Source organism: Ranitomeya variabilis, chromosome 3, assembly GCF_051348905.1.
Source record: "Ranitomeya variabilis isolate aRanVar5 chromosome 3, aRanVar5.hap1, whole genome shotgun sequence".
In the NCBI taxonomy this organism is placed as follows: Eukaryota; Metazoa; Chordata; class Amphibia; order Anura; family Dendrobatidae; genus Ranitomeya; species Ranitomeya variabilis.
Genome location: NC_135234.1, coordinates 481,016,593 through 481,160,771, shown reverse-complemented (window position 1 = coordinate 481,160,771; position 144,179 = coordinate 481,016,593). Strand labels below are relative to the sequence as shown.

Genomic DNA, 144,179 nt, shown 5'->3' with positions numbered 1-144,179 from the left:
ACATAAAAACCTAATAAAAGTACTAGAAACTACTAATGCAGAACTTTACACAGATATTCATGTATACTGCATCCTCAGTAGAGATGAGCGAATATGTTCGGAACAATGATCGCCAAACATACATTCAGCACGAATATGGTACATTCGGACTTGTGGTCGGTAACACGAGCATTTTTCTTAAAATCGGAAAAATTCGGTAACATTCGGTAAAAGATAGAATAAAAGCCGGCAAGTCATGTGCCGCGTATAGTAAAATCACACTGACAGGTTAGAATAGAGTAGATATATACATATACAGTATATATATATATATATATATATATATATAGTGAGACAACGCTACCTGAGAGGGTTGGGGAAAATCGCTTGGCAACGGGAATTAAAGCACTCAGGCACAATTTCTCCACATAGACAGTCTATCCGGTTTATTAAGACTCATAAACCATGTCACAAACAGTTCATTATATACATCAATGGAACACATTAACCACCGACAGTCTGTTCCAATGGCAGATACATCCCGGCCCGTAACCTTCTTTATCTGGAGTTACCTTACAGGAGCTCCAGCTCCACTCACTGACTCCTGTCAGTGCTGGTTCCCAGGGAAGCTGCCTCACTGGGATCACCATCCTCGTGACCAGGGCACCTCAGATAGTCGAGACCCGCAGTGGGGACTGTAGCTTCCCCAACAAAGTAGCAGTCCCAGGCTCTGCAGATACAGCCTCTCCGTGTGCTTTCAGGAATACAGTACATCCTGGACATTCCAACACACTGACCATTCAGTCCATAGCCTCAGCAGGTGCTTCCAGGAATCCAGTCCATCCAAGGACATTCCAACACACAGGGTATACAGGAACTCACACTCTGAACAATGTGACCAAACCCTGGTCACATTATGTAGCTGTAACCACCCCCATAGGTGGGTCGTGTGTGTGGTTAGCCAGTCCCACCCAGCTCACCAGCTAACCCTATAAGCCCCCCTTATAAGTAAACACAACTAACACATGTGGAACTATACCTCCCAGCATAACCATATCATTTTGGGCTTACAGCACAGAGAACCTCTGCGACACACACCGGCCATTTACAATAATGCCAGTCCCTAATTCACCATCATAATTATGTCTCCAAGCGCATCCTGAAGCGCACACACAGCACCCCCTGGCTGTAACATGGGTCACTGCATCACAATATATATATATATATATATATATATATATATATATATATATATATATATATATATATAGATGTCAGTGACACACACAGATATATATGTATATATTACACAGATAGAACAAAAGGCGGCAATTCATCATCGTGTACTGTAAAATCACTGCATGAGCCGACAGGATAGAAGAGATGGATTACATACAGTAAATACAAATAGAATAGATAGATATATAGATGTCAGTGACAAATACAATTAGTGCATTGTGTGTGCAAATTACTGTACATGTATTTAATTAATAAAAGATTATTTTTCTGAAAAAAATGGCTTGGGCTCCCACGCAATTTTCGTAAGTAGCAGATGGAAAGCTGGTGTCTGGAGGCAGATGTTTATAGCCTGGGAAGAGGGTAATACCCATGAAGCTTTCCAGGCGATTAATATCAGCTCACAACTGTAAACTTAGCCTTTACTGGCTATTCAAAATGGGGGACCCTAAAAAAATTATGTAGGGTCCCCCTATAATCAATAACCAGTTAAGGCTATGCAGACAGCTGTGGGCTGATATTAATAGCCTATGAATGGGCAATGGATACTGGCACCCCCAAGCTAAAAACATCAGCTCTCAGCCACCCCAGAAAAGGTGCATCTCTAAGATGTGCCAATTCTGACACTTAGCCTCGCTCTTCCCACTTGTTCTGTAGCAGTGGCAAGTGGGGTAATAGTTTGGGGGGTTGATGTCACCTTTGTATTGTCAGGTGACATCAAGCCCTGAGGTTAGTAATGGAGAGGCATTAATAAGACGCCCCCATTACTAACCCCATAGTCACATTGTATGAAAACACAGGCACAGAATAAAGTCCTTTAATTGAAAGAATGACACAGACTAATTTAATAATCTTAATTAAACCATACTTACGACCTTGCCCATTCCCCCGATGTCCTAGTCATCGGCAAAATAGTTTAAAAAACAAACAACAATATTCCTCACCTTTCCGCAGAGGAGCTGCGAATCCATTTGTCCCACAATGGGTCCAGCTCTGCTTCATCTAGATGGCAGGCTGCATGGTTGCATAATGTGACAATACAGCCTGCCATCCAGCAGAGACACTGAGCATCTGCTACTGCTGATACTGCTGCTACTCATAGGACCTTTCTGATGTCATGAGCGAGAGAAAATTCTCACTCTCCCGGTGCCTTCAGAAAGGTCCTGTGAGTTAACAGCCAATGAACTCACTTCACTTTTCTGACGTTAGCTCGAGCGCCGGTAGAGATTTTCCCACGGTGCTCACGCTAATGTCAAAACAGTCCTGAAGATATCAGTGTCCGTGAGTGTAATACTTGCGGCACACATATAGCAACAACATGCCACCCATGTGCCGCATCAGTAACACACAGCAGACACCAGGGAAGCAGCACTACAGGAAGCACTGTTCCCCGGCATCGAGTGCTGAAGATCAGCACAAGCAGGGGGAGAATGATGAGAGTTGTATTCAAGTGATAACAATGACAGCAGATGGGACTATTACTCCTATCAGCTTACGCCTGATGCCACTAATAACAGTGACAGAAGAAGAGGCTAATGGGGGTATTCATCAGCCGCTGTCTATGCTATAAATAAATGAAAAAAGCGCTGTGGGTTCCCCTGTATTTTTGATAATAAGCCAGGCAAAACCCACAGCTGTAGTCCCATCAGCTGACACCAGTGACCAAAGGTAAACTTTATACCTCTGATCACAGCTGAGCGCTCATGCTGTCTTATCACAGCATGGGAACAGCTGCTCTCTGACCAGCGAGGATGATTTCACCGCCGATCAGAAGCGCTACACCGGTATTTCCAACGCTGTCACACAGAGTTGGAAATACCAGCTTTTGTACTGTGTATGTTCGGCTATATTTGGCAAATAAATTAATGATTAAATCAGCGAATATTGCAAATTCGGCAAACGTAAGCCGAACCGAACATTGAAATATTCGCTCATCTCTAGTGTTGAGTATACCGTCCGATACTTGAAAGTATCGGTATCAGAAAGTATCGGCCGATACCGGCAAAGTATCGGATCTAATCCGATACCGATACCCGATACCAATACAAGTCAATGGGACTCAAGTATCGGACGGTATCCCTGATGGTTCCCAGGGTCTTAAGGAAAGGAAACTCTCCTTCAGGCCCTGGGATCCATATTAATGTGTAAAATAAAGAATTAAAATAAAAAATATTGCTATACTCACCTCTCCGACGCAGCCTGGACCTCACCGAGGGAACCGGCAGCGTTCTTTGCTTAAAATGCGCGCTTTTACTTCCTTCCGTGACGTCACGGCTTGTGATTGGTCGCGTGCCGCCCATGTGGCCGCGACGCGACCAATCACAGCAAGCCGTGACGTAATTTTCAGGTCCTCAATGCCTAATTCTAGGCATTCAGGAATTTAAAATTACGTTCCGGCTTGTGATTGGTCGCGTCGCGGTCACATGGGCGACGCGACCAATCACAAGCCGTGACGTCACGGGAGGCAGGAGACGCGCGCATTTTTAAAATTACGTCACGGCTTGTGATTGGTTGCGTGCCGCCCATGTGACCGCGACGCGACCAATCACAAGCCGGAACGTAATTTTAAATTCCTGAATGCCTAGAATTAGGCATTGAGGACATGAAAATTACGTCACGGCTTGCTGTGATTGGTCGCGTCGCGGCCACATGGGCGGCACGCGACCAATCACAAGCCGTGACGTCACGGAAGGAAGTAAAAGCGCGCATTTTAAGCAAAGAACGCTGCCGGTTCCCTCGGTGAGGTCCAGGCTGCGTCGGAGAGGTGAGTATAGCAATATTTTTTATTTTAATTCTTAATTTTACACATTAATGTTGTTTCGATACCGATACCCGATACCACAAAAGTATCGGATCTCGGTATCGGAATTCCGATACCCGCAAGTATCGGCCGATACCCGATACTTGCGGTATCGGAATGCTCAACACTACTCATCTCTAATCCTCAGTTCTAAACATACATAGAATAAGAAAAAGAGGGAGGTTTGAGCTTACCAAGCTTGTAAGATTAGAGTCCATGTGAGGACTTTGTTTAAATGTTCAGAAACTCTTTGTTTTAATTTTCGTATAGTGCATCCTACATACTGCGCTCTGCATAAATTGAAAAACATGGAGTACACTACATGATGAGTAGTTATTAAAATCATCAATATGATGTATGCCTCCTTGAGATGAGAAAAAAATTGTATTGTCTGGTGCAAAGACTCATATGTTGCAGCAGCTTCCACAGCATTTTTAAAAACCTTTTGGTTTCTACCAACTTGCACTTTTAGGGCCATTGTGGAACAGATTAGGTAAAAGTATGTTGCCTAGAGTACGGCCACTGTTTACCACTCTCCCTCTTTTTTCCTTCTATTGATACATAGAATGCTTTGTTATTCTTCAAGCATGCACAATATGGTAACTTAAGAATCCTACTAATAGACATGAAAAACCTGAGTCAAACTGGAGAGAAATCATGCTGATTTTTAGACAATTAACTGGACCAGGCAAATATTAACAAATTGTGATTTGATTTGCGTGTATTACTGCCATTTTACAAATTGTAAAAGATTGCATGGGAGACAAAAATTAAAATGACCTCAAGGCACAGCCATGTGTGCTTCCCAATAATGCCTGACATATAAAAAATAATGTAGAGGAATACAGCAGCCATTTTAGGGTGAATCTGGATAGTGAGATTACACCAGAGCTAACAGATTACCAATAGATATAGAGATATAAAGCCATAAAATATTGGATAACTACTACTGACAGTGTATGTTATACAACTACAGCAGTGTAGAAGGTGAGTGTAGTGGTCTGCAAACTTTACAGAGGTTCAATTCATACGATGTGAGCGAGAAAAAAGGGAAGCTACAAGCAATGCCAGTGTGATTGATCACACAGTGATATACAAGTACTTTGCAATTTTCCTAATGCTTTTTAATTGCACATTTTTTCATTTTTCATGCAGAAGTAAGCAGCAAGTTAACACAATATTTCTTAAAGAAAAACAATCTAAACTCAGTGTCTATCAGATAAGGTGTGATTACCACAAGCTACTCTACTGAGTGTTTGCATTTTTTATTCAGACCATTTTGGGAAGGGGGATTCATTGTATTAAAAACGAAGGAAAATTAACAAACATCTATTAACTCTGACTGCGTACCTCTCTAAGAGTATGTGTCACAAATCCCTTTTTTCCACACCTGTTTTAGCAATCTAACTTGACATCCGTACATGCAAAACCAATACTGATTATTGTTTCTGGATTTGGCTTTTCAGAAGTATATAGTTCCTAGTATTTCTTGTTCAGTCCTTTTTGAGAAGGGTGAAATAATTGTGCAAAAAAACATAGCAAAGCGCCATGGAATAAATGGCGCTATAATAATTAATAATAATAGTAATAATAATAATAAAAGCAAAAAAAATGTAAAAAATCCAGACATTTAACTTTGTGTCAATTTGAATAGCTGGTTTAGTAGTCAAACAACATCCATACATGTCACACCAATACTTCAAAATTATGCCACATTTGACTTTTTGGATGTGTACTTAGCATTTCTTGTTCATCCTGTTTGGGAAGAAAAGAATAATGAGAACAAAAAAATAAAACACTATAATTGCAATAAGGAGCGAACAAAACATCATATCTACATCTCATGGTGCAAAAATCAAGCTCTCACACAACTTCATCAACCAAAAATTGAATAGGTTACTGATGTTGGAAATCCCAACAGAAGCAAAAAAATATAATTATTTAGAATTTCTTCTCCTTTTTTAACTATTTTTGTAAAAAATAAAAACTTTGCAAGTTTGGTATCCCCATAATTTTACTGAACTGGAGAATCATATTACCAGGTCATTCTTGTCATGTAATAAATGCTAGAAAAACATAACCCCAAAAAACAATTGTGGAATTGTCCTTTTTTGCAATTTTGCAGCACCTAGAATTTTTTCTAGCTTTCCAGTACATCACATGATAAAATGGATAGTGTCATTGAAAAGTTAAACTCACCACACAAAAACCATGCCCTCATACATTTATGTCGATAAAAAAGTAAAAAGTTTATTGCTCTTGGGGTTAAATTGTATTGTACACTGTTATCAACTGAGAAAATGCCCAGATCAAACACCATGAGCAAGCTGTGATTATTAAATTCTGTAACTCAGTTTAAGAAAATTCAATATGTGAAAAGAGAATATATAGACTCACAATTTAATATGGCCATATGTAATGGAAAACCTGTGCACAAAGCTTGTGAAATGGCACATGATGTTTCCAAGGTTCTTATAAAATAACTAGTGGTGGCCCGATTCTAACGCATCGGGTATTCTAGAATGTGCATGTAGTTTATTTATGAAGATTTAAGAATAATGCCATGAATACACAAGATTTTCCGGGTAAAATATATACATTATCATTAAATTTTGTTGCTCATAGAACTTAATACAAGTGAACAAAATTATTAAGCAGATCTTCAAAATATATAAACCATTACATGAATATCTAACTGTATTTAAATAAATCATTGGACGAAAGAAGTACATTGACACTATAATATATTTGTTAACAATATCAACCCAAAATATTTTTGTACACCACATTGTCGCACTGTGGCTGACAGAACGTGTTCAGTAAACGTGACTGAACTATGTGGCACTGTGACTGACAGAACTTGTTCAGTAAACGTGACTGAACTACGTGGCACTGTGACTGACAGAACTTGTTCAGTAAATGTGACTGAACTACCTGGCACTGTGACTGACAGAACTTCTTCAGTAAACATGACTGAACTACCTGGCACTGTGACTGACAGAACTTGTTCAGTAAACGTGACTGAACTACATCACACTGTGACTGACAGAACTTATTCACTAAACATGACTGAACTATGTGGCACTGTGACTGACAGAACTTGTTCAGTAAACCTGACTGCACTACGTGGCACTGTGACTGACAGAATTTGTTCAGTAAACGTGACTGAACTGCGTGGTACTGTGACTGACAGAACTTGTTCAGTAAACATGACTGAACTATGTGGCGACCAATCAGCGATGCGGGATTTCCATTACAGACAATGAGACAGAATTAGATGATTATATAGTAGACTAGATGGTGGCCCGATCAGGCATCGGGAATTCTAGAATATGTATGTAGTTTATTTATGAAGATTTCAGAATAATGCAATGAATACATAGGATTCGGCCGGCTGGGCGCGACCAATTAGTGAAGCGTGGTACAAATCCCGCACCAATTCGCGGCCGGACTGCGTCTGTCGCTGATTGTTCATGGCCTGCCGGGCGCGACCAATCAGTGAAGCCAGGGCGAGCTCCAGGTTTTTGAGAGCCCCGGGCAAAAGAATGTCACAGCCCACGTAGCATATAACACAGCCCACGTAGCATATAGCACAGCCACGTATTGTATAGCACAGCCACGTAGTATATAGCACGGCTACATAGTATATAACACAGCCACATAGTACATAGCACAGCCACGTAGTATATTGCACAGCCACGTAGTATATTGCACAGCCACATAGATTATAGCACAGCCCACGCAGTATATAACACAGCCCACGTAGTATATAGTACAGCCCACGTAGTATATAACACAGCCCACACAGTATATAACACAGCCCACGTAGTATATAACTCAGCCAATGTAGTATATAGCACAGCCCATGCAGTATAAAACACAGCCCACATAGTACATAACACAGCCACGTAGTATATAGTACAGACACGTAGTATATAGCACAGCCCACATAGTATATAGCACAGCGAGGTAGTATATAACACAGCCAACTGTTATGACCCCAATGGCAGAGGGTCTCAGAAATAATTACTAAGTCTGCAAACACAAAAAACCAGCTCATAGGGCAGTGGTAACTGAGCTGACCATATATCTAATCCTAGCACCACAAATAGCAGCAGCCGGGGAACGTGCCTACGTTGGTTCTAGACGTCTCGCGCCAGCCGGAGAACTAACTAACCCTAGAAGGGAAAAGAAAGACCTTTCTTGCCTCCAGAGAAAAGACCCCAAAAGTTGGATACAAGCCCCCAACAAATAATAACGGTGAGGTAAGAGGAAAAGACAAACGTAAGAATGAGCTAGGTATTTAGCAAAGAGAGGCCCACTAGCTAATAGCAGAATATAGTAAGATGACTTATATGGTCAGCAAAAACCCTATCAAAATATCCACGCTGGATATTCAAGAACCCCCGAACCGTCTAACGGCCCGGGGGGAGAACACCAGCCCCCTAGAGCTTCCAGCAAAGTCAGGAATCACATTTAGTACAAGCTGGACAAAAATAAGAGCAAAGCAAATAACCAAAAAACAAAGAAGCAGGACTTAGCTTAATTTTGCACGAACCAAGACCAGCAGACAGGAGCAAACAGAAAGGATCTGATTACAACGATGCCAGGCACTGGACTAAGGATCCAGGAAGTTTATATAGCAACACCCCTGGACTAACGACCCAGGTGGGTGCCAAACTGAGGAAAGACAATCCCAGAGTCATATCACTAGTAACCACAAGAGGGAGCCAAAAAGTCTAATTCACAACAGCCAACGCAGTAAAAAACACAGCCCACGTAGTATATAACACAGCCCACGTAGTATATAGCACAGCCCACATAGTATATAGCACAGCCCACGTAGTATATAGAACAGCCACGTAGTATATTGCACAGCCCATGCATTATATAGCACAGCCACGTAGTATATAACACAGCCCATGTAGTATATAGCAATGTCGGCACCATATCCCGGTTAAAAAAATAATTAAAATAAAAAATAGTTACATACTCACCTTTCCTTTCCCGGATCCAGCCCAGGCCTTTAGCGATGCTCCTCTCGACGTTCCGTTCCCAGTAATGCCTTGCGGTAATAACTCATGATGATGTAGCGGTCTCGCAAGACCGCTACGTCATCTGGGGTTATTGCCGCAATGCATTCTTGGGACCGGAGCGTCGTGAGGAGCGGGAAAGGCTGCCGTGGATGCCGGAAGGTGAGAATATAATGATTTTTTTTATTATTATTTTTAACATTATATGTTTTTACTATTGATGCTGCATAGGCAACATCAACAGTAAAAAGTTGGCCACACTTACAGGGTTAATGGCAGCATTAACGGACTGCGCTACACCGCATTATGCTAAGGTGTAACGCAGCCCGTTTAACGAACTGCTAAAACGCTATGTGGGCACTGACTGGAGGGGAGACTGACTGGAGGGGAGTAGGAAGGGGCCAATTTGTGGCCAGACTGTGCATGTCGCTGATTTGTCGCAGCCGGCTGGGCACGACCAATCAGTGATGCGGGATTTCCATGACAGACAGACAAACAGACGGAAGTGGACCTTAGACAATTATATATATAGACTAGCTGAAGAGCCCGGCATTGCCTGGGCATAGTAAATATCTGTGGTTAGTTAAAGCACCTCACTTCTCTTATTTTCCCATCACGCCTCTCATTTTCCCCATCACATCTTTCATTTTCACCCTCACATCTCTCATTTTCTCCCTCACATCTCTCATTTTCCCCCTCACACCTCTCATTTTCCCCCTCACTCCTCTTATTTTCCCCCTCACTCCTCTCATTCCCCCCTAACACTTGTCATTTCGACCTCACATCTGTCATTTTCCGATCACTCCACTATTTTCCCTCACTCCTCTCATTTTGCACTCATACCTTTTCATTTTCACCTCACACCTCTCATTTTCACCTCAGTATATACATGTTTGTCATCTCCCTTATATATAGTATACACCTGTATGTCATCTCCTGTATATAGTATATACCTGTATGTCATCTCCCCTGTATATAGTATATACCTGCTGTGTGTCATCTCCCCTGTATATAGTATATACCTGTATGTCATCTCCTCCTATATATAGTATATACCTGTATGTAATCTCCTCCTGTATATAGTATATACCTGTGTGTCATCTCACCTATATATAGTATATATCTGTGTGTCATCTCCTCCTGTATATAGTATATACCTGTATGTCATCTCCTCCTATACATAGCATATACCTGTATGTCATCTCCTCCTGTATATACTATATACCTGTAAGTAATCTGCTCCTGTATATAGTATATACCTGTGTGTCATCTCCTCCTGTATATAGTATATACCTGTATGTCCTCTCCTCCTGTATGTAGTATGTACCTGTATGTCATCTCCTCCTCTATATAGTATATACCTGTGTGTCATCTCTCCTGTATATAGTATATATCTGTGTGTCATCTCCTCCTGTATATAGTATATACCTGTATGTCATCTCCCCTGTAAATAGTATATACCTGTGTGTCATCTCCTCCTGTATATAGTATATATCTGTATGTCATCTCCTCCTGTATTAGACCTCGTTCACACGTTATTTGGTCAGTATTTTTACCTCAGTATTTGTAAGCTAAATTGGCAGCCTGATAAATCCACAGCCAACAGTAAGCCCACCCCCTGGCAGTATATATTAGCTCACACATACACATAATAGACTGGTCATGTGACTGACAGCTGCCGGATTCCTATATGGTACATTTGTTGCTCTTGTAGTTTGTCTGCTTATTAATCAGATTTTTATTTTTGAAGGATAATACCAGACTTGTGTGTGTTTTAGGGTGAGTTTCGTGTGTCAAGTTGTGCGTGTTGAGTTGCGTGTGGCGACATGCATGTAGCGACTTTTGTGAGATGAGTTTTGTGTGGCGACATGCATGTAGCAACTTTTTGTGTCGAGTTGCATGTGACAGGTTAGTGTAGCAAGTTGTGTGCAGCAAAATTTGCGCATGGCGAGTTTTGCGCGTGGCGAGTTTTATGTGTGGTGCCTTTTGAGTATGTGCAAGTTTTGTGTGAGGCAACTTTTGCATGTGTTGCAACTTTTGTGCATGTGGCAATTTTTCTGCGTGTGCAAGTTTTGCGTGTGGTGAGTTTTCCATGAGGTGAGTTTTGCACGTGTGGCGAGTTTTGCATGTGGAGAGTTTTGCGCGTGGCGAGTTTTGAGCGGCGACTTTTGTGTTTCGACTTTTATGTGGCGAGGTTGGTGTATGTGTGGTGAAATGTGCGCTGAGGGTGGTATATGTGTTCGAGCTCGTGGTAGTGTGTGGCGCATTTTGTGTGTGTGTTCATATCCCCGTGGTGGTGTGGTGATTATCCCATGTCGGGGCCCCACCTTAGCAACTGTACAGTATATACTCTTTGGCGCCATCGCTCTCATTCTTTAAGTCCCCCTTGTTCACATCTGGCAGCTGTTAATTTACCTCCAACACTTTTCCTTTCATTTTTTCCCCATTATGTAGATAGGGGCAAAATTGTTTGGTGAATTGGAAAGCGCGGGGTTAAAATTTCACCTCACAACATAGCTTTGACGCTCTCGGGGTCCAGACGTGTGACTGTGTCAAAATTTTGTGCCTGTAGCTGCGACGCCTCCAACACTTTTCCTTTCACTTTTTCCCCATTATGTAGATAGGGGCAAAATTGTTTGGTGAATTGGAAAGCGCGGGGTTAAAATTTCACCTCACATCATAGCTTTGACGCTCTTGGGGTCCAGGCGTTTGACTGTGCAAAATTTTGTGCCTGTAGCTGCGACGCCTCCAACACTTTTCCTTTCACTTTTTCCCCATTATGTAGATAGGGGCAAAATTGTTTGGTGAATTGGAAAGCGCGGGGTTAAAATTTCACCTCACAACATAGCCTATGACGCTCTCGGGGTCCAGGCGTTTGACTGTGCAAAATTTTGTGGCTGTAGCAGCGACGGTTCAGATGCCAATCCCGGACATACACACATACATACACACATTCAGCTTTATATATTAGACTAGATGGTGGCCCGATTCAAACGCATCGGGTATTCTAGAATATGTATGTAGTTTATTTATGAAGATTTCAGAATAATGCAATGAATACACAGGATTTGGCTGGCTGGGCACGACCAATTAGCGAAGTGTGGTTTAAATTCCACGCCAATTTGCAGCCGGACTGCGCCTGTTGCTGATTGTTCGTGACCGAACATATATATGGGTAGTATATAGCACAGCCACGTAGCATATAGCACAGCCACATAGTACATAGCACAGCCCACGTAGTATATAGCACAGCATAGGCAGCATCAATAGTAAAACGTTGGTCACACTTACAGGGTTAATGGCAGCGTTAATGGACTGCGTTACACCGCATTATGCCATGATGTAATGCAGTCCGTTTAACAGACTGCTGAAACACTATGTGGGCGCTGACTGGGGGGAGTATGGAGGGGGCACTGACTGCAGGGGAGTAGGGAGGGGCCAATTCGAGGCCAGACTACGCCTGTCGCTGATTGGTCGCACCCAGCCGGCCGTGACCAATCAGCGACGTGGGATTTCCGTAATAGACAAACAGACGGAAGTGGACCTTAGACAATTATATATATAGATGTTACTGTATGGCATATTTTTATGGAAATAATTCCTTATAGAACCAATCATTCTCCAGGAAAATTAAGCATGGTATGATTTTTGGGTGCAAATTATGAGCAAAAAAGCCTCCAAATTCCATTGCACAATATCAGAGAAGTATGTTGGCATAGTTTGGGCCCACAGACTCCCTATTGAGACTATAATACGATTCTAGTGCTGAGCTTTAATAAGGTAATGAATAATTCATGTCTGGCTGCTGAAACAAAATACTTCTGTTGGAAAAAATGCCACAAAATCTCCCACTGAAAATGTTCATCAATAATGGGCTCATAGCTGTCTAACAAATACAATATTTTTTTCTACAGCACATTTTACGAATTTTGAAAGATGTGATAAAATATTGTTTTAATGAGGAAGATTCACTTAAAGTACTTCTGTGAGAAACTTAATGCTGTAATTGTTTCACTGAATCAAGTACAATCATTTTTAAAACAATTACTTTGCAGTCCTGATTTCCAGAATGTAGAACTCACATAAAAAGAAAATAGATAATATTCATAGCTAGAAGCTAATTAAAAGAATAATAAAAGCATTTTAACTGGTACCTTTCTTTTTATGGGTATAAATATGTATTAATTACCTAGCTTTAGTCTGGTAAGCACATCCAATTTTTAATTAGCAATTTACCATTGAAAAGAGAGTTTACCCTCTTCCACCCCCACCAAAAAAATAAAAAAAAGTTATTGGTTGTTCATGAATGATATAAAAAATAAGTTGTAGTGTGGGATATTTTTCATATTATGTAAAATTGTAACTTATAGGATAGATAGTGTCGGAATAGGGCTCATTGGGTCCACCAGCTGAAATTAATTTGAGAGTCTACTCTCTCACTATACACAAGCTTCAATTTTGAGATACAATGGGAAAACAGGGCCTGATTCATCAGCTGAATTTTGCCAATTTTGCCTTTTTTATAATAGCTCCATCAACTTGAAAAGTGAAAACCAAAAGAAAAAAGAATTCTAGACATACATAAAACACATAACTTTATACAAAGTACAAACATAGAAATATAAAAACTAAGGACAATATAGGCATCGAGATAGAGACAGTCAAGATATACAATAGATATGGTGGCTCCATATGATGTAGTTAAATATAAATGGCAGAAGGCAAATAGGCAATAAAGGCAGTTGTTGCTTATTAATGGAACTGCATCACAAGAAAGACACTACAAAAATACAAATGTAACTTCTTATTGATGGAGGCTAGTTGCCACAAATAGTATCTCATCATGAGTGTGTATAAAAGAAATAGGGGGATGCAGGCGTAAGTAAGGTATAATCATCATCGAGGTATAGTGATATCTAATATTGCAGACATCAAAAACATATCAAACACACTGAACCATAAAGTAAAATAAAATGAGAATGAAGCCATGTGTCATTAGATATGCATACCCATCCCTGAAACACACCCAACGTGTGGTTCATCACAGTTTTGTCTGGGATATAGAGCAAATAGAACAACTATTTAAGGAGGATGGTACTAATCAGAACAAACAATAATACCAAACCAAATTAAAATAGCTAAAAAAAAGGGCCTGGGTACTATGTGGGTGCGAATGAAAGAAATTACTGTAGTATACAGGAGCATGACGGCGCCTGCACAGTTGGTGAGCGTATCCCCTGATTAAGTGGTAAAAACACAATCACATGAGCACAAATAAAGGTCACGTGATTGAGACCATGATAGATGTGGTTATATGACTACTACATCAGCACCTACATAATGGCCTTTGGACGCCGCAACACACCAGAAAAATGCCCCTTCTGCAGAGCTATATGATTATGTGGTAAAGTGCCATCACATGATGCAGCCATATGACAACTACATGAACACCCATGTAATACCTCAAGGTTTTCCAGTAATGGAAAATGTAGGAGGTCATTTGGAGAACAGTGGCGATCAAGATAAGGTCTGGAAGATCAAGCTAAATTTCAGTGACAGCTGCTGGTAGGATTGTTAGAGAAGCAAAAAAAGAACCCCTGATTAACTGCAAAAGACCTTCAGAAAGAATTAGCAGACTCTGGAGTTGTGGTACATTGTTCTACTGTTCAGGGACACCTGCACAAATATGTGCCATCTTTAACATTAGGCATTTTAGAGATCATTTCATCTTCATCTTACTTAACGGTTCACAATAACAGTCATTTGGCCATGGGTGCCCAAACTTTTATATGCCCCTCTTCTAAGAACCTGCATACGAGAAAAATAAATTAAGCACACATGCATATAGCTGACACTCTGCATTAATTTCAATCAAGGACCTAACAGAATAAAGTGAAAATCCATGGACATAATTATGAATAAATGTAGAGATAAAAAAATATTTAAAAAAAAAATCTCTGTGGATACAATTTATCAATCAGCGCGTGTGTATATGGAAGAGGAAGATAAGGTGGAAGGGCTGCTGAAAATATCCAGATAAAGTCCCTGTATATTCAAAAAATCATAAAACGTATGTGCACGAATGCTGGCATGTAGCATGTGTGCATCAAAGAATCAAAAATCATAACTCGTATATGGAAATGGGAAGAAAACCATGAAAAGGATATATAGATGAGTTATAATTTACAGGCACGCATATAGAAATAAAAACAAAAAACTCATACACCATTGTTACACTAGCTCCGCCAACTTAAAAAGTGCGTAGAGCTTAGTGGGGAGGAGACGTGATCAAGCACATCCAAAAGTGTATCATAATTGAGTCAGGGCCTTTATCTCATCATTTCGCACAGAACAGGTTTTGCACATTATCAGTGAGCCCTGTGATTCCCGGCCCCAATGAAAGCAATGACATTGTCTCTTTTTTTTAATCACTACTAAGAGCTCATTGAGTACTACAAGTGTGTACGTTGTAAAAGTGAAGAAAGAAATGGCGGGAGATTGAAACCAACACCATACAATTACATTAGTGCTGGGATAGGCTGGGGCTACACGGAGACATGTGTCACGCGACAGCAATTCTCTGATAAGCGGTGTGATGAAAATTATTGTGCAAGTAGTCCGTGCTGAGGCAATTTTAGTTTTGCAGGGTAGCCCCAGCCTGAAGTCCAGGACCACATACACTTTATACTGACAGATCTAGGGCAATAAACGACTGTCGATCGGTACATATTTGCCAATCAGTGTTCATTCGTTAGCTTGTTTGCATCGGCAGTCCACGTTTAATATGGGCACAGAACAATTAGTAATGGTTGATTCGGTGCACAAAGGCTTCTATTGTTCTCTGCAGCACAGGTCCTGGTTACACAGGAGAAGGCGCTGATGAGACAAATGATCTTTTGGCAAAACAAAAGAGCATTCCACCTAACAGTGTTCTGTTTATTTGTCATGTGGTTGGCAGCCTATATTGACTGCTTGATTATCAAGAAACGAGTGTGTAAGGGCACCCTCAGTCCTGATATCAGGTGATAAGTAGATATAAAAGTATCTGTCTAGACAGTGTTCTCTAAGATACAAAGCTTTCATTTAAAGGTACCTTCACACTAAGCGACACTGCAGCGATACAGACAACGATGCCGATCGCTGCAGCGTCGCTGTTTGGTCGCTGGAGAGTTGTCACACAGACAGCTCTCCAGCGACCAACGATGTCGAGGTCCCTGGGTAACCAGGGTAAACATCGGGTTGCTAAGCGCAGGGCCGCGCTTAGTAACCCGATGTTTACCCTGGTTACCATCGTAAAAGTAAAAAAAACAAACACTACATACTCACCTTCGCATCCCCCGGCGTCCGCTTCCCTGCACTGTGAGTGCCGGCCCTAACAGCAGAGCGGTGACATCACCGCTGTGCTGTGCTTTCACTTTACGGCCGGCGCTCAGTCAGTGCAGGAAGCGGACGCCGGGGGACGCGAAGGTGAGTATGTACTGTTTTTTTTTTTTTACTTTTACGATGGTAACCAGGGTAAACATCGGGTTACTAAGCGCGGCCCTGCGCTTAGTAACCCGATATTTACCCTGGTTACCATTGTAAAACATCGCTGGTATCGTTGCTTTTGGTGTCAAACACAACGATACACGCCGATCTGACGACCAAATAAAGTTCTGAACTTTAACCAACGACCAGCGATATCACAGCAGGATCCTGATCGCTGCTGCCTGTCAAACTCAACGATATCGCTAGCCAGGACGTTGCAACGTCACGGATCGCTAGCGATATCGTTTAGTGTGAAGGTACCTTTAGACTGAGACAGTGTAGCATTCTAGCAGAGAGAGCTTACAATTCTTTACGCACAGTAGAGCGCCATGCAGCCACCACTAGTAGCTTACGCATGATTTCAATGTGTAACAGTAAATTCACATGCGGTCGATTTGAACCTCAGCTGTATTCATCTGAATATAGGCTGATTTGGCAGCAAGTACATAGATTTCCACAAGCCACATTCAAATTACTTGAACAGTTACAAATTTTTTTGGCAACTCCAATGTACCGCCTGTGAAATCATCTAAACAGCATGTGGTAAGTGCACAAATTTTCACCAGTGACAACTGCAATAAGCCAGTATGATATTTTTGAACTGTACATCTTTGTTGTGTATTTGGAGCTTTGTATCAGAAAAACAAAGCTCTTACAGCTTTATGAAATAAAGACATATTCCAAAAAAATATATATGTGCTAACAAACGCCTTCACCCCACAAAATGTCATAATACAAGGGGAAGGTGCTGGTTTATGAAGTGGGTGAGGAGCTGATCTGCTCTACATGAGCTCAGAGCTGGCTGTGTTATACAGTTAGGTCGGAGTCACACTAGCGTATGGCATCTGGTGCGATATGCTAATGACCCTCAGCTCCTGCTCTTCTGCGAGCGTGATCCGAGTGTCATGCTACTGTGCTCCGAGCCACTCGCCCAGAGAGGCTCGGAGCACAGCTGTGGAGGAGGCGGAGAAAGCAATTTCTCCATCTCCTCCACTGCCAGCATCGGCGTATATCTCACCACACTCGGATGATATCCGAGTTCTGTATGTTGTGTCACTCACACCCATAGACTTGTATGGGTGCGAGTGAGCCGTGACTCGGCCGAGTCTCAGTGCCAATCGCAGTATGCTGCAACTGTTCTTGTATGCCGATTCGGCATGAGAAATAATCGCGGATGTGATCTGCCCCATAGATTACCACCACATAGCATAGCACTTGTCCGTATTCTACGGTAGTGTGACTCCGGCCTAAGCACCTGCCTCCAAAACCAGCAAATAAAGCTGGCTCCAGATCGTTATTGTTTAACCATTTAAATGCCACTGTCAATCTCATTTTCCCCAATTCAGAAAAATAAAAAATATGTATATTCAGCAGTGTTGATTTTATAAAAGCCTGATTAAACATATATAAAATTATTAACCCATAAGTTAAACCCTGTAAAGAAAAGAATAATGAAAAGCCAGAATTGCAATTCTTTGATAGTTGCACTTTCCCCAAAAATGCATTAAAAGCAGTCAAAATGTTGTATGTACCCCATTCATAGCACCTGCCAAAAATGCAGCTTGGCATGAAGCAAGCAATCCTTCATTCGGGTATAATAGTAATAAAAATAATTTTTTTAAAGTATATGTTTGGTATCATCATATTCGTGCGGAAAATAAAGCAGATTAATAAGCATGATGGAAAATGTCTCAGTATATCTTTTATTGAGGGGTCATATGCCAGAGAACATAAGAGACGAACAGCACGGCTGTTTCTCGTAAGATTTCTCTAGGACATGAAGACTGATGTAGCTTTAACCCCTTCATATACAATACACCAATTTTTTTTAACTACTGCTAAGAATTAAAGTTCTATAGGAAAAAAAAACACATTAAAACATTAAATATGTATAGTGCTTACTTTTTAAAGGGGTTTTCCCATGAACAAAGTACATTTTAATCACTACATTTTGGGGAAAAAAAGATCCACAACTAGATGTATTAAAAAATATTCCTGTGCTGAGATAATCTTATACATGTGTGCCTCCTATGTGCTGTGTGATGTCTGTGTCTGACCGTACAGGGACATGGTTTGATCATATGACAGCTCCTGGGCAGGAGAAGAAGGAAAAAAGTATACAGACAGGACAGCATGGGATCACAGCTGCTGCTGTCTGTGAGGCAAAACATTTTCCTGCCTGTTTAAAAACAATATTTTTCCTATTTAACACATCCAATTGTGACACTTATTTTGTTCTTCAAAATCTACTTATTTTTTTCTTCAAAATTTATTTTGTTCTAGGGACAACCCTTTTAAGTAAAATATCTGTATGAGCACAAGTTGTTATTGAAGAAATGGACTTACAGTATATCATTGCAGTAGTTTAATCCCGTAACAACCACCAATATGCCTTTTAATGGCAGCAGTTAAGGGTACTTATTTCTCAACACTGCTTTTTAATGGCGCTGAGAAATAAGGGTATAGCGCCCCCCAGCATCGGAAAATCTCTGAGGTGTCAGAGAAATGGGGTTCCCCGAAGAACCCTGGTACCTCCACCATCCTCCAAGATCTGCCGGCAACAATAGGAAATTTTTCCTATTGGTTCATTTTTTTCACTGTGATAGACCCTACCTGTCTATTCTTTGCAGTTAGGGTTAGGGTTGAAGTTGGGGATGGGGTTCGGTTGGGGTTGGGGTTAGAGTTGTGTTAGGGTTGGAGTTAGGGTTCTGTTATGGTTAGGGTTGGGGTTAGGGTTGTGTTAAGGTTCTGGTTGTGAAAAGGTTAGGGTTCGGGTTGTGTTAAGGTTAGGGTTGTGTTAAGGTTAGGGGCGTGTTAGGGTTAGGGTTGTGTTAGGGTTGGAGTTAGAATTGGGGGTTTTCAAAATTTAAAAAAAAAGTGATGATATAACGTCTAATGTTGAGAGCAAATGCTCTCTACTCGAGTTTTCATTGGGTGCTCAGGTATGCACTGGATATTGTGGATCCCCACTTGTTTTGGGGGTATCTAACAGCCACGAAACATGCAGGGCAGGGACTCGATCAAGTCACTCAATCACCTGCAATATTCAGTGCATACCCGAGCACCCGATGCAAACTGGAGTGACAAGAACTAATGACGACATATTCAATATGACGACCAAATGTAAGCAAATTCTGTGTCTTACCTGTGGGTTCAAAATTCTCACTATACCCCTGGATAAAATCCTTCAGGTGTGTGGTTTTAAAAATGGGGTCACTTGTGAGGGTTTCCACTGTTTAGGTACATTGGGGGCTTTCCAAACGCAACATGGTGCCCACCATTGATACCAGCCAATTTTAAAGTTCAGTAAGTCAAAAGGTGCTCCTTCTCTTCTGAGTCCTGCCGTGCACCCAAATAGCAATATTTCTCCACATAAGTCCTCAGGATAAATTGTTCAATAAATTTTGTGGTCCATTTTCTCTTGCTAACCTTATGAATATATATATATATATATACAGACCCCTCAGTCACTTCAAATGTGAGGTGGTCCCTAAAAAATAGTTTTGTAAATTTGTTGTAAAAATGAGAAATCGCTGGAAAGCTTTGAAACCTTATAACTTACTAACAAAAAAATTATGTTTCCAATATTGTGCTGATGTAAAGTAGACATGTGGGAAATGTTATTTATTAAGTATCTGATTTAAGGGCATAAAAATTAAAATGTTCAACATTTTTGCAAAATTTCCATTTTTTTCACAAATAAATGCAAGTTATAGCAAATAAATTTCCCCGCTGTCATAAAGTACAATATGTCATGAAAAAACAGTCTCATAATCAGCGGGATCTGTTGAAGCATTCCAGGGCTTTAACCTCATAAAGTGGCAGTGATCAGAATTGTAAAAATTGGCTTGGTCATTAAAGTCAAAATTGACTTAGTCAATAAGGGGTTAATCCCGCCATTCCTAGTGCTACAGTACATAGTATAAACTCAGTTGTATTTTTAACAACAGGTTATATCTGTCTCCAATTAATGGAATTTCTTTCTGACATAACCTCAAAAAATGCAACTTACGCTGATCTCCTGGATGAGAAATATATTTAACCCCTTAACGACCGCCGATACGCCTTTTAACGGCGTCCGCTAAGGGTACTTAAACCACAGCGCCGTTAATTAACGGCGCTGTGGAAAAAGTGAATAGCGCCCCCCAGAGTCGGATTTTCTCTGGGGTCTCGGTTGCCGAGGGTAGCCGAGACCCCAGAGAACATGATTCGGGGGGTTTTTACCGACCCCCGAGTTGCGATCGCCGGTAATTAACCGTTTACCGGCGGTCGCAACAAAAAAAAAAAAACGCGATTTGCCATTTAATTTCTCTGTCCTCCGATGTGATCGCACATCGGAGGACAGAGAAATAGGGTCCCCGATGGCCCCCGATAGCCCCCCAATACTCACCTATCTCCCCCGGTGCTCCTCGTGGCTCCCGATGGGCGCCGCCATCTTTTTTCCGGGGAAAAAATGGCGGCCGCACGCGCAGTGCGCCCGCCGCCCGGCACCCGGAAGATCTTTGGGGTCTTGGCTGCCGGGGGTAGCCGAGACCCCAAAGAACATGATCGAGACCCCTGTTTTGCGATCGCCGGTAATTTTAACAGTTTACCGGCGACCGCAAAAAAAAAAAAAAAAAAGTGATCTGTAATTCTCTGTCCTCTGATGTGATCGCACATCAGAGGACAGAGAAATAGGGGGATTCGGGGACCCTATCATACTCACCCGGTGTCCCTGGGTCCTCTTCTGTCTCCTCCTGCCGGCCGGCTTTTTCCTCATGGCGGGCGCATGCGCAGTGCGTCCGCCATCTGCTGCCATCTGCCGGCCGGCAGGAGAGACGAGTTGGGGCTAAAATTAGGGTTAGGGTTAGGGCTAGAGTTAGGGTTAGGGTTGGGTCTAAATTTAGGGTTAGGGCTAGGGTTAGAGTTAGGGTTAGGGCTAGGGTTAGGGTTGGGGCTAAATTTAGGGTTAGGGCTAGGGTTAGGCTACTTTCACACTAGCGTTTTTTGCGTGCTTGCAGGATGCGTTTTTTCTCCATTGGCTTGCATTAGCGACGCATTGCGACGGATTGCCACACGTGCGACGGCTGCGTCGTGCTTTGGCGGACCATCGGCACAAAAAAAGCTACATGTAACTTTTTTGTGCGACGTGTCCGCCATTTCCGACCGCGCATGCGCGGCCGGAACTCCGCCCCCGCCTCCCCGCACCTCACAATGGGGCAGCGGATGCATTGAAAAAACAGCATCCGCTGCACCCGTTGTGCGGCGCTTACAATGCTAGCGTCGGTACGTCGGCCCGACACACTGCGATGGGCTGAGTACGACACTAGTGTGAAAGTAGCCTTAGGCTTCTTTCACACTTGCGTCGGTACGGGGTGGTCGCAATGCGTCGGCCCGACGTACCGACGCACGTTGTGAAAATTGTGCACAACGTGGGCAGCGGATGCAGTTTTTCAACGCATCCGCTGCCCAGTCTATGTCCTGGGGAGGAGGGGGCAGAGTTACGGCCACGCATGCACGGAAATGGCGGACGCGATGTACAAAAAAAAGGTTACATTGAACTTTTTTTGTGACGACGGGGCTAAAGTTATGGTTAGGGTTGGGGCTAAAGTTAGGGTTAGGGTTGGGGCTAAAGTTAGTGTTAGAGTTGGGATTAGGGTTAGGGTTTGGATTAGGGTTGGGATTAGGTTACGGTTGGGATTAGGGTTGGGATTAGGGTTATGTTTGGGATTAGGGTTGGGATTAGGGTTAGGGGTGTGTTGGATTTAGGGTTTTGATTAGGGTTATGGTTAGGGTTGAGATTAGGGCTGTTTTGGGGTTAGGGTTGTGATTATCGTTAGGGTTGTGATTAGGATTATGGATCGGGTTGAGATTAGGGTTAGGGGTGTGTTGGAGTTAGGGTTGGAGTTATAATTTGGGGGTTTCCACTGTTTAGGTACATCAGGGGGTCTCCAAACACGACAGCCAATTTTGCGCTAAAAAAGTCAAATGGTGCTCCCTCCCTTCTGAGCTCTGCCGTGCGCCCAAACAGTGGTTTACCCCCACATATGGGGCATCAGCGTACTCGGGATAAATTGGACAACAACTTTTGTGGTCTAATTTCTGCTGTTACCCTTGTGAAAAAAAAATTTGGGGGCAAAAAGATCATTTTTGTAGAAAAAATGCGATTTTTTATTTTCACGGCTCTACGTTATAAACTTCTGTGAAGCACTTGGGGTTCAAAGTGCTCACCACACATCTAGATAAGTTCCTTAAGGGGTCTAGTTTCCAAAATGGTATCACTTGTGGGGGGTTTCCACTGTTTAGGCACATCAGGGGCTCTCCAAACGCGACATGGCATCCGATCTCAATTCCAGCCAATTCTGCATTGAAAAAGTCAAACGGTGCTCCTTCACTTCCAAGCTCTGCGGTGCGCCCAAACAGTGGTTTACCTCCACATATGGGGTATCTGCGTACTCAGGAGAAATTGCAAAACAACTTTTGAGGTCTAATTTCTCCTGTTACCCTTGTGAAAATAAGAATTTGTGGGCGAAAATATCATTTTTGTGAAAACAAATGCGATTTTTTATTTTCACGGCTCTACGTTATAAACTTCTGCGAAGCACTTGGGGGTTCAAAGTGCTCACCACACATCTAGATAAGTTCCTTAAGGGGTCTAGTTTCCAAAATGGTGTCACTTGTGGGGGGTTTCCACTGTTTAGGCACATTAGGGGCTCTCCAAACGCGACATGGCGTCCGATCTCAATTCCAGCCAATTCTGCATTGAAACAGTCAAACGGTGCTCCTTCACTTCCAAGCTCTGCGGTGCGCCCAAACAGTGGTTTACCTCCACATATGGGGTATGGGCGTACTCAGGAAAAATTGCACAACAAAATTTGTGGTTAAATTTCTGTTTTTACACTTGTGAAAATTAAAAAAAATGGTTCTGAAGTAAAATGTTTGCAAAAAAAAGTTAAATGTTCATTTTTTTCTTCCACATTGTTTCAGTTCCTGTGAAGTACGTAAAGGGTTAATAAACTTCTTGAATGTGGTTTTGAGCAGCTTGAGGGGTGCAGTTTTTAGAATGGTGTCACACTTGGTTATTTTCTATCATATAGACCCCTCAAAATGACTTCAAAGGTGATGTGGTCCCTAAAAAAAACATGGTGTTGTAAAAATGAGAAATTGCTGGTCAACTTTTAACCCTTATAACTCCCTAACAAAAAAAAAATTGTTTCCAAAATTGTGCTGATGTAAAGTAGACATGTGGGAAATGTTATTTATGAACTATTTTTTGTGACATATCTCTCTGATTTAAGGGCATAAAAATACAAAGTTTGAAAATTGCAACATTTTAAAAATTTTCGCCATATTTCCATTTTTTTCATAAATAATCGCAAGTAATATCGAAGAAATGTTACCACTAACTTGAAGTACAATATGTCACGAAAAAACAATCTCAGAATCAGCGGGATCCGATAAAGCGTTCCAGAGTTATAACCTCTTAAAGTGACACTGGTCAGAATTGTAAAAATTGGCTCGGTCATTAAGTACCAAATTGGCTCTGTCACTAAGGGGTTAAACATAGTGTTCAACGCTAGTCATTAAACTGTCATTGAATCAAGAAGTGTCTTTTTTTTACTAAAAAATTAAATCTTTATTAACATGTACAAACAAACAACATAATTAAAATAGTGCCTAACGAACCAAACATTAATAATGAAGAGGTAAGCTAAGGCATATACAGATAATCAGACATAATAAACATTGCAATCTCCTAAAGCTCATAGAATGTTTAATGACTAGCGTTGTTTACATATATATATAATGGAGTGCCGCCCATTCTCAGTGTAGGGAAATGGGCTTGGGTTATATGCTCATGAGAAATATATTGTATTAATTTAGCAAATCCCTTTAAGGTTTCAAGGGATCTCACTAAAGTGCTTAGACATAGGTAGTATAATCTTTCCTATGGAAAAATGTCACATATATCTGCAGAAACCGCAAACTTTGTTTTTCATGTTATGAATTATGAATTGATTAATATTGAATATGCAGAAATACTTCCTGATGAAGGGGGCATGAGACCCCTGAAACGCGTTGAATAAAACCACTGTGAATCAACTATACTCTCCTGAAATTCATCTTAGCGGCAGCGCAGAATTTTAACTACAAATCTCTCTTTGAAGACATTATTTTCTCTGGTCGGTGAAGACCTGTGGATCTGCAGCAGCCGCTATCTACATGCTCTAATCTCATCCTAACCAGGTGAGCAAATTTGGTGTATATTCTCCTCTGTGTAACGTGGATAAGACCCTATTGCGCTCTTTGTCTCCCCATTGTTTTACAAAAATTCAAGTGAATGACATTATTCAAATATTTGCAGAAAGTACAATACATGCATTTAACCCCTTTCCAACATATGATATACAGTAACGTCATATGTTAGGTCCCTCACTTTGATGCAAGCTCGCAAGCAGAGTCCACATCTTTACCGTTAACCTGAGAAATATAGCTGTTAATCTCTGACAGCGGCATTTAGTGCACACCGGCAGGGGGGCACGTCATTCCAGGTGCCCATCAGTGTGCCTGTGACGTAATCGAAATGACGTGATGTGTTTCGGAATATGGCGACACAAGGAAAAAAATTTTTTTTTCAGATGTTCCAATTTTATTTTGCCACTGAAATAAAAAAAAAATATATGTTTGGTATCTGCATAATTGTACAGACCTGGAGAATGATATTCCAGGACAGTTTTACCATATAGTGAACATGGTAAATAAAAAGCCAAAAAACTGTGGTGGAACTGCAATTTTTTGTAATTTCAACACACTTTTCCCCCCATTTTTCAGTGCATCATACGATAAAATGAATGGTGTCATTCACAAGTACTTTTCCCACAAAACAAGCCCTCAAGCAGCTATGTAGATGGAAAAATAAAAAAGTCATGGCTCTTGGAAGAAGGGGACGAAAAAACTAAAATGAAAAAACAGAAATTGACGGTGGAGTTAAGAGGTTAAAATTGCCTTTCAGCATATTCGTAATGACCCTGGAAAATCATATTGCCATCTAATTTTTACCACACAATGCCACATGAGCGAAACGCAAAAAACAAGGGGAATATTTCATTTTTTCACCATTTCACCTCACTTGGGTTTTTTTCCCCCAAATTACAGTAGATTATACAGTGGCAAAAATAAGTATTTGATACACTGCTGACGTTTCCCACCTACAAAGAATGGAGAGGTCTGTAATATTTTATTGTAGGTACACTTCAACTGCGAGAGACAGAATCTTTAAAAAAAATCAGAATCCAGAAAATCACATTGAATGATTTTTACCTAATTAATTTCCATTTTATTGCATGAAATAAATATTTGATACAAAAGAAAAACAGAACTTAATGTTTGGTACAGAAACGTTTGCTTGCAGTTATCTAAATCAGACATTTCCTGTAGTTTTTGACCAAGTTGGCACACACTGCAGCAGGGATTTTGGCCCACTCCTCCATACAGATCTTCTCCAGATCTTTCAGGTTTTGGGGCTGTCACTGTACAACATTGAGTTTCAGCTGCCTCCAAAGATTTTCTATTGGGTTCAGGTCTGGAGACTGGCTAGGCCACTCCAGGACCTTGAAATGCTTCTTGTGGAGCCACTCCTTAGTTGCCCTGGCTGTGTGTTTTGGGTCATTATCATGCTGGAAATTCCAGCCACAACCCATCTTCAATGCTCTTACTTAGGGAAGGAGGTTGTTAGCCAAAATCTCGCAATACATGACCCCATCCATCCTCCCTTCAATGCAGTGCAAATGTAATGCAGGTATCTGGATGCAATGCAGAAATCCTGAGGTGGAAATAGCCAGGGATGGATATAATGGTATTTATGTACAACCGTAACTTTTAAACAATTAGGGTTAGTAGATATGCAATTCAACAGTATAGGGAATCACAACAGGTTTCAAAAAAGCAAGAAAGTTTCTCACTACTTAACATTAGTGGTGCGCCCAGTCTTGGGAGTCACCACGTGAGTGCTCACTCGAAGCTCTGGCCATAGCGGGAATCACCAGGTTTTCCCTCTAGGTCGCAAGTCTCTTCCTGATGTAGTCTACTAAAGCCCGTTAAAGCCTCACACATACTAACTGGCCCCCTCCCAACCTGTAATCCTAGTCACAGCTGACCCGGTATCGTAGGTGATAGCTGGAAATGACAGCCCTGCTCACTCACTCTGTTCCTCCTCTATTGCAGGTGTGCCTCTCTGGTCGCAGTTGCCACACTTCCGTTCGGCTTGACCAGCGGAAGTCTCTCAGGCTCGGTGCAGAGAGGACCAGGCCTCAGCTCTTGACGGGTATAGTCAGACCTTGGAGGCTTGACCAGTGCAGGGCACAGATTACGACTCTTCCGGGGAATCCGGCCCTTGTCAGGTGGTGACAGACCCTTGGATAGCACAGACTCCATGCTGAGGCCTGTCACATTAGTCTCAGTGGTGTCTCTGGAGCACATCTGCCCCACTGTCTTCCCTGGTGCCAAATCTCCTTGTGGTTGGGCGAGCAGGGCTTTTATATCAGGAAAGTCCTTACTGAGGGTCACCTGATCCAGTCTAGCACACAAGGTCATTCCACCTGCACATTTTCCAGCACACTTTGGTTCCACTTGATTTCAGCTGGTCAGCAGATGGCAGTCTCTCCTCATTAATGGCACATCCTGCACTAATTTTCCAGAGGTCTCATAGCTTTTTGTTAGACAGTCGTCTTGTCCCCTTTGCAGAAAAGCTTCCTCAAAGGTTGATGTTTCCTTCATCATGCTTCGCAGCTGGTATTCTTTGGGTTGTACTCATCCTTCTTCCTCCAAGCACAGCAAGTGGGGTTGATACCAAAAGTTCTACAACTGGTAAGAGAATAGAGAGAGCGGCACTCACCACCTGGACCCGATAAGCATTAGACTAACGCGAAATGGCCGTCGTCCTACTACTCTCTCCCTACATTTCTCTGCCTCCATGCATACCCAGTCTCTGTCCCGAAGGATGGAATAAAGGACTTTATTTTTAAATGACTTGGTGAGTGCCACTCTTTCTATTATCTTCCCAGTTGTATTTCGCAAATGTTTAAAGCTGAGCACCATTTAACTAGTCGACTTGCTGCAAATAACTGTAATTTGGTTACTACATACAGTATCAATACCAGAGTTACTAGTGCAGTGACACTCGCTTCGCTTCATTGGAACCAAAAAGTTCTATTTTGGTACCATCTTACCTAATGACCGTCTCTCATGCCTCCTCTGGATCATCCAGATGGTCATTGGCAAACTTTAAATGGGCCTTGACATGTTTTGGCGTGAGCGGGCGAGACCTTGCATGCCCTACAGGATTTTAATCCATGACTGCATAGTGTGTTACTAACAGTAATGTTTGAGTCTTTGGTCCCAGCTCTCATCAGGTCATTGACCAGATCCCCCCCGTGTAGTTCTGGGATGATTCCTGACCTTTCCCAGAATCATCCTTACCCCACAAGGCAAGATTTTGCACGGACCCCCAGACCAAGGAAGATTGACAGTCATCTTGTGTTTCTTCTATTTTCTAATAATTGAGCCAACAGTTGTTGCTTTCTCACCAAGCTGGGTGCCTGTTGTCCTGTAGCCCATCCCAGTCTTCTGCAGTTCTACAATTTTGTCCTTGGTGTCCTTATACTGCTCTTTGGTTTTGGAGATGTTGAAGTGTGATTGATTGGGTGTGTGGACAGGTGTTTTTTATAGATGTAACAAGTTGAAACAGGTGCAATTAATATAGGTAATGAGTGCAGAGTAGGAGGGCCTCTTAAAGAAACACTAACAGGTTTGTGAGAGCCAGCATTCTTGCTGGTTGGTAGGTGATCAAATACTTATTTCATTAAATAAATTGCAAATATTTTTTTTTTAAATCATATAATGTGATTTTCTGGATTTTTTTTTATAGATTCTGTTTCTCACAGATGAAGTGTACCTACAATAAAAATTACAGACCTCTCCATTCTTTGTAGGTGGGAAAACTTAAAAGCTTGCAAAATACAGCAGCGCATCAAATACTTATTTTCCACCCTGTATGGTATCATTGAAAACTGCAGCGCATCTTGCAAAAAGCAAAGCATCATATGGTTATGCTGATGGTAAAATAAAAAAAAAAAGATATAACTGTTGGAAGAAGGGGATGAAAAAAATAAAAATTCAAAATGGAAAAAAATGCTGTAAAGAGATAAAGAAATTAATCAGTAATGATTAAGTATTAAGTAAGTATTTTATACACTGAAAAATACAAAATGATATCCACAAGTGGAAATTCAAGAGCATGTAGTAAAATCTTCTACAAATAATTAATAGTGCAATTTATTCTGGAAAGAAGATGTCACGTGGTTTGTGTCTATGTAACATATGCAAAAGATTGTATACATTTTTTCTGTCCTGATAGTTTGCAGCCAGTCGTCTTGAATATTTAGTGCTGGCGTGTCAGACCAAATTTTGCAATGAAAACAAGCCTAAGTATGCTTGGTGAATGAGTGAAACAGTTGCCTTTTAGCTCCTTTTGGCAGATTCATGCCCTGTCTATTGCCAGCAATGTTCCCTGCACTTCAGTTTCCTGGCTCGTAGTGTGCAGCGCATGTTACAACAAAGGACATTATATTTTACATTTCAAAGGCATGTTTTGGTGCCCTAGCATTAAATTCTGTACTATTCTTTGGCATTACTTTGTACAATGTAAATTGCACATTTATGGGTCCTCATCATGTGAGCAAGAAATATTCCTAAATCTAGAAGCTGCGGAGTTCCACTACACTCGGGATGAAGTCATTTTCTGAGAGACGCACAATGAAGTGATTCCATACAGAATAGGAGCAGTACACTACTATAAACCAGCTGTCTATGGGGCACGGGATGTCAAAATGGGTTGAAATGACAGGTTGGCCTTGATGTTTTGCTGAAGTATATCCAATAAAACATTATTACGATGCGGCAGCCTTAGACAGAGCAAAGGCAAGACAAAAAAAAAAACAATTTAGTGATCATAATTCCTTTCTATCACTGAACTCAATGCTAGGTTAAAGGCCTGAAAACAATGACATGACTAGTCTGCAGGCAGCAAAGTATGAAAATGATTTTTTTGGTTGGATTTACACGTCAAGTTACATTTTCCTCTTCTGATCAGTGCTATAAGTGAAAGAGTATTTGTCACCAGGTTTTTGTTACTCTATCTGCGAAAGCTGATTGGCAGCTTTCTGTGTACACTGTGTATAGGCAGAAAGAGTGTGTGAATAAGGAGCCCTATATGGCTGAAGGTTTACTAGTCCTCTAGTGATAAACTCCTTGTGATAAATCAGCGATTTTATCAAAACTACAGCAAGCAGCCCAGTAAATGATGCTCAAAGGTGGCAAAAACCTGCCACTATCTAATTACCAGAAGTGGGGGTGCAGGGAATGGTGTACACGTTTAATAAAAAGTCTATTAATCTATATACTGTGTGAAGTAAGGGGTCCTAAACTTTCTATTAAGCCCATTCAATTGCTCTGTGTGAGAGTTCAGGTAGCGTTTGAGTACTTCTGCATAACAAGCTGTGAGTTTCAGAGTAGCTTTTTATGCGATCGGCGGGGTGAGGGTAACCCCCACCCCAATGGATCTGCAAGACATGTTAGCACATCCTACAAAAAACAGCTGCATCCACTTCCATATATCAAAACACATATTATTTTAAAAATTTAATAAAAGGAATTTAAAAAAAAAATGGAAATGGAACACTCCAAAAAAGAAAATCTTAACCCCTTAAGGGCTCATTTCCACATGCGAGTCACACGTCCGTATCTCGCATGTGGAAACCAAGCCCTGGTGCCGGCACTCAGGAGCAGAGCTGTGCAGCTCCATGTGTTCCTATGCGGCCGCACGCTCCGCTCTGGAGTGCCGGCTCCACAGCTTGGTTTCCACATGCGAGATACGGACGTGTGACTCGCATGTGGAAATGAGCCCTAATGACCGCCAATGTGCCTTTTAGCGGCAGCAGTTAAGGGTACTTATGCCTAAGCGCCACTTTTTATCAGCGGTGAGAAATAAGTGTATAGCGCTCCCCAGAGTCTGAATTTATCCAGTGTCTCAGCTCCAGGGGTAACTGAAACCCTGGAGAACATGATTTGGGTTGGTTTTTACTATCCCCAGTGTTGCGATCACCGTTATTCACCGAATAATGGCGACTGCGAAAAAAAATAGCTGAGATCCCAGAGAACATGATTCAGGGTGGTTGTTACCGACCCCAGTGTTACGATCGCCGTTATTAGAGAAATAACGGTGACAGCAAAAAAAAGTCAGATTTTCCATTTAATTTCTCTCTCCTCTGATGTGATTGCAATGGGAGAGAAATGGTGTCCCTGATCTGCCCAGTACATCCAGTGTTCTGCATCCCCACAGGAAGTCCCTTGGGCCGCCGGCATCTTCTTACGGGAAGAAAATGGCGGACGGCACCTGGCAACAATAGGACAATAGGAAGTTTTTCCAATTGGTTCATTTTGATCACTGTGATAGACCCTATCACAGTGATCAAAATAAAAAAAATAGTTAATAAACACCCCCTTTATCACCCCCTTAGGTAAAATAATAACATAAAAGGGTTACAGTTGGGCTAAAGTTACAATTGGGCTAAAAATAGGCTTGGGCTAAAGTTAGGGTTAGGGTTGGGCTAGGGTTAGGATTGGGGCTAGGGTTAGGGTTGAGTTAAAGTTAGGGTTGGGCTAAAGATAGAGCTGGGGCTAGGGCTATGGTTGGCCTAAAGTTAGGGTTTGGCTCAAGTTAGCGTTGGGCTAAAGTTAGAATTGGGCTAGGTTTAGGGTTGTTGTTATGGTTGGGATTACGATTAGGGTTGGGATTAGTGTTAGGGTTATGTTTAAGGTTAGTGTTGTGGATAGGGTTGGAACTAGGGTTATGGGTGTGTTGGGGCTAGGGTCGTGGCTATGGTTATGATTATAGTTGGTATTAGGGATAGGGGTGTGTTGGGGTTAGGGTTGGAGTTAGGGTTTGAATTAGAATTGGGGTGTTCCACTGTTTAGGTACATCAGGGGGTCTCCAAATGCAACATGGTGCCACCATTGATTCCAGCCAATTTTGCTTTCAAAAAATCAAACGGTACTCCCTCCCTTCTGAGCCCTGCCATGCGCCCAAACAGTGGCATTTCTCCTGATACCCTTGTGGAAATAAAAACAATTTGTTCCAAAGTAAATTTTTTGTGAAAAGAGTAAACTGTTCATTTTTTCTTTCCACGTTGCGTTAGTTCTCGTGAAGCATCTGACAGGTTAACAAACTTCTTGAATGTGGTTTTGAGCACCTTGTGCAGTTTTCAGAATGGTGTCACTTTTGGGTATTTTCTGTTATACTGGTTATACTGACCCCCCAAACTCCCTTCAACTGTGAGGTGATACCTAAAAAAATGGTTTTGTAAATTTTGTTCGAAAAATGAGAAATCGCTGGTCAACTTTTAACCCTTATAACGTCCTAACTGATGTAAAGTAGACATGTGGGAAATGTTATTTTTTAACTATTGTGTGTGACACCACTCTGAGTAAAGTTTACAAAAATTAAAAGTTTAAAAATTGCAAAATGTTTAAAATTTTTGCCAACTTTCTATTTTTTTCATAAACAAACACGTTATATCGAAAAAAATTTACCACTAACATGAAGGACAATATGTCACGAAAAAAAATTCTCAGAATCAGGGGGATACGTTAAAGCATTCCAGAGCTATAACTTTATAAAGTGACAGTGGTCAGAATTGTAAAAACAGGCTTGGTCATTAAGTACAAAATTGGCTCTGTCACTAAGAGGTTAACCCCCTCATCTCCTTCTATCTCCACCACCACCACACCCACCTCCACTTGGACTTCTGCCTCATGGGTCTATTTTTTTTACTTTTGTTTATTTTTTGTCTATGTTATTTTAAGTAATTATACACCGGAAGCCCTGGGGACCTACTTCACCTGTGGGAAGTATGCCATCTAGCTGCCATAGCATCACCACAGAGGACCCCTTTAAGCAGCATCGGTCCCCACTAACTGAACACCACAGTTGGTGTCACAAACACAAACTTTATTCCAAATCCCCTTAAAAGACCTTTCCCTTTATTTGGGCGCCCAGGGCCATGGACCGGGTCGCAGCACCCGTGACATCCCCTTTAAGTGCCGGACCCGGTACCGAGTACCCCACAGCCATGGCAGGCGACTCAGATGACCCTACTTATATTTTTTCCAGACTTTGCATTTTGTCTAAAGCCTTTATGAGTGTAGAAGTACCTCAACTACATTTTCTTAATTTTTTTATGACACACTCCAGTTGGTGCCTTCCAAAGTGTATGGATGACCCTGCTTGTAATTACTGGCAGGCTTTGCACTGTCTGCAGAGCTTTTATGAGTGTAGGAGTACCAGAACTACACTGTTCACAATATCTTAATGAGGCACTACAGTTGGTGCCTTCAAGGGTGCATGAATGACCTTGCTTGTAATTTTTGGCAGGCTTTGCATTTATTGCATAGCCTTTATGAGTCTAAGAGTACCACTACATAACAATTTGAGCAGAATGTGTATGAGGCCCTCCTTTATTTCTAATACAGGGTATATCTGAGTCCCTAATTTTTGGCACTTCTTTCATAAATTACACTTACATTTCCAATATTTAAGTACAAAATTAAATTTTGGTCTACCTAATTTACGGTCTACATTTTTTAAATTCCTTTTTAAAATTTGCCTTATATGCAAGTTATTACACAGGAAAGTATGTTTCTTAACATTTTTTTCCTGTAAACTCCAGATTGTAACCGATTTTTAATGTTTTATTGTCAGTCCTTAAAGTGGAAAAAAAGTGTGACACCATTGTTCTCAGCAGCGATCTGGGAGTCTGAGGTTCTTACAGGAGTCTTTCCCATTCTGTTCTACTTCCATTCAACACTTTTCCTATCCATTTCAGCATTTTCACTGCCCTCCAGACCTCCTTGTAGTGTCTGCCGGAAAAATGCAAAGATTTCCCATTGACTCCCATTACTCGAAACGAACAACCGAGCATTAGAAATTGCTCGGTTTGAGTAATGAGCATCTGAGCAGATGACAAGTTGGCCTGCTGCCAGATAGTCAAGCATATTCATGAGCTCTGTATAACCCTGCCCACAATAATGATTGACAGCTTTCTGTGTATACTGTATATGGACAGAAAGTTGTCAATCAGTGGTGTGGGCGGGGTTATAGAGCTCCACAATTAAATAACTACTACATCTGTACCAGAGAAAACAGTGATCTTTTCAAAATGACAGCAAGCAGCCCAGCAAATGACCCTTTACTGGAATCAGGGTCTCTACATCATGCTTCTCTCAGATGGATAAGCTAAAAGCTGGTGACAGATTTAAGCTGCTCCTCATTTCACTTTGCAAGGATGTTTCTGAATAATCTTTGTGAGATTAGGGTGCAGGCTGGTGGAGATGGCATCATAGAGAAGGCAAAGATAACTTATGACTGTCTCCGCCTGACTAGTTGCTATATGCATGCTACTTAATAAGCGCGGTATAAATGGTTGAAGAAGCCGCCACGACACTTCCTGTATCCATTTTGGTAATCATGTGGTAGCTGGATGGCTGTGGTGCTGCTTGGTCTTACCGGCTCTACATTCATGTAAAGACACTGCATTCTCTCTATAACTGGGGGCTAGTAGGACAGCTTCAGTTACAGTGGAAACAAGAAATGAAAATAAAATAACTCCTAAAAATAGAATGATAAAAATGCCTTATTAACTGTCTTTCATGACTTTATGGTAGGACACAGTATAAAACAAAAGAAAAGACAAAACAAATGTAAAAATACATAAACTGTCACTAATAGCAGAAACTATAATTTCAAGAGCTGGCCCGCTGAGCAAAACTGCATAGCCTCTCTATAAAATGTGCAAAACAGGATGAGGGGTAATTTAGCAACACTTTATGCTATTAAAACTGTAAAAAATGAGGAAAACATTTCCATTTTTACATTTTCCCAATATCCCATGAAAATAAAAAGTTTTAGTATAAAATGGCAGAAAAATAAACTATGCATCTGTGCATCATGTACTTAAACTGAAAGTGTCTGGTCTCCAACTGGTTAATATAAATAAATCCTATTGATGTCATCATTTTAACATTGCATCACAGAACTAAAGGCAGCGATATAATTCTAATGGTGGCAATATTTGCCAAGCGAAGTACTGAGTAAAGATTTGCAATTATGCTTTTTTCCCCTTCTTTTGAAGGTATTTTGGAGGCATTATACTGCCCTCTGGTGGATGTATGACAATACGTACTTGATTTGGTTTCTAATAGTGCAAATGTGGTGGAAGACATTGTATCCAAGGCTTGAATAAATGTACAATTATTTAAAGAATGCTACATTTCTCGTATAAAGTCTTACAGGAAATCTCTTATGTGCCACCATATGAAATTGGCTGCATAGTCAAGTAAGCTCTCATGCACCTATATGGTAGCCAAACTATGACTTTTACAGTATTCTATTCCATGCGCATTACAGTACTTTGCTCTGCCATGTGCCATGATTGGACTTTTGCTATGGGCCCCCAGGATTTCTATGCATGCCCCTGTTCAGGGGCATTACTACAATAAAGGAGCACAGAGGGTCATATTATAGGGAGGCACAATTGGGGGTCATATTATAAGGAGGCAGACTGAGGGACACAGTAGGGTACTATTACTCTCTAGGCCACTGGCTATAGCACTATGGTCTGTGTAGAGGCTGGAAAGAAGTCATCAAAGATGTCTCTGTTACATTTTGCAGGGAAAATATATTGATTTAGATTTCTTTGGTTTATTCAGCTTGCATTTCGTAATTCATAAAAATGATCTATTAACACTTTTTTTTAATACTTTCTTAATTTGCAGAATTTTTCACATACTTACCTAAAATTTTTGCACAGTACTGGACATCACTTTTAATTTAGGAGAATTTACTAGTGTCCATAAAAATGTCGACTGTCTAATTTTTAGACAAGTTGACCAATTAAAATAAAATATTAGTTAATAACCCTGATGTTAAGTTGGCGATATTTTAATATTTTAAGCCAAGAAACTCTTAAACTACAGATGTGTAGCTACATCCATCCACTCCCCCACCTTGCTTTGTAGGGGAGTGAGAAATGACAGAGTTATTCTAATGTATACTGTTACATATACTATATTTTTTCATATTAAGAAGCACCGTTTGAGAGCACAGGCGCACACTGTTATATCATCACTTCCTACCTATATGTCTGTCTCAACACTTTACTGAAAGTAATGTACAAAGTGGATAACAATCACTAGGATAATTACATATATTCTTTCCAATGTCAGACACTAGCATCTGGCAGTGGGAGCAGCTTTCTTATCTGAGCACAAACACACCGATCAGTATTGTGGGTGTCACGCTAACTATAGAAATCCAGTTCTAATGTGAGTAATTTCAGATATCTTAATTTGTAATGCCAAAAACTCTGCCATACTATACACTATGCAATTTATGTTGTCCTGTCAAGAATCTGTCAGTAAGAACAACCTACATACAGTGGGTACGGAAAGTATTCAGGCCCCTTTACATTTTTCACTCTGTTTCATTGCAGCCATTTTGTAAATTCAAAAAAGTTCATTTTTTTCCTCATTAATGTACACTCTGCGCCCCATCTTGACTGAAAAAAACAGAAATGCAGAAATTTTTGCAAATTTAATAAAAAAGAAAAACTGAAATATCACCTGATCATAAGTATTCAGACCCTTTGCTCAGACACTCGTATATAAGTCACATACTGTCCATTTCCTTGTGATCCTCCTTGAGATGGTTCTACTCCTTCATTGGAGTCCAGCTGTGTTTAATTATACTGATAGGACTTGATTTGGAAAGGCACACACCTGTATATATAAGACCTCACAGCTCACAGTGTATGTCAGACTAAATGAGAATCATGAGGTCAAAGGAACTGGCCAAGGAACTCAGAGACAGAATTGTGGCAAGGCACAGATCTGGCTAAAGTTACAAAATAATTCCTGCAGTACTCAAGGTTCCTAAGAGCACAGTGGCCTCCATAATCCTTACATGGAAGAAGTTTGGGACAACCAGGAGTCTACCTAGACCTGGCTATTTAGCCAAACTGAACAATTGTGGGAGAAGAGCCTTGGTGAGAGAGGCAAAGTAGAACCCCAAGATCACTGTGGCTGAGCTCCAGAGATGCAGTAGGGAGATGGGGGAAAGTTACATAAAGTCAACTCTCACTGCAGCCCTCCTCCAGTCGGGCCTTTATGGCAGAGTGGCCCAACAGAAGCCTCTCCTCAGTGCAAGACATATGAAAGAGCGCATAGAGTTTGCTAAAAAACACATGAAGGACTCTCAGACTATAAGAAATAAGATTCTCTGGTCTGACAGAGGACCTTTTTGGTGATAATTCGTATGTGTGGAGAAAACCTGACACTGCTCATCACCTGCCCAATACAATCCTATCAGTGAAACATGGTGGTGGCAGCATCATACTATGGAGGTGTTTTTCAGCTGCAGGGAAAGGATGACTGGTTGTCATTGAAGGAAACCTGAATGCGGCCAAGTACAGAGATATCCTGGGTGAAAACTTCTTCCAGAGTGCTCAGACTTGGCCAAAGGTTTACCTTCCAACAAGACAGTGACTGTAAGCACACAGCTAAAATAGCAAAGGAGTGGCTTCAGAACAACTCTGTGACCATTCTTGACTGGCCCAGCCAGAGCCCTGACCTAAACCCAATTGAGCATCTCTGGAGAGACCTGAAAATGGCTGTCCACCAACATTCACCATCCAACCTGACGGGACTGGAAAGGATCTGCAAGGAAGAATGGCAGAGAATCCCCAAATCCAGGTGTGAAAAACTTATTGCATCATTCCCAAGAAGACTCATGGCTGTACTAGCTCAAAAGGTGCTTCTACTCCATACTGAGCAAAGGGTCTGAATACTTTTGACCAAGTGATATTTCAGTTTTTCTTTTTTAATAAATTTGCAAAAATTACATTTGTTTTTTTTCAGTCAGAGTGTACGTTAATGAGAAAAAAAATGAACTTTTTTTTAATTTACTAAATGGCTGCAATGAAACAGAGTGAAAAATTTAAAGGGGTCTGAAAACTTTCCGTACCCACTATATGTATAAAACACATATATAGGCATGCAAATGTACATTCATGGACACCTTTATATCTTGTCTCCATTGTTGGAGTCCAGAGAAATCAGCATTTTAATCCACATGCAAATAAACATTAAAGGGAATTTGTAAGCATGTTTTTGCTATGTATTCTGAGGATGGCATTAGATAGGGGTTAATACACAGATTTCAGAGATGTGTCACTTATCAGGCTGTGTGCTGTTGTTTACTTACAATTAAGGTTTTATCACTAGGTGATTATCACTGCTGGGACTAGGTCTCATGTGCCTGCTAGTCTGACCACGCCCCCTCCTGTGATAAGCAGCTCTGTCAATAGACAATGTACATAGAGAGCTGTGGTGTGGGAAGGGTTAGGTTTTCAGTTCTGCTAAGAACTCTGATTGTGTCACAACTGCCTCACCCAGTGAACTAAGTGATACATCATTGGATTCAGCTGCTCTCTTCCTACATTATGCTGCTCTCAGATTAGGTAGCAAGAATCTGCTAACAGATTCCCTTTAAGTGCTTCAGGTGTGACAGAGCACTTAAGGATCCTCTGCCTCTCCACGTTGTTTCCCCACTCAACACTAGACTCTTGAGCTTGATTGATAACTCATTTTTTGATTTCCATGCCTGTACAAAAAATACTGATGAAGGTACCTGTACCTGACGTACAAGACAGAGTCTGGATATGCGCGCCTGCCAAATTCAGCAAAACAGCCGGCGTTTCTCACACCAGAAATGTTATGCATTTCTTGGCATCCTACTCCTAAATGACCATGCTAATGCCCTTAGTCTTTATGAGTTCTACCCCTGTCATCCAAAACACTATTGACTAATGTACAAGCATTGTCTATATGCTGACAGCTGGATGGCCATTGATGCAACTTTAGGTTCACTGCTGAGAAATAGTAACTGTAACTACTCAAGGCCTGAAAGTAAGTTGTTAAAGGCATACATTTCAGATCATAAATTGTATCCTAACATTAATAATAACTAAAAAACAATGCCAAAGTGCTTTAACCCTGCGTTTTTGTGAATTTGGAGCACTGGGCCAAAGTTCCTGCTTCTGCAATCTAGCAGGTTTCCAGCTGTCGGGGTTCCTTCAGACATGCAATTTTGTTGAGTACTAGAAAACCGGACCAATTATTTTCATCAGAGCTTGATCAGAATGTCCTATGATTGTCCTCCAATTTTCTCGTATGTGGAGAAATTAAAAATAAAATTTCTCTACCTTCTTCATTCTGAAAGTCCATGAAAATTGGACCGCACTCGGATGTCATCCGAGTGCAGTCCGATTTTTTCATGAACCCATTGTCTCGCATTTCTGATTTTGATCCCACCCTTGGATCATGTATCTGATGTTTCCCACTAGACTTACAAAGGTACAAGTGCTATCCGTGAAAAACGCAGATAGAACTCGTATGCAAAAATCAGATGTCTGCATGAGCCCTCAGACACAGCGAGGGTCCTTTTGTCGGCTTTATGAGCTGCATGTAGCATCAGATGCTTCCATAGGACCTGATGATCATATAATGACCAGGTGTCTGCCATGATAGTAGAGCTACTGGGTCCTTGCAGATTCAGATCAGATGTGTCAGCAATTTATGTCACTGTAATAGGCTGTTTTCCCCTGAACTGGGACTCTTTTGGATAATCCACTTACAATGGAAAGAAATAATCGATAAAAGAAAAAAAATGTTCCCCTGATGCCTCTGATGATCTCTCGTGAAAGAAATTATGTAAAAAAATATTTACATATAAAACATGAGCATAAAGATAAAAATACAATAAGTAATAAAGTAATAAAAAGTAAAAAGTCTTCAATCAGATTTTTTCATGTAAAATACATTTTCTTACAAACATGCAAGAAAAAAAAAGTATGGTTGTGTAGGTATCGACACTAGAGTTGAGCGAATTTCTTCAGGTCCCCACTTATTCGGCAAGCTATAGCGCTTACCGAATAAGCTGCAGAGGGAACCCGGATACATGGAGCGCGCCGGCTGATCAGCTCCGCAGCTGCATGGGTCGTGGTTGTGTCACTGTCACAGCACATGCATGGGGAGCCCAACACACAAGCTTACCATGCATGTGTTGTGACTGTGACACAGCCGTGACATATGCAGCTGTGGAGCTGATCAGCCGGCACGCTCCATGTATCCGGGTTCCCTCTGCAGCTTATTCGTTAAGCGCTATAGCTTGCCGAATAAGCGGAGACCCGAAGAAATTTGCTCAACTTTAATCGACATGACCATAATATCCTAGATAATTCTTTCAACATGTTAGGCCTCTTTCACACGTCCTGATATTTCCGGTACCGGAAAAACCGGTAACGGAGATATCCGTGTCCGTATGCTCAAGTGGCACATACGTGCGGCATCCGTGTGCCGCCCGTGTGCCACCTGAGGACCACACGGACCGTGCAGGAAAGACAGCGCTACACTAAGCGCTGTCCCCCCTGCATGTGGTGCTGAAGGCAGAATTCATCTCTTCTCCCCCAGCGTTCGTTGGAGAGAAGAGATGAAAGATCTTTTTTTTTTTTGGGGAGGTGAAAAATAAAGTTTGCATGTGCGTCCGCGTCCCCCCCCCCCCCCCCAGTGCGCCGCCTGGCCCCTTGCCGCAGAAATACTCACCTAGCTCCCGCGATGTCTCCTCTGTCCTCTCAGAGCTGGCCCCTTCAACTGTGTGAGCGGTCACGTGGTGCCGCTCATTACAGTCAGTGAATATTCCCTGACTGTAATGAGCGGTCCCACGTGATCGCTCACACAGGAGAAGAGGCCAGCGCTGAGAGGACAGAGGAGACATCGCGGGAGCTAGGTGAGTATTTCTGCGGCAAGGGGCCAGGCGGCGCACTGGGGGGGGGGACGCGGACACACATGCAAACTTTATTTCCCCCCCCTCAAAAAAAAAAAGATCTTTCATCTCTTCTCTCCAACGAACGCTGGGGAGAAGAGATGAATTCTGCCTTCAGCACCACACGCGGGGGGGACAGCGCTTACTGTAGCGCGGTCTCTCCTGCGGGCGGTACGTGCACACGGAGGAGAGTGCACACTGTTCTCCGTGTGCACGTGTGCTGTCCGTATTGTGGTCCGTGCTGCCGGTAGAAAACGGACATGTCTACGTGTTTTCAGCACGGACATGCGGTCCGTGTGAAAACACGCACATGTGCATAGACCCATTCATTTGAATGGGTCTACGTGTGTCAGTGTCTCCGGTACGTGAGAAAACTGTCACTACACGTACCGGAGACACTGATGTGTGAAAGAGGCCTTATTCAGTGTGGCAAATGTACTACAAAAAAAATCTAAAGAAAAAAAGCTATCAATAAAATGGTTATATTGATATTTGCATTCCCACGAAAAATTATAGAATTATAATACAGTATTTATTATGCATTCCAAAACAGTGCTATAAAATATTAGAATAACTCCCACATAAAACAAATCTTCATACAACCATATCAGTGAAAAGAGATATGGCTGTTGGAAAGCACTGAGAAAAAAAAAGTTTTTAAAGGGAATCTATATGCAGGTTTTAGCTATGTAATCTGAAGAAAGCAAGCAGTAGGAGTTAAAACACAGACTTTTGCAATGCCTCTCTTATCATGCTTCTTGCCCTTCTTTACCTGCAATGACTGTTTCAGCACCAGTAGCTTATTATTGCTGGGACACAGAAACATGTGAAAGGCAGCTCACTGTCTATTGACATCGTACACTGAGAGCCTGGTGTGAGTGGCGTTAGCTTTCTCAGCTCTGTTTCATGTTATATCTAAAAACTCTGATTGTGTCAGTGTAGCGTGGAGCGGGACAGTAGCCGCCGGCGAGGTACTCCTCTCTTTTTACACATTGGCGTGCTATGCAAAAGTGTGGGTCCTGGCTGGGTGTGTGGACTTGTACCGTGATGTTATCACTCCCATGCAGGCTGCATGCAGCTGGTGGTGCAGACTAGCCAAGACCATAGGTTGCACCGTTCAATAAAGGAGACTGTCATTCAAGCATAGAGGCTGAACTGAAAGATAACTTGGCAAAGACATATACAAGGGATAGTGGCACAAAGTCTTATGGTCATTTCCTGTATGTCATAATGCATTTCGCCTCACACCGTTTCCTTCCTCTGTAGTTCTAGTTGAGGGTTCTGCAGCATGTCTCTTTCATCCTAAGTTGCCACAACCCAGCCTGAATGCCACAGTCCTGATCAGCAAATCTCTCTGCTCACTCAGTGGTTCTGCGTCCCATTTATTCCACTACTGACACCCTGGATCTACTGTTCAGGACCCCACTAGTCCCACGAACTATGTCCTGTTTAGGTCCCTTACCTTCAAGGTTGCAAGCTCGGCATCCTATCCACAGATGCCTCCTCTGGAAGGCCAGTGACTAATCAGTCACCTCTTCTTTAGGATCTCGCTATCCCTGTCCCTAAGACTCCTCTTACTGTTGATCACCCCAATGACAGCACTGCCCACGTTACACTCTGAACTACAACTTTCTATCTACAGGAAGAAGTCACTTGTCCTAACACTAAGCTCTTCCCACTATGAGCTAATAATCCCAAATATTAACTCTATCTTACCCTGTCATTACCTATGCTACAGTCTACTGTCAATCCGTTTACTACCTACCCTATACACTATGTTCTACACTATACACCCTATATTATACATTACTAACTTTGTCTTACATTATACATTACAGTACAATTCACATGACACGATATACATACATGATATGATGCAAGACATAATACACATTATACAAAACACATGACGCGATTGGTGTCTTCAAGGGTAGGAATGCTGCAGCACAGTCCACCACCCTTACATCAGAATTGCTGCACCCAGTAAACTATTGATGCATTGTTGGATTCAGGGTTTCTTTTGCTAAATTATGCCGCTCTCAGATGAGGTAGCAAAAACTTGACATATTCCCTTTAAGGCTGCCATCACACTAGCAGTATTTGGTCAGTATTTTACATCAGTATTTGTAAGCCAAAACCAGGAGTGGAACAAATAGAGGAAAAGTATAATAGAAACATATGCACCACTTCTGCATTTATCACCCACTCCTGGTTTTGGCTTACACATACTGATGTAAAACACTGACCAAATACTGCTAGTGTGACGGCAGGCTAAGGCACTTTCAGGCCTGGTCTCCATAGGGTTAATAAGGTTCATCAGCCGTGAGGCAAAGGGACATTGCAAAGAGTGTATAGAAGAGAAATAAAGAATTAAAATTATAGATATTTTTAGGTCACAATAATGTCCCCAAATTGTAAACATTCTGTAAACTTCTTCCACCATGCAGACTGATTTCTCAATGGGGCAGCAATTAGAAAATTCAAGGGACTTGTTTAAAATTCACAATTTTACTACCTTTGATAGGATAACAGGAAAATATTTTTGAATGTGCAGTCTATTGTACTGGATTCTGAAATCAAACAGCCAGATTTCCACTTAAAAAAATGTTAGTACTAATATAGGGTTGCAGCCACGAGGCACAATTAGCTACTCCAAATCGTATATGCTAAAACTGTGTTTCAGTGGAAAATCAGAAGGCCAGATTTCCACTTAATAATTGTTAGGCCTAATATAGTAGTGCAGCCACAAGGCCCAATTAGCTACTTCAAATCGTTTGTGCTAAAACGGTGTTTCAGTGGCAAATTAGAAGGCCAGATTTCCACCTATTCAAAGAACACTGAAAACATCTGTTACTGGCCAGCCTACTACAGTGGATAGCAAGTGCTTCATCAAGTGGCCTGTCCTCCTCTTCTGCGATCTTAACATCACACAAAGTACAATCCTCAGAGGTGGCACCCCAATCACCCTTGTTTCCCCCCAGGTCAAAAATTTCTAAATGCCGAACTGACGGTGGAGAACATCAGATGGGCCATTTTGAAGAGCTGTTCACACATTCTATTCCAAGGACATCAGAGGTTTTCTCTAAAGAATCACAGAATCCAGAGGAGGAAAGCATCTGCACCATTGCCCCAAATTTTTTCAGTTTGGATCCGGGTCTGGACCAAGTAGGGTCCAAGCAGAATTCAGACCCTCGTCACCAGACGTTAACCACCAAGGGTGAAGGTGATCCTGATGCACTGCATCCTCAGCCCCAAGTCTGGCGGTGGCCAGCACCGGTCGAGAGTGTGCAGGGGCGGCAGGGGTTGCCTAGCACTAGCATTTTTTTGAAACCACAAAGGATGACCCAACACACGTTATCTATCTGTCAAATTTGCAAAAAAAACTCAGGAGAGGCAAAAACTGCAATAATTTGACAACTACATGCATGAACTGGCACATGCACAATCAACTTGCCTTAGTGTGGGAATCTCATTGTGCTAAAATGTGGAGTAGCGGGCCTTGCCAACCACCAGCCATCCCATCAACCCCATCTGCCGTATTCACACACAGGTCTCCGGCAGCAGAAACTATAATTGTTTACCTACCACAGTTGGGGTGAGTGAGAGCCGGTCAGCTGTTACAAAGTAGACATGACAGCTGCTTTTGTGTCACCTAGCACAGCACATCTTTCTCAATCCACCATAACATCTCTGCCTACACCTCACTCACAGTCCGGCAGTTTGTCCTGTTCTCCGTACTCCGCCCTCTCTCAGCACTGCAGCCAGCCCTTCAACTCGCAGTTGTGGTCACTTAAAAGAATGTTTCCTCCTACACATGGCAAAGCTAAGAATTTGAACTCCACCATCTCCAATCTGTTGGCCAGGGAAATGCTGCCTTTCCGCCTGGTGGATACAGATGGTTTCTGAAAGTTGATGGTCGTTGCAGTCCCTCAGTACCAATTGGTCGGTTGCTATTACTTCTCTAAGACAGCTGTGCCTGCTCTACACCATGTCGCTGACAACATTACCCTTTCTCTGAAATAAAGCTATGTCTGCCAGGGTGCATTTCACCACTGACACCTGGAGGAGCAAACATGGGCAGGGTCAATATATTTCGCTGGCTGGGCACCATGTAACTCTGGTCACTGTGGGGGCAGGTGGTCAAGGAGCTGCTCCACAATTCTTTGAATTTCTTGGACCACCTCCTCCTCACTCCTGCCATCTCTTCTGCTAAGTCACGACTAGTAACTTTCCCTAGTATGCTGTCCAGAGATAGGTGATCCCACCGCTGCCCCCACTTGGGAAGATCTGAGGTTGTGGGTTACAAGAATCACCTAGACAGGTTAACGATGCAACTGTTTTTATTCCATATATCTACGGTTGTACAACAAATCCAGGTAGATGGCAAAAATACAATGTCCTCAGTCCACAAGTTCCCAATCGGAGATCGGTAGTTCCACTGGCACCGTAAAAGGAGATACCCCGTCTCCCAACTTTTGGTTGGCCGACAGATTTCGTATCTCCAGCCGGTAGAGTGTGCAGTCACAGCCTATGTTCCTCCAGACGATGGATACCCCTCCAGCCAGCAATCTCCAAACCTCCATAGACCATTCATCCATCTCAGCTTTGATCCTCTCCCCTCGACATCCCTCCAAAGTCTGCCTGATTCCAACCCTGTGTCTCTTTCTCCCTCCCCCAAACATTATTCTTAGTTCACAGAACAAAGTTTTCCATCACCTGAGGCTGATGTGAGACCCCCTGTGGTGATGGCTCCCCTGGGTCTACTATCTCCATCCACACAATGGGCCTAGGCTGGTAGAACAATGGACTGATAGGATCATTGCTTTCCATTTAAGGCTGAGTCACACACAACGATATCGTTAACGATATCGTTGCAACATCACGCTTTTGGTGACGTAGCAACGATCCCGCTAACGATCTCGTTATGTGTGACAGCGACCAACGATCAGGCCCCTGCTGGGAGATCGTTGGTCGTTGGGGAATGATCAGGACCATTTTTTGGTCGCTGATCACCCGCTGTCATCGCTGGATCGGCGTGTGTGACGCAGATCCAGCGATGTGTTCACTTGTAACCAGGGTAAATATCGGGTTACTAAGCGCAGGGCCACACTTAGTAACCCGATATTTACCCTGGTTACCATTGTAAAAGTTAAAAAAAAAAAACAGTACATACTCACATTCTGATGTCTGTCACGTCCCCCGGCGTCCACAGGGTTAAAACTGCTTTCAGCAGGAGCGCTGCTAATGCACGCGCTGCTGCCGAGAGCTTCCCTGCACTGACTGTCAGCGCCGGCCGTAAAGCAGAGCATAGCGGTGAAGTCACCGCTGTTACGGCCGGCGCTGACACATTCAGTGCAGTGAAGCTCTCGGCAGCAGCGCGTGCATTAGCAGCGCTCCTGCCGAAAGTAGTTTTAACCCTGTGGACGCCGGCGGGGGACGTGACAGACATCAGAATGTGAGTATGTAGTGTTTTTTTTTTTTTTACTTTTACAATGGTAACCAGGGTAAATATCGGGTTACTAAGCGCGACCCTGCACTTAGTAACCCGATGTTTACCCAGGTTACCCGGGTGCTGCAGGGGGACTTCGGCATCGTTGAAGACAGTTTCAACGATGCCGAAGTCGTTCCTCTGATCGTTGGTCGCTGGAGAGAGCTGTCTGTGTGACAGCTCCCCAGCGACCACACAACGACTTACCAACGATCACGGCCAGGTCGTATCGCTGGTCGTGATCGTTGGTAAGTCATTTAGTGTGACTCCAGCTTTACCCTTAGCAGTCTACTGTCTGGCCTAAGGCTGGTTTCACATTTGAGTTGGGCAGAGTTGCGGAGGGCTGCGTACTTCTTCTGTGAAGCCCCACCCACTGCCGCACCTCTTCCATTTTGCTCCGCCTACATCTGAGTGCGTCCTGTGTACATATCTTTAACATTGGGTGCGCAGTTAGTTAAAATAAATCCACAGAGATCCCAGAACTAGCCCACTCCTATTCCTCTGCTTACCGTCAGTGAATGGAAACATTGATTCCTGAGAATAAACTGACAAGCAAGCAAATCACTAATAAATCACAGCAAGAAAATATCTAATAAAACACAATATAACTGGTGCTCCGTGCTGGAAAAAGTCTACATTCAGTAGCGCAGTGGGCTCCACTCTACTCTGTGAACACATAAAATAAAAACAAAATGAGAATATATTGTATATAGGATGCATTAAGAAGGTCCAAAGGAAAGTTCTTATCCTATTGCTAGAAAATAAGTTGGTTTATCTCTGAATCATAGGGGTTCAGCAGAACTGCTTCCCCGGATCACATCACATATATAGTTCATATGGTTGGCTGTATATTGTTTATGACGAAAAATGCATCATACAAGCCTGGGGTCATTAGACAATTAAAAACTAAAATATAAAAAAATATACATAAAGTTAGTTAAAATAAATCCACAGAGACCACATTTAAAGGAAAGGAACTAAACTAATGTGCTCATTAAGACCCGCTGGTGCCATAGTCCCCAAGACTGATATCCACCTACAGTCTCTTTGCGCTAGCAGACGTTGGCTATCACCACCCCTAATACCCATCCTGATCCTATAAATACCTCATTTTTAATTCACTGGGGTTACACTTGTGGTGTCTCCAAAAGTGCCTCGGTATAGTTTTGAGGCTGCTCACATGGTCCACGTCTTTTGAGGCCACAATATCCCGCACATGTTCTCTCGTCCTTACTCGCAATTCCCGGGTAGTAAGACATACATACAGTAAATCAGATTACATGTGCATTTAGCATAATAAACCACATGTGTGGTGGTACAGGTTATATATTCACGGATTTTGTACTGCTTATGGCCATCAGCTGACGTGAACGACATACTGTGTTAATGAGTGTATCGGTAGTTTAGAATAAGTACGAATTTTGTGTAGGCTAGGAGAAGCAGGGTAGGGGTGGGTGAGAGAGGGATCCTGAGAACTGTAGGACTAGGTGAATATATAGGATACAATGGATCAGATAATGAATGTGATGTGTGAAGCAAATATGTGGAGCCTGGTTTAAATAAGCAAAATTGGTGCATGACTCTAGGTATTATATATCACTAGATTTATGTTCATCAAGGTAAGATTGTAGACAGGTGTGAATATAGCCTCCACAATGACCCCTCTTCTCATTGCACCCCCGCTATCCCTTCTCCACCCTGTCCTCTCCATGCTGTTCCAGATGTACTTGTAACCTTGAGATTGTTGATATTTTTATATTTTTCATCAATTTTGATTCTCAAGTCCTCAGACAGTTCTCTTCTCCTTTCGGTTCTCCATGCTTAGTGTGGCACACAGACACAATCTTAAGATTGAGTCAACTTCTCCCCTATTTATCTGGTTTTTGGTGTGATTTTCATATTGCCCACACCTGTTACTTGCCACAGGAGAGTTTGAATAAGCATCACATGCTTGAAACAAAGTTGTTCCCCCACAATGTTAGAAAGGTGCTAACAATTTTGTCTGGTCCATTTTTGAGATTGTGTGTGAAATTATATCCAATTTGCATTTTTTTCTGTTTTTTGTGTTGTTCCGATATGCACAAAGGAAAACGTGTCTAACAAAACATGTGTAATTGCAATAATGTTCTGGGAAAAATACTTAATTTTGTGGAACTTTTTAAGGGTGCCAACACTTTGGGCCATGACTGTATGTGATGCCATAAGTAGGCAATACATTACTGCAGTGTCACTTTGACAGCTCTATACTCAACTTCTCCCTGTGATACGTTGTACAGTAGGCCTAGTTAAAACACCTCATACCAAAACCAAGTTGTCCATTTCCTCCCCAGTTCGGCACTTCCCAACTGTAATTTTATGACTTGCGCCTTTGTGTGATTACACAGGTTGAAGGCTGGCCATTTTCATGGGCCTCACAAACCATGTCACTTTAAAGTAAAGGGAAAGATCTTGTGTACAACATGCTAGAATTCAGTCCAGAATCCTTGGGCAACTGCGCACATACATTGCAGTCTCTAACAGGTCTTCACAATGATTGATAATTCAATTATGGAACAATAATGTGATCAGGAGTTCGCTGTTCCACAGGAGAATGAAAGATTTCATGTTATGACAAAAAAAAATGATGCAATGGATATCACAGTTACTTAAGTCATCTTCCTTATCTATTCTGCTAGACAGACTTGGAACCTGTAAACACTTGTCATCCATGATGCTCAACTGCTTTTAACTAATTAAAATAGAAGGATTTCAGCTCAGAGACATTAAACTATAATGTTTCACCAACAGTCTATACGATGGATACAAAAGCTTTAGCTATATAATTTAATAAAGCAGAATTACTCTTACAATGATAAGACAAATGTGATGAAGAGTCTGTAAAGATACAAGCTGAAAGTGTATTACATTACGGTATGCATAATATGTCCTGTTTTTACAAAGAAATTATGAAACTGAGAACAATAAAATATACATAAAGCCACTTTCACTCACCAGGTTTCTCATACGTGAACTATGGTTTACGGGTTTTTTCCAGTTTTTGGTCATGTTTCAGTTTTTGCAATCTTTTTTTGCATGAAGAAAAAAGTTGTAGTTTTTCCTGTCAATAAACAGTAAAGAAAGACTACACAAACAAAGAAGGGCGCTATGTCCTCCAATGAAGGTTATGAGGCAGTGGTTTTACGGCCTGTTGGGGGAACTCAGCCTGGGTTAGGACCCAGGACTCAACAGCCAGTCCGTTAAACACAGGGCCCCTGAGTTCTTGTGGTAAATCGGGCCCAGGGAGAGCAGATCTGGTCGATCCGGCAGTCATCAGGGGACATCGGCGACGAGCTGCACTAACTTCGTGTACCGCGCCCGGCGTGACCAATCAGGAGCAACTAGAAACACTGGAACCCCTTCCGCCTTGATCTTCCTGAAGAGCCTCGGAAGTAACGGAAGCGGGGGAAACACGTACGGACGACGAAACTGAAGCTACAGAAAAACCAGTGCATCCGCTTCAAAGGCTTCTGGATCCCAAGACCGGTCTATGTACCCGGGTACCTTGGCATTCAATTCTGAAGCCATCAGATCCACGTCTGGGGTCCGGCAATGACAGATCTGCTGGAAGACCTCTGGATGAAGTGCCCACTCTCCCGAGGCGATACTCTGATGGCTGAAGAAGACTGCCACCCAGTTTTCCACGCCCAGGATGTGAACTGCTGGAATGACCGAATGGCTCCTCTCGGCCCAGCGGAGAATGTAAATCACCTCGCGCATTGCCGCCCTGCGGCAAGTGTCCCATCGATGGTTGATGTATGCTACAGCCGTGGCGTTGTCTGATTGACAGGGGATGATGGAACCGCCGTTGGAATAACCGGATCACCCGAATCTCCTCTCCAGGACGTTGATCAGGAGACGTCCTGAGCTGACCAGCACCCCAGGGCAGTGTGATGGAATGAGGGGATGGGCGACAAAGTGCCTGAGTTCCCTACTGATGGGCTAAGATCTTGTCTCAAAAGAAAATCACCAACCCTTGGGAGGTGTCCAAGATCATCCCCAAAAAGGAGATATGCTGAGCTGGAACGGGGGAAGACTTGTTTAAATTTATCAGCCAGCCCAGGAGTGAAAGAGTATCCAAAGTGATAAGCATGTATTCCGCACAGGCTAGGAAGGAAAGATTGGGATGTGGAGATAAGCATCCTGAATGTCGATGGATGCTAGGAACTCCCTCTTCTCCATGGAGGTGATGACCGAGCAGAGGGACTCCATCCTGAAGCGCCGGACCTTGACAAACTTGTTTAAAATGGAATGTACTGCGCCATCCTTCTTCAGAACCACAAATAGGTTTGATTAGAATCCCTCAAACCTCTCGTTTTTTGGAACGGGAATAATGACCCCCGTCGTGGCGTAGCAAATCCATAGCTCGGTAAAAGGACCGTGCCTGCGCCACTGTTTTGGGGGGACGAGAGGGGAAGAACCTTTTCAGAGGACGAGAAGAAAATTCTATTTTGTATCTGGAAGACACCAGGATCCCTGACCAATTTTTCGTGAACGTCAGAGAGCTAAGCCCAACGAAACTAAGCCAAAAATCTATGGGATCTGGAGCCCTTAGAGCTGGACTGTTTGTGATGGCTCTTCCACAACTGGTTGGGCCTATACGAAACCTAAGGACCCCTGTCCCTATGCGGAGAGTGCCCCGATCCAGAAGAAGCGGTTGTATAGAACCAACACGGATTGCTGCAAAAGGACCAGAAACGAGTCTGTTGCTGACGCCGAAAGGGTGGCCTGGTCTTTTGCTGGGAAAGGAATTTACTTTTCCCTCCTGTGGCGTCAGAGATAAGCTGATCCGGAGCTTAGAGATTTGATAGGTTCACGCCCTGATATTACCTACAGGAAAGGGAAGTCACTGAAAGATTTATTAGTACATAGCCACTATATGAGACCAGCAGCTAGGGGGACATGGCTTGATAGGAAACCTTGTGGCTTTTACAGATGCGGTAACTGCCAGATGTGTAGGTGGATGATACCCAATAGGTCATTTGTTAGCTCTTCTACGGGGAAAACGTTTCATCAGAGGGACTTTTCAAATTGCAAATCTGTGGGGGTAATATATAAGCCACATGTCCCTGCCCAAAGGACTACATTAGTAAAACAAAGAGAATTCCGTAGAAGGGTAGGTGAGCATATGGGGGGCATCAGAAACAACAGGGATGCCACCCTGTCTAGGCACGAGGTCTCAACATCTGGGCGATATGGACACTATTAAATTGGATAGGGCAATTTTACAGAGGGAATGCGAATGGACATTCAGGATGGATGCAATGACCCCCAGGGGTTTAAATGAACTGTTGTCTTTTGCATGTTTCCTATAGATTGGATTTAGGTCCTGTTAAGGCATTTGTGTTTCTCTACCTATTTTTCCTACATAAGTGTAGGTGGACTATGATTAAATCTAACAAGGAATCTAGTTATGCTTTTACTCTAGCTAATTCCCCTGTCTTTAGGGTGATACACAGATTTGTGTGAAGAATTATGAGATAAAAATCCTCGGATACATTGACCCGCCGCCTTTAAGGACCATAAGGGAATTGCATTATTTGTGGGCTAGTTCTTATTGTTTTTTTGATTGGTTTCTGGTTTGGTCCATACGTGTGGGGCAGAAAGTGCCCTGGAATATTGTAATATGAAAATAGATATGCAATCATGTGTTGAACGTCTCCACTTGTGATTCTGTGTGTTTTATATATTTTGTAATGAGAACATAAAAAGATGGTTATGTCCTCCATCTGAGGTGTGCGCTACAATGTTAAATTTAATTAAATTAAGTCGGTAATATCTGTGCAGGATGATATTGGAATGCATAATGTGCGTTCCATTAGTAGCGCAGTAGCAATATATGTTCATGATGCATTAGGTGAGGCGCATTTCCGGCTTTATGCACAATGTAAGGCGGTTACCAAGGAGCCGTGGTATGCTTGGAACGCACGAGATGGAGGTGCGCTCCACCGGGAGTCTGCGCAATATACATCCTGTGGTAGGCTTGGAACGCAGCAGGTGCGCTCTACCGGGAGTCTGCGCATTAGACATTCTCTACCCATGAGGCATCGGGAGAGGCGCACTTCCGGGTAAGAAACAGGAAGTACGGCACTATTGGGATCTCAGCGGGCCTTTTAAAATCGAGGTTAGTGTACCGAGACTCAATTTACCACATATCATCGAGATACATGTCATGAGATCGGGCCTCCTGATGAGCCAGAGGGGTGAAATGTGTTGAGGTGTTTATGGAAGGAGGACAGCATTTGGCTTTAGGATGAGTACTATGCTTGTTCTACCTGTACCATTTTATCTACTACAGCACCTTAAAAGCATGGCATAAGGAATTATCAGTTGTATGGTGGTATACATTGAGCACATATACAAGCTAGGTGCTGGTAAATTCTAGGTACAGGGATCTATGAAAAGATATGATTTCATTACCTATATATAATAAATCATAGATGGGTATCATGCCAAATGTGTATATATTGCCATCCGGTTCCATTATACATGTTCTCTATTGTTTTTAAAAAAAGGTGTGGGGAGTAGGTATGCCCTATATATAGGTGTGACCTTTGTCAAGTTATTAGGGGTCATTTAGTCTGCAATCTGGGTAGAGGGACCCAATTGGTTCTGCAGGGTGTATCTAGGGACCCTAGGGTTAGCCATCGTTGAGCGGGTGCGCCACAACGCTCCCCCCTAGGGCACCAACCCCCGAAGTTAGGAAAGCATCAGCATAGCCACCATTTTAGGGAATAATGTCCTTATCTATCCTCTATACCAGTTTTTGTTCACGGTGTTTGCTAGTTTGTGTGGTATGGCCACAGGTAGGTGACATTTTAATATTAATGAATACAATTTTTTTATGGGGTTTATTATGATTTTGTACTAATAGTTGCCCTGGTGTATTAATCTGATTTGAAGACTTTCTGATCCAGCCTCTCTCTAAACAAACGACCACTCTGGTAGGGCCTAGAGGTTAGGGACTTCTTAAACGCAGAGTCCGCTCACCACTCCCCTCTGATGGCATTGAAGGCTGCCAGTGCGGCGCAGTTAGCATCCAGAGAGACATGCACCAAATAGTCCCCAGCCAGAGAGATCTGATTGGCCAGATCTGCTGCTTGCGGGGGAAGGTTTCTGTCCTGAATGGTTTTGGACAGGGTATCTGCCCAGGTGACCATCGCTTTAGCTACTCATGCTGCAGTAAAAGATGGGGATAGTGTAGGGCTTCAGAGTCTGGTTGACGGCCTCAATGAGAGTATCCACAGTCGCCTGATACTCCGGCGAGTCCAGTTGGAGAAATCCTTCAGACTCATACTCAGTATTGGTCGTTGCAAACCCCTGGTGAGGGGTAGCAAAAAACGGAATTTACAGATGTCAAGGCGCAAGAGTGCCCGGGTGACGTGCTATGGGTCTGTTTTCTAGATGCCTGTGTATTATGTGACTGAGAACGGCCCCTGCTAGCTGATGAATCTCGTATAGTAGAGGAACCCTCTAACGCAGGCAGACAGATGCCCCTACCCATAGAGAGATCTTGGAGGGACTCAATCACTTTAGCCAGTGAAGCCATGGACTGTGACGAGGCCCACTCGGGGGGGTTAGGTACACTGGGGTCGGTAGCGATGGGGGCTCCTGAGCGCATTAGGGATCACAGGCCTTACAGAATGGCATACTCTGTCCCAGGAGCAACAAAGTTTGTCAGGTGGTACATGAGGTGAAAAACAAGTATGTGTTTTGTTAGCCTTCTTGGATGTCTTACATGACATGTGTACCCCAGCTATCTCCCTGCTAATATGTCTCAATAGGGAGGATTGCCAGGGAATTACTGCGAAGAAAAACCCATATCTGTACTGCAGCCCAGGTCTTACCTGGGTCCTGTGTCCCTGCAAGGATGGTTCTCCCGATGCCCTGTGCTCCTCTGAAAAAAGGATGTCCGCCGGGGGTGATCCCGGATAAAGACAAGACTGAGCAGCTTCCAGAGTCCCATACACCTGCTGAAATACCAGAGATCCAGTGGTGTAGAAAGATGGCCGCCGAGAACCTCAGGAGGCGTTCTCGCCCAGAACGAGAAGCGCCAGGAACATGGGTGGAGCCGCCGGCGAGATGCAAGCTAGTGAGCGGGGCTAGCCTGTTCAGAAGCCGGGGAGTAAATTTCCGATGCCGGCCGGAGCGCATTCGGAGGAACGTGGGACGGAGCATAGGGCTCCCTCAGGCAGAGGACCAGATTGTGGCCTAGCCAAGGCCGAAGCAGGGGAGTAAATTTCCGGTGCCGGCTGGAATGCACCCCGAGGATCGCGGAACAGAGCGTGGGACTACCCGGGACCCCCTGCTACACCTAACCCAGGCACTTACTGATCTGGCTTCACTCCGCCGCTGATCGAATGATGTAAGTCGCAGGGTTCTCCACTCTACCGGCAGAGGTCAGGTGCTGGGTGGACAGTGCAGGGAACACCCTCCATCCACTATCCCTTTGTTAGGGAAGTGGAGAGGGACCATCCGCCTCCTTCCATCACCGCTTTCTATCAGTTGTGATGCAGTGGGGGCCGCTCAAGAGGCCATTGGAGCCTCTGTACATCCTAGGGGTTCACTCCTCCAGGATGGGGCAGGGGCTATTGTCCGGCTGTAAGTCTGGCTGCAGAAGGGGGTAAGTGGAGGCGACACTCCATGTTCCCGTCTGTTGTTGGTGCGGGGAGATCCGTGCCCTAAAGGGACCTGTCACCCCTAAAATCAGCTCAGACATGGCTTTCAATGGTGCAGGAGGGGGTACGTGGAGGCAACACTCCATGTTCCGCCTGTTGTTGGTTTTGGGGGGGGGGGGGGGGGGAAATCAGTCGCACCTATAATCCATTAAAAAGTTATAAAAATGTAAAAGTAAAAATGAAAAATAATAAATTGTGGTCTGAATAGCAGATCCATTTGCCACCTACAGACGCTAAGCAAGAACTGGTTTGGGCCGGAGCCAGTGGTAGGTGTATACTGCAGAGGAAAAGCAAACTTTTTTTTTTTATATTCACTAAGGCTGTGAAGGAGAAAATGTCTAAAGAAATCAATTATTAAACCTTATATAAGTCAGTTCAGATATAATGTAGCAAGATGGCGATTGTGTCTTTGAGACTGTCTTGGGGATCCTTGAAATGGTCCTGGAAGGAATCTTTGGAATGCAGGAGTGAAGGCACTGGAATACACCATATTTGGAAATGAAGCTTGGAATGAACCAATTACAAAGTGACTAACTATTCTGAAGTTGTGCGACCTCCCCCATTTCCTGTGTTCAGTATTATCCTTTGTTCAGAATAAAGCAGTTATGAGTGAGCCATCACAGAGAGGCTGTGTGTATCGTCTTTGTGAATCTGATACATTCTGGGCCTCTAAGCTAGCACTCAGCTTATATTTGGTCAGGTACAAGCAATCATATTGATCTCACTTTAAGAGATCACCCTCACAAGGCTACGTTCACATTTGCGTTGTTGTGCGCAGCGTCAGCAACGCACAACGCATGCATAACACAGCGTTTTGCGACGCATGCATTCATTTTTTTGACGCCAAAAAACTGCATCATGCAGCGTTGTCTGCGCCCTGACAGTTGCGCCAAAAATGACGCATGCGTCACAAAACGCTAGACAACGCATGTCCATGCGCCCCCCATGTTAAATATAGGGGCGCATGACGCATGCGTCACCGCGGCTGTGCCCGACGCAACGCAAATGTGAACGTAGCCTTAGTGTCAGCCTCCTAGTGGCAGCAGCATACAGCCATGGTGCGGTGTCCCCTAATGAGGCGAATGCCTCACAATGTGGAGACTGGAGAGGTGAGAGTACGTTCATTACTTTTCACATTTCAAAATCTATAGGTGTTCTGAAAAGAACCAAGTTCTTTGATATATTATGCTGTAAATATTTAAAATCAGAATACCCTTTTAACCCCCAACGCACCCAGTATATTATAGCGTCAGAATAATTCAATTTCAATATCATGGGAGCACCTTTAGCCTATAAATACATATTATGTGGTTTGTATGCAGGTAATATTCAACCTAGGAATTACGGTATTTGCACACTAAAAGGCTGTACCACTCAGGCACTGAATGGCAATATTGTGCAGGTAACATGATACTACAATGTAATCATATTTTTTCACAAAAATGATCTTTTCGCCCCAAATTTTTTATTTTCCAAAGGGTAACAGGAGAAATTGGACCCCAAAAGTTGTTATCCAATTTGTCCCGAGTATGCTGATACCCCATACGTGGGGGGGAACCACTGTTTGGGTGCATAGCAGAGCTCAGAAGGAAAGGAGCGCTGTTTTGGAATGCAGACTTAGATGGATTGGTCTGCGGTCGTCACATTGTGTTTGCAGAGCCCCTGATGTACCGAAACAGTAGAAACCCCAAGTGACCCCATATTGGAAACTAGACCCCCCAAGGAACTTATCTAGATGTGTTGTGAGAACTTTGAACCCCCAAGTGTTTCACTACAGTTTATAACGCAGAGCCGTGAAAATAAAAAAATATTTTCCACGAAAATGATATTTTAGCCTCCAAATTTTTATTTTCACAAGGGTAACAGGAGAAATTGGACTGCAAAAGTCGTTGTCCAATTTGTCCCGAGTACGCTGATACCCCATATGTGGGGGGGCGGAACCACTGTTTGGGCGCACGGGAGAGCTCGGAAGGGAAGAAGCACCATTTTACTTTTTCAACGCAGAATTGGCTGGAATTGAGATCAGATGCCATGTCGCGTTTGGAGAGCTCCTGATGTGCCCAAACAGAGGAAACCCCCCAATTCTAACTCCAAGCCCCAACCCTAATGGGAAAATGGAAATAAATACATTTTTTAAATTTTATTATTTTTCCCTAACTAAGGGGGTGATAAAGGGGGGGGGTTTGATTTACTATTTATAGCGGATTTTTATGATTGGCAGCCGTCACACACTAAAAGACGCTTTTTATTGCAAAAAATAGTTTTTGCATCACCACATTTTGAGAGCTATAATTTATCCATACTTTGGCCCAGAGTCATGTGAGGTCTTGACGTTTTTATTGGTACTATTTCCGGGCACATGACATTTTTTGATCGCTTTTTATTCTGATTTTTGGGAGGCAGAATTAACAAAACCCAGCAATTCCTGAATTTCTTTTAGGGAAGGGGGGGGGCGTTTATACCGTTCCGCGTGTGGTAAAATTGATAAAGCAGCTTTAATCTTCGGGTCAGTACGATTACAGCGATACCTCATTTATATCTTTTTTTTTATGTTTTGGCGCTTTTATACAATAAAAACTTTTATATAAAATAATAATTGTTTTTGCATCCCTTTATTCTGAGAGCTATAACTTATTTTTCTGCTGATGATGCCGTATGGCGGCTTTTTTTTTTGCGGGACAAGATGATGTTTTCAGCGGTACCATGTTTATTTATATCCGTCTTTTTGATCACATTTTATTGCACTTTTAGTTCGGCAGTATGATAAAGCATTGTTTTTTGCATCTTTTTTTATTTATTTTTTGCTGTGTTCACTGAAGGGGTTAACTAGTGGGATAGTTTTATAGAGCGGGTCGTTACGGACACGGCGATACCAAATGTGTACTTTTATTGTTTTTTTATTTTATTTACATGAATAAATGGATTTATTAGAAAATATTTATTTTTTTCTTTATTTGGGGATTTTTTTTTTTTTTATTACTTTCTAACATTGTCCCAGGGTGGGACATCACTATATCATGTCAGATCGCTGATCTGACACTTTGCATAGCACTGTGTCAGATCAGCGATCAGACAGGCAGTGCAGGAGGCTTTCCGGCACCTGTTCTCAGCAGGCTCAGGGAAGCCACCTCACTTTAGGACCCGGAAGGAGCCCAGCGGCCATTTTGGATCCGGGGACTCCTTGGAGAACACTGGATCAACGCGATCGCATCCCGTTGTTCCGGTGGGGGAGAGCAGGGAGCCCCCGTCGCTGCGCGATGCCCCTCTGTCGCTGTCACTACTGACTAGCGGCATCAGAGGGGTTAAATGCCCACGATTGGCGCTAGCGCCGATCGTGGGCATTGCTGCGAGGTGTCAGCTATCACATACAGCTGACACCCACACGCGATTGCCGCGGTGCTCACCGTGAGACCGCGCCGCCGTACCAGTACTGCGGTTTGCGGAAACTCAGTTCCCGGAGAGCAGTACTAATACGGCACATGTCGGGAAGGGGTTAATGCATTAACTTTGTTTGGTAAAAAAAATAAAAAAAATAGCTAGGCCTGCATTTTTATAAACCTTGGGAATGAAGGACAGATGACATTCCTGAAAAATATATCTGCCCCAATACAGGGAAGTAGATTATTAAATGCTTTAGTTTGTTCAATAGCATGAAAATAAGAAAGTTTGCAATTTACAATTTGTTTTTCTCTCCAGTCACTCTTGCAGTGACAGATTTCAATCTTTCATAGGGTACAGCTGAATTTCTTGGCTATTTGGGCCTGTCCGAACCCTGGCCAAGAGCGTGCAGTACTTATATTCCAGCAGAAGGGTTAACTCGAATTATCCCAGCCACCTCTCACGATCTCTCTACAGCAGTTTTCTGCTCCCCCCACTCTCTTGGTTGCTGACAAGCTGCTGTTTTAGATCTTGCACAATCACCAGCCCCCCACAGTCATCAGCAGATTTCAGTGCAGTTTTACTAATCAGGGCTCTCTGTGAGTGTGTTCAAATACCCAGTTATCACGGTGTAAAGATAGTGATAACAGTGTTCAGTAGGGCTATGTGCACACATTAAGGAATTTTTTTAATAGCGAAAAACGCGATAAAACCGCAAAAAAACACGCATACGTTAAGCATCCTATTAGAATGCAATCCGCAATTTTTGTGCACATGTTGCGTTTTTTTTCCGCGGCGCATTCCGGAAAAAAACGCAGCATGTTCATTCTTTGTGCGGAATCGCGGGGATTCCGCACACATAGTAATGTATTGATCCGCTTACTTTCCGCATGTGGCTATGCCCACCATGCGGGAAGTAAGCGGATCATGTGCGGTTGGTACCCAGGGTGGAGGAGAGGAGACTCTCCTCCAGGCCTTGGGAACCATATAATTGTTTAAAAAAAAAATAATAATAATAATTAAAATAAATCATGATATTGTCACCTTCCGGCGTCCCTCGCAGCGTTCCCGCTTCTCGCGATGCTCCCGTTCCCAATAATGCATTGCGAGAATTAGATCATAGGCAGCATCAATAGTAAAAAGTTGGTCGCACTTGTCAAACACTCTGTTTGACAAGTATGACCAACCTGTCATTCAGTTTTCTAAGTGATGCTACAGATCGCTTGGAAAACGCTAGCATTCTGCAACCTAATTACACTTGCAAAACGCTAGTGTTTAGCGGGAAGACGCATGCCAATTCCGCATGCGTTTTTCCCGCGGCAGGGAGTACCGGAATTACCGAGGAAATTTCAGCGGCAATTCCGGATGTGTGCACATAGCCTAGAACCTGACATCTAGTTCTGCAAGAACTCCAGTTGTGCTAAAACTACAGTCCTGCCATTTACCAGAACAGTTAAACAAACAAAAAAAAGTCATGTCATCAACACAAATTTTATTTAAAAAATAACACCACAATTGAATGTGACAGTTCATAAAAAGCAGGCAGAATTTCAGAATAATTGTTGTGAAGTGACTGGTGGAAAACCCATTTGGTCTCCTGGGTTTTTTTTTTTGGTTTTTTAACAAAAATTGTTGAGAAAGAATATAGCAAGAGTCCTTGGTCATCTGCCTGATGTTTGTTTAGTACTTTGCTCAAGTCCATTTCACAAATTCACATAAAACTTTTGTAAAATATACAACAAAACTGATGAGGCATCCAAAAAGTTCACAAAATAATTAAATCAGGAATGACCAGACTGAATTGTAATGTTAGTAGATAGCACGGGGATTTTTAGTGCTATAATGGGCCTCATTGGCAGCGACGTACGCCGTCTCAGGAAAGAAGTCTTCGTGATACTCCGCAAGAAACCTGCAAAAGTGACATGTTTTATTATAAAGGGGTTTGGAGCTCGATTTTTGATAACCGTAGTAGAAGCAAGTAAAGTTCTACTGAAGTGTCTTAATGGCAAGTCGGAGTGGAGCCAATAGTACAGGAAATCCATGACACTGTCTTGTAGTTAAAGGAGAGGGTGTTACAAAAGTGTTAGTTAGCTACATACTAAGCAATGATTGAGAGACATGCACATACCTTAAAAAAAGTTCAAAGTGCTTGAGCAAAACTTTCAGGTTTTTCTCGGCAAAGAACATCTTTCCCATTATTTCAGGAAGTTTCACTAAAAATTAAAAACAGAATAATTTTTTTTTTTTGCACAACATTTGCATTTTTACCTCCATTCCCAAAGTTGATTTTCTTAGTTCCAACATATTCTAGTGCGAACATAAAGAAATCACTTGTTTTCGCTAGGTATGTAATAAGTTTAGTACATTAAAATACCCCATGTTACACGGACAGTAAGCAGTCTCAATATTAATGACAGGTGTTTGTGAGCATGGCAGTAGGATGATTCTCTACTGCAACTTTAGAACGAGTTGTCAAAGTAGAGGACAACTTCTTTCATACCCCATACTTGGCCCTAATAAAAAAACAAACAAACAAAAAAAAAAAAAAACGCTTATGCTCCCTTCCCTTGGCAGCACCATACCGGTGATGTCAGCACTCGCATTCCCTGGGCTCTCATGCGGTTGTTAGTACATGCGAGCCTGGCCCCAAAGCAGCACTGGCGTCACACTTCCCGCCTTCAGACGAATCAAACATCAAGAGGAGGTCCGGGCAGCGGCTGCTCCCTCAGTTCCTTCTTGATGTTCGATTTACCCAAAAGGCAGAGACAGTGATGTAAGTATGAATTTGTGGCCAGACTCACGTGTGATAACTGCACAAGAGCCCCGGAAACGCTAATTGCCAACACCACGGGATAAGCTTGTTTGTTTGTGTCAAATATTAAAGGGGTTTTCCCCAAGAAAAAAAAGTATATTTTAATCAATAGATCCTGGAATTATAACTTTCACTTTTTGATGTGTTTAAATAAAGTTCCTGTGCTGAGATAATCTTATAAATGTGCCCCTGCTGTGTAATGGCCGTGACTGACCATGCAGGAACATGGTCTGATCATGCGACATTTCATGGGAAGGTGGGGAGAAAAAGGGTATACAGACATTACAGCAGGAGATCGCAGCTGCCGTGTTCAGTGAGATAAAACATTTCACAGATTGTTTTACTTCAAAGAATCAGCTGCGAATTCATGCTGTCCTGTCTGTATACTCTTGCTTCCTCCCCTGCCCAGTATATGTGGTATGATCAGACCATGTTTCTGTCAGACACAGCCATTACACAGTACACAGCAGGGGCACATTTATAAGATTATCTCAGCACATGAACATTTTATTTAAAAACACATCCAAATGTGAAAGTTATTATTTGAAGATCTATTGATTAAAATGAACAGAAATCAATTAAAACCCCCTTTAGAATCAAGAGTGGGTTGTTCTAGAAGTGGGCAACCCTTGGAGAGGAATGTTCTCCCAAATCCGAAAAGCAAAGCGTCCTACTGCACATGCTCACAGGGTCTGTAGCGATTCATTTTTGGATTCATGACTGGTTCTGCTTTAATTTAAACGCTTTTTATTTTGGGGCCAGCATGGGTTAATGTCTGTTTCCTTGCTGGCTGGTCAGCTAATGTGAGTGGTGACCAGCCCCACCATCCTTTAAATAGTCACATGACGCATCAGCTGACTGTTGGTTATAGAGTTGAACTCTGAGGACCAGCCGAGGAGTTTGCAACTCTGTCAGTGGCGTGCCTGCTGCTTCTGTGGAGTTCGGATTCCTGATTCCGTATCATCTGTGGTCTGGAGCTTGGCAGCAGAGGCTGGAGCAAAGTTTCATTTTTCCTTTCCTTGTCCGTCTCGTGTACGGTAGGAAAGAGAAAAAGAACAACAACTGCAACAGCAAGATCTCACATAAGTTAATTGACAAAAAAGGAGGCTATGAGACTACTATGATAGAATACTCTAGAGCCGTAATTGTGAATATTCAGTGAGGCCGTCTCAGGATATAAACATAAATACTAATGAGCTATATATACTATGGAAGCGACCATAGTATATATAGCTCATTAGTATTTTTGTCAATTAACTTATGTGAGATCTTGCTGTTGCAGTTGTTGTTCTTTTTCTCTTTCCTACCGTATAGCAATATGCCTCCCATCTGGATATGTTCATTATACAGGCGCCTCATATAGGTTTTGAATGTATATATGGACTATATGTATTTGCACTTAGTGATACAATATACTCTACTTTATACAAATGGCTGGATACAAATTGGACATATTTCATAAGGGAAGCCTTTTTCCGTTTTTTCTTTTTGTTTTCCTTTCATAGATGTCCCAGTGACACTATGTAGTGCATCCCTTATATTTATGTAAATTCATGTTTTATTTATGTATATGTTTTATTTATGTATATGTTATGTTTTGCACTCTTTGTAAATATTTTCTATGCTTATGTACATTCCAGACAGACTGACACCCCTTGAGAAAGGCTAGTGAATGCCGAAACGTCGGGGATATTCATATAAGTCTACATTTGTGATCCTTTTTTCTATTTTTTTCATGATATCCCGCTATTTGTTGTATTGAGACACAACTAATAATCAAAAATAAAAATTCATGGTTGAAGATTTATGGTGTGCCGGAGTTACCTTCATATAAACCTAAAAATATACATAAAAAGCACTTTAAGAGTCTAAATTATTATTATGAATCATAAAACCGAAGGATTTTTTTTTTGCTCCCATGCAAGAGTCTTAGGGTATGTGCACAAGCTGCGGATCCGCAGCGGATTTGACGCTGCAGATTCGCAGCAGTTTTCCATGAGTTTACAGTACCATGTAAACCTATGGAAAACAAAATCCGCAGTGCACATGCTGTGGAAAAAATGCACAGAAACGTAGCTTTGTTTATTCCGCAGCATGTCAATTCTTTGTGCAGATTCCACAGCGGTTTACACCTGCTCCATAATAGGAATCCTCAGGTGGAATCCGCACAAAAACCGCAAAAAAACACGGTAACTATGCGGTAATTCCGCAGGAAAACAGCAGTGCGGATTACCTGCGGATTTACAAAAATCAGTCAGGAAAAATCTGCAGAGTAATCCGCAGCATGTGCACATACCCTTAGAATTCTGGTTGCTGAAATGGCACTAGTCCCCGTCACCCCAGAGCCTGTTTTCACCTTCATGACTAGGCCAAATTTTACAATTCTGACCAGTGTCATTTTATGCAGTAAAAACTCCAGAAAGCTTCAACGGATCCCACTGACTGAGTTTGTTTGCTCGTGACATATTTAACCCCTTTTTGCCATTGGACGTACTATCCCATCCATGTGACCTGGGACTTAATCCCCAAGGACGGGATAGTACGTCATAAACGATCCGATTGCGGCAGGGTGTCAGCTGTGATAATCAGGTCGCTGTGCTGTGCAAAGTATCAGATCAGCGATCTGACTTCATACACTGATGTCCCACCCTGGGACTATGTAAAAAAGTACAAAAAAAAAAATACTTTATAAAATATTTTTTTTTAAATTCTTAAATAAAGAAAAATAAATAAATATTGTTCCAATAAACACATTTATGTAAATTAAAAAAAAAAAAGTACACATTTAGTATCGCCGCATCCGTAACGACCCAACCTATAAAAGTGTCCCACCAGTTAACCCCTTCAGTGAACAGTAAAAAAAAACAAAAAACAAGGCATAAACAATGCTTTAACATACCGCCGAACAAAAAGTGGAATAACACGCGATCAAAAAGACTGATGTAAACGAACATGGTACCGCTGAAAACATCATCTTGTCCCGCAAAAAATGAGCCGCCATACAGCGTCATCAGTGAAGAAATAAAGTTATATCCCTCAGAATAAAGCGATGCAAAAATAAAAACTTATTTAAAAAATAATTGTATAAACGCGCCAAAACATATATAAAAAAAAAAAAAAAAAAAAGATAAATGAGGTATTGCTGTAAAATTGCTGTAATAGTACTAATCCAAACAATAAAACTGCTTTATCAATTTTACCACACGCAGAACGGTATAAACACCCCACCCAAAAGAAATTCATGAATTGATGAAGCGATCAAAAAATGTCATGTGCCCTAAAATGGTATCAATAAAATAGGGATTTTTGTGTACTCACCGTAAAATCCTTTTCTCCGAGCCACTCATTGGGGGACACAGGACCATGGGTGTTATGCTGCTGTCACTAGGAGGCTGACACTAAGTTGAGACAAAAAAGGTTAGCTCCTCCCCTGCAGTATACACCCTCATGCTGGCTTCCAGAGACCCAGTTCAGTGCAAAAGCAGTAGCAAATCAAGAACAATATAATACATAACATTAGAGAATAACATGTCAGAAAAGGTCAAGAACCAAAAAAGGTAACGAGCCGTAAGGCTAACAGGGTGGGTGCTGTGTCCCCCAATGAGTGGCTCGGAGAAAAGGATTTTATGGTGAGTACACAAAAATCCCTATTTCTCCTTCGCCACATTGGGGGACACAGGACCATGGGACGTCCCAAAGCAGTCCCTGGGAGGGTAACAATACAACCAAATAACTCTGTGTACCATCCGACTTATAAATGCACAACGGCCGCCTGCAGAATACGTCTGCCAAGGGCCGCATCCGTGGAAGAATGAGTGTGGACGTTGTAGTGCTTTGTGAAGGTATGCAGGCTAGACCATGTTGCAGCCTTGCAAACCTGCTCCGCCGACGCCTGGTGCCGAATGGCCCAGGAAGCACCAACTGACCGAGTAGAGTGAGCCCTAACCCCCGCCGGGATGGGCCTGCCCCTGACCCGATAAGCTTCTTGGATAGCCGATCGGATCCATCTGGCTATCGTAGCCTTAGATGCGGCTGAACCCTTCCTGTGACCCTCATGGAGGATAAAAAGGGAATCCGATTTACGGAAAGAGGCAGTCCTAGAGACGTACCTCCTGAGAGCCCATACCACGTCCAAAGTGTGAAGGGCCTTCTCGACCCTATGTTTTGGCTGTGGACAGAAAGAGGGAAGAATAATATCTTCATTGAGGTGAAAAGATGACACCACCTTAGGGAGAAAAGCGGGAGATGGGCGTAAGGCCACTTTGTCCTGGTGGAAGGAAAGGAAGGGTGCCCGGCAGGAAAGAGCGGCCAACTCCGAGACGCGCCTGATAGACGTTATCGCCACAAGGAAGGCCACCTTCCAAGAGAGAATAGATAGTGAGACGTCTTGCAGAGGTTCAAACGGAGGTTCCTGAAGGACGCTCAGGACCAAATTGAGATCCCAGGTCTCTAGTGGCATTCTGTAGGGGGGAACCACGTGGGAGACCCCTTGAATGAAGGTCCTGACTTGCGAGTTAGTAGCGATCTTACGCTGGAACAATACCTATAGCGCTGAAATCTGGCCCTTGAGGGAACTTAGGACTAGGCCGGAATCCAAGCCGGACTGGAGAAATTCCAGAATGAAGGGAATGTTGAAAACGAGAGGGGGACGACCGCGGAGTCTGCACCAAGAGAAGGCTTTCCAGGTGCGGTGGTAGATGCGAGCGGAAGACGTCTTGCGAGCTCTGATCATGGTGGAAATGACCTGCTGGGAGAAACCAGCTTGAGTTAGGATCCAGGTTTCAACAGCCACGCCGTTAAACGTAGGGCCCCTGAGCTCTGATGGTAAATCGGTCCTTGACGCAGTAGATCTGGGCGGTCTGGTAACCGCCAGGGAACGTCGGATACGAGATGCACCAGTTCCGCATACCATGCGCGACGCGGCCAATCCGGGGCGATAAGGATCACCGGAATCCCCTCTATCTTGATTTTTCGGATCACCTTCGGTAACAGAGGAAGTGGAGGGAACACATACGGGAATCGGAACCGGTGCCATGGGAATATCGGAGCATCCACCCCAACGGCCCGGGGATCCCGAGAACGCGCTATGAAGTTGGAGACTTTGGCGTTGAGCCTGGATGCCATCAGATCCACGTCCGGAGTCCCCCAGCGAAGGCAGATTTGATGGAAAACCTCTGGATGAAGCTCCCACTCTCCCGAGGCGAGACCCTGACGGCTGAGAAAATCCGCCGCCCAGTTCTCGACACCCGGAATGTGAACTGCGGAAATCGTGGATTGGTTGTCCTCGGCCCAACGGAGGATGTGTGTGACCCTCCTGCATCGCTGCGAGTGCCCCCTTGATGGTTTATGTACGCCACAGCCGTGACGTTGTCCGACTGTATTCGGACTGGGTGACCCGCTAGCAGAGGGTGAAAACGTCTCAGGGCAAACCTGATAGCACGGATCTCCAGAATGTTTATGGGGAATTTCGACTCCCGCATCGACCAAAGCCCCTCGGCAGCGTGGTGGAGAAACACCGCACCCCAGCCGAGGAGACTGGCGTCGGTGGTCACCACCAGCCAATGGATCGGAAGAAAAGACCTCCCCTGGTGGAGAGTTGACTCCAAAGTCCATCACGTGAGCGCCTGCCTGGTCCGCGAGGACGGACAGAGGGCATGGGCGGTCGAGGGTAAAGGGACTCCTGTCCTAGTTGTCCAGAAGAGCCTGTTGTAAAGGACGGAGATGCAGTTGAGGCCACCATCATCCCCAGGATCTTCATGGCAAACCGAATGGACTGCGGGCGAGAAAGCGTCCTGGCCCCCTGGTGGAGCGCCTGGACCTTGGGTCGAGGAAGATAGATCAGTCCCTTGGACGTGTCTAGGATCATGCCTAGGAAAGAGATCCTTCGAGCTGGAACAGGGGAGGATTTGTCCAGGTTGATCAACCAGCCAAGGCGCGAAAGGGAATCCAACGTAATGCGGACACTTGCTTCGCAGGCATGAAAAGATGGACCTTTGACCAGAAGGTCGTCTAGGTATGGCAACACGACCACTCCTCGGGAGTGCAGGATGGCCATGACGGCCTCCATGACCTTCGTGAATACCCTGGGTGCTGTGGCAAGACCGAAGGGCAAGGCCGTGAATTGAAAATGGTCTTCTCGGATGGCGAAGCGGAGGAATCTTTGGTGTGGCGGAAAGATTGGGATGTGAAGATAGGCATCTCTGATGTCTATTGATGCTAGGAACTCGTCTCGCTCCAATGAGGAAATGACCGACTGAAGAGACTCCATCCGGAAGTGTCGTACTTTTACGTGCTTGTTTAGGAGCTTCAAGTCCAAGATGGGGCGCACGGACCCGTCCTTCTTTGGTACGACGAAGAGGTTTGAATAGAAACCTTTGAATCTCTCGTGTTCCGGAACCGGAACGATGACCCCGTTTTGGCAGAGGGAATGGATGGCGCAATGGAGAGCGCGTGACTGAGCTCTTGAACTTGGGAGACGAGAGGGAAAAAAGAGCTGGAGGAGAGACGGAAAATTCTATTTTGTAACCAGACGACACCAGGTCTCTGACCCATTCGTCGGGGATGACTGAAAGCCAGGCTTGACGAAAAAGAAGCAGGTGTCCGCCTACCTTGGTGGTGTCGACTGGAATACTCCCCGAGTCATTGTGAAGGCAATCTGGCAGGTCTAGAACCTCTGGTTCTGGGATGTCTAGGTCTTCCTCTCCATGACGGATTTGGTTTGTAAAAAGGCCGAGAGTCCCTGTCTGTGCGTGTAGATCGTTCTGATCTAGACGATGCAGCGGAATTGGACCAGAAAGGGCCACCTCGAAAGGGGCGAAAACGAAAATACTGTTGGCGCTGAAAAGCAGCTTTTGGTTTATGTTGAGGGAGGAACTTGCTTTTTCCCCCTGTAGCATCGGAAATAAGTTGGTCCAATTTTTCTCCAAATAGGCGTCCACCCTGAAAGGGGAGAGAAATCAGACTTTTTTGAGGAGGAATCTGCACGCCACTCTCTAAGCCAGATAGCTCTCCTGATGGTGACGGCGTTTGAAGCCGCTGTTGCCGCACAGTCTGCTGCGTCTAAAGATGCGTACATCACATAATCTGCTGCCATAGCAATTTGTTTGGCGAGGTCCGCCGCTTCACTTGGAAGAGCGTGGTCCTGAAAGGAATGTGCCAGAGCATCTGCCCAGGAAACCATAGCTTTGGCGACCCAGGCCGCAGCGAAGGAAGGGGATAGGGAGGAACCTGAGGCTTCATACACTGATCGCGCCAGGGAATCCAACTGGCGCTCTGTGGGACTTTTAATTGATGCCCCGTCCGGTACTGATAACAGCGTTTTGGTAGCCAAACGCGACACCGGAGGATCCACCAGCGGTGGCTCTGTCCAATCCTTTACCAGCTCTGAGGAAAAAGGATATTTAGATTCCAGAGCCTTTTTGCCCGTAAAGCGTTTATCCGGTCGCTCCCTGTGCCTCTTAACTATCTCTAGAAAATCCGGATGGGAGGCGAACACCTTATGGGATCGCTTGTTTCTAGTGAAGGAAACTGCGTGATCCGGAGCTGAATTAGGGTCCTCATTAACCTTTAGCGCATGATTGACAGCCTCAATGAGGGAGTCAACAGTTGAACGGAACTCCGGAAAATCCGGATCCATGGACGCCTCAAACTCATACTCAGAGTCGTGATTGCTTCTAACCCCTGGAGAGGGTGAGCGAGAAGTGGAGCTATTGGAGGCTGAATGGCACGGTGAATGATCGGGAGAGGTAGTGCGGATCCGTTTTGTGGATGACCGAACCTCCTGTGGGTGAGAGCGGCCCCTGCTGGCCGACGATTCTCCTGTAATAGAGGGGTCTCTTAACCCAGGTAAACGAACGCCCCGCTCCCCAGAGGGGTCATGAAGGGTTTAAATCGCCTTAGCTAGCGAGGCCACGGACTGGGACAGGGACGTGGCCCACTCAGGGGGGCTAGGAGCACTGGGGTCGGTAGCGGCGGGGGGCTCCTGGGCACATTGGGAATCACAGGATGGGCAGAACGGGGAGCTCTGAGGCCTGGGAAGAGGAGCCTGGCAGGTGGTACAAGCAGAGAAAAAGGTGGTATGAACCTTATTGACCTTTTTACCCCTTGACTGGGACATGTTGTACCTCAATGTGATGCACAGAGCTGCTATGAGGAAGCTGAGGGGTATCGCTGCAGGGAAGCAGATAGAGCCGTCTCCTTACCCTGTCTTGTGCCCCGCAATCGAGTGGAGAAGGAAGATCCTCCGTGGGAGTGAGTGGGAAGGCCGGCCGGCGCTGCGTGCTGCAGGAAGATGGCTGCCGAGACCCTGGAGAGAAGTCTCGCAGGGAGCGAGAAGCGCCAGAAGCGTGGGTGGGGCCGTAGAAGTGATGCGTTGAGTGGGCGGAGCCTACCAGAGCGCGGCCTAGCAAGGGGCCGAAGCCGGGGACTAAATTTCTGGCCTCGGCCGGTGCGCACCCGCGGACCGCGGGAAGAGAATCGCGGCGCTCCATAAGGATTCTGCCGCTAAGGAGCCCCCCAGAAAAAGGTGACCACCAAATAAAAAACCGACCTCTATGGCCATACGCAGTGGCAGGGGCGCACGCTGTCTGCACTTACCCCATAAATGCCAGGGATATATGGGACGGTGCAGGGTTAGGGGAGCCTCCATCCACCATCCCCATGAAAGTGGGGTGGAGGGGAACCGTCCACCTCCTTCCATCATCCGCTCTTTTTCAGTGGTGATGCAGTGGGGGCTGCACGGACGCCACAGTGGAAGAGTGCCTCTGTACAGCCGAGGGTGAAAACCTGGTGGGCAGGGCAGATGTCCGGCAATGAAAGGCCTGGCTGCAGAAGAGGATACTGGAGGTAACACACCAGTGCTCGTCTGTTACTGGGGGGAGATCGGTGCCCGTGAAAGGGCCCCGTCGCCCAAAAAGGTCAGCTCAGGCAGTGGCTTCCCACGTCGCAGGAGAGGATACGGAGAGGTGAAACTCCCGTGCTCGCCTGTTGTTGGTTCGGGGGATATCGGAACATGAAAGAATCCGTCGCCCCCTTCGTCCGGAATAGCAAGGTTTAAATCCAGTGTGCCTCCTACGGTCACTAAGCTTGAACTGGGTCTCTGGAAGCCAGCATGAGGGTGTATACTGCAGGGGAGGAGCTAACCTTTTTTGTCTCAACTTAGTGTCAGCCTCCTAGTGACAGCAGCATAACACCCATGGTCCTGTGTCCCCCAATGTGGCGAAGGAGAAAACGTCAACTCGTCCCGCAGAAAACAAGACCTCACATGACTCTGTGGGCCAAAATATGGAAAAATTATAGCTCTCATAATGTGGTAACGCAAAAACTATTTTTTGCAATAAAAAGAGTCTTTTAGTGTATAAAAGCTGCCAAACATAAAAACCCACTAGTTAGTGAAAAATAATTTTTTTTTTTATTTCCATTTTCCCATTCGGGTTTGGATTAAGTTTACGGTTGGGATTGGGGTTAGGGGTGTGTTTGTGTTCAGGTGAAGGTTGGCGTTAGGAATCGGGGGGGGTTACCACTGTTTAGGCACACCAGGGGCTCTCCAAACGAGGCATCGCGTCCGATCTCAATTCCAGCTAATTCTGCATTGAAAAAGTAAAACGGCGCTCCTTCCCTTCCGAGCTCTCCCATGCGCCCAAACAGTGGTTTACCCCTACATATGGGGTATCGGCGTACGCAAAACAAATTGTACAACAATTTTTAGGGTCCAATTTCTCCTGTTACCCTTGGTAAAATAAAACTAATTGGATCTGAAGTAAATTTTTCGTGAAAAAAGTTAAATGTTCATTTATTTATTTTTTTTAAAACATTCCAAAATTCCTGTGAAGCACCTGAAGGGTTAATAAACTTCTTGAATGTGGTTTTGAGCACCTTGAGGGGTGCAGTTTTTAGAATGGTGTAACTTTTGGGGATTTTCTATCATATAGACCCCTCAAAGTGACTTAAAATGTAATGTGGTCCCTTAAAAAAAAAAAAAAAAAGTGTTGTAAAAATGAGAAATCGCTGGTCAATTTTTAACCCTTATAACTTCCTAACAAGAGGAAATTTTGGTTCCAAAATTGTGCTGATGTAAAGTAGTCATGTGGGAAATGTTACTTATTAAGTATTGTATGTGACATCTGTGATTTAAAAGCATGAAAATTTAAAGTTGGGAAATTGCAAAAGTTTCAACATTTTCGCCAAATTTCCGTTTTTTTCATACAAACGCAGGTAATATCAAAGAAATTTTACCACTACCATGAAGTACAATATGTCACGAGAAAACTGTCAGAATCACTGGGATCCGTTGAAGCGTTCTAGAGTTATTACCTCATAAAGGGACAGTGGTCAGAATTGTAAAAATTGGCCCTGTCATTAACGTGCAAACCACCCTTAGGGGTGGGTTAAGGGGTTAACTGACAGTGGTAAAATTTGTCCGATATGATTAGCGTTTATTTCTGAAAATATATCGGAGATTTGTTGAAAATATCACAATTTTCAATCTTAAGTCTTATGCTCTTAACCCCTTCATTACCCAGCCTATTTTGACCTTAAATGACCTGGCCGTTTTTTTACAATTCTGACCAGTGTCCCTTTATGAGGTAATAACTCAGGAACGCTTCAACGGATCCTAGCGGTTCTGAAATTGTTTTTTCGTGACATTGTGCTTCACGTTAGTGGTAAATTTAGGTCGATAATTTTTGAGTTTGTGAAAAAAATGGAAATTTGGCTAAAATTTCGCAATTTTCAAATTTTGAATTTTCATTCTGTTAAACCAGAGAGTTAAGTGACACAAAACAGTTAATAAATAACATTTCCCACATGTCTACTTTACATCAGCACAATTTTGGAAACAAAATTTTTTTTTGCTAGGAAGTTATAAGGGTTAAAATTTGACCAGCGATTCCTCATTTTTACAACGAAATTCACAAAACCATTTTTTTTAGGGACCACCTCACATTTGAAGTCAGTTTGAGGGGTCTATATAGCGGAAAATACCCAAAAGTGACACCATTCTAAAAACTGCACCCCTCAAGGTGCTCAAAACTACATTCAAGAAGTTTATTAACCCTTCAGGTGCTTCACAGCAGCAGAAGCAACATAGAAGGAAAAAATGAACATTTAACTTTTTAGTCACAAAAATGATCTTTTAGCAACAATTTTTTTATTTTCCCTAAGGTAAAAGGAGAAAGTGGACCCCAAAAGTTATTGTACAATTTGTCCTGAGTACGCCGATACCCCATATGTGGGAGGGAAACCACTGTTTGGGCACACGACAGGGCTCGAAAGGGAAGGAGCGCCATTTGACTTTTTCAATGAAAAATTGGCTCCAATCTTTAGCGGCCACCATGTCGCGTTTTGAGAGCCCCTGTGTGCCTAAACATTGGAGCTCCCCCACAAATGACCCATTTTGGAAACTAGACCCCCCCAAGGAACTTATCTAGATGCATAGTGAGCACTTTGAACCCCCCAGGTGCTTCACAAAATTGATCCGTAAAAATGAAAAAGTACTTTATTTTTATTCATAAAAAATTTCTTTTAGCCTCAATTTGTTCATTTCCACATGAGCAACAGGATAAAATGGATTCTAAAATTTATTGGGCAATTTCTCCTGAGTACACTGATACCTCACATGTGGGGGTAAACCACTGTTTGTGCACACGGCAGGGCGCGGAAGGGAAGGAGCGCCATTTGACTTTTGAATGAAAAATTAGCTACAATCGTTAGCGGACACCATGTCGCGTTTGGAGAGCCCCTGTGTGCCTAAACATTGGAGCTCCCCCACATGTGACCCCATTTTGGAAACTAGACCTCCCGTGGAACTAATCTAGATGTGCAGGGACCACTTTAAACCCCCAAGTGCTTCACAGAAGTTTATAACGCAGAGCCGTGAAAATAAAAAATCATTTTTTATTTTCACGGCTCTGCGTTGTAAACTTCTGTGAAGCACTTGGGGGTTCAAAGTGCTCACCACATATCTAGATAGGTTTCTTGGGGGGTCCAGTTTCCAAAATGGGATCATTTGTAACACGTAACATGATGCCCGCAGACCATTCCATCAAAGTCTGCATTCCAAAATGTCACTACTTCTCTTCAGAGCCCCAACGTGTGCCCAGTGGCGTATCTAGGGGGGGGGGGGGGGCAGCTGGGGCATTTGCCCCGGGCGCAGCTGGCAGGGGGGCACAGTTGGGCCGCCTAATTCGGTCTGGGAGTCAGCTTTTCTCTGTGCCGACTGTCAAGCTGACAGCCGGCACAGAGAAGCTGCAGAGTGCTGGCTCCCAATATGTGCAGAGGGGGAGGGGAGCCCCTGCAGAGTGGCTGCGGCGGGCAGGGAGAAATCCCTGCAGCTCCGCTGCCCAGCGATCTGTCTTCCTGCTTCCTCTCACACCGACGCGTCGCTGGATGACATCATTCAGCGGCCGGCTGTGTCAGAGGAAGGCAATGGAGATGCTGCGGCAGAGCGCGAGGAGAGGGGAGAGGAGTGTGAGAGTGTGTGAGTGTGTGTGAGTGTGTGTGAGTGTGTGTGTGAGTGTGTGTGTGAGTGTGTGTGAGAGTGTGTGTGAGTGTGTGTGTGAGTGTGTGTGTGAGTGTGTGTGTGAGTGTGTGTGTGAGTGTGTGTGAGTGTGTGTGAGTGTGTGTGTGAGTGTGTGTGAGTGTGTGTGTGAGTGTGTGTGTGAGTGTGTGTGTGAGTGTGTATCGAGCTGCAGGGGAATGTGCAGAAAAGTGAATGGTGTGTGTGGGGGGGAGCAGAGGGCAAAGATGGGGATGACGGGGAGAGAGCAATGATGGGGATGGTGGAGGAGGAGAGGGCAATGATGGGGCTGACGGGGGGCATATGTCCTTGGGGGGGGGCGCCAAAATGAATTCTTGCCCCGGGTGCCAGAAACGCTAGATACACCTCTGCGTGTGCCCAAACAGTGGTCCCCCCCACCCCCACATATGGGGTATCAGCGTACTCAGGACAAACCGGACAACAACTTTTGGGGTACAATTTCTCCTGTTACTCTTGTGAAAAAAAAAAATGGCGGGCTAAAATAATTTTTGAGGAAAGAAAAATAATTTTTCTTTCCTCAAAAATGATGTTTTAGCAAGCAATTTTTCATTTTTGCAAGGGTAACAGGAGAAATTGGACCCCAATAGTTGTTGCCCAGTTGGTCCAGAGTATGCTGGTACCCCATATTTGGGGGTAAACCACTGTTAGGGCACATGTCGGGGCTCGGAAGGGAAGTAGTGACTTTTTGAAATGCAGACTTTGATGGAATGGTCTGCGGGCGTCATGTTGCATTTGCAGAGCCCTTGATGTGCCTAAAAAGTAGAAACCCCCAAGTGACCCCATTTTGGAAACTAGACCCCCCAAGGAACTTACCTAGATGTGTGGTGAGCACTTTGAACCCCCAAGTGCTTCACAGAAGTTTACAACGCAGAGCCGTGAAAATAAAAAATCATTTTTCTTTCCTCAAAAATGAGGTTTTAGCAAGCAATTTTTTATTTTCGCAAGGGTAAGAGGAGAAATTGGCCCCCAAAAGTTGTTGCCCAGTTTGTCCTGAGTATGCTGGTACCCCATATGTGGGGGTAAACCACTGTTTGGGCGCACGTCGGGGCTCGGAAGCGAGGGAGCACCATTTGACTTTTTGAATGCAAGATTGGTTGGAATCAATGGTGGCGCCATGTTGCGTTTGGATACCCCTGATGTGCCTAACTCTAGCCATAACCCTAACCACAACCCTAACCCATCCCTAACCCTAACCAAAACCCTAACCACAAGCCTAATCTTAACCCTATTTCCAACCCTAGCAAAAATTCCAACCCTAACTCTAATTCCAACCCTAAGGCTATGTGCCCACGTTGCGGATTCGTGAGATTTTTCCGCACCATTTTTGAAAAATCCGCAGGGAAAAGGCACTGCGTTTTACCTGCGGATTTACCGCGGATTTCCAGTGTTTTTTGTGCGGATTTCACCTGCGGATTCCTATTGAGGAACAGGTGTAAAACGCTGCGGAATCCGAACAAAGAATTGACATGCTGCGGAAAATACAACGCAGAGTTTCCGCGTGGTAGTTTCCGCACCATGGGCACAGCGGATTTGGTTTTCCATAGGTTTACATGATACTGTAAACCTGATGGAAAACTGCTACGAATCTGCAGCGGTCAATCCGCTGCGGATCCGCAGCCAAATCCGCACCGTGTGCACATTCTAATTCTAAGGGTATGTGCACACGCTGCGGAAAACGCTGCGGATCCGCAGCTGTGAGTCCGCAGCAGTTTCCCATGAGTTTACAGTTCAATGTAAACCTATGGGAAACAAAAACCGCTGTGCACATGCTGTGGAAAAAACTGCGCGGAAACGCAGCGGTTTACATTTCACAGCATGTCACTCCTTTCTGCGGATTCTGCAGTGGTTTTACAGCTGCTCCTATAGAAAACCGCAGTGAAATCCGCAGAAAAACCGCGATAAATCCACAGCAGTTTTGCACTGCGGAAAAATCCGCAGAGGACCAGAATACGTATGCACATAGCCTTACCCTAACCCTAATTCTAACGCTAACCCTAGTTCTAACCCTAGTTCTAACCCTAGTTCTAACCCTAACCCTAGTGGAAAAATAAAAGTAAATATATTTTCTTTATTTTATTATTGTCCCAACCTAAGGGGGTGATAAAGGGGGGGGGGGGGTCCATTTACTATTTTTTTTATTTTGATCACTGTGATAAAACCTACCTGGAACGAATCTGCTGGCCGGCAGATTCGGCGGGCACACTGCGCATGCGCCTGCCATTTTGGAAGATGGCGGCGCCCATGGAACAGACGGACGGACACCGGGAGGATCGGTAAGTATGAGGGAAGGGGGGGGGGGGGGAATCTGAGCACGGGGGGGAGCGGACAGGAGGACGGGAGAGCGGACAGTAGGACGGAGGGGAGCGGACCACAAAACGGAGGACTGGGGAGGAGATCGGTGGCGGGGGGCAGATTAGGTTTTCCAGCCATGGCACTGCAGCATCGGCCATGGCAGGATTGTAATATTTCACCACTTTTCATAGGTGAAATATTAAAAATTGCTCTGATTGGCTGTTGAAAGTGCAACAGTCAATCAGAGCGATCGTAGCTACGTGGGGGCAAAGCCACCCACCCTGGGCTAAAGTACCACTCCCCCTGTCCCTGCAGATCGGGTGAAATTGGAGTTAACCCTTTCACCCGATCTGCAGGGACGCGATCCCTCCATGACGCCACATAGGCGTCACAGGTCAGATTGGCACCGACTTTCATGACGCCTACATGGCGTCACAGGTCGGGAAGGGTTAAAAGCAGAGTTATGTCACACAAGACAGTTAATAACATTTCACACGTTCACATTAACATCAGTACAATTTTTGAAAGTTTCTTTTGCAAGTTAGAAGGGTTAAAAGTTGACCAGCAATTTTTTTACAAACCATTATTTTTTGAGACCACATCACATTTTAAGTGACTTTAAGGGGCCTACATCAAAGAAAATACCCCAAAAGTGACACCATTCTTAAGTTTGCATCCCTCAAGGTGGTCAAAACCACATTCAAGAAGGTAATCAACCCTTCAGGCGCTTCACAGGAACTGAAGCAATGTGGAAGAAAAAGAAAATTACTTTTTTATTTCACAAAAGTGTTTTTTTTTTTTTTTTTTTAGCCCCAATCTGTTTCATTTTCACAAGGGTAATAAAAAGGAAAATTGCACAACACATTTTGGGTTCCATTTTCTCCTGAGTACGCAGATACTCCATAAGTGGAAAAAAACACTGTTTGAGCACACAGCAGGGAACAGAAGGGAAGCAGTGATGTTTTGGAATGCAGGCTTTGATGGAATGTTCTGCGGACGTAAATGTCGCGTTTGGAGAGACCCTGATGGACCTAAACAGTGGAAATCCCCCCAAAAGTGACCCTATATTGGAATTGATCTAATGTTTCCTGGTATGTCAATTTTATTATGTGGTGGTATCGGCAATTAGTGCACAGTGCATCAAATTGGCACAAATCAGAAATTAATTTAGTAGTCCATGGATGTGTGGTACACATTGAAGCATTCTTTTATATACAGGCTAGGTGTTGTATTGATTAGTGGTGCCCTTGCGTATCCCCCTTCTGTAACACACTCGGCACCTCTTTTGCGACTTCCTTTCTTTGCAGTTGGAGTTACCTCACCGGGTAAATGTTGGCCTGGTACGATACGAGCACCTTCAATTCTGGAAGCACTGGCAGCCACTCCTGACTGTAAGGCTAAGTGCACACGTTGCAGAAGACTCCAGGGCCATCAGAGGGTGAGTATATCACGATTTTTAATTTTAATTTTTATTTTTTTTTTTGTAACAATTATATGGTGCCCAGTCCGTGGAGGAGAGTCTCCTCTCCTCCACCCTGGGTACCAACCGCACAGGATCTGGTTACTTCCCGCATGGTGGGCATAGCCCCATGCGGGAAGTAAGCAGATCAATGCATTCCTAGGTGTGCGGAATCCCCGCGATTCCGCAAATTTAATGAACATGCTGCGTTTTTTTCTGCAATGTGATTCCACTCAGGAAAAAAATTAAATAGGATGCTTAATGTGAGCGGTTTTATAGCGTTTTTATAGTGAAAAACCGCAAAAAAATGCTAAAAATCTGCTACGTGTGCACACAGCCTGAAAGATTAGGGCTTGATCACTACCTCCTGGAACTGAAGATATGTACAGGACTAGCCTACCCATCGTGGTAGCACGTAAGTGTAGTACATTGTACAGATGGGCAATGTGTACGGCTAGCTTCTTGTACCACACATTGGCTTTTCCCATAGCACTGTATGGCTTGAGGACTTTATCAGCAATCAACTCCCTTCCACTCAACCCCCACCACAACCCCGTGTTCTTGTACCCCAGGCACAGTCTGCTTAGGTGACCTGTGTAGAGGTACATCTGATAGTGGTGGGAATGCTGTCATCACTATGTATGGTGGTCAAGAAAAGGACATCCTTTTGCCATTGTACATTACATACAGCATTTTGTCATTACATTGGGCTCTGTTCTTACCCTGGCTGTGAAGCTGCCCAATGAGCATCTTAGGGAAGCCTCTCGGACTTTTGCGAACAGTACCATGCGGTACAGAATGCTCTGCAGTAGCTTGCATGAAGAGGGAATTGAAGAGTGGGATTCCGATATAGATGTTATCTACATAGAGGTGATAACCTTGATCCAGCAGTGGGTGCATCAAACCCCACCCACTCAATCCAGGTGTTCTTCCCTTCATACACTAAACCTATGGATGTACCATGAGGTACTCTCACACAGCTTATAGAGATTAATTCTGTACATGGACCTCTTACTGGGCAGGTATTGCTGGAATTTGTGCTTTGCTGAAATTTGTGCGTCCCCTTTAAATGTATTAGGGACTCATCCATGCAAATGTTCCTTTGGCAAACGTACACCTCAGCAAACTTCTTGATGAAGTGATCAATGAATGACCGAACTTAAAGTTGGTTAAAGTTGGGGACATTACGGGGAGGACAATGTGCATTATCACTGGAATGCAAAAATTTGTGTATTGCCTCAAATAGTATATGGGTCATAGCCTTGCAAAACACTGGAGTGTTGTATAAAACATCAGCACTCCAATATTGCTGAGGTTCTGGCTTCTTTACTAACCCCATGTAAAGGACCAGGCCCCAAGACATAATTTCTACTTCATCTACAGGTGTCCAGTTAGAAAATGAAGGGTGGTTTTGTGCCTAAAACTGCTGTACACATTTGTTTGGGCCTCCATGAGAATTACAAAATCTTCAGCGAAAAAGACTTTGAAAAAGTCCATTTCTGTGAGTCCGTTGTGTCAAATTTGATTCCAGATTACATCACAAAATCAGGAGACGGAGGCAGAAGATGGTGGGGGTATGGCAGAAGGTGCTCGGTGGCAGAAGCAGGAGGAGGGGTTTGGGAACAGATCATGAATGTCTTTAACAGCAGCAGCAACACCAGCAGTGATGGCACGGGCTTCTTAAAGTCTGACACCACAAGGCCCAGCACAGCACAGCACGACAGATCAGCAAATGCGTGAAGCTAGAATGAGGAAGTGCAGGGTGGTCAAGGTCAGATCACGTCTGTGTACTCTGGTGATATCGGGCTATAACATCGATGGCACTAATCAGAGCCCCATGCCCCCATGACTCCCAAGTTTCAGCAGGCACCTTAATGCGGTTGCGGTGCTGCATTAAACCTAGGATGCAAGTACCAACTAACCTGGACATATGGATACATTTATGGTTGTGAAGGAGTTAAAGAAGGAGAAAACACACACAAACTAATCGGGTAGGAACAGATTGTGACACTGACCACTTGTGGCTAAAACTTCATCAGCTGCAATGGCCAGTTGCCGCACGATTGTGAACAATCAAGAGCCAATTAGCCTGCAGAGATTGGGCCACACAGTCTTGGCTCCATCCTCTATATAAAGTCAATCTTTGACACCGAATTCTCCATGTTGTGGCTAGTGAAGCATTTCCTCTATATAACAGATTTCTCTTACCAAACAAACGAAGCAAATGTTGTGACCCATAGACATAAGAAGGAGGTGGCGGATGGTCACTTTGAGGATAGTTTTCTGGCATTAGTTTCCAAGACAACACCTGTAGGCAGAAAATGTATTACTTGGATGCAAACAGATGGGAAACGGTTTAGTAAAACTTACATTTTATTCCTTGATCCCTGGTGTTTCCATGCATACCAGTCCAGAGGGCGATTCTATTCACGGAATGCAAATAGCTGTCAATCAGTGAAGATTCAATTCACCGAGTAGGGCCGCCCACTGGACTCGGGTAGACTCCAAAGAGTCACAATCACATTGCATTTGCTCAGCCATGAATTCTAGGTATGAGCAGCAATTGATGGTCAGGTACATAGACCTGCTATATCCAGATATATACTGCAGAGTCCATGCATTTATTCTTATTCAACTTTAGCCTATTTCCCCTGTCTCCTGCTTGAGATAGACTTCTCCCCAGTCACCCACTCTTACAAAGCTGCATCTCAGAATTATCGTGGAAATTCTGCACACAGCACATACAGATAGGAAAGTTGTACAAGTCTGATAAGTCTGCAACTAACATCTGCCCATGACGATGGGGGCAAGGTTGGGGAACTGTATGGATGCAACTGAATGCAATTGATGGATGGCTGGTTTAAAGATTAGTAATGTAATGCATCTCACTATGCATTTACCCCTCCTCCAATAGTTCAGATACATCACATTGTCAAGAAAACTGAAATAATAATAAACTGATTAATTAGAAGAAGAGGGTTAGCCACTTTAACATTGCAGTTTGTTACCTCATTGAGCTCATTGTTTCGACGACCTTCTAGACCAGAAAACACAGAACTTCCCTCTTTGCTGGGAGTTAAAGTGATGGGTGAGGATGAGCCACTATGAACGGGTGTTTCTAGAAAGAGGTAAAGGAAAAATAGAAAATTTAAATTATAGGAAAATAAAACTCCAATATGAGGTGAATCTAGTGTTAACTTTCATAATTTGTAAAATGAATATATTTGGGGGCTTAAAGGGAACCTGTCACCCCGTTTTTTCCGTATGAGATAAAAATACTGTTAAATAGGGCCTGAGCTGTGCATTACAATAGTGTATTTTGTGGACCCCGATTCCCCACCTATGCTGCCGAAATACGTTACCAAAGTCGCCGTTTTCGCCTGTCAATCAGGCTTGTCTGGTCGGATGGGCGTGGTGACATCGCTGTTTCTTCCCCCAGATCTTGCTTATTTTTCCGTTGGTGGCGTAGTGGTTTGCGCATGCCCAAGGTCCCGAATCCACTGCACAGGGGAGGGAAAAGAGCGCGATCTGCGCTATTCCCCTGGTGATCGGTGGGGGCGGCCATCTTCCTGTGGCCGCGCGTGCGCAGATGGAGCGCTCTGCTGCCCAGGGCTTCAGGAAAATGGCCGCGGGATGCCGCGCATGCGCAGATGGAGATCGCGGCGGCCATTTTCCTGAAGCAGAGTTCGCATCTCGGCTTCAGGAAAATGGCCACCGCGATCTCCATCTGCGCACGCGCGGCATCCCGCGGCCATTTTCCTGAAGCCCCGGGCAGCAGAGCGCTCCATCTGCGCACGCGCGGCCACAGGAAGATGGCCGCCCCCACGATCACCAGGGGAATAGCGCAGATCGTGCTCCTTTCCCTCCCCTGTGCAGTGGATTCGGGACCTTGGGCATGCGCAAACCACTACGCCACCAAAGTACAGATAAGCAAGATCTGGTGGAAGAAACAGCGATGTCACCACGCCCATCTGACCAGACCAGCCTGATTGACAGGTGAAAACGGCTACTTTGGTAACGTATTTCGGCAGCATAGGTGGGGAATCGGGGTCCACAAAATACACTATTGTAATGCACAGCTCAGGCCCTATTTAACAGTATTTTTCATCTCATACGGAAAAAACGGGGTGACAGGTTCCCTTTAACTTTATTAGGGCTCTTATTTTAAATTTTATTTTAGTCGAAAGTGTCCACAGATTTCACCACCTTCGGAAATAAAGTTACTACAAGTTAGAGAACTGTACACAAGTTCATAAAAAATGGGGCGGCACGGTGGCGCAGTGGTTAGCACTGGAGTCCTGGGTTCTAATCCCACCTTGGACAACATCTGCAAGGAGTTTGTATGTTCTCCCCATGTTTGCGTGGGTTTCCTCCAGGTACTCCAGTTTCCTCTCACATTCCAAAGACATACTGATAGGGAATTTAGATTGTGAGCCCCATCGGGGACAGTGAAGATAATGTGTGCAAAACTGTAAAGCGCTGCGGAATATGTTAGCGCTATATAAAAATAAAGATTACTATTATTTATTACACCTTCTAGGGACAATTTTGCAGAGATTATTTAAACCTCTCAGACTTTCTGCTCTGCACTCACTTAGCATGTAATACAGTTAACTGACATGCTTAAATACTAGTTAAGTCATTTCATTACATAGTTTCTGTAGGTTCAGATGTTTGGACAGAAAAAAAAAAAATGTAGTTTTTGTACAGGCCTGTATTTCAGTTTTGACTTAAAACTGCAATGTTTCTCATGTGGACCATCTAGCTAATCTACTTGGTACACTGGTTCTAATAAGTCTGTGGCACACACAAACCAAATATACGCTCGCATGAATGAGATGTTTAAGCACCACTACAGCATTTCAGGTTTTATTCCAGCTCTAGAGTGGTGCTACCAATCTAAGTTCCCTGCTGTCTTCAGCTCTTCCCGACACCATTGTCCCACGACCACAACTTCTGGCTGACCGGAAGTCAGAGGCAATGATCATAAGCTCACAAAGTAAGTCTTTGAGAGCCGTGTTCTGCGCCTCAGACTTTTGTTGAGTTGCAACTTCTAGTTCGCCCAGCAAACACTGGAGCGATCCGGCAGGTCACAAACTGCTGGAGAGTTGCAAGAAAAAAAACCAAAAGATTTAGACTGAGGCAAGTAAAAATAAGACTAGGGTTAAGGATATGAATTACTAGCAACACTAAAGTGCTGCAAAAAAAAAAAAAAAAAATAACCCATTGGAGGTCACCTACTCTTTTCTAAGTGAAGAAATAGTTTTGGCATTGAAGTTGGCGTCTCTGGATGCCGTCGCTTAGGCTGAGGCGAAGCGCTACTCTCGGACATCCTATCACAGCTTGTACTGTGTCGCGTTGAGCGCCTCAACGATAAGATGTCAGTCTCTGTTTTCCGTCTCTTTGGAGTTATTGAATCGCCAGTGGTGGGTTGGCTATCTATGGACTGTGGTGTTGGTGGGTTCAAAAGTGGTGGACTAGGAGATACTTCCTCTTGATTTCTAAATAAAATAAAAAATTATATTAAAAGAAAAAAATAGAGGAAGGCTTTTTTTAGGATACAAAAGTAAAAAAAAAAAAAAAAAACCAGGACAGTTAAACCATACCTATTTCCAATAGATGTAACTTCTCTGATAGGAAGGAAGAATTTAGATGAGATCACCTTCTTATACTGTGCTTGCTCATATGGGTAAAGGAGTATCAGTGGAAGAGTGAAGTCAAATGTAATTCTTAAGCCATCCACCATTTCTTTACACAGTTCCACACTAAAAAAAAAACCAAAAATAAAAGCCAAAATTACCGGTAAGTTAAAGTCTAAGATCCTCCATGACAGCACAACAGAAGGGTGCCTCGACATCCTAATTAGGGACAGGAAACAGAGGTTAAATAGCCCCCTCCCCACCTTGTATCCTCAGACTTTTCTAAAGTACCAGGCATGGATTTAGGGGCCCACAGAACCCCCCCCCCCCCCCCCCCCCCAGGGGCCCAGGCCCTGGGCCACCCACCAAGCAGGGGCCTCCCACCAATATAGGAATAAATATCTCAACAAATGTAAAATACACGTTTCTCTGCTGTGAACCGTTTCTAATGATAAGGAACATTTAACAAAAGAGAAACTATTGAAAGTGTAGGGACCTGGCTACGGTCCTACATCTCAGTGGCTGGGCAGAGCGGCAGAGTCATGGCACCTGACCTGTGTCAGCATCCACTGACCTGGCTAGCCTAGCCAGACTTCCTTAGTTCCCTCACTGTACCTAATGCTTAGCTTATGGCATGTGGCAGACTTCTCCGATCCCAACAGAAGCTTCTAGGCCCTACCTATTCAGCTATATGATCGCTCCTTCGGATTAGATCAGATGAGAGTTTGCTCAGCTACCTTCGAGGAAGGAGGCGGAGCCACGATGTTGGCGCAAGAAGGTTTCTCCACTGCGGGGCGCGACAGGACCTCACTCTGGATCTTCAGTCACTGAAGATCCAGAGGTGAAGTGGTTCAGTCTTCACAGCGTCGCGGTGGGTGAGTATGGTTGGTGTGTGTGTGTGTGTGTGTGTGTGTATGTGTATGTGTATGTGTGTGTGTGTGTGTATGTGTATGTGTATGTGTATGTGTATATATATATATATATATATATATATATATATATATATATATATATATATATATATATATATATATATATATATATATATATATATATATATATATATATATATATATATATATATATATATATATATACACATATATATATATATATATATATATATATATATATATATATATATATATATATATATATATATATCTTTCTTACAGCTCCTGTCCTACACAGTGCCATACTGTATATACAGGTCCACACTATATCCAGCATTACAGTGTGTGTGTATACTGTATTAATTTATTGTTATAGCGCCATTTATTCCATGGCGCTTTACATGTGAGGAGGGGTATACATAATAAAAACAGGTACAATAATCTTAAACAATACAACTCATTACTGGTACAGGAGGAGAAAGGACCCTGCCAGCGAAGGCTCACAATCTACAAGGGATGGGTAAGAATATAGTAGGAGAGCATAGAGCTGGTCATGCAGCGGTTTGGTCGATCAGTGGTTACTGCAGGTTGTAGGCTTGTCGGAAGAGGTGGGTCTTCAGGCTCTTTTTGAAGGTTTCGATGGTAGGCGAGAGTCTGATGTGTTGTGGTAGAGGGTTCCAGAGTAGGGGTGATACGCGAGAGAAATCTTGTATACGATTGTGGGAAGAGGAGATAAGAGGGGAGTAAAGAAGGAGATCTTGTGAGGATCGGAGGTTGCGTGTAGGTAAGTACCGGGAGACGAGGTCACAGATGTATGGAGGAGACAGGTTGTGGATGGCTTTGTACGTCATGGTTAGGGTTTTGTACTGGAGTCTCTGGGCAATGGGGAGCCAGTGAAGGGATTGACAGAGGGGAGAGGCCGGGGAATAGCGGGGGGGGACAGGTGGATTAGTCGGGCAGCAGAGTTTAGAATAGATTGGAGGGGTGCGAGAGTGTTAGAGGGGAGGCAGAGCAGGAGGTTGCAGTAGTCAAGGCGAGAGATGATGAGGGCATGGACTAGGGTTTTTGCAGATTCTTGGTTGAGGAATGAACGGATTTGTGAAATATTTTTGAGCTGAAGTTGTCAGGAAGTGGAAAGGGCTTGGATATGTGGTTTGAAGGAGAGATCAGCGTCAAGGATTACCCCGAGGCAGCGAGCTTGTGGGACTGGGGAGAGTGGGCAGCCATTTACTGTAATGGATAGGTTCTTTGGGGGGGGTCGCGTGAGATGGGGGAAAGATGATGAATTCTGTTTTGTCCATGTTAAATTTCAGAAATCTATCGGAGAAGAAGGATGAAATAGTGGACAGACATTGAGGGATTCTGGTTAGTAGGGAGGTGATATCTGGTCCAGAGATGTAGATCTGTGTGTCATCAGCATAGAGGTGATACTGAAAGCCATGAGATTCTATGAGCTGTCCCAGGCCAAAGGTGTAAATGGAGAAGAACAGGGGCCCTAGGACTGAACCTTGTGGGACTCCGACAGATAGGGGGCGAGGTGAGGAGGTGGTGCGTGAGTGTGAGACGCTGAATGTCCGGTCTGTTAGGTATGATGAGATCCAGGATAGGGCCAAGTCTGTGATGCCAAGGGATAAGAGGGTCTGTAATAATAGGGAATGGTCCACTGTGTCAAAGGCAGCCGACAGGTCGAGGAGGAGGAGGACAGAGTAGTGTTGCTTGCTCTTGGCGGTTAAGAGGTTATTGGTGACCTTAGTTAGGGCAGTTTCAGTGGAATGGTGTGACCGGAAGCCAGATTGTAAGTGGTCAAAGAGGGAGCAAGAAGAGAGATGGGAGGACAGTTCAAGGTAGACTTGTTGTTCCAGTAGTTTTGAGGCATAGGGGAGAAGTGATATAGGGCGATAGCTAGATACAGAGGATGGGTCAAGAGAGGGCTTTTTGAGGATAGGTGTGATGGAGGCATGTTTAAAGCTTGAGGGGAAAACACCAGTTGTTAGTGATAGGTTGAAGAGATGGGTTAGGGTTGGGATGAAGACTGGTGAGGTTTGGGATGAAGTGGGATGGGAGCGGGTCAAGCGCACAGGTGGTGAGATGCGATCTTGAGAGCAGAGTGGAGAGTTGATCTTCTGTAATGGTGTAGAAGTTGGTTTTGGAGGTGGAGGGCTGGGAAGTCGGGAGGAAGGGAAGGGCTCTGTGGGTTGTTGACCAAAACTGTCTCTGATGTTATCAATCTTCTGCTTGAAAAATGATGCAAAGTCTTCAGCTGAGATAAGTGCCAGTTGCCAAAGTGCAACCAGACATAATTCAGCTGTCTGATTGCACATTGCACTTTCGCAAATGGCACTTTATTGACGAACACAAAGTCCTATAAGATTTCAAATGTCTAGTATAATTTCAGCTTTAATATTACAACAGTCAAGTCCTTCCTATTGTGCATAGTAACATATGGCATGTACTACATAGAACTCGCTCTTGACGCAGTTTATGCTCAGTGTTTTTCTTTTCTCCTGAATGGTCTGATAGGCATCTCTATTTTTAATTGCTTTTTTTTTGGCAAATAAAATTGAGTATTTAAACACTAGTTCGGTTTGGAAGACCTTTTATCTTCTATAGGCTTCTCTACAATCATTGTCCTCCGTGTTACTGTTTCGGGCATCATAGGCTCTTAAATTCCAGGACAGGAGTTAACTGGCAGAGAAATTAGCTACTGAGCATACTTGAGTCTGAGCAGCTATACACTAAATAAAATAAAAGCTCTCATTGCAGGATAACCATTGAAGATAGAAAAAGCAAGTGAATTGCAAATTTGCTTATTTTCATGCTAACTAAACAATTGTTTAACGTGAATACCCCAGTGAAATGTAGATAGGTGGATGACCATACAATATACAGATGTTAATGCACGTTTTCATTATTTTAAAAAAAAAAAAAAAAAAAAAACAGAAGCCCAAATAAACATTTAAATAGCTTACTTTTTCTCAGGTGGAACATAATGTACATTCATGTTGACATTTGACGTGGTCTGATGATGCCTAAATCTTTCATTTGCTGAAAATGCTGCATTTATGGCAAAGTGTTTAACATACGATTCAAGAATAGTAATGATGTTGGTCTGACAAGGCAGTTTCACAAGCTGTGGGAGAAAAGAAATATTTTTAATAGCTTTAGCTACAATGCAATTTATGTACCAAGTAAAAAAAATGTATGTACTCCTAGATTTTATATTAAAAAGTTTGGACACCTTCTCATTTAAAGATTGTTCTGTATTTTCATGACTATGAAAATTGTACATTCACACTGAAGGCATCAAAACTATGAATTAACACATGTGGAATTATATACTTAACAAAAAAGTGTGAAACAACTGAAATTATGTCTTATATTCTAGGTTCTTCAAAGCAGCCACCTTTTGCTTTGATGACTGCTTTGCACTCTTGGCATTCTCTTGATGAGCTTCAAGAGGTAGTCACTGGGAATGGTTTTCACTTCACAGGTGTGTCCTGTCAGATTTAACCCCCTTCATGACCTTGGGATTTTCAGTGTTCGTTTTTCGCTCCCCTCCTTCCCAGAGCCATAACTTTTTTATTTTTCCATCAATATGGCAATGTGAGGGCTTATTTTTTGCGAAATGAGTTGTACTTTTGAACGACATAATTGGTTTTACCATGTCGTCTACTAGAAAACGGGAAAAAAAAAAAAGTGCGGTGAAATTGCAAAAACAGTGCAATCCCACACTTGTTTTTTGCTTGGCTTTTTTACTAGGTTCACTAAATGCTAAAACTGACATGTCATTAAGATTCCCCAGGTCATTACGAGTTCATAGACACCACACATGTCTAGGTTCTCTTTTATCTAAGTGGTGAAAAAAAAAATCCAACCTTTGCTAAAAAAAAAAAAAAAAAAAAAAAAAAAAAAAAAAATTGCGCCATTTTTCGATACCCGTAGCATCTCCATTTTTCGTGATCTGGGGTCAGTTGAGGGCTTATTTCTTGCGTTCCAAGCTGACGTTTTTATTGATACCACTTTTGTGCAGATACGTTCTTTTGATCGCCCGTTATTGCATTTTAATGTCGCAGCGACCAAAAAAAAAATGTAATTCTGGCGTTTCTAATTTTTTTCTCGCTACGCCATTTAGCGATCAGGTTAATCCTTTTTTAATATTGATAGATCGGGTGATTCTGAACGCGGCGATACTAAATGTGTGTAGGTTTGATTTTTTTTAATTGTTTTATTTTGAATGGGGCGAAAGGGGGGTGATTTAAACTTTTTTTTTTCACTTTTTTTTTTTTTTTTTTTTTTTTTTTTTACTTTTGCCATGCTTCAATAGCATCCATGGGAGGCTAGAAGCTGGCACAACTCGATCGGCTCAGCTACATGGGAGTGATCATCACATCGCTCCTATGTAGCTGAATTCCTGCATTGCTATGAGCGCCGACCACAGGGTGGCGCTCATAGCAATCCGGCATCAGCAACCATAGAGGTCTCAAGGACCTCTATGGTTAGTATGCAGATGTATCGCTGACCCCTGATCATGTGACAGGGGTCAGCGATGCGCTCATTTCCGGCCCGATGGCCGGAAGCGCTGGTTAAATGCCAGTGTCAGAGTTTGACAGCGGCATTTAACTAGTTAATAGTGGCGGGTGGATTGCGGTTCCACCCGTCGCTATTGCGGGCAGATGTCAGCTATTCAAAACAGCTGACATGTCCAGGCTTTGATGCGGGCTCACCGCCAGAGCCCGCATCAAAGTGGGGGTTATGTCCTCGGACGTACTATCCCATCCTAGGTCAGAAAGGGGTTAAAGGGAATCTGTCACCCTCAAAATCTAAGGTGAGCTAAGCCCACCAGCATCAGGGGCTTATCTACAGCATTCTGGAATGCTGTAGATAAGCCCCCGATGTATCCTGAAAGATGAGAAAAAGAGGTTAGATTATACTCACCCAGCTGCGGTACCACTGCGGTCCGGTCCGATGGGTGTCGCGGTCTGGTCCAGCGCCTCACAACTTCTTACGATGACGTCCTCTTCTTGTCTTCCCGCTGCGGCGTCGGCGCAGGCGTACTTTGTCTGCCCTGTTGAGGGCAAAGTACTGCAGTGTGCAGGCACCGGGAAAGGTCAGAGAAGCACGGCGCCTGCGCACTGCAGTACTTTGCTCTGCCCTTAACAGGGCATACAAAGTACGCCTGCGCCGGAGCGTGAAGACAAGAAGAGGACGTCATCCTAAGAAGATGGGAGGTCCCGGACCGGACCGCGACGCCCATCGGATCGCACGCGTGAGTATAATCTAACCTCTTTTTCTCATCTTTCAGGTTACATCGGGGGCTTATCTACAGCATTCCAGAATGCTGTAGATAAGCCCCTGATGCCGGTGGGCTTAGCTCGTCTTCGATTTTGGGGGAGACAGGTTCCCTTTAATAAGTGGGATTTCTTGCCTTATAAATGGTGTTGGGACCATCAGTTGTGTTGTGCAGAAGTCTGGTGGATACACAGCTGATAGTCCTACTGAATAGACTGTTAGAATTTGTATTATGGCAAGAAAAAAGCAGCTAAGTAAAGAAAAACAAGTGGCCATCATTACTTTAAGAAATGAAGGTCAGTCAGTCCGAAAAATTGGGAAAACTTTGAAAGTGTCCCCAAGTGCAGTGGCAAAAACGATCAAGCGCTGCAAAGAAACTGGCTTGCATGAGGACCGCCCCAGGAAAGTAAGACCAAGAGTCACCTCTGCTTCTGAGTATAAGTTTATCCGAGTGACAAGCCTCAGAAATCGCAGGTTAACAGCAGCTCAGATTAAAGACCAGGTCAATGCCACACAGAGTTCTAGCAGCAGACACATCTCTACAACAACTGTTAAGGGGAGGCTTTGTGCAGCAGGCCTTCATGGTAAAATAGCTGCTAGGAAACCACTGCTAAGGACAGGCAACAAGCAGAAGAGACTTGTTTGGGCTAAAAAAACACAAGGAATGGACATTACACCAGTGGAAATCTGTGCTTTGGTCTGATGAGTCCAAATTTGAGATTTTTGGTTCCAACCACCGTGTCTTTGTGCGATGCAGAAAAGGTGAACGGATGGACTCTACATGCCTGGTTCCCACCGTGAAGCATGAAGGAGGAGGTGTGATGGTGCTCTGCTGGTGACACTGTTGGGGTTTTATTCATTGAAGGTATACTGAACCAGCATGGCTACCACAGCATCTTTGCGTTTAGTTGTGCCATCATTTATTTTTCAACAGGACAATGACCCCAAACACACCTGCAGGCTGTGTAAGGGCTATTTGACCAAGAAGGAGAGTGATGGGGTGCTACGCCAGATGAACTGGCCTCTACAGTCACCAGACCTGAACCCAATCGAGATGGTTTGGGGTGAGAAGTATATAACTCCACATGTGTTAATTCAGAGTTTTAATGCCTTCAGTGTGAATGTACAATTTTCATAGTCATGAAAATACAGAAAAATCTTTAAATGAGAAGGTGTGTCCAACTTTTGGTCTGTATTGTACATACATACTTACTAGCTGAAGTAACTAACGGGTTAGTTATAACAAATTATAATGATTATATTGCACATAAAGTACAGATTTTCTCCTTTATAGTCTCCTCCTCTGGCAGCACCTCACACTCCTCTTCCATAAACAATTAGAAGCACCTGATCCTGAGAGAAATTGCACTAATTGCAATAAAGCATATTGTATAAACAGCCTACTTATTCTGCAGCACCACACTTTTCTCCTTTAGACCTCGTTCACATGTAATTTGGCCAGTATTTTTACCTCAGTACTTGTAAGCTACAACTTGGAGTAAAACAATTAGAGGAAAAGTATATTAGAAACATGTCACCACTTCTGTATTTTTCTACCACTCCGGGTTTTGGCTTATAAATACTGAGGTAAAATACTGACCGAATACTGAATGTGTGAATGTGGCCTTATACACCACCTCCACCTGCAGTGGCTCACTTCTCCATACACAGCCTCATACTGCAGCAGCACCTCACTCCTCATTTTCCACCTCACTCGTGCACAGCAGCTTCCTGTTAGGAGCACAGCGATGTAATCCATGAGTCTCCTCCCTTTCTCTTGACATCATACCTCACAGGAGCAACTCCATTCTAGACATGATGTAGCTAGATGTGGCCTGTGCCTGCCGCGCACTGAGACTCTGAAGGCAGCGGCCCTGATTGTAGCTTGCTGCGGCGTCGCAGTCAGTGAGTCTTGCAGGGTGGCTTTCGAGGTGAATGTGTCGCCGCCCGTGTGCGCTAACAACGTGGGCCATTTGGCTATGCGGCGTGGTCGTGGCTTGAGTATATGTAAATATAATTTTACACACACGCGCTCACAATATAATGTAAGTTGTCCTTGTCCCCCACAAAACAGAACACATTGCATATTTCTACCTAAACATTCGTTTGGTCTGATACTCTCGAACAGATACCCAACACTGCATAGAGGCCACGACACAAGAAGAAAACAATCTACAAGCAGAAGGAGATTTATAGAAGTTGTCCACTACTTGGACAACTCCTTGTCATACACCACGCTTGGCCCCAATAAAATAAAGCTTATACTCACCTTGTGTGCCATCGCCATTCCAGTGGTGCCAGCACTTCCATGTGTTTGTTGTGACATGTGAGCTTGGCGCCCAATCAGCGCTAGCTCTACTGTCCCCCCTCTCTGTCGAATTGAACATGAAGAGGAAGTCAGATCAGCTGCTGCCCTGACTTTCTCTTCATGTTCAATTTGACAAAAGCCAGGGACAGTGGAGCTAGCGCTGATTGGGTGCCGGGCTCACGTGTCTTAATCATACTAAAGCTCCCGGAACGATTCTACTAACAAACCACTTTTTTTGGCTTAGTGACTGGTGAATAGTTACACTGGTTTACAGTGACTTTGGGGCCAACAATGTTTTATATTCATTTTTTGGTGTAAATTAATTAAGAATATGACTTCTGTTTTACCATAATGGCTATAGTTTCTGAGATTAACTGAGGTACTTAACCAGAGCCAGCATGGGTTTGTAGCAAACAAGTCATGCCAGACTAATCTAATTTTCTTGTATGAAGGAATCATTGACTGGGTGAATCAGGGAAATGCGGTAGATAGTATCTCGACTTCAGCAAAGCATGATAAAGTATCTCATACTAACCTTAATGAAAAAAAAAAATGACCAAGTATGGAACTGAAAAAGCTAGGTGGATTCATAACCTGTTCAGTAATCTTACTCAAAGAGTGGTGATAAATGGTTGCATAACCAATTGTAAGAGTTTCAAGTGGGGTACCACAAAGGCTTTATATGGGCTCCAGTGTTCAACATTTTTTATAAATGATCTAGATAAGGCAACTGAAAAGAAACTGATCAAATTTGCAGACAATGCAAAGCTAGGAGGGATAGCCAAGACTAGAGAAGACAGCAAAAAGAATTCAGAAGGATCTAGACAAGCTTGAACAATAGGCAGTGACTAATAGAATGGAGGAAGAAATGCAACATTCTACACCTGGGCAAGAAAAACAAAAATTACATGTACAGAATGGCAGGAATAGAACTAAGCGACAGCAAGTGTGAGAATGTTCAGCAAGCTGGGTGTATGCTTCCTAACTTTACTGCGCTGTGCGAAATTTGAAAAAAAAGACAGCGGTGACGTAACTTTTGCCAATCATGGCACTCACGCCCACAGGACCCATCGTATTTACAGGGAGTGGAAAGATTAGCCTGCGGAAATACACCATTCCTTGAATAGTCAGTCACTAATTAGTATATTATGAGCACAGTTATAAAAGTTGGTATGAGTTAGCCATCAGTCACTAAGCCACAAAAGCCATGGTGATGGCTAGTGCAGCCAACAGGCTTTGCAGGGGTTGGCCACTACTGGACAACCACAGCTTACCGTATATACTCATGTATAAGCCGAGTTTCTGAGCACATTATTTGTCATTGTCCCAGAAAGACGGCGGGGAAGGGGGAGCAGTGGGTCACAGAGGCAGGAGCTGCGGCTAAAGCCTGTGCCCGCTGCTAATGAGAAATAAATATTCACTGCGCTGGCAGTGAATATTCATTTCTCCTATAGCGCGCAGTTACAGCTACAGCTGCCGGCTTCCAGCATACATCCTACATACCTTTCCTGTGCGCCCTTGCTGCATCTCATTCCGGCGCCAGCAGCTCTTCCAGCCGAGCGATCACTTGGCCCCGCTCAAAGTAATGAATATTAACCCCTCTCCACTCCCATTGGCGTGGAGTGAATATTCATTAGCTTAATGAGCTGAGCCACATGATTGCTGCCAGAAGAGCTGCTGGCACCGGAACGAGATGCAGCGAGGGCACGCAGGAAAGGTAAGTAGGATGTGTTTTGATTTTTTTGTTTTTTAAAGGAACCATACATACAAGGACAAGGATGGGGAGCAATGCCATCAGCTTATACTCGAATATATACGGTTATTAATATCAGCAGCCCATACAAAACAGTCTATACCAGGCTTGGCCAAAATGCAGCCCATGGACCGGGACAGGCAAAGTGTTTTATGCAGTGGTTTCCCCAGCACCACGCAGTCGCATCGCACCCTCACCGATATCCAATTCCTCGGGATGCAGATACCAGTGAACAATAATGATTGAACAGAAAAAATTTATGAACATAATACTATGCAAGGGGGTTGTGTAGGGACATACTGTATGGAGACCGTGGCATCATATTGTGTTGTGAGATGTTGATCAAAATACAGGGGCTGAGTTACAGGAGCAGATTTATAATAAAAAAAAAACCCTAACAAACCGTAAGTTACATGGTTTTGATTAAATGCTACATATAAGAATACACGTTACAATAAACCTTATAGTAACATGTATTAGCAGTCATAATTAGTCACACTTAATTCTGCTCAATATTAACCCCTTTCTGCCATCGGACGGAATAGTACGTTAGATGTCAGAACCCCCGCTTTGATGTGGGCTCCGGCAGTGAGCCCACATCAAAGCTGGGACATGTCAGCTGTTTTGAACAGCTGACATGTGTCGCAATAAGCGTGGGCAGAATCGCAATCCGCCCGCACCTATTAACTAGTTAAATGCCGCTGTCAAACTGACAACGGCATTTAACAAGCGCTTCCAACCATCCGGACGGAAATGCATGCATCGCTGACCCCCGTCACATGATCGGGGGTCATCAGTGCATCGGCATGACAACCAGACGTTTCCTGCAGACCTCTATGGTTGTTGATGCCAGATTGCTGTGAGCGCCATCCTGTGGTCGGCGCTCATAGCAATGCTATAATTTAGCTACATAGGAGCGATCTGAGCATTGCCTCTATGTAGAAGAGCCAATTAGGCTATGCTAGCTTCTAGTCTCCCATGGAGGCTATTGAAGCATGGCAAAATAAAAAAAAGTTTTTAACCCCTTTACCCCAAGGGTGGTTTGCATGTCAATGACCGGGCCGATTTTTACAATTCTGACCACTGTCCCTTTGAGGTTATAACTCTGGAACGCTTCAACAGATCCCGGTGATTCTGACATTGTTTTCTCATGACATATTGTACTTCATTACTTGAGTTTATTTGTGAAAAAAAAATGGAAATTTGGCGAAAATTTTGCAATTTTCCAACTTTGAATTTTCATGCCCTTAAAGGGAACCAGTCATCCCCCCCAGGCGTTTGTAACTAAAATGGCCACCTTGTGCAGTACTAATGTTGCATTCTGACAAGGTGGCTCTTTTAGTTCTGGGTGCTGTAACCGCAGAAATAGGGATTTTTGTGTACTCACCGTAAAATCCTTTTCTCCGAGCCACTCATTGGGGGACACAGGACCATGGGTGTTATGCTGCTGTCACTAGGAGGCTGACACTAAGTTGAGACAAAAAAGGTTAGCTCCTCCCCTGCAGTATACACCCTCATGCTGGCTTCCAGAGACCCAGTTCAGTGCAAAAGCAGTAGGAGATTAATACCAGTATATGACATAACATTAGAGTATAACATGTCAGAAAAAGTCAATAACCAAAAAAGGTAACAAGCCAAAGGCTAACAGGGCGGGTGCTGTGTCCCCCAATGAGTGGCTCGGAGAAAAGGATTTTACGGTGAGTACACAAAAATCCCTATTTCTTCTTCGCCACATTGGGGGACACAGGACCATGGGACGTCCCAAAGCAGTCCCTGGGTGGGGAACAATATAACCAAATAACTCTGTGTACCATCTGACTTATAAATGCACAACGGCCGCCTGCAGAATACGTCTGCCAAGGGCCGCATCAGCGGAAGATTGAGTGTGGACGTTGTAGTGCTTTGTGAAAGTATGCAGGCTAGACCATGTTGCGGCCTTGCAAACCTGCTCCGCCGACGCCTGGTGCCGAATGGCCCAGTAAGCACCAACTGACCGAGTAGAGTGAGCTCTAACCCCCGCCAGGATAGGCCTGCCTCTGACCCGATAAGCTTCTTGGATAGCCAATCGAATCCATCTGGCTATTGTGGCCTTAGACGCGGCTGAACCCTTCCTGTGATCCTCCGGTAGGATAAAAAGGGAGTCCAATTTGCGGAAAGGGGCAGTCCTAGAAACGTACCTCCTGAGGGCCCGTACCACGTCCAAGGTGTGAAGGGCCTTTTCGACCCTATGTTTTGGCTGTGGGCAAAAGGAGGGAAGAATAATATCTTCATTAAGGTGAAAGGATGACACCACCTTAGGGAGAAAAGCCGGAGATGGGCGTATGACTACTTTGTCCTGGTGGAAGGAAAGGAAAGACGCCCGGCAGGATAGTGCGGCCAACTCCGAGATGCGCCTGATAGATGTTACTGCCACAAGGAAGGCCACTTTCCATGAGAGAATGGACAGTGGGACGTCCTGCAGAGGTTCAAAAGGAGGTTCCTGAAGGACGCTCAGAACCAAATTGAGATCCCAGGTCTCTAATGGCATTCTGTAGGGGGGTACCACATGGGAGACCCCTTGAATAAAGGTCCTGACTTGCGAGTTAGTAGCAATCTTACGCTGGAACAACTGAAGCTGAACAGCTGAAATCTGACCCTTGAGAGAACTGAGCGCCAGGCCGGAATCCAAGCCGGACTGGAGAAATTCCAGAATGGAGAGAAAGGAGAAAACGAGAGGGGGACGACCGTGGAGCCTGCACCATGAGAAGAAGACCTTCCAGGTGCGGTGGTAGATGCGAGCGGAAGATGTCTTGCGAGCTCTGATCAGGGTGGAAATACGTACGCTACTTACCTGGAAGCAGTGTTTTTTCAGGAGCCCATGACAGCACAACGGGAGAGAGGGGATCCGCCCTTCAGGGACAGGAAACCTACAGACCTAAAAAGGGCGGTACCTCTCTCCCACGTCAGTTGGTTCCAGAGCATGAGAGGACCACCTTGGTTAGCAACACAGATGCAGCATACGATTATGTACATTTTATTATGTGATTGAACATGGAAGAGGAAAAAACGAAAAAGTGTTGCATTATCCAAGAAAATAATAGGGTTGGGAATTAAGAGTGCTGTCATGGGCTCCTGAAAAAACACTGCTACCAGGTAAGTAACGTACGTATTTATTCAGTCGCCATGACAGAACAACGAGAGACTTTCAGGGAAATAAGAAAAATTAGGGGGGGATAACAGCCTCCAGTACCCTTCTCCCAAACGTGAGGTCCGAGGAACTACCCAAATCTAATCTGTAGTGCCTAAGAAAGGTAGATGGAGAAGACCATGTGGCCGCCTTACATATGTCTTCGATCGATACTTCTGATCTCTCTGCCCAGGAAGATGCTACGGCCCGCGTGGAGTGTGCCTTTATACCATCTGGAACTTCGTTGCCACCTGCTGTATAAGCGAGAGAGATCGCCTCCCTGATCCATCTGGCTAACGTGTTTTTAGATACTCTAAGACCTTTCCTCACTCCTTGATAGGCTACAAACAGAGTTATCTTTCTTCCAAGTATTCGAAACTGAAATATATCTAAGGAGGCATCTCCTTACATCTAAGGAATGAAACTTACGTTCCTTATCATTAGTAGGATTAGAGCAAAATGAGGGCAGGACTACCTCTTGTAATCTATGGAATTTTGAAGCAACTTTTGGAAGATAGAGGGGATCAGGTTTCATAATTACTCTATCCTCCCTAAACTGTATGTATGAAGGGTGTCTGGAAAGCGCCTGCAGATCACTAACCCTCCTTGCAGATGTGAGTGCAACCAAGAGGGCTGTTTTGATTGATACTATCCCTGTAAAAATCCTCTCAATCGGCTCGAATGGGGCTTGCGTTAAGGCTGAGAGTACCAGATTTAGATCCCATGGAACTAACCTTTGTTTAATGATTGGTCTGGACCTAGTGACTGCCCTGAAAAACCTAGATATCCAGTGATTGCTGGCTAAGTTAAAATTGTATAGCGCCCCCAGAGCCAACACTTGGACTCTAAGAGTACTTGTGGCCAAGCCCATCTCTAGACCCTTTTGTAAAAATTCAAGAATCTGATTTATACATGGTTTCTGGTCAATTTGAGCCCCAGAACTTGATAGAAATTTTCTCCACACCCTAACATAGATGTTTGTTGTAGAGGGTTTTCTACTTTTAAGGAGTGTATTTATTATATCCTGAGAGAATCCCTTCCCCCTTAGTAAGGACCTCTCAAATTCCACACCGCTAGATGTAAGTTGGCTACTCGTGGATGGAGGATTGGGCCTTGGGAGAGCAGATCTGGCAACTCAGGAAGAATCCATGGTTGGCAGACAGACATCTTCCTTAGCCAAGGGAACCACGATCTTTTGGGCCAGAATGGGGCTATCAAGATTACCCGGGCCCTGTCCTCCCGAATCTTCCTCAGAACTATTGGGATTAGGTTTAGAGGGGGAAAGGCATAAGCGAGACTAAGTGCCATGATATCAGAAAAGCGTCCACTGCATACGAGTTGTCTCTTGGATTTAGGGAGCAGAACTGGTGTAATTTTTTGTTCCCTCTGCTGGCAAAAAGGTCTATTTCTGGACAACCCCACATTTGTATGATCTGCTTGAAGATGGCTGGATTCAGCGACCACTCTCCCTGTTTGAGTTTGTTGCGGCTTAGATAGTCGGCTTTGGTATTGAGACTTCCTTTTATATGAAGAGCCGTTAGAGAGAGAAGATGTTCTTCGGCCACCTGAAAAATATGACTTGCGACCTCCATTAACGAACTGTATCGTGTACCTCCTTGACGATTAATGTAGGCCATGGTTACCTGGTTGTCCGATAACAGCCTGACATGTCGACCCTGTAGGGGTATAAGGAACCTATTCAAGGCGTGTTCTACGGCCAATAGCTCTTTCAGATTGGAGGATGAGTCCTGCTCAGACCGAGACCATAGCCCCTGAACCCAATCCTCCCCTAAGTGAGCCCCCCATCCCTTAGGGCTAGCATCCGTAGTTAATACTCTAGATACATGATTTATCCAAGGGACCCCCCTGTGAAGATTTGAAGAGTGTGTCCACCAAACAAGTGATAGTGCAGTTTCCGCAGAAAGTGAAAATTTACTGTCGAGGTGAGCTCCTAGACGACAGGAATTGTGTAAGACATCCCATTGTAGTGTTCTGGTGTGAAACTGAGCCCAGAGGACCGCCGGGATACAAGATGTGAGGGAATCCAAGAGAGACATTGCACTTCTTACAGACACTAAGGGATTGCCGATTGCCCTGGTGACTAGCCGTTGAATATTAGCTACTTTTGCCTCCGGCAGGCGACATTCCTGCTGACTAGAGTCTATAATAAACCCCAGGAACTCTTGTGATTTTAGAGGCTGTAGACGTGATTTTTTAAGGTTGACAATCCAGCCTAGCCTGTGCAATGCACCCATCACCTTCTCTAGCTGGTCCTTGCAATGTGATTCTGAATGACCTACAATTAGTAAATCATCAAGGTATGGAACTATTAATATGTCTTGTTCATGCAGGTGTGCCATAACTTCCACCATAATTTTTGTGAACACCCGGGGTGCGACTGCGACTCCTAAGGGAAGTGCCTGATATTGAAAATGCTCTACCGTGCCAGCAAGTGAAACCGCCACCCTAAGAAATTTTTGATAATCTACATGTATTGGAACATGGTAGTAGGCATCTTTGAGGTCCAAGACGACCATAAAACAATGGTTAAAGAGTAATTTTATTGCCGTTTTAACCGATTCCATCTTGAAGGACGGAACCAACAAAAAATTGTTCAGGCCTTTCAAATTAATAATGGTGCGATATGAACCGTCAGGCTTTTTGATCAGGAATAGAGGGGAATAGAACCCCCTACCTTCCTCTTCCGTAGGGACTCTGATCAGAACCTTCTTCTGTTGAAGTTCCCGGACCTCTGACTCCAGCGCCAACTGCTCTGTAGAAGAGGAACGAACAGGTGTCAACCTAAACTTGTCCCGAGGAATATGGTGGAAATCGAACCTTTGGTCCTTTTCCACAATGCCCAGAATCCATGGACTGCTCGTGATCTGTACCCAGGCCGGGTAGAAGGCCAAAAGCCTACCCCCCACCTGGTCCGCCAGTCATTGTGGTTTTTTAGAATCTCGTGAAGGATTAAACATAAATCCTTTACCCCTTCTTCTGTTGCTGTCGTATCTAGTAGATTCCCTGTTAGAATCTCTATATGGCCTTCTGCGGTTAGACCACCCTCTATTGTAGTCCCATCAGTGAAAGGGTTTTCCAAGGAAAGGGAAGCGTTTTTTATTATCTCCCGCTTTTTCTAATAGCTCGTCTAGGACAGGTCCGAATAAATGAGCTCCTTCACAGGGAATGCTACACAACTTTGTTCTGGCCTGTAAGTCCCCCGGCCAGCATTTTATCCATAGCGCTCTCCGGGCTGCGTTAGATAACGCTGAGGACCTGGCAGCCAATCTGACCGAGTCTGCTGATGCGTCCGAAAGGAAAGCTGCAGCATCCTGGATTATAGGCATAGAGGATAATATTTCAGTCCTGGGGACTTTATCCCTGAGCTGATCTTCAAGGTGACTTAACCACACCATCAAGGACCAAGCTGTACAGGTGGCCGCTATAGCCGGTCTCAAGAATCCAGCCGAAGTCTCTCAGGCTCCTTTAAGGAAGATATCAGCTTTTCTATCTAATGGGTCCTTTAGGTTCCCCAAGTCCTCAAAGGGGAGAGATGTTTTTTTGCATGCCTTGGCAACTGCCGCATCTAACTTCGGAACCTTATCCCATGAGGATGAAGCCTCCTCCTCGAAGGGATACCTTCTCTTAAATGCAGGCGGAAGTGACCCCTTCCTCTCGGGTTTCTTCCATTCTCTTGAAATTAGCGTCTTAATCTTGTCAACCACTGGAAAGGCCCTTCGGGACTTCCGCTCTATACCCTTGAACATAACGTCCTGAATGGAGCATTCCGACTGGGTGTCCTCTATCCCCATTGTACTGTTAACTGCCTTGACCAGATGGTTAACTATCAAGGGACAAACAGGCCCGACTAGATTCCAATTCCTCAGAGGAAGAAGACGGGTGGGACCCTGAGCTGAGCTCACCCGACTCCGAAAATACTTCTGATACAGGGGAAGACCTTCCAGTTTCTGTTATACGAGACCTGGATCTCACAGAACTTCTGACTTCTTGTCTAACCATCTTTCTTATTGTAGAGGTCAGATCAGGAGCCTCTTCCTCTAGTAATTGTTGAATACAGGATTTACACAATCTTTTTACATGCCCATCCGGAAGCGGCTCTGCGCATTCGGCACACTGCCTATGTTTGGCCTTAGTTACACACTTCCTCCCCTAATAAGGAGAGAGGGAATAAGAGGGGAACAATGATCAATAAGTGAACTTTCACGTAGATCACTTACCCAGCCAGAAATGAGTGGTACCGTATTCGGGGGGTCCTTCGTAGCCGACGAACTTTCACGGCCTGAGGACTTTGATGACCGGGTCTCCTTAGCTCGACCAGCGTGACTACTGTCATTAGAACGTCGCTGGGAGCTTCTCAAGGGCTTTTCTACTTGAGGCTGCTCAAGTGGTCGCTGCTGCTCACCGCTCAGCTGCGGTGTTCCTTCCGGTGACTCCATAATGGACAGACGGTCAGGAACAAGCTGTGGTCCACGTGCAAGGCTTAAATACTTACCCCTGGGTACCACCCCCGGATGGGGGTCAGCAGGGAAACTAAACTACAGGTGCCGCTGATCGGTCCTGTGTACCGATAGGGTCCGGTCCACCGCTCGAGCCGCGCCCCCTAGTGCCGGAGACCCCCCCCCCCCCGAGGTCAAAATCCCCCCCCCCCCAGACGCCGCCATTAGCCGGGAACAAAGCGCCACCGCGCATGCCCGGCTGCGTCATCCGGCCCGCGCCACCCGCCGCATCATCCGGACACGCCCCTTCCGGTCGCGGCTGCGGCGCAGGGAGCAGACGCGCCGAACAAGGACGGCCGCACTCCCCAGCCGATGCCGGCACCAGCGCAGGCAGCGGCAGATCCCAGGCTCCAGCAGACGCGGCAACACGATACTTACCAGGCGCGGACACCATAGAAGCCAGCCCTCCCCAAGAGCTGCTTCCTCCTGCTGCCACCTACACAAACAGTCCCCCTGCCGTGTGGTGCATCCATCCTCCTGACCAGGCCGAGGTAGGGGACCCCCGCTACCTGTACCGGTCTGTCAGGAGTGGGACTTTCTTTCTTCGACCTTCTTCACGAGGCCTGTCTGAAGAGGTTCCGCTGTCAGGGACAGGAAACCAACTGAGAGAGGTACCGCCTTTTTACGTCTGTAGGTTTCCTGTCCCTGAAGGGCGGATCCCCTCTCTCCCGTTGTGCTGTCATGGCGACTGAATAAATGACCTGCTGGGAGAAACCTGCTTGAGTTAGGATCCAGGTTTCAACAGCCAAGCCGTTAAACGTAGGGCCCCTGAGCTCTGATGGTAGATCGGTCCTTGGAGCAGCAGATCTGGGCGGTCTGGTAACCGCCAGGGAATGTCGGATACGAGATGAACGAGTTCTGCATACCATGCGTGACGTGGCCAATCCGGGGCGATAAGGATCACCGGAACCCCCTCCATCTTGATTTTTCGGATCACCTTCGGCAACAGAGGAAGTGGAGGGAACACGTACGGGAATCGGAACCGGTGCCATGGGAATATCAGTGCATCCACCCCGGCGGCCCGGGGATCCCGAGAACGCGCTATAAAGTTGGGGACTTTGGCGTTCAGCCTGGACGCCATCAGATCCACGTCCGGAGTTCCCCAGCGAAGGCAGATTTGATGAAAAACTTCTGGATGGAGTTCCCACTCTCCCGAGGCAAGACCCTGACGGCTGAGAAAGTCCGCCGCCCAGTTCTCGACACCCGGAATGTGCACCACGGAAATGGTGGAGTGGTTGTCCTCGGCCCAACGGAGAATGTGAGAGACCTCCTGCATCACCGCCCTGCTGCGGGTACCCCCCTGATGGTTTATGTACGCCACAGCTGTGACGTTGTCCGACTGTATTCGGACTGGGTGACCCGCGAGCAGGGAGTAAAGAGATCTCAGGGCAAACCTGATAGCACGGATCTCCAGAATGTTTATGGGAAGTTTCGACTCCCGAATCGACCAACGCCCCTGGACAGTGTGGTGGAGAAACACCACTCCCCAACCGAGGAGTATGGCGTCTCTGGTCACCACCTGCCAATGGATCGGGAGAAAAGATCTCCCCTGGTTGAGAGATGATTCCAAAGTCCACCACGTGAGCGCTTGCCTGGTCCGTGGGGACAGAGGACATGGCCGGTCGAGTGTAAAGGGACTCCTGTCCCAATTGTCCAATAGAGCTTGTTGTAAGGGACGGAGATGCAGTTGGGCGAAGGGAATTGCTTCCATTGAGGCCACCATCTTCCCCAGGATCTTCATGGCAAACCGAATGGACAGCGGGCAAGGGCGAGAAAGCGTCCGTGCTCCCTGTTGAAGCGCTTGGGCCTTGGACCGAGGGAGAAAGACCAGCCCCCTGGACGTGTCCAGGATCATGCCTAGGAAAGAGATCCTTCGAGCTGGAACAGGGGAGGACTTGTCCAAGTTGATTAACTAACCCAGGCGCGAAAGGGAATCCAACGTAATGCGGACACTTGCCTCGCAGGCATGAAAAGATGGACCTTTTACCAGAAGGTCGTCTAAGTATGGCAACACGACCACTCCTCAGGAGTTTAGAATGGCCATGACAGCCGCCATGACCTTCGTGAATACCCTGGGTGCTGTGGCAAGACCGAAGGGTAAGGCCGTGAATTGAAAATGGTCCTCTTGGATGGCAAAACGGAGGAACTTTTGATGTGGCGGGAAGATTGGGATGTGAAGGTAAGCATCTTTGATGTCTATTGATGCCAGGAACTCACCTCTTTCCAACGAGATGACCGACCGGAGGGATTCCATCCGGAAATGCCGTACTTTTACGTGCTTGTTTAGGTGCTTCAAGTCCAAGATGGGGCGCACTGTCCCGTCCTTCTTTGGCACGACGAAGAGGTTTGAGTAAAAACCTCTGAATCTCTCGTGTTCCGGAACCGGAATGATGACCCCGTTTTGCGGAGGGAATCGATGGCGCAGTGAAGAGCGCGAGACTGAGCGCTCGAACTTGGGAGACGAGAGGGAAAAAACAGAGCTGGAGGGGAGGCAGAGAATTCTATTTCGTAACCAGAAGACACCAGGTCTCTGACCCATTCGTCGTGGATGACGGAAAGCCAGACGTGTCGAAAAAGAAGCAGGTGTCCGCCTACCTCGGTGGTGTCGACTGGAATTCTCCCCGAGTCATTGGGAAGGAAATCTGGAAGGTCTAGAACCTCTGGTTCTGGGTTGTCTAGGTTTACCCTGCCAGGACTGGTTCGGTCTGTAAGAAGGCCGAGAATCTCTGCGTGTAGACCGTTCTGATCTGGACGATGCTGTGGGGTTGGACCAGAAAAAGCCACCGCGAAAGGGGCGAAAACGAAAATGCTGCTGGCGCTGAAAAGCAGCTTTTGGCCTGTGTTGGGGGAGAAACTTGCTTTTTCCCCCTGTAGCATCGGAAATAAGTTGGTCCAATCTTTCTCCAAATAGGCGTCCGCCCTGAAAAGGGAGAGAAATCAGAGACTTTTTTTGAGGAGGAATCCGCACGCCACTCTCCAAGCCAGATAGCTCTCCTGATGGTGACGGCGTTTGAAGCCGCGGTTGCCGCACATTCTGCTGCGTCTAAAGATGCGTACATCACATAATCTGCTGCCATAGCAATTTGTTTGGCGAGGTCCGCCGCTTCAGACGGAAGAGCGTGGTCCTGAATGGAATGTGCAAGAGCCTCTGCCCAGAAAACCATTGCTTTGGCGACCCATGCCGCAGCGAAGGAAGGAGATAGGGAGGAACCTGAGGCTTCATACACTGAGCGCGCCAGGAAATCTAACTGGCGTTCTGTGGGATTTTTGATTGATGCCCCGTCAGGTACTGATAACAGCGTTTTGGTAGCCAGACGCGATACCGGAGGATCTACCAGCGGTGGTTCCGTCCAATCCCTAACCAGATCTGAGGAAAAGGGATATTTAGATTCCAGGACCTTTTTACCCGTAAAGCGTTTATCCGGTCGCTCCCTGTGCCTCCGAACTATCTCTAGAAAATCTGGATGGGAGGCGAACACCTTATGGGATCGCTTGTTTCTAGTGAAGGAAACTGCGTGATCCGGAGCTGAATTAGAGCCATCATTAATCTTTAGCGCATGATTGACAGCCTCAATGAGGGAGTCAACAGTTGATCGGAACTCCGGGGAATCCGGGTCCATGGACGCCTCAGACTCATACTCAGTCGTGATCGCTTCTAGCCCCTGGGGAGGGTGAGCGAGAAGTGGAGCTACTCGAGACTGAATGGCGTGGTGAATGATCAGGAGAGGTAGTGCGGATCCATTTTGTGGATGTCCGAACCTCCTGCGGGTGAGAGCGGCCCCTGCTGGCCGATTATTCCCCTGTTGTAGAGGGGTCTCTTAACCCAGGAAAACGAACACCCCACTCCCCAGAGGGGTCATGAAGGGATTCAATCGCATTAGCTAGCGAAACCACGGATTGGGACAGTGACGTGGCCCACTCAGGGGGGCTAGGAACACTGGGGTCGGTAGCGGCGGAGGGCTCCTGGGCACATTGGGCATCACAGGCTGGGCAGAGCGGGGAGCTTTGAGGCCTGGGGAGAGGAGCCTGGCAGGTGGTACAAGCAGAGAAAAGGGTTGTATGTACCTTAGTGATCTTTTTACCCCTTGACTGGGACATGTTGTACCCCAATGTAAAGAACAAAGCTGCTATGAGGAAGCTGAGGGGTAACGCTGCAGGGAAGCAGTTAGTGCCGTCTCCTTACCCGGTCCTGTGCCCCGCAATAGCTGAGTGGAGAAGGGAAGAGATCCTCCGTGGGGAAGAGAAAACCGGCCGGCGCTACGTGTTGCAGAAGGAAGATGGCTGCCGAGACTCTGATGTGTAGTCTCGCAGGGAGCGAGAAGCGCCAGAAGCGTGGGCGGGGCCGTAGGAATGATGCGTGGAGTGGGCGGAGCCTACCGGAGTGCGGCCTAGACAAGGCCGAAGCCGGGGACTAAATTTCTGGCCTCGGCCGGCGCGCACCCGCGGACCACAGGGAAAAGAATCGTGGCGCTACGGTAAGGATCCTGCCGCTAAGGAGCCCCCCAAAAAGTGACCGCCATAAGAAAAAACCAACCCCCTAGACGATACACAGCGGCAGGGGCGCACGCTGCCTGCACTTACCCCAATAAAGGTGCCCGGGGTAAATAGGACGGTGCAGGGTTGGGGGAGCCTCCATCCACATGAAAGGGGGGTGGAGAGGAACCGTCCGCCTCCTTCCATCATCCGCTTTTTCAGTGGTGATGCAGTGGGGGCTGCATGGACGCCACAGTGGAAGAGTGCCTCTGTACAGCCGAGGGTGAAACCTGGTGGGCCGGGCAGATGTCCGTCAATAAAGGCCTGGCTGCAGAAGAGGATACTGGAGGAAACAACAGTGCTCGTCTGTAAGTACGGGGGAGATCGGTGCCCTTGAAGGGGCCCGTCGCCCAAAAAAGGGTCAGCGCAGGCAGTGGCATCCCACATCGCAGGAGAGGATACGGAGAGGTAAAACTCCCGTGCTCGCCTGTTGTTGGTTCGGGGAGATCGGAACATGAAAGAATCCGTCGCCCCTTCGTCCGGATATAAAAAGGTTTAAATCCAGTGTGCCTCCTACGGACACTAAGCTTGAACTGGGTCTCTGGAAGCCAGCATGAGGGTGTATACTGCAGGGGAGGAGCTACCCTTTTTTGTCTCAACTTAGTGTCAGCCTCCTAGTGACAGCAGCATAACACCCATGGTCCTGTGTCCCCCAATGTGGCGAAGGAGAAATAATCTTTTTTGAAATTTGTCCCTCATACCTTGAAATAGTCCTGGGGGCAGGTCTTCCCTCCCCCCCCAATCCAGACGCACCACAGCCGTCACTCATGGCCTCTTGGCGCTGGGCGCCGCCTCCTCCGTATTATTCAATTGTCCCGGCGCCTGTGCAGTCATCTTATGCCTTGGCCATGCGCAGTTAGCGCTGCCCGTCCACTGACATCATTTGATATCTTGATTACTGCGCCTGTGTGGACGCTCGGCCCGAGATCCCGCCCCGCAGTCTCTTCTGATTTATTCACACTGCGGGGCTGGGATTCTTGGGCATGCACAGTATTTATCTCCGGCTCTCCCAAATCTCCCTCCGCCTTCCTCATACTGTGCAGCGTCAGAGGAATCGTCAGATATAGTCAGATTTTTGTTAGGCAGAATGAACAAAAACCAGCTATTCATGAATTTCTTTTGGGTGGGGCGTTTATACTGTTCCGCGTGTGCTAAAATTGATAAAGCACTTTTATTCTTCGGGTCAGTACGATTACAGCGATACCTCATTTATACCGTATTATTTTTTTATGTTTTGGCGCTTTTATACAATAAAAACTATTTTATAGAAAAAATTATTTTTGCATCGCTTTATTCTGAGGATTATAACTTTTTTATTTTTTCGTTAACGACGCTGTATGGAGGCTCGTTTTTTGCGGGACAAGATGATGTTTTCGGCGGTACAATTATTTTTATATCAGTCTATTTGATCACGTGTTATTCCACTTTTTGTTTGGCGGTATGATAATAAAGAGTTGTTTTTTGCCTAGTTTTTTTTTTACGGTGTTCACTGAAGGGGTTAACTAGTGGGACAGTTTTATAGGTCGGGTCGTTATGGACGAGGCGATATTAAATATGTTTACTTTTATTTACATAAAAATGTATTTATTGGAACTATTTTTTTTTTTTATTTAGGATTTTTTTTTTTGTTACTTTGTCCCAGTGTGGGACATCACAGTATAGTGTCAGATCGCTGATCTGACACTTTGCAATGCACTGTGTCAGATCAGTGATTTGACAGGCACTGCAGGAGGCTTGCTGGCGCCTGCTCTGAGTAAACGCTTGCAAGCCACCCTCCCTGCAGGACCTGGAAGGAGCCCCGCGGCCATCTTGGATCTGGGGCCTGCAGGCAAGAGGACAGAGGAGACGCTCGGAGCAACGCGATCACATTGCGTTGTTCCGAGGGTTTCAGGAAAGCACGCAGGGAGCCCCCTCCCTGCGCGATGCTTCCCTATGCCGCCGGAACGCTGTGATCATGACTGCAGTGTTCCGGGGGTTAATGTGCCAGGAGCGGTCCATGAACGGCCGCCCTCCACCACGCCCCCCACCCGTGAGCGCAGCTGATCGCGTTAGATGTACTATCCTGTCGGTGGTCATACGGGCCCATACCACCTTGACGGGATAGTATGTCTAATGTCAGAAAGGGGTTCAAAATATGAAAAAAGTAATAAAAAAAAAAAATAATAAAAAATAATAATATATGTGTTCAAATCACCCCCCTTTCGCCCCATTCAAAATAAAAAGGAATTAACCTGATCGCTAAACGCCGTAGCGAGAAAAAGTCAAAATGCCAGAAATACGTTTTTTGGTTGCCACGACATTACATTAAAATGCAGTAACGGGCGATCAAAAGAACATATCTGCACCAAAATGGTATCATTAAAAATGTAAGCTCGGCACTCAAAAAATAAGCCCTCACCCGACCCCAGATCACGAAAAATGGAGACGCTACGGGTAAATGGCGCAAATTTTTTTTTTTTTTTAAATCAAAGTTTGTAAGTTTTTTTCACCACTGTGATAAAAAAAAAAAGAGAACCTAGACATGTTTGGTGTCTTTGAACTTGTAATGACCTGGAGAATCACAATGGCAGGTCAGTTTTAGCATTTGGTGAACTTAGTAAAAAAGTTAAAACAAAAACACAAGTTTTCTAGTACATGACATGGTAAAACCAATGGTGTCATTCAAAAGTACAACTCGTCCCGCAAAAAAAAAAAAAAGAAGTTATGACTCTGGGAAGGAGGGAAGTGAAAAACGAAAACGCAAAACCGAAATAAGCTCTGGGGGTTAAGGGGTTAAAGTGAGAAAAAAAATATATGTAAATAAAAAAATATAAGTAGAATTATGTTTGGAATGTTGGTTCGGCCCTCCCCGACTGTTACAGCATATAATGTGGCCTTTTGAAAAATTGCCCACACCTGGTCTACACTCACCTCTCACAGCAGGGCCATTCCAGCGATGTTGATGCCGCTGTTCCCAGAGAATGAAATGACATTGTTGTGTCACATGCCCATTGAAGTCTTATTTTGTCAGTATGATTGTCTGCAACGACAGAAAATTGATCAGCTGCAGCTAAAAAGCAGCATTCTGACACGTCGTTAGTGTGGGAACAGTGGCGTCAACATTGCAGAGATGGAGCTGCTGTGGAAGGACAGAGTAGACTTATTTTATATGGTCTCCTTAACTTAGTTACGATTGTCCAGCAGTCAATTAAAAAAAAAAAAAAAATTCTCCCACTTGTGTAAACCAGTTACCCTGGGTCATCGGCGCGGTACAGCATCCCAACCTAGTCACCCTTAGGCCAGGTTCACATTGCGTTAGCAGGCTGCTGTTATCGGCACTTGCGTTATGTCAGCGCGCTAGAGCAGATAGAGCTAGCAGATGCTCTACCTGTGCTAGCGGTGACGGACCCGGAAACGCTGCAGCCCGCGTCCCAGGGTCCGTCACTCAATGACGGCACATCGCTAGCGCACGCCCATTGTGGACGTGCGCTAGCGATGCGTCTGACATAGGACTTAATGGCGGCGTTAACGGACTGCGTTACACCGCGTTATAAAGCAGTCCTTCTAAAGGACGCCTATAATGCAATGTGAACCCAGCCTTACAAACACAGCTACTCTGAATGACCACACCACAACCTGAGATATCAGCACAGGAAACATTGAAATCCCACAAATACTCTTCTAGGTCCAGACACAGGAGAAGCCTCACCAAGCTTACCACACACACACAATCTCTCCCATGCTAGACCAGAGAGCGCCACTCCTGCTCACTATTAGAACAGGACATGTAGAGCATTTTAGAAACGTCTGTTCTGATGTCAGAATGTGGAGTGATTAATCAAGAGAGAATGGGCGGGTTACAAAGAATGACGGACTATGCAAAACAGCCCGATGGCTCTGGGTAGAAAGTTTTAGACAAAAGGAGGCAAAGTTTCAATTTCTAACTATGGCAGAATGACGAAGCATACAGCTTAGCCATGAAAACAGTTATCATCAATCAACTGAGTTGACTGCATGAGCATTGCATGAAATTAATAGCCGATTTATGGATGTCAAGTTCCCTTTAAGATGGAGTACATTTTTGCTAGAGTTTATGCCACTTTGTTGCACCGATTACAGCAAATGAGCACAACACCTAAAAAAAGGACTAATAAAAAAAAAAAAAAAAAAGTTTTCCCCCTCAATCATCCAGCCCCAACCTACAGACACCAGATGACATGCAGCATGGAGCTCATCTACTTGAGAGGCATGGCAGAATTTCTAGAGGAAATAACCATACCAACCATGAGATGTCAAACAGTAGATTTCTTCCATATTATAAGAGAACTCTGCATATTATCAGTGTCACCCAGTTTCAGGACAGTACCACCACCATGGTGCCCACAATAAGTGACAATACCAGGACTGAGCGGCCAAAGAACGAGAGACCTTACCCGTTTGCGCTTGTTTATGTAATAACAATCTTCTTCCAGCTTCTTCTTGAGAATTTCAGGTATTTCTATTACAATGTTTTTTTCTTCCATGTCTCGTTTTGAGAGAATCTCTTGTTCTTCTTTCTATAAAAGAAGGAAATCAAGTAGCCCATCCAAAAACGAAGAACAAAATCAAACCGATAATGTAAGAATTCCTAAATAGTGTACGGCCATTTAGGCTTGGTTTACATTCATACAGCGAAAGAGGATTTAGCCTGAAATCACTGGAGTCACCTTGTACTCTCTGGCTTCTGCTCTAGCGGCGTCCATCTTTAACTGGCATCAAATTAACTGTACCAAGTTAGTTATTTATATATAAATAAGGGCCTTTATATTGATATACTATGTTCAAGATACGTGCAGTTTGAAACCTTTAATTCCTATGATCCAATAATGGCCACATTCTGACTAGACTTGCATGGCCTCACTCAATGCGCAAGGCTGGAAAAAGACTAGTCGGAATGTGGCCACAGTATGCATATTGGATACTTGCGGTCACGAGCAAGAAAAGTGGAAGAATTCTCATGATACACGATGTGATGATTCACAAGTCTGCAGCCGCAGAGTGACTGCTTGTAGATTAAGCCCAGACAATTCCTTGAATAACACTTTTTCTAAAGCTGGGGTCGGAGTTACTACATAGCCGATTTCCTTGCATCCCTTGGCGCTTGTTTCCACATGTCGGCTAGACTTACCATTTCTGCCTTTTCTTCAAAATCACTTTCCTCGCTTTTTATTTCCTCATCCGTCCCGTCCTCGCTGTCCTCTGATGAACTGCTCAGTGCTATGGGATAAATATAGTGCGGCTGGTTACCGTAAATGTTTGTGTTCTACATACTTTCATCTTTTAGCACCGCACAAAAGAACAAACATTTACATCTCCGCACTCAAGAAGCGGTTTACATTCAGCATAAACTATCACAAAAATAGCACAAGAAGAACGGAGCAGATGATAAATTTAGATCTGCAGCACAGAAAACAAGATAAGTCAGAACTTAAGTGCGTGTCACACGACTGCTTCATCCAGAACAACCTATGGCCTCCATTTTCTGGCTCTTGAAATCTTAACGCTGCATGCTAGTATTACATTTTAGGCAAAACTTAAGTCAGGACTTACGCCAACATACAGCTGGAAGTTGTTACAACGTATCACTCTATTCAACTGTGCACAAGCCAAAAACCAGAAGCACAAATCTGTGCACACCATTATTTTTTTTCTCTTCACCACACATTTTAACCGCTTCCTAAAGTAGTCAATTTCAGTTTTTGCGTTTTTGTTTTTTCAACCTCTTCAAATTATTTTTCTGCCTGCAGACATGGGGGGGGACTCGTATACTGCAGGACAAGTTGGACTTTTTAATGACACATAAATGTACAGAAAAATGAAAAAAAGTTGAGTATTTTTTATGGCGTACATCTTGTAGTAATAAATGACTTGGCAATAGGATTCTGCTTGTCAATATGATGACGTCAAACCAAACAATTGTTGTTGTTTTTTAATTATTTTAGTGGTAAAAAAAAAAAAAAAAAAAAAAAAAAAAGGGTTGTATCGACGTTTTCTGAGACCCATTACATTTTTAGATTTTGGATGATGGAAATGAGTGGGGAATAAATTTTTTTGCGGGCAAGATAGCATTTTTATTGTTACCATTTTGGGATAGATTTAATATTGTGATCACTTGATACAGCATTGATACAAAACTTTGGCGTTCATGAATCCCCCCCCCCCCCCCCCCCTTCGTTTGCGGCGTTTACAGATCGGGTTAATTTTTAGACTTTCCTAGATCTGACTTTTCTGAACAATAAAATGCCATGTGATTTTATTATCTTGAATTGGATAAAGCTGGGCGATTTGAACTTTATTTTTACTTTTTGCTGTACTTGTTCGTCCCTTTAAAGGTGACTTGTAGCTTATTCATGCACTGAGACCAGCTCTGACACATGGTAAGGTTTTTAACATTAGACAGTGTAGGACCGTCCCGATCAGTCACCTCGTCAACGGTGGGATGGCTTTTATGCTATTTTTGATCACAAACAGTATTACTAAGAACTCTTATTTAAATGCACTTTTGCTTTTTTACTTATTTAGTTACAGCAGGCTTTTTGCTCATTTTGTTTCTTGTATGTTTTATGGCCAGTGTGAGCATGCGTTGTGTGTTGCATGTATACCAACTCAAACTACACTACATCATAAGGTAAAATAGAGGAGATCATTCAAAAGTACAACCTTTCCCACAAGACAAAAACGGTAGTTTTAACAAAAAAAAAAATTAAAATGGCCCTTGGAAAAAGGGAAGGAAAAAAACCAAAGAGCAGAACGTGACCTAACGAATCTGACTTTTGAAATAACACTTACAGTGATCCTCATTGTCCTCCTTCTCATTAGTTGGAAGACTTTTTAAAACAGAGTCGACCCCAGGCAAGCGGCACCGTCTCTTCTTTCTTCCTTTCCTCCTCCTGAAATCACAGAAGCCAATGCAGTAGATTTAGCGTATATTGCTTAGTACTGTAGACATGGGAGTCAGAGAAGACCGCATAGAGCAGTGATGGGACGCTCGCACTTACTGATCATTGCATATTCAGAGGTTACAGGTCATTCCGGGCCGGTACTGCCTCGGCCTAGCTTACTCCTTCCATTGCAGGACAGCACAAACTCATTTTATCAAATGCCGGTTTTTACAAGTATAAGAATAATTAGATAAACTGCAACCAACATGTACACCCTCAGAAAAGTTAGATTGTCAGTCACTTACCAAGCTTATACTAGTAGCAAGAAGCACATATACTAATATTAGTGCAATAGGACAGTTATCCAGAGAAGCATGGAGCGGACCCCAGACATTATTAGAAGGTTAACGAATAGTTCCCATTAAACAGAGTAAAATAAGAGGGAGAAGTAAGAAACAAGAGAAAAACCTAGGGTATGCAAATGTAGCAGCAGTAGGTGTCTACCTAGAGAGGTTCCTTACATGCGGGCCACGGCTTTCCTTGCCAGCTTTCTTTGCAATCGCCTGTTTTCGTCAGTATCACGAAGAACATGGTCTTCTGCTGCCCATCTATCCCAGCTAAAAAGGTATCAGAAACAGATCAAACAAGTACGGTACATACATTACTATTACACAATGGTCTGGCAAGACCTTGAATAAGACATTCTTAACCCTTTTACCACCCTGAGTGTTTCAGTTTTCCTTTTTCGCTCCACTCTTTCCAGAGCTATAACTTTTTAGTTTTTCTGTCAATATGGCTGTGTGAGGGCTTGTTTTCTTTTTATGGGACGAGTAGTAATTTTGAACGACACCATTGGTTTTACCATAAAGTATACTAGAAAACGGGAAAAAAAATTCCAAGTGCGGTGAAATTGCAAAAAAAAGTGCAATCCCACGGTTGTTTTTTTTTTTTACCATGTTCACTGTATGCTAAAACTTACCTGCTATTGTGATTCTCCAGGTCTCTACAAGTTCACAGAAACGGGAAAATGCTCCGATTCAGATCTCGGCAACGCTGCCCCAGAAGGCAACGGCAACGCCACCCTGCATGTCACCTGTCCCAAAATGCCAGCGGAGCCCCTCCACACCACAGAGCAGCACCACCGCACCATTCTGGGATGGGATTTCCTGGAGGCCACCGCACCAGCCTGGACCACCGAACAACCCCTGTGACCACTCCTCAACCTGTGCCGAAACCCCTCCCCGGTAAGCTGAATTCGGACTGTAAGACGGACCCCCATTTGACACTTTTTCACCATTTTCCTTCTGAAAATTTGGGGTGTGTTATGGTCTGGTACGTCTTATAGTCTGAAAAATAAGATAAGTTCTTTTTTACTTAAAAGGGAACCTGTTACCCCCAAAATTGAAGATGAGCTAAGCCCACCAGCATCAGGGGCTTATCTACAGCATTCTGGAATGCTGTAGATGAGCCCCTGATGTATCCTGAAAGATGAGAAAAAGAGGTTAGATTATACTCACCGAGGGGCGGTCCCGGTCTGGTTATGGTCCGATGGGCGTCGCGGTCCGGTCCCTCCCATCTTCTTATGATGACGTCCTCTTCTTGTAGTCACGCTCCGGCGCAGGCACACTGTGTCTGCCCTGTTGAGGGCAGAGCAAAGTACTGCAGTGCGTAGGCGCCGGGAAAGGTCAGAGAGGCCCACGCCTGCGCACTGCAGTACTTTGCAGACAAAGTACGCCTGCGCCGGAGCTGTGGCGTGAAGACCAGAAGAGGACGTCATCGTAAGAAGATGGGAGGCCCCGGACCGGACCGCGACGCCCATCGGACCACCCGCGTGAGTATAATCTAGCCTCTTTTTTTCTTATCTTTCAGGATACTACATCGGGGACTTATCTACAGCATTACAGAATGCTGTAGAAAAGCCCGATGCCGGTGGCCTTAGCTCACCTTCGATTTTGGGGGTGACAGGTTCCCTTTAAGTGGTAAAAAAAAAAAAAAAAAATATCCAAAGTTTGTCAGGGGGGAAAAAAAGGCACAATTTTCCAAGACCCCTTGAGTCTCCATTTTTTAGAATCTGTAGCAGGGTGAAGAGTTATTTTTTTTTCGCACATCGAGCTGACGTTTTTATAGATAACATTTGTGACAGATATGATATTTTGACTGCCCGTTATTGCAATTGCATTTATTTTATTTTTTTTACATGCTTTGATAGTCTCCTTAAGAGATGAAGCTGCGATCTTCTAATCGCTCGTACTACACATGGCACTGCTATTTGTAGCAAAAATAGTCATCTGCTAGGAGCGCCAGACGCGGGGCGATGCTCATAGCAGTTCAGCAATGACAACCACAGGGGTCTCCTGCAAACCCTGGGTTGTCATGCCAATCCATCAGCGCCCTGCGATCATGTGACAGGGGCACCGAAGGGCAGAGGCAATTACAAGCATCCAGTTTGCGCAAGTTAAATTCCACTGTCAGATTGAAAGCATTTAACACGTTAACAGCCGTGGGTGGAGCGACTTTACACCCGCTGCTGTTAAGGACACGTCAGCTGATCAGATGTCATGTCCCGGAAAAAGAGGGGGAAGGTGACTTATGGCGTACCTACACGTTAAAGGGGTTTTTCCAGGACACTTACCACACATTGTGGGTCTATAAACTAACAGACAGGCAGTTACTAGCTACCGGCCTGTTGTAGCCGGCACAGAACGGTCATTGATAGAGATTAGCTGCTCCATGCTCTTCCGGGCTGCTCTGTTGATGGGACCTGACTGCCAATGTCATGCTGCTTCCCAGCTAGGCAGTAGTGAAGCAATTGTTAATCATTATGACGTTGGTAGTCTGGCCTTGTCAAGATCTCTATGACCACTCGCTCTGTTGGCAGAATTATCACACACACTTTAAGAACAAATTTCTTTAAAAGGAAATGTCACTATGAATACGTTCCAAAATAGCTTTAATTAGCAAATACATTTCCTATAAAAGGTAATCACAGTAATACATAAAACTGGCCACCGTCTTGTTATACCAACAGAAATCAGGGAAAATGTTACTAGGACAGATTCGGGTAAGCATTTGTAGTAGAAGCCTCAGCCCTTTCTGTCTAGGAAGAGGTGCTCCCAGGAAGTATTCAGTATTCTGAGCTAAGGCCGGGGTCACAGTTGCGAGTGTGATGCGAGAAACTTGTGCGAGTCTCTCACATCAATGCCTGGAACTGCCGCTGGCACTCAGGACCGGAGTGTGTGGTGGCATGTATTTCTATGCAGCCACATGCTCCGGTCCCGAGTGCCGGGTATTGATGTGTGAGACTCGCGTGAGTTTCTCGCATCACACTCGAAATTGTGACCCCGGCCTAATACAGGAAATACCAGGGGTGTGCAGAGAAGAGGCTGCTCACACTGCTGTCTATCTGATCTAATACTGAAGATAGAGGTGCTCGAGTAAGAAGAGGCTGCTCACACTGCTGTCCAGCTGATCTAAGGGTATGTGCACACGTTGCGGATTTCTTGCAGAAATTTCCTGAAGAAAACCGGAAATTTTCTGCAAGAAATCCGCATTTTTTTTTTTTGCGTTTTTTTTCCGTTTTTTTTGCGGTTTTTTTGCATTCTGCAAGCGTAATTAGCTTGCAGAATGCTAAAGTTTTCCAAGCGATCTGTAGCATCGCTTGGAAAACTGACTGACAGGTTGGTCACACTTGTCAAACATAGCGTTTGACAAGTGTGACCAACTTTTTACTATAGATGCAGCTTATGCAGCATCTATAGTAAAAGAGAGAATGTTTAAAAATAATAAAAAAAATAAAAAAATGCTTATACTCACCCAGACATCTCCTCACCGGCGTCCGTTCCTCTTCCTATAGCTGGTCTGTGCGCACAGGACCTTCCGTGACGTCACGGTCACATGACCGCTCACGACCAATCACAGGACAGTGACGTCATCGGCAAGGTCCTTCACCGCACATCAGCTACAGGAACCGAAGCGGCAGCATGCAGTGGAGGCGGGAAGACATCGAGGGTGAGTATAGGACTGTTTTTTATTTTAATTCTTATTTTTTGACCACTTATATGGTGCCCAGTGCGTGGAGGAGAGTCTCCTCTCCTCCACCCTGGGTACCAACCGCACATTATCTGCTTACTTCCCGCATGGTGTGCACAGCCCCGTGCGGGAAGTAAGCAGATCAATGGACCCCTAGGTGTGCGGAATCCCCTGCAATTCCGCATTTTAATGAACATGTTGCTTTTTTTTTCCGCGATGCGATTTTTTCACGGAAAAAAAGGCTACATTTGCACAAAAAATGCGGAATACACTTAAAATAATAGGAGGCATATGTAAGCGTTTTTTTCGCGTTTTTATCACGTTTTTATAGCGAAAAAACGCGAAAAATACTTAACGTGTGCACATGGCCTTGTACTGAAGATAGAGGTGCTCGAGTAAGAGGAGGCTGCTCACACTGCTGTCTATCTTATCTAATACTGAAGATAGAGGTGCTCGAGTAAGAGGAGGCTGCTCACACTGCTGTCTATCTTATCTAATACTGAAGATAGAGGTGCTCGAGTAAGAGGCTGCTCACACTGCTGTCTATCTGATCTAATACTGAAGATAGAGGTGCTCGAGTAAGAGGCTGCTCACACTGCTGTCTATCTGATCTAATACTGAAGATAGAGGTGCTCGAGTAAGAGGCTGCTCACACTGCTGTCTAGCTGATCTAATACTGAAGATAGAGGTGCTCAAAGAAGACGCTGCTCACACTGCTGTCCATCTGACCTAATACTGAAGATAGAGGTGCTCGAGTAAGAGGCTGTTCACACTGCTGTCCACCCTACCATTCTGAAGTCAGATTGGCTGCTGTGACCCAGAGATTGCTAGCTTTGCTCACAGGCACCTGAGAAATAGAGATCCTAGAGCAGGCTTCTCACAGTGTAATAAAACTGTGGCCACTTTAATATATTTATTACCTCCCTGGTTGGAACAACATTGAATTGATAAGATATTTTTGAATGTCTGACATTTCCTCTTTTCCTGTACTTCTGGAGAATGATAACCATTTCCATAACCATGTCGGTTACCATAACTGTTCATCAGTGGATATACAGTACAGACCAAAAGTTTGGACACACCTTCTCATTTAAAGATTTTTCTGTATTTTTCTGACTATGAAAATTGTACATTCACACTGAAGGCATCAAAACTATGAATTAACACATGTGGAATTATATACTTAAAAAAAGTGTGAAACAACTGAAATTGTGTCTTATATTCTAGGTTCCGCAAAGTAGCCACCTTTTGCTTTGATAACTGCTTTGCACACTCTGGGCATTCTCTTGATGAGCTTCAAGAGGTAGTCACCGGGAATGGTTTTCACTTCACATGTGTGCCCTGTCAGGTTTCATAAGTGGGATTTCTTGGCTTATAAATGGGGTTGGGACCATCAGTTGTGTTGTGCAGAAGTCTGGTGGATACACAGCTGATAGTCCTACTGAATAGACTGTTAGAATTTGTATTATAGCAAGAAAATAGCAGCTGAGTAAAGAAAAACGAGTGACCATCATTACTTTAAGAAATGAAGGTCAGTCAGTCCGAAAAATTGGGAAAACTTTGAAAGTATCCCCAAGTGCAGCGGCAAAAACCATCAAGCGCTACAAAGAAACTGGCTCACATGAGGACCGCCCCAGGAAAGGAAGACCAAGAGTCACCTCTGCTTCTGAGGATAAGTTTATCCGATTCACCAGCCTCAGAATACGCAGGTTAACAGCACCTCAGATTAGAGACCAGGTCAATGCCACACAGAGTTCTAGCAGCAGACACATCTCTACAACAACTGTTAAGAGGAGACTTTGTGCAGCAGGCCTTCATGGTAAAATAGCTGCTAGGAAACCACTGCTAAGGACAGACAACAAGCAGAAGAGACTTGTTTGGGCTAAAGAACACAAGGAATGGACATTAGACCAGTGGAAATCTGTGCTTTGGTCTGATGAGTCCAAATTTGAGATCTTTGGTTCCAACCACCGTGTCTTTGTGCGAGGCAGAAAAGGTGAACAGATGGACTCTACATGCCTGGTTCCCACCGTGAAGCATGGAGGAGGAGGTGTGATGGTGTGGGGGTGCTTTGCTGGTGACACTGTTGGGGATTTATTCATTACTGAAGGCATACTGAACCAGCATGGCTACCACAACATCTTGCAGCGGCATGCTATTCCGTCCGGTTTGTGTTTAGTTGGACCATCATTTATTTTTCAACAGGACAATGACCCCAAACACACCTCCAGGCTGTGTAAGGGCTATTTGACCATGAAGGAGAGTGATGGGTTACTACGCCAGATGACCTGGCTTCCACAGTCACCAGACCTGAACCCAATTGAGATGGTTTGGGGTGAGCTGGACCGCAGAGTCAAGGCAAAAAGGGCCAACAAGTGCTAAGCATCTCTGGGAACTCCTGAAAGATTGTTGGAAGACCATTCCCAGTGACTACCTCTTGAAGCTCATCAAGAGAATGCCAAGAGTGTGCAAAGCAGTCATCAAAGCAAAAGGTGGATACTTTGAAGAACCTAGAATATAAGACATAATTTCAGTTGTTTCACACTTTTTTGTTAAGTATATAATTCCACATGTGTTAATTCATAGTTTTGATGCCTTCAGTTTTAAATGTACAATTTTCATAGTCATGAAAATACAGAAAAATCTTTAAATGAGAAGGTGTGTCCAAACTTTTGGTCTGTACTGTAGGTCAGGAATCTAATCTCCATTAATAGAACTATAATCATTCACTTAAGGCTACTTTCACACTAGCGTCATGCACTGCGTCGCTATGCGTCGTTTTGTAGAAAAAACGCATCCTGCAAAAGTGCTTGCAGGATGCGTTTTTTTCTCTATTGACTTGCATTAGCGACGCAGTGCCACACGTTGCAACCGTCGCGCGATGGTTGCGTCGGACCGTCGCCACCAAAAAACGTTGCTTGTAACGTTTTTTGGTGCGTCGTTCCCGTCTTTTCCGACCGCGCATGTGCGGCCGGAACTCCGCCCCCTCCTCCCCGCACCTCACAATGGGGCAGCGGATGCGTTGAAAAACCAGCATCCGCTGCCCCCGTTGTGCGGCGCATTCACTGCTAGCGTCGGTACGTTGCAACGACGCAATTCGTCGTGCGTCGTCCGACGCTAGTGTGGAAGTAGCCTTACCTACCGAGTGCCATCACCTCTAGCAGGCGAATTATTTACAGGGACATGTCAAAATGTATTAATGGGCTATCTAGCCAGCTCAGTAAAATGTGGTGCAAGTTTTTAAAATTGGCCAGAAACTGATAAAGTTGCACAATTGTACTTGCATAGGGGGCATTGTAATCCCCACCAACAGCAAATGTCCAGGAAAGAGGAAAGTTTGATTTCCATGTCCCATTCTGGCAGGAGACAAGCGGCCATCTGTGGCAACAGCTTATCCCTATTCCTAGCTGAGACAAGCATGCATGTTTATGATGGAGTCAGGCGGCTGGCTAGATTGGCCATTTGGTGTGTGTGGCCAGCCTTGTTTGTGTGCTTCTACGCATACTAGAATACAACGCTACTTCTCCCACAGCCGCCATACTGCATAATATGTGACTTACCTTCTATTCCAACCATTAAAATGGATCAGATACTCGGGATTTTTTCTACCTTTGTCATCCTTACTGACGAGAATATCAACAACCTACAAAAGAGGAAGTCGTGAATAAAGGTGGAGAGCAATTTATATATAAAAATACACTGTGCAGAGGCGGCTGTCAGTCGGTGCGAGTTACCGCTGCAGCTCAGTGGGGCCCGAGCGGCGACTGAAAGCTGCTGGAGGAGTGCGGACCATTCCCTCCTCGGAGAATACCATTGCCCCATATCTCAGGGTTAGGAGCATTAGGGGACATGACAGATTCCCTTTAAGTGTGTAAAAGCCCCAAATGGCCAGTGTGACAATGTGCAAGAGTTCGATATATTCATTTTAATACAAACTGCGATCTGAGAAAAGAAACACATGTAACCAAAGCTCGAGATAAGCATGATCTGATCACAGAAGGTGGCAAACATGCCAGAGGGGGCACGCAGTCGCCCCAGCATGTCACCAGCCAGGGGCGTAATGATCGCAGTCACACCCTCTGTGACCGGGGGTCCGCCGAGGACAATTACACCTGGATGTGGCACAGACTCGCCGGGTCCCTGCACTGCAATACGCGGCACTGGCCAATCAGAGGCTGGCATCAGATGTTGGCTTGCCGGCGACACGTAGCGGATGGCAGTGAGGTCATGTGCTGCCCGTACCGGCATGCCGGAGTCAGCTACAGAAAAGGGTGAGCGGAGCGGGCAAATAACGGACGGGGCATTATACCAGCAGTCACAGGGAGCCGCCATGGGTGGGTTCTGGGTTGGGCACACTCGGTCTGTGATTGGCTCATCACCCCTGCTGCCCACTGGAGCGGCCCCTGTACCCCCCTCCGGTCTATGGCAGCACATGTAGGAACCATCACTGATGCCAGTGTGTAAGAAGCAGGGCAGGTGTCCATGGCAACCAATGAAACCGTCACCACTGCGGTAACCGCCGGCACAGGTAGTGCCATGGCTCTGCTCTCCCCTCCCGTACACACGCTAGTGATGACGTCACCCATGCCCGCAGCCCCCCAGCAGAGCCCACCGCTGGACGCCCCCACATACTGCGCGCACCTTGGCATCGTACAACACTTTCGCCTTGGTCGGGTCTGGTTCAAAGCAGAGAACTTTCTCCCCTTTTTGGAACTTAAATTTCATTCCCCGCGAGTTCATTTGTTCATCATGGCGAAAAGCAGGAAGCGAAACTCCCGCAGCGGCCTGAGCGCTGCACAGAGCACGGGGGCACAGGAAGACACCGCCATTCGGGGCCGCAGAAGCCACGCCTTCTCTAGCACTGCTAGCCAACCGTAAAGGCACGAGGTGGTGCTTGTAGGAATACAGCCAATTACACGCAGCTGAGGGTGGAGCCAGACCGCAATTGGCCTATCGGAATGAGGGGCGTGTCAACAGGCACCATTGCGTCACGGCCACGTGATCCGCGTGTTCCATAAATAGTGTTGAAAACTCTGTGTACTAGTAGTAGGCGCATGCGCTGCAATTATTACGTAGGTGCTGAGAGGTCCCCGGCAATATGCGCTCCTGCTGCCTCAGTGGTAATGGCACTAGTGTATGGAAAGCGCGCAATATTAGGGGTGTGACGTGGGACCACACGGAATCTGGTGGCTGTCACTGCGGTAAAGCTGTGGGGAGTTGCTTTGAAAGGAGTGAAATCTGGACACTTGCATCATGAAGGACGGACCGTGGCTGTGAAGTCAGCGCCTACTAATAAGCCAGTGGTGAAAATCACAGCAAAATCCGATTCCACCTACTGACTGGCAGATTCACATTGATAAAGTCAGGAAAAGTGGAAGTAGTAGCCGCAAAGATTATTGCCATCATTTCTGCAGTGCTTCAGTAGCATGGACTGAGATGGCGCCATCAGTAGGGATATCAGTAGGGATGGCAGAGAGTTCACTGTGCTGGTCTGATTGCGATTGCCGAATTTGCCGTTCAAGTCAATGGGAGGCAAAAACAAACACAACACCTTGTAATGGCCCCAAATTCTGCCAAAACACATCAAATGACGGACAGACACCAGGAAAGTGGCCTCAATTCACCACCGTGCAAATTGTATGAAACAGCAGCAATCAGCCAGGCAGGAGGTATCGGGTCTGGGACAGCATTTACAGTTAGGCCGGTGTCACACTGGCGAGTTTTACGGACGTATGAGCGCAGAAAATAACCTGTAAAATATGCATAACACACGGCCCAATGATTCTCTATGGCCCAGCTCCTATTAGCCGTGTTTTACGGATCCGTATTATACGGTCTTCTACGGCCGTACAAAATCGCAGCATGCTGCGTTTGTCACCGTATTGGGCAAAAAAATCACCAATGAAAATCTATGGGGGCGAGAAAAATACAGATTACACACGGACCAGCAGTGTGACTTGCGAGAAATACGCAGCGGTGTTCTATAGAAAAGCCGGTAATTCAATTGCCGGCTTTTCATTTCTCCTTCACAAACCCGACAGGATATGAGACATGGTTTACATACAGTAAACCATCTCATATCCCCCTTTTTTTTGCATATTCCACACTACTAATGTTAGTAGTGTGTATGTGCAAAATTTGGGCACTGTAGCTTGTAAAATAAAGGGTTAAATCGCGGAAAAAACTGGCGTGGGCTCCCGCGAATTTTCTCCGCCAGAGTGGTAAAGCCAGTGACTGAGGGCAGATATTAATAGCCTAGAGAGGGTCCATGGTTATTGGCCCCCCCTGGCTACAAACATCTGCCCCCAGCCACCCCAGAAAAGGCACATCTGGAAGATGCACCTATTCTGGCACTTGGCCACTCTCTTCCCATTCCCGTGTAGCGGTGGGATATGGGGTAATGAAGGGTTAATGTCACCTTGCTATTGTAAGGTGACATTAAGCCAGATTAATAATGGAGAGGCGTCAATTATGACACCTATCCATTATTAATCCAATAGTACGATATGGTTAATAAAACACACACATTATTTAAAAGTATTTTAATGAAATAAAGACACAGGTTGTTGTAATATTTTATTATACAGGTAATCCACCTGATGACCCTCGTTCTGTAACAAAGGAAAAATAAAAAAAAAACAATATCTCATACCTTCCGACGCTCAGGTCAAGTCCCACAAAGTAAATCCATCTGAAGGGGTTAAATCATTTTACAGCCAGGAGCTGTGCTAAAGCAGTGCTCGTAGCTGTAAAACCCCCGGGAATGAATGGATTGCAGGGGAATGATCTGTAGTTACCCTGAGTTGCGGTGAGGCGCCCTCTGCTGGATGTCCTCATATGAACTCGAGCGTGGGAACTTTTACCAGGCTCCAGTTCATGAGGACATCCAGCAGAGGGTGCCTCACCGCAACTCTAGGTAACTACAGGTCATTCCCCTGCATTCCATTCATTCCCGGGTGTTTTACAGCCACGAACACTGCTTTAGCACAGCTCCTGGCTGTAAAATGATTTAACCCCTTCAGATGGATTTACTTTGTGGGACTTGACCTGAGCGTCGGAAGGTATGAGATATTGTTGTTTTTTTATTTTTCCTTTGTTACAGAACGAGGGTCATCAGGTGGATTACCAGTATAATAAAATATTACAACAACCTGTGTCTTTATTTCATTAAAATACTTTTAAATAATGTGTGTGTTTTATTAACCATTTCGTACTATTGGATTAATAATGGATAGGTGTCATAATTGACGCCTCTCCATTATTAATCTGGCTTAATGTCACCTTACAATAGCAAGGTGACATTAACCCTTTATTACCCCATATCCCGCCGCTACACGGGACTGGGAAGAGAGTGGCCAAGTGCCAGAATAGGCGCATCTTCCAGATGTGCCTTTTCTGGGGTGGCTGGGGGCAGATGTTTGTAGCCAGGGGGGACCAATAACCATGGACCCTCTCTAGGCTATTAATATCTGCTCTCAGTCACTGGCTTTACCACTCTGGTGGAGAAAATTGCGCGGGAGCCCACGCCAATTTTTTCCACCATTTAACCCTTTATTTTACAAGCTAGAGTGCCCTAACAGTAGTATGGAATATGCAAAAAAAAGGGGATATGAGATGGTTTACTGTATGTAAACCATGTCTCATATCCTGTCGGGTTTGTGAAGGAGAAAGAAAAAGACGTCAATTGAATTACTGGCTTTTCACATATCTCGCGCTGAATTAAATATAAATACAGAATATATATATATATATATATGTGTGTGTCTCAATGACATATATATATACATACTGTATATATGTTTTAACGAACATTTGAGCACATAAATCCATTAGATGTTGGTTTTGCAAGCCTGCGAGAAAATATCGCAGTACGGATGCCATACGGATTACATACGGAGGATGCCATGCGCAAAGTACGCTGACACACCCTGCCTACGGATGACATACGGATCACTATTTTTGGAACATTTCTGCGTATTACGGCCGTAAAATACGGACCGTATTTTCATACGCTGAGTGTGACGCCGGCCTAAGAAGAGGTGGGTGAGGTATCAGTTTAGGCCTCCTTTGCTGGGAGCCCTGATACCACATGCAACACCTCTACCTGCTTTCACACTGAGCCACACTCAGGTGGCACAAATATCAGTTTCGTAGACTATCATTGTCTGAAAAATTTAAGGATAGTAACACCGGTAGTTGAGTCCAAGGAAGTGGAGGGCCTGACTGTCTCGGATGCCTACTGCTACAGGTAACACACATGAATGAGTCTCAACCAGGAGTATACACATTATCAAAAAATTGTGGCAGACACTACCAAAGTGGCATCAATTTCACCACAGTAGAAATAGTATAACACGCCCAACTCAACAGATGGACACCCAACCAGGAGTGTTCACATTTCCAAAAATTAAAGGGAACCTGTCACCCCCCCCCCCCCCCCCAGGCGTTTGTAACTAAAAGAGCCATCTTGTGCAGCACTAATGCCGCATTTTGACATGGTGGCTCTTTTAGTTCCGTTTAGTTTCTTTTGTTCCTGGCACCGCTGAAATAATCGTTTTTGAAATTTGTCCCTCATACCTTGAAATCGCCATGGGGCAGGTCTTTCCCCCTAATCCAGACACCTCACAGCCGTCACTCATGGTCTGCGCGCCGGGCAACGCTTCCTCTTCCTTCATTAGCGTTCCCGGCACCTGCGCTGTTATTTTTTGGGGGGAGCATGCGCAGTTGCGCTGCCCTTCGAGCTTGCAGTGCAGGCGCCGGGGACGCTAATGAAGGAAGAGGAGGCGGCGCGCAGAGACCATGAGTGACGGCTGTGGTGTGTCTGGATTAGGGGGAAAGACCTCCCCCGTGGCGATTTCAAGGTATGAGGGACAAATTTCAAAAACGATTATTTCAGCAGTGCCAAGAACAAGAACTAAAAGAGCCACCTTGTCAGAATGCAGCATTAGTGCAGCAAAAGGTGGCTCTTTTAGTTACAAACGCCTGGGGGTGGGGTGACAGGTTCCCTTTAAGGCCTGACACCTCTGCAGTGGCATCAATTTCACAAGATTAGAAACGTTATAATAGGGCCGACACATCTTCCACTACACCCAAGTCAGCAGATGTAGCCCCATACAGTGCTGCACAAATGCTGATTATGGCCCCATAAGATGCTCCATAGACACATTTGCCCTGTATAATGCTCCAAAAATGCTGATTATGGCCCCATAAGATGCTCCATAGAGATATTTGCCCCATATAATGCTGCACATGGCCTAATAAGATGCTACATACAGATATTTGCCCCATATAATGCTGCACATGGCCCCATACAGATATTGCCCCATATAATGCTGCACATGGCCCCATAAGATGCTCCATTCAGATATTTGCCCCATATAATGCTGCACATGGCCCCATAAGATGCTCCATACAGATATTTGCCCCATATAATGTTGCACATGGCCCCATAAGATGCTCCATACAGATATTTGCCCCATAAAATGCTGCACATGGCCACATAAGATGCTCCATACAGATATTTGCCCCATATAACGCTGCACATGGCCCCATAAGATGCTCCATACAAATATTTGCACCTGTGAGGCAGTGACCCCTGTTACAGCTAGGGGGCGCTGTATGTGCTCTGCAGAATGTGCATGGAAGCGTAGTGAGGCCATGAGGGCGTACTACAGACACAGGTGTGGCTGTAATTAGAATAGTGAAGCAGTGACTGATTAAAAAGCCCTGTAGTAGTGGGGGAGGTGTGTCAGTGTGTTCTTGGAAGTAGACAGGGCAGTTGTCTGCAGAGTTCTCTCTGTGTGGAGCAACACAGAGGCTAAAGGAACCAGAGAGACTGACACCCTGCGTCTTGGGCTGTCTTATGTGTACCCAGCTGCACTCCAGAGGATAAAGAGTGCAGTGCGCTGAGTGAGCACAGAGACTTGTTACCGGCCTGCGGTCACCCAGGGAAACTGGACAGAGGGAAGTTCGGCCTGTGTATTGACTGCATCATATAGCCATGCATTATTAATGGACAGTATGAAGAAGCTGTATACTATAGTGACTGTGTGAAGTAACACAATAAAAGAACGTTTTGTTTTGAACCTGCTTGGGTCACTGCCATTTCACTTTGTACGGTCCTACCGCTGCATCACATATGGTGGAAAGAGTGCGGGCCATGTGAACTGAGGCACACCCAAAGTGTGCTGCATGTCAGTGATTAAGCCTGCAAAGCTACAGTTTAAGCCAGCTGATAAAATGGAGGAGCTTGTGAAGCAGTTTGCCTGCTCACAGCAGCAGCAAGAGGCGCTGCAGTTGCAGCGGCAACAGTTGGAACTACAAAAGCAGCAACAGCAGCAGATTACTGAATTGTTGATGCAGCAGTTCGCGGCTATGCGAGAGGCAGGTCCAACAGGGACAGCATTCCGGTCTGAGGCTCGGTACAAGGTCCGGTCAGCGCTGAGGAAGATGGAGCCTGAGGATGACATGGAGGCTTTTCTCACCATCTTTGAACATACTGCGGAGCGGGAGAGCTTCCCGGTGACTCAGTGGGCTGAGGTGGTGTCCAATTTCCTGACGGGAGATGCCCAGAAAGCCTTCATAGAACTCAGTCGGGACGATGCCCTGGACTATGGGAAGCTGAAAGGTGAGATCCTTGCTAGACTGGGGGTTAATACATATGTGCGGGCCCAATGGGTGTTCCAGTGTTCCTTTTCCGAGACTCGCCCTGCCCGATCTCAGGTGCATGACTTGCTGCAACTGGTTAAAAAATGGCTTTAGCTTGAAACATTAACCCCGTTCCAGAGAGGGTGGTGGTTGACCGCCTGGTGAGGGCTCTGCCAGCAGCCATACAGCATTGGGTGGGACAAGGGGACCCAGGCACTCTGGATGAAGTGGTGGGACTGGTAGAGCGATATACAGCCACTCAGGACTTTATACGGGACACTGCTCCATTTCGGCTGTCACGTAAGGTTTCCCCAGCCCAGGAGCCAGGGAAAACTAAATTGGCTCCGGGGCACAGTCGTGCCACAGCGATCAGGTGTTGGCGCTGCCAAGGGCCTGGCCATGTGGCTGCTAACTGCCCGTTGGTGTCTGAACCCATGGACTGCAGGTATGGTCGCCGTATTTCTATGTATGCCCAGCCAGTCGGTACCAACACTACAGGCACCGCCGATAGCGAACCCCAGCTGTGCCAGGTACTTGTGAATGGATTCCGAACAGAGACTCTCCTGGACACGGGGAGTAAATTGACTCTGGTTCATCATTCCCTTGTTGCTGGGGACAACAACAACGGACAGAAAGTGGAGGTGATGGGTATCTATGGGGAAATCCAGGAGTACCCGAACGCGGAGGTCAATGTTTCTACACCATGTGGAGACATTAGACATGTGGTGGGTGTGGCAAAGATCCTTTCCTATGGGACTGTGTTGGGAAGAGATTTTCCCCTGTTTTGGTCCCTGTGGGAGACCAGGGTAAACCCTCTCATGGAAAAAGTTATACCGGGTGCAGAACCCAAAGATATTGAAATACCTGCCATAGGGGTCACCAACCTAGGGACAGAGTGTAATCCCGATAGGCTCCCCCTAGAGGTTGTGGCAGTAGAGGTCGCAGGGACCCCATTGAACCCTGAGCTGGAGGTGTTCCCTGGTAAGGTTGGGACAGCTCAGATCCAGGGTCCCTTTCGGAGACGCAGGTATGAGAAGAGCCGAGAGTGTATGATCGTAGAGGCTACTGGGGACGTGCGCACGAGGAACCCTCTGGCACCGGTCAAGGATGGGGCCGGGGGTCAGGGTAAATTAGATAGAGCGCTCGCTAGACAGCAGTGTCAGGAGGCTCCGGTTTGGGTGCGGCGTAGTACAGATATATGCTCAGAGTTGCCAGGGTGGTCCGTGGCATTTCAGAGTGATATAGTTTCTGAGGCACGGGTAAGGGTACAGAGGAAGCGGTACCAGGGGCCAGAAAGCAGATACTTAGGTGACAGGATGACCCGTGGGGTTAGTGAACCTAAAGTAAAGACCACCCAAAACTGGCCCAAATCTGCGGTTACTCAAAAAAGAGGGTTTGGCTTCTTCGATGGAGATCGGGGTGGGTGGTCCCGTAATGAAATATGGAGGAGAAACGCAAAGGGGAGGGATGCATGCGCCGGTCGATGGTTCCGGTCCCTACTTTGGTTTCTTAATGTAGTGAGCGGGGATGTCAGGGGGGCATACCGATGCCCTGTCTTTCGCCCTTACGGGGTAACAAATGTTCAACCCCACAGGTATGAACAGGGGGGAGGATATGTGAGGCAGTGACCCCTGTTACAGCTAGGGGGCGCTGTATGTGCTCTGCAGAATGTGCATGGAAGCGTAGTGAGGCCATGAGAGCGTACTACAGACACAGGTGTGGCTGTAATTAGAATAGTGAAGCAGTGACTGATTAAAAAGCCCTGTAGTAGTGGGGGAGGTGTCAGTGTGTTCTTGGAAGCAGACGGCAGTTGTCTGCAGAACTCTGTGTGGAGCAACACAGAGGATAAAGGAACCAGAGAGACTGACACCCTGCGTTTTGGGCTGTCTTATGTGTACCCGGCTGCACTCCAGAGGATAAAGAGTGCAGTGCGCTGAGTGAGTACAGAGACTTGTTACCGGCATGCGGTCACCCAGGGAAACTGGACAGAGGGAAGTTCGGCCTGTGTATTGACTGCATCATATAGCCATGCATTATTAATGGACTGTATGAAGAAGCTGTATACTATATTGACTGTGTGAAGTAACACAATAAAAGAAAGTTTTGTTTTGAACTTGCTTGGGTCACTGCCGTTTCACTGTGTATGGTCCTACTGCTGCATCACACCCCATATGCTGTTGCTGCGATTAAAACAATAAAAAATCACATACTCACCTCTCAGGCCCCCGGCACTTGCTATACTCACCTTTCCCGTTCCACCGTCGGTGCCGCTGTTTCTTCCCCGTCCTGTGCACTGACGCTCAGGCAGAGGGTGGCGCGCACTAATTGTGTCATCGCGCCTTCTGACCTGCGTGTCAGTGCAGAGAACGCAGAAGACACAGCGGCGCTGACGGTGGAACGGGCAGCAGGTGAATATTGCGCATTGAGTTATACTCACCTGCTCCTGGCGCGGTCCCTGCACGTCTGTTCCCTGGCGCCGGCAGCTCCGGGAGTGGAGTCCATATTCATTACTGTAATGAGCGGTACCATATTACAGGAAGAAGCTGCCGGCGGGGAACCAGGGACGTGCAGGGACCGTGCCAGGAGCAGGTGAGTATGATTACACAGCTGCCGCTCCCCTCCCCTGCCGACCCCTGAGTATGACTCGAGTATAAGCTGAGAGGGGCAATTTCAGCCTAAAAAAAATGGGCTGTAATTCTCGACTTATACTCGAGTATATACGGTATACTGTGCAATATACACAGCCCACGTAGTATATAGTACAGTCCACGTAGTATATAACAGCCACGTATTGTATAGCACAGCCCACGTAGTATATAGCACAGCCCACGTAGTATATAGCACAGCCCATGTAGTATGTAACACAGCCTACGTAGTATATAACACAGCCACGTAATATATTGCACAGCCACGTAGTATATTGCACAGCAACGTAGTATATAGCACAGCCCACATAGTATATAGCACAGCGACGCAGTATATAACACAGCCCACATAGTATATAACATAGCCCACGTACTATATAGCAATGTGGGCACCATATGCCTGTTAAAAATAATAATTAAAATAAAAAATAGTTATATACTCACCTTCCGGCGGCCCCCGGATCCAGCCCAGGCCTTTAGCGATGCTCCTCGCGATGCTCCGTTCCCACTAATGCCTTGCGGCAATAATCCGTGATGATGTAGCGGTCTCGCGAGACCGGTACGTCATCCCGGGGCATACCGCAATGCATTCTTGGGACGAGCGTCGCGAGGAGCGGGAAAGGCTGCCACGGACGCTGGAAGGTGAAAATATAATGATTTTTTTTATTATTATTTTTTTAACATTATATGTTTTTACTATTGATGCTGCATACGCAGCATCAATAGTAAAAAGTTGGTTACACTCACAGAGTTAATGGCAGCATTAACGGACTGCGTTACACCACGTTATGCGGCTGTGTAATGCAGTCCATTTAACGGACTGCTAAAATGCTATGAGGGCACTGACTGGAGGGGAGTAGGGAGGGGCCAATTCGCGTCCGGACTGTGCCTGTCGCTGATTGGTTGCGCCCAGCCGGCCGCGACTAATCAGCGACGCGGGATTTCTGTGACAGACAGACAAACAGACGGAAGTGGACCTTAGACAATTATATATATTGTAGCATAGCGACTGGTAATGTGAATGATGGATGGTATGTATCGCAGAGGTGGGTGGCCCTGTGATGGAAGCCTGGGTATGTTTTGCTCAAGCAGATCTACTGCTGAGGGATTTGTTTACATTGGGAAGGCTTCCAGGTGATTGGAGAGATGGGTGGGTTCAGTCACCTACAAACCCAGCCAAAGAGGCGTGTCTGAACACGTAAGATGGTTTTGTGTGTAAGGACCTGTGGTGATGTCACGCTCATCTGACTAGCCATGTGACAGGTACCTGGGTGTGGTTACACCTATGTAAAGGAGGTGTGTGTAGCACATGGTAAGAGAGATTGAGTGAGTGTCTGTCAGGGTGGACACACTTCCGTGTGTCCTGGCAGGACACTGCAGAATGGCCTGTGTGTTGGACGGTTCCAAGTGGGGACGTCCTGGAAGCACACAGAGACCATTCCAGGCTGGAGAGCCTGCGGGCTGGACATAGCACGGACGGTTGGTGTTGGAGACTCCTGGGAGTGGAGTCGTCCTGGAAGCACCTGGAGACCGTAGACCTGGACGGTCTGTGTTGAGGACCTGGGACTGACCTGAAGTCAGTGTAAGGAGTGGAACTTCTGAGAGGTAACCCCGGACAACGGGATTATAATATACAGCAGAGAAGCCTATCTGCTACGTGAACTGTCCAATGTTTCATGGCTGTAATGAAATGGACTGTACCCTGTCTGGTTTATGCGGAGTTTGAATAAACCATATGGACTGATATGTGTGAGATATCGTGCCTGAAGTGTTTATCCTGCTGCCAAGCGAGTATCCCCAAGACCCGTAGCGGGTGAAATGCTACAATATATATATATATATAGATAGATAGATAGATAGATATATAGATATGTGGAAATATGACATGTACGTGGTAAAAATTTAATTTTTCTATGTACTGCAAATTTGTTAGGTACACAAGGGTTAATAGATGAAACTGGACCCCGTAATTTATTGCGCAATATCTCCCGAATGTGATGATGCCCAATATGTCATCAGAAATTACTGTTAGGCCACATGTCAGAGCTTTGAAGTAAGGAGGGTTATTTGGCTTTTGGAGCACAGATTTTGGTACAATAGTATACGGGCGACATTTGCGGAGCCCCGAAGGTGACACCATTGTAGAAGTTGCACTTCTCAATGAACTAATCTACAGCTGCAGTAACTATTTTGTAACATCCATGCCAGGCGTTTTTTCTGGAGAATTGCAAATATGCCAGTTTACTGCCAATACATTGTTCCCCCATACAGTGTAGTGCCACCATATATTGTAGCGCCACCATACTTGTGCCAAGCTTGTGTTTCTGGTGACACACACTCGTAAATTAAGAGCGTGTCAGTGGGGCTCAGTAGTGGGTGGCATTTGGATTTGGGAGCACAGAAATTCACTGGACTTTATTTGAGGGAGCAAGAGCCATGTCACTTTTCCAGAATCTTTGTTGTACCTGTAACGAGGGACCCCCATATAGTTCCAGTGACAGATGATGGACCTGTGTGGGGGCTGGTTTTGTGTGGGATGAATTAGAGTTTTTATTGGTAATATTTGGGGGTACATAATATTTTTTGATTGCTTTCAGTATAAGGCTGGAGCACATTCTTGTGTTCTACGCTGAGCATTTACATCGAGGTTTCTGTGTAAATCCCACAAAAATGCGATTCAGACAAAACCGCCAGTGGAACCACACACAATAATGAGGCAGATGGAGACACTTCAGACTTGTCCGGTGGTATGCATCTTTTAAGGCGTGCACAAATCTGTGGTCGTCTACACTTCTGTGCTAAAAAGATGCCTAAAATGATGGGACACCGCCGGATCACAGACCAGTCCAGAGTGACTCCATCTGCCTCATAAGTGAGTGGTTCTGTCTGGGGATTTGTCTGAATCATGGTTTGGGGGAATTTACATGGAAACACCAATGTAAGCGGAGGGAGACCACACAAATGGTCAGCAGTACAAGAATAGTTCTCATTTTTATTTTTGTGCTGTTCACCGTGCAGTATAATTGATAAGGCGGATTTATTCCTCCTTAGGGCAAAGTGCAATAATTCCCATGCGAATCTCATAAGGAATACCTAGTAGAATATTCCTCCGCTACTGGAGGTACAGTGTGAGTGTTATCTATCGGCAGGAGTGTTCCACTATAGGGTATATTATCTGCCCATAATTTTGACATTTCAGTGTCCTATTTTTATATTTGATTAGTGTTCTCCTTAATACCCCTACTGATCAATATCAGGGGAGAGGGTGGATAGACTGCACACAAGCACGGTGGATAGTTTATTATTAGAAAATCCAAAAAGAATATTGGAAGCATCGCAAGCAGTGTACTCTTGATTCAATCCCAGTAATAATGGGTGGTTCCCCTGCTTAGGAGCTTATACAGCTTAAACGATGGGATTCAAGGTGCTCTGCGTATATACAAACAATTCCATAGCATTAGAAAAAGTATGCGGCACTCACCATTGCATTCATAGAGAGAGTCCTTTATTGCATATGGTGATTACCGGACATTAACTGTGGTGTGCAGGGTATGGAGGCATGCGGAGAGAGTAAAGTAGACCATGGCCATTTCACGTTTCAATGCTTCAACGAGTCCATTTCGTTCATAGAGAGAGTCCTTTGTTCCGTATGTGGTTACAGGACAATAACTGTGCTGTGCAGGGTACGAAGGCATGCGGAGAGAGTGAAGTGGACGACGGCCGTTTCACGTGTCAACGCTTCAACAGGTCCTGAACCCTAAGTCTCCTCTGATGCACTAAGTCTGTATTGTTGAAAAATAATTTATTACAATGAGACAAACTGAGTTCAAATGGATTCCATTTTTGCTCCTTAACAACGAAGTCTGTCTTTTCACAAAAGCCTACATATGACTACAGTGCCTTGCGAAAGTATACAGCTCCCTGGAACTTTTCAACCTTTTCCCACATACCATGCTTCAAACATAAAGATACCAAATGTAAATTTTTGGTGAAGAATCAACAACAAGTGGAACACAATTGTGAAATTGAACGAAATGTATTGGTTATTTTAAATTTTTGTGGAAATTCAAAAACTGAAAAGTGGGGCGTGCAATATTATTCGTCCCCTTTAACGTAATACTTTGTTGCTCCACCTTTTGCTGCAATTACAGCTGCAAGTCGCTTGGGGTATGTCTCTATCAGTTTTGTACATCGAGAGACTGAAATTCTTGCCCATTCTTCCTTGGCAAACAGCTCGAGCTCAGTGAGGTTTGATGGAGATCGTTTGCGAACAGCAGATTTCAGCTCTTTCCACAGATTCTTGATTGGATTGAGGTCTGGACTTTGACTTGGCCATTCTAACACCTGATACGTTTATTTGTGAATAGTGTTGAGCATTCCGATACCGCAAGTATCGGGTATCGGCCGATACTTGCGGGTATCGGAATTCCGATACCGAGATCCGATACTTTTGTGATATCGGGAATCGGTATCGGGATTAATATCAATGTGTAAAAGAAAGAATTAAAATAAAAAATAGGGATATACTCACCTCTCCGACGCAGCCTGCACCTTACCGAGGGAACTGGCAGCCTTCTTTGCTTAAAATGCGTGCGTTTACTGCCTTCCGTGACGTCACGGCTTCTGATTGGTCTCGTGCCGCCCATGTGACCGCGACGCGACCAATCACAACAAGCCGTGACGTAATTTTCAGGTCCTGAATGCCTAATTCTAGGCATTCAGGACCTGAAAATTACGTCACGGCTTCTGATTGGTCGCGTGCCGCCCATGTGACCGCGACGCGACCAATCACAACAAGCCGTGACGTAATTTTCAGTTCCTGAATGCCTAATTCTAGAATTAGGCATTCAGGACCTGAAAATTACATCACGGCTTGTTGTGATTGGTCGCGTCGCGGTCACATGGGCGGCACGCGACCAATCAGAAGCCGTGACGTGACGGAAGGCAGTAAACGCGCGCATTTTAAGCAAAGAAGGCTGCCGGTCCCCTCGATAAGGTGCAGGCTGCGTCGGAGAGGTGAGTATATCAATATTTTTTATTTTAATTATTTATTTTACACATTAATATGGAACGCAGGGCCTGAAGGAGAGTTTCCTCTCCTTCAGACCCTGGGAACCATCAGGGATACCGTCCGATACTTGAGTCCCATTGACTTGTATTGGTATCGGGTATCGGTATCGGATTAGATCCGATACTTTGCCGGTATCGGCCGATACTTTCCGATACCGATACTTTCAAGTATCGGACGGTATCGCTCAACACTATTTGTGAACCATTCCATTGTAGATTTTGCTTTATGTTTATGATCATTGTCTTGTTGGAAGACAAATCTCTGCCCCAGTCTCAGGTCTTTTGCAGACTCCAACAGGTTTTCATCAAGAATGGTCCTGTATTTGGCTCCATCCATCTTCCCATCAATTTTAACCATCTTCCCTGTCCCTGTTGAAGAAAAGCAAGCCCAAACCATGATGCTGCCACCACCAGGTTTGACAGTGGGGATGGTGTGTTTAGGGTGATGAGCTGTGTTGCTTTTACGCCAAACATATCGTTTGGCATTGTTGCCAAAAAGTTTGATTTTGGTTTCATCTGACCAGAGCACCTTCTTCCACATGTTTGGTGTGTGTCCCAGGTGGCTTGTTGCAAACTTTAAACGACACTTTTTATGGATATCTTTGGGAAATGGCTTTCTTCTTGCCACTCTTCCATAAAGGCCAGGTTTGTGCAGTGTACGACTGATTGTTGTCCTATGGACAGACTGACCCACCTCAGCTGCAGATCTCTGCAGTTCATCCAGAGTGATCATGGGCCTCTTGGCTGCATCTCTAATCAGTCTTCTCCTTGTTTGAGATGAAAGTTTAGAGGGACGGCTGGGTCTTGGTAGATTTGCAGTGGTATAATACTCCTTCCATTTCAATATGATCGCTTGCACAGTGCTCCTTGGGATGTTTAAAGTTTTGGAAATCATTTCGTATCCAAATCCAGCTTTAAACTTCTCCACAACAGTATCACGGACCTGCCTGTTGTGTTCCTTGGTCTTCATGATGCTCTCTGTGCTTCAAACAGAACCCTGAGACTATCACAGAGCAGGTGCATTTATACTTGATTACACACAGGTGGATTATATTTATCATCATTAGGCATTTAGGACAACATTGGATCATTCAGAGATCCACAATGAACTTCTGGAGTGAGTTTGCTGCACTGAAAGTAAAGGGGCCGAATAATATTGCACGCCCCACTTTTCAGTTTTTGAATTTATACAAAAATTTTAAAATAAAAAATAAATTTAGTTCAACTTCACAATTGTGTTCTACTTGTTGTTGATTCTTTACCAAAAATGTACATTTGGCATCTTTATGTTTGAAGCATGATTTGTGGGAAAAGGTTGAAATGTTCCAGGGAGCCAAATACTTTCGCAAGGCACTGTACATTCTGCAAATATCAGCTCCAGTCCAGCCCTTGTCTATGTCACGTAGCCCACACTGTGACTATCCAAATCACAGAGCATCTACAGTATGAACCAGATGTCACTCTTTGTGTACGGTTATAAAATTTACATTGAGGCTGTCACACAGAGAAAGTGACTTCAGGTTCACACTGAAGACAGTGGGTGATTCAGATTGTCACTGTGAGGGTCATATGACTCCTAAAGAGACCAGAGATGAGCTGATAATAGCAGAATGCAGCCATCTGTGAGATATTTAAAGGTGCTTTCACACTGCGTTCATTCACCCATTCAGTGGCTCTATCGGGTCTTATGTCCGAACACCCTTCAAAACTGTATTCGGGCCTATACGCCATCAGGGTCATAGGCTACAATGGTGCCGGCAGAGTGAATGTGCGCTCTGACGTGCATAATTTTCAAGCATGTACGCCTACTGGGGGCGGACACTCAGAGGTAGTACAGTGTGGATTCGGGCATTCTGACTGCGGGTGTCAAAACACTCTAATCCCATTTTGTGGGGGGTTTGGATATTAACCCCAATGGAGCCACTGAACGGGTGCCTGAATGCAATGTGAAAGCACTCTTAAGTATTTACAGAAATTATGTTGCAAACTAAGCAAAATGTACTACAGATGCTTCTCACAAAATTAGAATATCATCAAAAAGTTAATTTATTTCAGTTCTTCAGTACAAAAAGTGAAACTCATATATTATATAGAGTCATTACAAACAAAGCGATCTATTTCAAGTGTTTATTTCTATTAATGTTGATGATTATGGCTTGCAGCCAATGAAAACAAAAGTCATTATCTCAGTAAATTAAATTTTAACAATTAACAAAAAACACTTGCAAAGGCTTCCTAAGCATTTAAAACGGTCCCTTAGTCTGTTTCAGTAGGCTCCACAATCATGGGGAAGACTGCTGACTATTGATAGATGTTCAGAAGGCAATCATTGACACAATCCACAAGAAGGGTAAGCCACAAAAGGTAATTGCTAAAGAAGCTGGCTCGTCACAGAGTGCTCAGTCCAAGCATATTAATGGAAAGTTAAATGATAGGAAAAAGTGTGGTAGAAAAAGGTGCACAAGCAACTGGGACAACCACAGCCTTGAAAGGATTGGTAGAAAAGGCCATTAAATTTTTTTTTTAGGGAGATTTGCAAGGAGTGGACTGCTGCTTGAGTCATTGCTTTAAGAGCCACCACACACAGACGTATCCAGGACGTGGGCTACAATTGTCGCATTCCCTCCCTACAATTGTCCTCCCTCCTTATGTACCCATATGCCTTGTTTTTTGCTCATGTTTAATGTATTTATATTTGCCCCGTATTTCACATGTAAAGCGCCGTGGAATAAATGGCGCTATAAAAATGTATAATAATGTATAATAATAATAATTCCTTGTGTCAAGCCACTCATGACAAATAGACAATGTCAGAAGCATCTTACCTGGGCCAAGGAGAAAAAGAACTGGGCTGTTGCTCAGTGGTCGAAGTTGTTGTTTTCAGATTAAAGTAAATTTTGCATTTCACTTGGAAATCAAGGTGCCAGAGTCTGGAGGATGAGTGGAGAAGCACACAATCCAAGCTGCTTGAGGTCTACTGTGATGTTTCCACAATCAGTGATGGTTTGGGGAGCCATGTCATCTGCTGGTGTATGTCCACTGTGTTTTATCAAGACCAAAGTCAGCACAGTCATCTACCAGGAAATTTTAGAGCGCTTCATGCTTCCCTCTGCTGACGAGCTTTTTGGAGATGGAAATTTAATTCTCCAGCAGGACTTGGCACCTGTCCACACTGCCAAAAGTACCAATACCTGGTTTTAAAGCAACAACATCACTGTGCTTGGTTGGACAGAAAACTCGCCTGACCTTAACCCCATAGAGATTCTATGGGGTATTGTCAAGAGGAAGATGAGAGACACCAGATCCAACAATGCAGACAAGCCAAAAACTGCTATCAAAGCAACCTGGGCTTCCATAACACCTCAGCAGTGCCACAAGCTGATCACCTCCATGCCACACTGCCTTGATACAATAAGGCTGGTTTCACATTTGCGGTTGTGGCCGCAGCGTTTGTACCGCATATAACCGCATGCGTTGTGTATTCCTATATTTAACATTATCGACGCATGCGTTTTTGTTTGTTCGCGTTTTGCCGCGTTTGACGAAGCATGCTTCGTCTCGTCGTTTGCGGCTTGGCGCGGAAATGCAACATGTAGTAATTTTTAGAGGCGTCTATTTGCCACCTGGAAACGCATGCGGTCGATTGCGCAAGGTTTGGGACAAAAAAAAGCATTGCTGTCTATATGAACGCATGCGTTTACAAGCACATGCGTTTGGTTGCGTTCTTGAACGCATGCGTTTCAATTGAGAAAAACATGTCTAGACACTGATAAGCCACCCTGTTGTGAACTCTGTTTTCAGTCTCCCTCTTGTGTTCACTGGTGGTATGGTGTGACTTTTGCTTTGGGCTCCCCCTGGTGGCTTTGTTTGTTATCCTGCTGGTCTCTGGCTATCAGCTGGTTCATTATCCTCTGGGAGGTTCCTATATAGCTCTGTTTTGCTTTCACTTGTTGCCGGCTGTCGATGTAAACAGTGCTACTCAGATTCCTTCTGACTACCTTGCTCCCAGTCCATCCAGGACAAGCTAAGTTTTGTTTGCTCATTTTTTGATCAGCAGTGTTTATCATGTTTTCTTGTCCAGCTTGCTAAAATGTGATTCCCTCGCTTGCTGGATGCTCTAGTGGACTGAGTTTCTCCCCACACACCATTAGTTGGTGCGTGGGTTCTTGAAATCTCAGGATGGATATTTTGTAAGGGTTTTTTATTGATCGCATAGACCCCTGCTCTATTTTCTGCTTTCTAGTACTAGTGGGCCTCTTTTGCTGAATCTGATTTCATCTCTACGTATGTGCCTTCTTCTTACTTCACCGTTAATATTTGTTGGGGGCTACTATATCTTTGGGGATTATTTCTCTGGAGGCAAGCGAGGTCTTTCTTTCTCTTTAGGGGTAGCTAGTTCCTCAGGCTGGCTCGAGACGTCTAGGAATTTTTTAGGCACGTTCACCGGCTACCTCTATTTGTGTTGGATAGGTTCAGATTTGCGATCAGTCCAGTTACCATCTCCCTAGAGCTTGTCCTTAGTTTATTCACTTGCTGGTCTATTCGTGATCCTCGGCCATTAAGGATCATAACAGTACAGCCGGCCAGTAAAGTGTTAATTGCATGGCAGAAGCAGGAGAAAAGAAGCCTTGAGAAATTTTTTTTTTTTTTTTGCCGTGTGTCTAGCTGCTGTGGCTAGCTTCTCTCCTCCTCTTAATCTTGGTGTGGCTCTGAGTTCAGCTGCTGACATGGATGTCCAGAGCTTGGCTTCCAGTCTGGATCATCTTGCTGCTAGGGTTCAAAGTATTCAGGATTTTGTTGTTCACAGTCCTATGTCAGAGCCTAGAATACCTATTCCGGAGTTGTTTTCTGGAGATAGATATAGGTTCCTGAATTTTAGGAACAATTGTAAGTTGTTTCTTTCTTTGAAACCTCGTTCCTCTGGTGATGCCGTTCAGCAAGTTAAGATTATCATTTCCTTTTTGCGCGGTGACCCTCAAGATTGGGCCTTCGCATTGGCGCCAGGGGATCCTTTTTCTAGCCCTTGGATTGCTCTATGAGGAACCTAATCTTGAGAACCAGGCTGAAAAAACGTTATTGGCCCTCTCGCAGGGGCAAGATGAAGCAGAGGTGTACTGCCAGAAATTTCGGAAATGGTCGGTGCTTACTCAGTGGAATGAGTGTGCCCTGGCTGCAAATTTCAGAGAAGGTCTTTCTGAAGCCATTAAGAATGTCATGGTGGGGTTCCATACGCCTGCAGGTCTGAATGAGTCAATGACTCTGGCCATTCAGATGGATCGGCGTTTGCGGGAGCGCAAACCTGTGCACCATTTGGCGGTGTCTTCTGAACAGACACCTGAATCTATGCAATGTGACAGAATTCTGACCAGAAGTGAACGGCAAAATTATAGACGGAAAAATGGGTTGTGCTTTTACTGTGGTGACTCAGCTCATGTTATCTCAGCATGCTCTAAGCGCAAAAAAAAGGTTGATAAATCTGTCACCATTGGTACTTTACAGCCTAAGTTCATTTTGTCTGTTACCCTGATTTGTGCCCTGTCATCTTACCCGGTTAATGCTTTTGTAGATTCAGGTGCCGCCCTGAGTCTGATGGATTGGTCATTTGCCAGGCGCTGTGGTTTTGATTTGGAGCCTTTAAAATTCCCTATTCCACTAAGGGGAATTGATTCTACACCATTGGCTACGAATAGACCTCAGTACAGGACACAAGTGACCATGTGCATGACTCCTGTTCATCAGGAGGTGATTCGCTTTCTTGTACTGCATAATTTGCATGATGTCGTCGTGTTGGGTCTACCATGGTTGCAGACTCATAATCCAGTCCTGGATTGGAAAGCTATGTCGTTGTCAAGTTGGGGTTGTCAGGGAATTCATGGTGACGCTCCTGTGGTGTCAATTGCTTCGTCCACTCCCTCTGAAGTCCCTACGTTTTTGTCAGACTACCAGGATGTATTTGAGGAGCCCAAACTCAATTCTCTACCTCCTCATAGGGATTGTGATTGTGCTATAGATTTGATTCCTGGTAGTAAGTTTCCTAAGGGACGACTTTTCAATTTGTCTGTGCCGGAGCATGCTGCCATGCGGAGTTATATAAAGGAGTCTTTAGAGAGGGGACATATTCGCCCGTCCTCATCCCCTCTTGGTGCAGGATTCTTTTTTGTGGCTAAAAAGGATGGTTCCCTGAGACCCTGTATTGATTATCGCCTTTTGAATAAAATCACGGTCAAATTTCAGTATCCTTTGCCATTGTTAACTGATTTGTTTGCTCGCATTAGGGGGTCTAGTTGGTTCACCAAGATAGATCTTCGTGGTGTGTATAACCTTGTGCGTATAAAACAGGGTGATGAATGGAAAACTGCATTTAATACGCCTGAAGGCCATTTTGAGTACTTGGTGATGCCTTTTGGACTTTCTAATGCTCCTTCAGTCTTTCAGTCCTTTATGCATGACATCTTCCGTGAATATCTGGATAAGTTTATGATTGTGTATCTGGATGATATTCTGTTTTTTTCGGATGATTGGGAGTCTCATGTTAAGCAGGTCAGGATGGTCTTTCAGGTCCTGCGTGACAATGCTTTATTTGTGAAGGGCTCAAAATGTCTTTTTGGAGTCCAGATTTCTTTTTTGGGTTTCATTTTTTCTCCTTCTACTATTGAGATGGACCCAGTCAAGGTTCAGGCTATTCATCACTGGACGCAGCCTACATCTACAAGTCTTCAGAAGTTCTTGGGTTTTGCTAATTTTTACCGTCGCTTCATAGCTAATTTTTCTGGCATTGTTAAGCCTTTGACGGATTTGACCAAGAAGGGTTCTGATGTGACTAATTGGTCTTCTGCGGCTGTGGAGGCCTTTCGGGAGCTGAAGCGTCGGTTTTCTTCGGCTCCGGCCTTGTGTCAGCCAGATGTCTCACTTCCCTTCCAGGTGGAGGTTGATGCTTCCGAGATTGGAGCGGGGGCTGTTTTGTCGCAGAGAAGCCCCAATGGCTCTGTGATGAAGCCATGTGCTTTCTTTTCAAGAAAGTTTTCGCCTGCCGAGCGGAATTATGATGTCGGTAATCGGGAGCTGTTGGCTATGAAGTGGGCATTTGAGGAGTGGCGACATTGGCTCGAGGGAGCTAAACATCGTGTGGTGGTCTTGACTGATCACAAGAATTTGATTTATCTCGAGTCGGCCAAGCGGCTGAATCCCAGACAGGCTCGTTGGTCGTTGTTTTTCTCTCGTTTTGATTTCATGGTCTCGTACCTGCCGGGTTCGAAGAATGTGAAGGCTGATGCTCTTTCTAGGAGTTTTGTGCCTGACTCTCCTGGAGATTCTGAGCCGGCTGGTATCCTTAGAGAAGGGGTGATTTTGTCTGCCATCTCCCCAGATTTGCGACGTGTGCTGCAGGAGTTTCAGGCGGATAGACCTGACCGCTGTCCACCGGAGAGACTGTTTGTCCCGGATAGATGGACCAACAGAGTCATCTCCGAGGTTCATTCTTCGGTGTTGGCGGGCCATCCTGGAATATTTGGTACCAGAGACTTGGTGGCCAGTTCTTTTTGGTGGCCTTCCTTGTCGCGGGATGTGCGTTCCTTTGTGCAGTCTTGTGGAATTTGTGCTCGGGCGAAGCCTTGCTGTTCTCGTGCCAGTGGTTTGCTGTTACCTTTGCCTGTCCCGAAGAGGCCTTGGACGCACATTTCCATGGATTTTATTTCAGATCTCCCTGTCTCTCAGAGAATGTCTGTCATCTGGGTGGTGTGTGATCGTTTTTCTAAGATGGTCCATTTGGTGCCCTTGCCTAAGTTGCCTTCCTCCTCCGAGTTGGTTCCACTATTTTTTCAAAATGTGGTTCGTTTGCACGGGATTCCTGAGAACATTGTTTCTGACAGAGGATCCCAGTTTGTGTCTAGATTTTGGCGGACCTTTTGTGCTAAGTTGGGCATTGAATTGTCTTTTTCGTCGGCCTTCCATCCTCAGACGAATGGCCAAACCGAGCGAACTAATCAGACCTTGGAGACTTATTTAAGATGTTTTGTTTCTGCTGACCAGGACGACTGGGTTACTTTTTTGCCGTTGGCCGAGTTTGCCCTTAATAATCGGGCTAGTTCTGCTACTTTGGTTTCTCCTTTTTTTTGCAATTCGGGGTTTCATCCTCGTTTTTCCTCGGGTCAGGTTGAGCCTTCTGACTGTCCTGGAGTGGACGTTGTGGTGGATAGGTTGCATCAGATTTGGAATCATGTGGTGGACAATTTGAAGTTGTCACAAGAGAAGGCTCAGCTCTTTGCCAACCGCCGTCGCTGTGTGGGTCCCCGACTTCGTGTTGGGGACTCGGTGTGGTTGTCTTCTCGCTTCGTTCCTATGAAGGTCTCCTCTCCTAAGTTCAAGCCTCGGTTTATCGGTCCTTATAAGATTCTGGAAGTCCTGGGCCCTGTGTCATTCCGTCTGGACCTCCCGGCATCATTTGCTATTCATAATGTGTTCCATCGCTCGTTGTTGCGGAGGTATGTGGTACCTGTGGTTCCTCCGGTGGAGCCTCCTGCCCCGGTGCTGGTTGAGGGAGAATTGGAATACGTGGTGGAGAAGATCTTGGATTCTCGTGTTTCTAGACGGAGGCTCCAGTATTTGGTCAAGTGGAAGGGCTATGGTCAGGAGGATAATTCTTGGGTTGTCGCCTCTGATGTTCATGCGGCCGATTTGGTTCGTGCCTTCCATGTGGCTCATCCTGATCGCCCTGGGGGTTTTCATGAGGGTTCGGTGACCCCTCCTTAAGGGGGGGGTACTGTTGTGAACTCTGTTTTCAGGCTCCCTCTTGTGTTCACTGGTGGTATGGTGTGACTTTTGCTTTGGGCTCCCCCTGGTGGCTTTGTTTGTTATCCTGCTGGTCTCTGGCTATCAGCTGGTTCATTATCCTCTGGGAGGTTCCTATATAGCTCTGTTTTGCTTTCACTTGTTGCCGGCTGTCGATGTAAACAGTGCTACTCAGATTCCTTCTGACTACCTTGCTCCCAGTCCATCCAGGACAAGCTAAGTTTTGTTTGCTCATTTTTTGATCAGCTGTGTTTATCATGTTTTCTTGACCAGCTTGCTAAATTTTGATTCCCTCGCTTGCTGGATGCTCTAGTGGACTGAGTTTCTCCCCACACACCATTAGTTGGTGCGTGGGTTCTTGAAATCTCAGGATGGATATTTTGTAAGGGTTTTTTATTGATCGCATAGACCCCTGCTCTATTTTCTGCTTTCTAGTACTAGTGGGCCTCTTTTGCTGAATCTGATTTCATCTCTACGTATGTGCCTTCTTCTTATTTCACCGTTAATATTTGTTGGGGGCTACTATATCTTTGGGGATTATTTCTCTGGAGGCAAGCGAGGTCTTTCTTTCTCTTTAGGGGTAGCTAGTTCCTCAGGCTGGCTCGAGACGTCTAGGAATTTTTTAGGCACGTTCACCGGCTACCTCTATTTGTGTTGGATAGGTTCAGATTTGCGATCAGTCCAGTTACCATCTCCCTAGAGCTTGTCCTTAGTTTATTCACTTGCTGGTCTATTCGTGATCCTCGGCCATTAAGGATCATAACACCACCCCCCACCATC

General features: G+C 44.8%; 1 protein-coding gene across 2 annotated transcripts; it reads right to left on the bottom strand.

The window, feature by feature from the left end:
* Window positions 1-59,598: 59,598 nt before the first annotated feature.
* On the bottom strand, window positions 59,599-121,119 carry MSL3 (MSL complex subunit 3). Of its 2 annotated transcripts, none has more exons than XM_077296702.1 (13): window positions 120,892-121,119; window positions 119,811-119,893; window positions 112,743-112,838; window positions 112,130-112,230; window positions 110,469-110,557; window positions 109,735-109,857; window positions 86,726-86,886; window positions 82,831-82,989; window positions 82,466-82,725; window positions 80,233-80,342; window positions 79,433-79,532; window positions 60,255-60,339; window positions 59,599-60,035 (listed from the first exon to the last, which is right to left on the bottom strand). In XM_077296702.1, exons 1-13 carry the CDS (start codon window positions 120,988-120,990, stop codon window positions 59,936-59,938), a joined length of 1,566 nt encoding a protein of 521 aa, XP_077152817.1. In that variant the 5' UTR covers window positions 120,991-121,119; the 3' UTR covers window positions 59,599-59,935. The 2 variants fall into 2 exon arrangements, with proteins under 2 accessions (XP_077152817.1, XP_077152818.1); XM_077296703.1 differs by having other exon boundaries at window positions 112,726-112,838; window positions 120,892-121,098.
* Between the last annotated feature and the right edge of the window lie 23,060 nt (window positions 121,120-144,179).

Bases quoted from the DNA above. Each gene is read 5' to 3' on its own strand.
- MSL3 (XM_077296702.1), bottom strand. From the start codon at position 120,990: ATGAACTCGCGGGGAATGAAATTTAAGTTCCAAAAAGGGGAGAAAGTT. The intron at 109,858-110,468 runs GTAAGTCTAGCC...CTTCTTTTATAG, and splicing joins TTGAAGAAAAGGCAGAAATG to AAAGAAGAACAAGAGATTCT. The intron at 82,990-86,725 runs GTAAGCTATTTA...TTTTTTTTTTAG, and splicing joins TATGTTCCACCTGAGAAAAA to TGTGGAACTGTGTAAAGAAA.